Consider the following 131938-nt stretch of genomic DNA (forward strand, 5'->3'; position numbering starts at 1 on the left):
GTGTTTCAACTTGAACATGATTGCTTTCTGTGGATGATACCTAATTGCCAACAACGGGCTTAAATATTATGTAGAATTTTATTAACTCATAATATTTTTTCCATAAATAACTCATTATTACTTTTATTTCTTCTACATGAGAGAAAAATAACCTCTAATGCAGGAGAGAAAAAGTTGTTTATAATCACAAATCACCCTAAATGTTGATTATGGGAAGTAGCAACCAACTTATATATAAAAAAAAACCAACGTTTCACATAAGCTTACTCCAATGAAAAAAAGGAATAAACAATTGATGCTTCATGCTAAGGACTAGTATAAACAACCACCAACAGAAACTAAAAAATTGCTCCAATGCTATATTTGGTTTATGGGAGAAAGAGAGAATATGAGTGCAAAAAATGAGAAATATAGTATATTTGATACGTTGTTTGATATGATAGATATAGAAGAAAAAATAAAAGTAAAAATGAGGTTGAAAAGAGAGAAAAAATTGTTTTTTTATGTTAAAAGGACATTTTAATGTATGCCTTTAATATATAAACAAATTTTTGTGGCATTCCGGAGTTCATTTCTTGACGGTTTGACATCCCAAAGTGTTGAGGTATATCATAAAAGACGAAGTTTTCATCACTGCATTTCTTTGCAAATTGGAAAACCGGCAAAAACATATGGGCCCCACAATTGTAGTCTCTCTTCTCCCTATGTTTGCTGAAGAAAACGAGGGAGGAAAGTCACTCTCTTCTATTTCTCTCTTGTCTATTTCTCTCTTCTCAAACCACACTTTAACAAACACACCCTAAAGAAACGAAAACTAGAAAGACGCAAGATGTTCTAAAGAGAAAAATAAGATATGCATTATGCATGTTATCTCTCTAGGATTTACTTTGTCTCAGGATCAACGCGCATTTGTCGGGTTCAAATCCTTGTAAATGCAGCTGCGTTAAATACTTGGTATGGAGAGTTTTGTAACCCATAATGGCCATATCAACCCTAAACATGCATTTGTCACGTTAGATTATTACTATTTAAAAAATTACCTCAAGGTGTGTTTAATATTTATAACCTAAATAATATTAGGGAGTTGTTATTCGGACCCCCCGACATCTATTTGTATCCCCCTTTAAAGTAGAAAAATACTCTTAATGGAAAAATATAAAAATTCCTAACCCATCCTTACATTCTCTCTCCTCTCTCCTTACCTTTTTCCTCCTTCACCAATCACCACCACCGCAGCCGCCACCATCACCACCACCACCGCCTCCATCTTCTCCTCTCTCATCATTCATCTAATTTTGTCTTCGTCGTTTTTTATTTCATTTTCTGCAACTAAACACAGTTTAGAGGTGCGTAACTCACGCACTTTTAAAGTGTGTTTTGCTGCAAATTTGTACATAACTGACATCAGATGATTTAAAAAAATTATGAGACTGCCACAATAAATCAAGATAGAATATTTGGAGATTTGTGGTGGAATAAAAAAATGTGAAATTCAAAATAAAATACCAGATGAAGGAATTTGGCTGAATTCCACAAATCTTAGGATCTTCAAAGAGGATGCTAAGGTACGATCACTTGATTTTTCTCTTCAACTTTGTAGTTGGTCGACTTCGCATCTGAGACAAAAAATTGTCCAATTTTCCAAACCGCACTGTTCCTGATTGTGAAGCGACTACTAGAAGGTGTAGGAATTTGGAGATTCTGATTGCATATTTGAGCTCATAATGGTCCTATTACCTTAACCAAGAAGTGACAATCCTAGATTTCTTCCAGAAATTAAACAGAAAAAAAAAATTGTGCGTTCCGACCAAAACGCACTTTTCAAGGTGCGAGCGAAAAAAATTATAAATGGTCTTTTTGAATTTTACGAATTTAATACGGTACGAATAGATGTTGGGGTCCAAATAAAAACTCTCATAATATTCATATTTAAATTATTCTGAAGGGAAGTACGCATTTCATTAACTTGATAAAGAAGCATCTACAAAGATAGTGTGAAGTGTGAACCACATCATCAGGCGCATTATCCCACCACGTTTAAGAAGGAAATCTTAGCTAGAGAGGCAAGGACACAAGCAACCTTGTTATATTGACTTTTCACATAAGCAAAACTAACTAAACCAAATCTAAACGCTAGCTCTAAACAGTCCTAAATAATTGGAGAAATTTACACTTTAAATATAAATATTTATTTTAAATATGAAAAATTGAAAAGTTTTACAGGTAGAAATTAATATAATGAATAACATAAAATATTATTCATTACTAATTAATATTATTATTTTAACTTATTATCATCATTATGTTTTCTAATTTTTTTTCTAAAGTTGTAATTAATAATTAAAATTTATATAATAATAATTGTTATTTTAAATATGCGAAACTCAAAATTTTTAGAATCATTAATCAATATAATGAATAATATAAAATATTATTAATATTGTTCTTAATGTATAGGCTAAGTTAAGAATAAATCACAATCGTCAAATCCGATCATAAATGAATAACATAAAATATTATTCATAACTAATTAATATTATTAATTTTAATTATTATCATCATTATGTTTTCTAATGTTTTTCTAAAGTTCTAATTAATAATTAAAATTTATATGATAATAATTTTTATTTTAAATATGCGAAACTCAAAATTTTTAGAATCATTAATCAATATAATGAATAATATAAAATATTATTAATATTGTTCTTAATGTATATGCTAAGTCAAGAATAAATCACATTCGTCAGATTCGATCATAAACAGTCAAAATTAAAATAATTTAATGATCATAGGACCACTTAAAAAGTTATAACTATCTGGATATATAAATATATGTGTGTGTGGATAAAGATGTGGATAATTGTGTGTGTGAACAAAGATGTGGACAACTATTGTATTAAATATTAATTACATAACTTCCTCATCCATTAAGATGCATGAATGCAAAAAGATAAACATTGCATCTATAAATAAGTATAGATTATTTTTTACAGATCAAAAGTTAGTCTTATTGGTTTTATATACAAAGAAAGTTGGGATATAATGGCTTCTTTGAAGATGGTGTTGACCTTGATGGTGTTGCTCTTTGCTATAATCTGCAGTGATCGTGTGGGAAGTGCACAAGGGATAGAAAATGATCCAAAGACCGATAATGCCAATGGCAAAGGAAACACAGAGGGGATAGGACATGCACAAGGAATAAGTACTGCTCAATTAGGAGGTCCGGGATGGAATTGTTGCGTATGCGGTAAATCGACATGCTGCCCATGCCCCGTGTAGAACTACAATATCTTAAAAACTTTGTACCTATTCCTCCAATTTCAGAATAATAAATTTGGGTTTGAGAAATTCTTATTCCAGATTTTATAATAGACTTTGATTACATGATTTGGGAAACGTTTTGGTTCTTTTTTATTTTTCTCCACCATTAGCATTTTCATACATATTTTATTCGTCTTAACTAGAGAATGACAACATAAATAATATGGATTTCAATAGAAATCATTTGTCCATGATCTATTCAATCAATGCACATATGAATCTATTAAATTCATCCATTTATAAATACAAAACCAATTAAATTGGATAGGATAAGAGTAGTTAGAGTTTAATGGATATGCATTGACAGTGTAAAATAGTTTTACACAGACATCCAATTGCATTCCGCCAAATCAGAAAATATATTATTCTTTTAATTAAAATCAAAGTCAAATGTAATTATCTCTCCTATGTGGCATGCTTTGATTGGATGACTGTGTAAAACTATTTTACACTGTCAGTGCATATCCATTAAACTCTTTGTAGGTCTTATGAGAATAAACATAATTGTTTATTTTTAATGTAATATAAGATATTTATTTTTAATTTACTTTCATTATTTTTTATTAATGATGATGGGAAAATTCATTTATTATTCAAATTGAATCATTATACTAACTTATTCAAATCTTTATTTTTAATTGAACTTATATTGTGTTTGGTTGTGTTTTGTGGGGGAGGGGAGTTTAGAGGTCTTTTGGAGGGTTTTTGCTGTGGAGCTTAGGTTTATGCCATCTTTTGCTGGATTGGTAACTGTACCCATGTTGAGAGATGTTGTTTCTCAAAAATACTTATTTATATATATATATATATATATATATATATATATATATATTTCTCTTCAAAAAAAACTTATATTCTTTATCTATAATTTACTTCAATTATAATTATTATCTTACTGATTTCTCTTTTGATCCTTACGTATTCTTTATTTTTTAAAATTTTATATATTTAAATTTCAATTATATCCCAATTTTTAGTTCATTTGTTATTTATTATTATTATTATTAAAATTCTCATAATTTTATTATTTAAAATGTCAGCTTTAAATATATTCATTTTTGTTACAAATGCATTATTTTAATTACTATGCACTAACACTGTAAAATAACCTTTTACACAGTCATTCAATTTGAATCCATTAATTTGTCATGCCATACTTTAATTTGGATTTAAAAAAAATTAAAATAAAAAAATAAAAAATTTGATTGGATACATGTGTAAGATTAATCATGTGTTAAAAGAGCATAGTATTGTGACACTTTTTAAATATATCTCATTTTAAGTTCAATTGTTTATCTTCTATCTCATTACTCATATCTTTCACTTATGGTTTTCTTTCAAATTCTACCCAAGGTTCTTCCTTCCCTCTCTCTCTCTCCTTGTATACATGTGTAAAATTAATCATGTGTTAAAAGAGCATAGTATTGATTATACTAATATCACAATTAGTCTAAAGAGTGTGACACTTTTTAAATATATCTCATTTTAAGTTCAATTGTTTATCTTCTATCTCATTACTCATATCTTTCACTTATGGTTTTCTTTCAAATTCTACCCAAGGTTCTTCCTTCCCTCTCTCTCTCTCTCTCTCCTTGTATATATGTATCCAACTCTAACCTTCCCTCTCTCAACCTTGAAACCTCAGCAAGCTACACACTTCCTGCTAGGGTATTCACTTTCTCTCTCTGGGGTTTATAGGTTCAAGCTCAAGCTCACAAACTCACAGTTCCACTATACTACTCTACAACTCAATTCTCTCCCTAAATCCTTCAATCTTAACCTGTAGAGATTTGCTATCATTGTTCCAGAGAGCTTGACCATGAAATTCTTCCATGAACCTATCTTTTTCAAGCTTCCCGAGAAAGTGAGATGGTGAATTTCTCTCCTCAGGCTCTCTCTTAACTTACTGGGCTACCTATCATGTCCTACAGGGTTCCTCTCATGGTCTTATTTTTCTCAAAGGCTCGACCAGAGCTCCAACTCGAGAAGAAATTCGAGTAATAAAGCTCAAACTTACCTCTCTCGATTCCTAAGCTTTGAGAGCCTAAAATTATCCTAATTCTTCCTAAAATCATCTTAATAAACTTAAGGATGAATTTAGAATCGAAAAACACAAAGAAAAACAAGTTCTAGGTTCATAGAGTCAAAGGTTCGCCGGAGAAGATAAAGTTGACGACGACGCTCGCGGTGGTTGGCTCACTCGAGCACTTCTGGGTACTGGTACTTGTTACCCTTGCTGAGAGGAAGAGAATGGTGGTGGTGGGTGGAACTGGAGTGGTTAGAGATGGCCAAAAAGTCGAGTTGCAAGTCGCTTAAGGTCGCCAAATTCTGGGCATCTTCACCAGAATCTTCAAATCTTCGTCGTTTTCCCACTTTTCTTGACCAAAACTTCACCAAACCAATCCATATCGTATCCTCTACCTCCTAGGGATTCAATAGATGAAGAATTAGTCACAAACTCTCAAATAAAAGGAAGAATCGAAGAGAGGAAAATGTGGTGATGATAACTCAGTTTTGAGATAGTTGAAGGCTCTCATCTCTGCCTCACTTTCTTCTGGACTTCAAGCTCGGTTTCTGGGTATTTAAGAGCTTCAGAGGATGCCATTTTTATCCTGGAGGGTGATTAATCTTCCAAATCAAGCTTTACACTTAAGCTTGTTGCACAACCAATGGAGTTTCATGCAAGAGGTTTAGCTCAAGGATTAAGGCTGATGTGATTGTGAATTACGAGCTGACATGTTGCATAGGTGGTTTGAGTGAGTTTAAGGCTGGTTAGGGTTAGTTACTATTGATGAAAGTGGCCTAATCAATCAGGCATAGTAATAAGTCGCACTGGTTGATCGTACGTTTATATCAACTTTAATTATGTCTTCGGAACATAACGAACATGTCATTCTGCTCCATTAATCAAGCATAATGCTGAGTTATGAGAGTGTATTCCCCCTCTTGATGCTCAGTACTAGGTGATATGAGTCGTCAGATTCTCAATCTTTCGACACGGCTCAAGTTACGATCACTCTGAGACAATGTTCCTCATTGTCAAGAGAGTTGATCATATTACTTCTCTCTCATGTTTTAAGTTCCTATTGGATTGTGACGGTTATGTCCTTGGTACTCATTGTCGGTGTTTCCCTAATAGATTCACCAATTGTTCGACTATGCGTAAATTCAGGGTGACATGACTTACATATAGCCGTAAAGGTCGTGCTTTGATTTTGTTGTGTCAAATAGCACTTCTCGTAGTCATATCTAGTGACTAGGCGGTGGTATTTAAGTCGTCGTGTGACTCATCATCACACAAGTGTGTTGACAATGCAAAATTGTTTATGATCAAATACTATAACAATTGTATGACTTAAAAACATCCAAACAAAATTCTACATATTTTAAAGTCTCATTATTATCACTTACTTTTACAATAGGTCTGACTTCAACAAGTTTGTGTCTGTTTGGTTTTAAGTTTGAAAGAGTTTTCACTCAACGGAGACCCAAAGCCTCTTTCACGTTTGAAGTATTGGAATGTGTGATCTCGAATTCTTATGCCTAAGACAGACTTTCAAACTGAAAACCAAACACAACCTCCATATCTGATCATTAAGTTATTCACTCTAGTCCATTCCTATATATGTCAATTTTATGAAAAAAAGTGTTATTAAATAAAAGTTTTTTACAATATCAATTAAACATTAAATATTTTTTCCAAAATTATATTTATGTTTAATATAAAAGAGATAATGAGATTTTAAAATAATAATTCAGAGAAAAAAAATCATAAAAAATTAAATAAAAGTAATCTAGAAAAGTGAATATTTCTTTTATAAATTTATTACTACTATTTTCTTAATTTAAAAGAATTAAGTCAAATGAACATATATGAGTAGTTAATGAAATCACTAGTATGTATCCACTGAGATGGCCTTAGGTCTTGATATTGTTCCTACTAGGAATAAGTTGTGGAACCGTGGAATTCTTGCCCTCTTTGGTGTATGCGTTGCCCGGAAATGGAGAAATCGCTTGAACATTTATTTTGTCAGTGTCAATGGAATAAGGAGTAGTGGTTCTTATCGCAACTAGGTTTGAATTGGAAAGTTGTTCTTGCTAAGGTGAGTTTTGCTGTCATATTATGTTTGAAGGAAAGACAAGCATGTAGGGAAGATGATGTTGTTGGCTGTAATGGAGCTCCAACATTACCAAGCTCAGATGACAAATGCTAGTCTTGGGAGTGCAACAATATTGCGTACTATTTCTGCTCAATGGAAGCCACCATCTGCAAGTCCCTGTCTCCCTCTCTCATGTTTCTCTTACCTATTTCTCTCTTCTCAAACTACACTTTAACAAACACATCGACGCAGGATGCTCAAAAGAGAAAAATAAGATATGCATTATGCATATTGTCTCTCTATGATTAACTTTATCTTAAGATCAACACGCATTTGTTGGGTTCGAATTTTTGTAAAGACGGTTCGGTTAAATACTTGGTATGAGCTTTATCGCTTACAATGGTCATATCCGTCTCGAAATTGCGAAAGCAATCCAAACACATGCATTTGAATTCATTTATACAAAAAATGATTTTCGTATGGTAGTGTGACATCCGGTAGTAAAATCTCAAAATTGATTATGTTCAAATTAATTTTGAGGTTGAAATCAATTCTCTAAAATGACTCACAATATATTGTCATTCATAATTGATTTTGCTCATCAGAATTGATTTTGATTGAAAACCAAACACACTCTAACTAGAGTAACAAGGATGAGCGAGCCACTCTGTGTTTCTTCATGTTTTGTCTTCGAGAGTTAAGACAGACAACTAACTACTCCGATTGAAGCAAGTGCCGGTTTAGGGTTTAACACACTGCACCGCCACCGCCACCGCCACCACTACCACCGCCACCACCAGACTCTCTCCTCTCTCCTTCACACGGCAGCGCCGGCGAATCACGCTCTCTTGCTGCCAACACTGTTTGTCCTGCGGCATCTCTTTCCTGTCGATCATCACCATTCACAACTTGAATCTCTTGTCCTGATGTTGAAACCATTCAAATCCTCAATCCATGTGAGTAGAACTATGCTACTTCGCTTCAAAATCCCATCATTTCAACTATGCTCAACTGCATTTGGAAGAAAAAACATCAATGTTAACAATGACACTGAGAGTGACACAGAGTGGGAGAGGTTACTCAAACCTTTTGACCTCAAACAGCTTCAAAGGTCACTCTCCCCAATTAGCCCATTTCAGCTTTGTAAGCTGCTGAAGCTCCCTCTTGACATTCCAACATCAATGGAGTTTTTTCAAAGGGCTGGTGCCCAAATGGGATATTCTCACACTTTTGATGTGTACTCAATTTTAATTGATAAGCTTGGTGCTGTTGGGGAGTTCAAAGTTATAGAAAGTTTGTTGAAGCAAATGAAAGAGGAAGGGATTGTGTTTCATGAATCATTGTTTCTTTTGATCATGAAGCATTATGGGAAGGCTGGTTTGCCTGGCCAAGCTCCTAGGCTTTTGTTGGATATGAGGAGTGTTTATTCGTGTGAGCCGACGTTTAAGTCGTACAATGTTGTGTTGGAAATTCTGGTTGCTGGAGGTTGTCCTAAGTATGCTCCTAATGTTTTCTATGACATGTTGAGTAGAGGTGTTTCTCCAACTGTGTTTACATTTGGGGTGGTCATGAAGGCGTTGTGCATGGTTAATGAGGTTGATTCGGCTTGCTCGCTTCTGAGGGACATGACGAAACATGGGTGTGTTCCGAATTCGGTCATTTACCAAACCCTGATTCATGCTCTCTCTGTAAACAACAGAGTGAGTGAAGCAGTGAAACTGTTGGAGGAAATGTTTCTGATGCGTTGTGAACCTGATGTTGAGACCTTCAATGATGTTATCCATGGCCTATGCAGGGCCGGTCGGATGCAGGAGGCGGTTAAGGTGCTTAATCGAATGCTTCGTGGAGGTTTCAAGGGTGACGCTTTAACTTACGGATTTTTAATGCATGGCTTGTGCAGAATGGGTAAAGTTGATGAAGCAACGGACTTGCTAAACCAAATACCCAATCTGAACACTACACTTTATAATACACTGATTAATGGTTATGTCTCTAGTGGGCGGTTTGAAGAAGCAAAAGATCTTTTATATAATAGCATGATAGTTGCTGGATATGAGCCTGATGCCTTCACATTTAACATAATGATCGATGGACTTTGCAAGAAGGGGAATTTGGCCTCTGCTCTTGAATTCCTAAATGAGATAATAATGAAAGGTTTTGATCCCAATGTGATCACATACACCATTTTGATAAATGGTTTCTGCAAGCAAGGCAGGTTAGAGGAAGCTACGGAGGTTGTGAATAGCATGTCAGCCAAGGGTCTCAGTTTGAATACAGTGGGTTACAATTGCTTGATTAGTGCGCTGTGCAAAAGTGGGAAGATTCAAGATGCTAGACAAATGTATCGTGAAATGCCAAACAAAGGATGTAAACCTGACATTTATACATTTAATTCTTTAATAGATGGACTATGCAAGAATAATAAGATCGAAGAAGCCTTGGAATTGTATCATGATATGTTCTTGGAGGGTGTTATTGCCAACACTGTAACATATAACACATTGATCCATGCATTTATTGGGAGAGATTTAATTCAAGAAGCATTTAAGCTTGTTGATGAAATGTCATTTAGAGGGTGTCCTCTTGACAAAATTACGTATAACGGCCTTATAAAAGCGCTCTGCAAAACTGGGGCCGTAGAAAAAGGATTGGGGTTGTTTGAAGAAATGCTCGGGAAAGGGGTTATCCCGCATATCAGCTCTTGCAATATGCTGATCAATACCTTCTGTAGGATTGGAAAAGTAAATGATGCTCTTCAATTTCTTCGTGATATGATTCGTGGTGGTCTTACACCAGATATAGTCACTTATAACTGCCTGATAAATGGTCTTTGCAAGATGGGTCGTGTTCAGGATGCTTTAAACCTTTTTAGCAGGTTACCAGCTGAAGGACTTCATCCTGATGCTTTCACATATAACACACTAATCAGTAGTCACTGCTATGAGGGTTTGTTTAATGAGGCATGTCTGCTTTTATATAAAGGTGTGGATAGCGGGTTCATACCTAATGAAATCACTTGGTCAATATTGTTAAATTATTTTCAAAAAGAAAATGTCAAGCGAAGTTAGTCTTTCTTCTATGGTTGATATGGAGTCAAACTGATCTGTTACATCATTCGAACAGCGCTAGCTACCACAGGTTTGTCTCAATCTTTTTCCTTACTCTTGCTCAAATGCTTCCTGATTCTATTCTCTATCGAACATAATATTCTACGTTGATAACCCAAAATACCAATATATTGGTTTCATCATTGAATAATTTGAACTGAATATCTTCTATATAAGTTGAACTGATGAACTTGTTTATGCTTCCTTTTGTGAGTGTCCTAATACCTGTGAATTTATGGTTTTCATTCTTTTGTCGTGTATTTTGAAATGATTTTAGTTGGTCGTGAGTTTTTAAGGCTGATTATAGTCTATTTTAAGGTGCGTTGCTTATCCTTTGCATAGATGATTTGTTATGCTTTAGTTATGTATGTATATGGATTATGGACATGTTATGGTTTAGTTATGCATGGTTTTAGTTATTTGAGGGCTGGGCTTATCGGAGGCAGAAATTCGAGACTAGGGGGGGGGGGGGGCAAGAACAAAGAAAATGAAATGCCTACAGTAATTTCTACAGCTCACATACATATGTATAACATGTAAATTGGGCATGGCAGGGCATGCCCCCTTCCTCCACCCCTGCTTAGAGTAGAAACCATGTTTTGTTTGTATTAAGTTCTCTGTTATGTTATAATAAACTGTCATGGGACCTGATAAACAGGTATTATCTTATTAGCCTTCTTTTCTAACAAAATGATCAGTAATTGTAGATCCAGTATGGACCATGGTTGCATGATCAAAATCTATTGAAATGAGTAATAAGATATAATTGTAACCATTCTCCTGTTCTTTATATCAGGAATGAAAAGAATCAATTACTCTTGAACATTCGACGAGTAAATCGTCCGTAGACTATTATGCCATCATCGGTTCTGTCAAGTGATAGCATATACATTGGCCTTCTTGCTGCTGCAGCTCATGCAGCTGCGACAAATAGTCCGTTTACCATATTCTCTAATCCTAGGTTGGTAACTGTAGTTGGATGGTCTGCATTATCACACTGCAAATTATGCTGAACTCTCTCTCTCTCTCTCTCTCTCCAGGGCAAGCCCATCGGAATTTGTCACCTCTTTGGCCAAGTCCGTTAAAGCCGTGTATCATTCATGACTTTCTGTTGGCATGCGATTTAGGATGCTCTTTGAAACAGAAGAATCAAGTGTCCGGCTGTTGGTATAGTTACCTTAAATATCCTCCCCCCTCCCAATCACTATATCAGTCCCTAACCCTTCTCAAAGAAGAAAAATTAGCTCAGGGAAGCTTTATTTGACTTAGGAAGGTAATTGAGTTTGCTAAATTACTTCTCAGGTTCTTAAGCTTATTGGAAGAATAAAAAGGGGCGCTAAAGGTTCAAGGGCCCAAATTTTCTTTTTGAAACTATGGGGACCTAACCCAGTGACAAATTTAAACTATAGGGGCATATCTGAATTTTCTTAACAATTACTGGCACCTATAGAGTTATTTGACCTTTAATTTTACTTTCTGAGTGTTATTTATTTTAATTTTGGATACTTTTTGGTGTGGTGATAACCTCAATACTTTGGTTTGTGTGTTTTGCATTGTATCAACGAAGAAAGAAACTGTGCTCTACTCACCGATTACTGCAGTTACCAATCATAATTGCACACAACTGCACTTAGTTCTGTCACATGTTTAACCGGAAAACTCTTCATCATTAGCATTCCTCCATTTTGGTTCTCAAATCTTAGGCCGCGTATTGATCAGTTTCTAAGCATGGTTATTATATTAAAAGTTTTCTGTGTACCATTTCATATCATTTTGTTGTGCATGTTTGCTTACCAACTGAATATGACACTTGATGCATTACTTTATTTATGTCCTTCCAAAAGCTGAAGGTTTTTATGAATGATTAGCAACACATTATTTGCTTATGTCCTTCATAAAGCTTGTGTTTTGTGAGGTTTTTCATGTATTGATGCATCTACTCACTGTAACATGTTCTTGTCCAGATACATGGGGTGCTATAACCGGTATTAGTGAGTTAGATTCGGTCCGCTGGCCAAACTCACACTGCCGTTCTGTGAAGGTTTGTGAAGACTAGTTGATTCATCCAACACCTAAAAACCTTTGCCATGATAAAATTTAGCACAATTATAAAAATGTCAGGGATTGTTTTTAAACTTAGTGTAGAATTTTGGTTCTTGATCTTTGTCAACTGATGTAGGTTGGCTTGGATGAGTCCACTGCAAGGGAGAGGCAGCCGAGAGTTTCCTTGTGGGAGATTGAACCTTTGACAACATTACCAATGTATCCATCTCCATTCTCCTTGAGGTTGAGGCGCCCTTGGCCTTCTGGACCTTCTTTATATGGTATATGGTGGTTTTGTTAATAAAATGTGTCATGGCATTCTCTGGGATCATTTTGACCATATACTGTTCTATTTTGCGCTGTATGGTACATGATATCTTCACCTGTGCCTTTCATTTATTTGTGTAATCAGGTCTCAAGGATGGTGACATGAGTATTGGTGGTTCTCGATTCTTGTGGCTCCAAGGTGGTCTTTCGTATCAAGGAAGGAAATTTAGATCTCACTGATTCTTGATTCTGTGAAGAAACACTCAACACTTTACTTTTTTGCAGGGAGTTTGTGAACAGTGTCATTCTCATACATCAGGATACTATCTCCACTAGAAGTGCAAGAAATGCGCAGAAGTGTTGCTACTTCTACTTCTTCTCCAAGTCACAAACTTTCTAATGACGGCAACTCTTGCGATAATTATGTGAGTCCACAAGAGTTTGACGGCAACTTTCTAATGGCATGGCACCAATGGGTTCTTTTCATTACTAGGAAGTAGGAATTTCTGCTTCTAAGTAGTTTTAGTTGGAAAATTGTGGTGGCAGAATCTTTTACATTTATGTATGGATTGGTCCAACATTCTTGTACACATAATCACATATTAATGGTTTGACATGTACTGATTCTGCAAAGTCTAAATAGATCAACAGCAAATGACTTTAAACTATAAGTAGGCCACTTTGTTTTTGTAATGCTTTGTTGCTTATAGCAGTTATTAATTATTGTCTAGCTTTGAGTTCATGCAACTGAATTTGGGGAACTTCTGTGTAGCTCCATTTGTCTTGTACACTCACCAAAGTTATATCCATCATAATTAACAGATTGTACTATGCCACTGGCAATTTTCCTTAAGTGAAGAGGTATAAAAAGATTAAAAGAAGCGAAATTTCTACTGTAATGTTTTTTGATGAACAAATAATTTTATTTGAGCAAAATATTCTACATAAAGAACATTTCAAGGTTTTTATTTTATTTTAAATATTTTCATTTACCAGCAGTTTGTTATTTAGTCTGGATAGAGCACACTCTTCATGAGGGAAATGTTTGCCCAATTTTTTTTTATATTTTAAAAGTTTGCACTTTTCTTTTTGTTTGCCTTTTTCCTTCCTTCGTCCTTTTGTGTATAAAAAAAATTCAGTTTGTTACATCAAGTTTAGCATACCATATTGGTTTTGCAATTTACGGTTCAAGCATAGCTTAATTAGCAATGATGTGTTTCACACTTTCACTCATTTCTATTACATTATATTTAGACATTTATGTGAGAATCATAGCAAAAAGAGATGTGATGTAATATGAGAAGAGATGTGATAAAATATATGATAAGGAAGGAAAAGTGGTAAAAGGATGTTTATGAAAAATAATCCTCTTTCATCATATATGTAGATTTTACTTGGTGAACCACACTACAATACGTGGACACTACGACACCGTACGTTTGTGACGATTTTAGACCACCACAAAACACTTTTATTTAACTGATGGTCTAAAATGCTACAAAATAGGTAATAAGACACTAAAACATGATCCGTGAATTAATACTATTTTACTATGACCTAGACCCTATTTTAACTAAACACAAGAATTTTAAGGTATAGAATTTCGTTTAAAATCATAATTCCTAAATAATATATTCATATATTAAAATAATAGAAAACAACATGAAAAACATATTCACCACCACCATCATAATAATAACAAACAATATACCATATATAGCGGTGGCTAGTGTGGTCGTGATCCACCATGGTCTCTAGTGGTTCATGAGTGGACCATAAAATGTAAATTTTAGCTAAAAGTTAAGCGACCCTAGGGTTCAAAAGGTTCAGATTAAACATAAATTAAGAAATTAGATATCAATAAAATTTTATTTTAGTAAATTGAGGTTGTTTAATTATTTTTAATTTAAAATTTTCATATATTTCACATGGGTTCTGAAAATATTTAAGTGGCATAATTTTCAATTATAGGGCGCAATCTTAGCATGGACCAACTAAAATAGTGGTGCATGGATGGACCACGAGGTGGTCTAAAAGAAAATTGTAGCCAATAGAGAGAAAAACAACATATGCATATTATATATGTGACACTATGTTGAACAACTGAGTACGTAACATGCTTGCTTTCCATAAACCCTTGCTGTGAACAGATATACTTTGCTTTCCATAAACCCTTACTTCACTTTTCTGCTTTCTCATTTCACTATTTTAGGAAACTATGCCTTATCAGTTTTTACAGTGGTTAGGGAAGCATGTTAACGATCAAGGGGACATAAGGATTGGGTGGGATGAAGGGTGAAGGGTCTAGGGTTCGACACTAAGGATGGACTAATTTACTAACAACTAACATTTGCTTATAAAAAAAAAACCAACTAAGACAGGTAAAATCAAAACTCATGCAAAATTAAACAAGGGGAAACTTTTTATAGCCACAATTACTTTAAATTGATCATACAATTTCAAAAAGTTGCAGAACCATAAACCTCATGACCCCAAATAAATAAATATTCCCCTTGAAAATTTCTTTAAGTTACACCATGGGGTTGGGTTGAACTTGATGATATAAGATCAAATTTGATTTATTATTTAAACTTGGAAGGAAGAAAATATCATGAACTAGATAACACTTGGGAAAATCATCTCTTTCTTATAGGCGCGCCTTTGACCTTGGATTAGATGAAGCAGGTGCACTCTGCAGGAAATACAAAACACAACAACATCAAACAATTGTTCTTGTAATCATCAATCCCAGATCTTATGCATCTTGAAATTGTAGAAAGAGGAGATTGAGAAAACAAAGTTACATAGAGAACTCACCAATGGAATGCCTTTCAATGCTCTTTCTTCCAAATACCTTGATGGTTTAAAAAAGTTACCATATAATTCTGTCCATTTTTTTAGGCTGCTATACACATGATTAGCCCCAACCATATCGGCCCAGAAAACAATGCCACCCCGGTAACTTGGGAAACTCATTCCAAGAACAGATGCAATGTCAAGGTCTGACGCTCGAATAACAACTCCTTCTTCTAAAATGCGACAAGATTCATTCACTATCGGAAAGAGTATCATCTCCACGATCTCTTGGTCAGTAACAGATATGGGCTGCAAAAGAAACAGAGACCGTTCGTTAGTTTTACTTCCCCCCTAGCAGAGGAAAATATCCATATTTAATCTAGTTAATGATGAGGAAACAGACTAAACCATCATTTTGAAGGCAACAATTTTAACATTGATGGGAGTCTTTATGTGATAGTGCAAAATAATAACACCTTTCCACCCGGCATAATATTGCAAAGTCTTCGAGACTCCTCAATGATTGGGAGTATTGAAGCATCAGGCTTTGGCTTGCTACCCTTTTCATAAACGTAGTACCCTTTCCCATTGTTTTTCCCTGATAGAACAGAGGTAGCCAAGGACAGAAAGCATTAGTTACATATGTAAATAACGGCTCCGGTACAAAGAAAGAAGGATCTATTTAAAAGGGTATTACCATTTCGCCCACTTTTGATCAAAAGCTCAAGCAGTGTAGTCCGAAATGTGCGATCGGGAAAGGCTGTCGTAAATTCTTTTCCAACTGCCATAGCAACTCCATAGCCAGCCAAGTCCTGAAGCCTGCAAGCCACAAAAAAGATTGACTACATACCACAAAACAAGTGCAGGACTCGTGCGTGGTGCCTCAGATACTGGTTGAACCATGAAATTTATATTTATGCCAGTCCTTTATTTTAGCATAATGTAGGTGACTTAAGACTTAAAAGTGTCTCAAAATCCCATACAAACTTCAAACGGAGTTTTTATAGCAATGGATTGAACTAGAAACTTCATATACATGGTAAAGCATCATTGACATGTGCATAATCTTAACTTTAAGTGCTTGCATTGGGGATACAAGGGAGAGGGTTAAGTAAAAAATCAATAAAAAAGTAAAATATTTATGGAAATGCAGGAAGAAGAGGATTACTGGAAAGGACCCATTGGAAGGCCAAAATTGCTTATCAATTTGTCGATTCTGAATACGTCCACACCCAAGTTGACCAACAAATGGGCACCTTGTGAATACGGGAAGAATGCTCTATTCACCGCAAAGCCAGTGCAGTTACCCACCACAACAGGTGACTTTTTTATGATTTTACCAACTGTCATCAGATCAAGAATCACCTGGGAAGAAGTTTTATCTGTCCGTACAATCTCTAAAAGAGGCATAATATGAGCAGGACTGTACACCAAGAAGTAAAGTCAGCAAGAAGCATCCATAAAACTCTTTCAAACAGTCATTTAAAACAGGATCTTAGTATAGGAGACATATTTTATTTTAATATATGTGGTTTGGGACCATAACTACCAGAATTCAGAAAGTGCAGCATCATAGGGTTGAAGTGCATGCAGAGTTACATTCATTTACAGTAGCAAAATGACAATTACAAAATCTATGTTAGAGGCAATAAATGACGCTGAACTAACTAGACAACTTTAATGGCCTTTTGACTAAGTTTGAGAACTCTTCTTGTCATGAAATTAAGTATAAAGCACATAAACATGTGTCCCGGTGGAGAGAACATGTTACGAATTCTTTCTGAATTCTCTCTGCCTAAGGCTCGATTGGATTATATTCAAATCAAATCCAGCAAAAAATTAGCATCTTAACAGGTATAATTTCTTCGGATTATATCAATGAGCAACTTCTACAGTCTGTTTTCTGCTGACCATAGAAACCACAGAACCAACTGTTAACATGCATAGTTTCTTAGTCATGCACATCAATGCAGGAAACCACAGAACCTACTGTTAGCATACATAGTCATGCACATCAATGCAAGAAATAATTTACCCTAGCAAAAAAACCACAAAACTATTAAGTATAGACCAAAAGTGCAAACAACATTATACATAAGTGCCAGCATTCAACTTGATCTGAAAACTTTAACAGTATCTAGAAATCATTTTAACAATCAGCCTTACGTGATGTTCTCATGTTTCTTTCTGTTAGATATTATTATCATTCCTACTTCAGCTATATTTCATTAATTAATTTTTTGGGCAGATTTGCACAGTTATGATGTAGCTTTAATATGGGTTGGTATATATTTTGTCCATACATGTGAATCAATTCATCTATTTCAAGTTTAAGAGATTTTCATTTACAGGACTAATGTAAATGTCTAGATCCCTTACATATTATAACAATCTCATGAAAACCTTGGGTAATTGTGCTGATTGCAAGTATATCATAGAATATAGATTTTATATAAAGAAAGGCAACAAGAGAAACGAGTTAAATAACCTGAAAAAATGAGCACCCACAATGCGATCTTGAGAGCTGGTCTTTTGGCCAACAAGGTTAAGGTCAATCGTTGATGTATTTGTAGATAAAATGCAGTGTGGAGGACAGATCTTCTCAAGATCACTAAATATAGTTTGTTTAAGACCGACATTTTCAATGACAGCCTGCAAATTAAGAAAATTAATGCTAATTAACTTCTAACAGCATCAACAAAGAGATCTTACATGTATCCACTGTATATAAACTTTATAAAGTATTCAGCACCATGAGATGAAGAATATGTACTAAGAAGAAATGAGAATGACAAAACACTTCTAAAACTTGTTCCAAGATCCAAATTTCAATATTCTACACCATGTCAGCTAATTTCCAACAAAAAGGACTTCGGGCAACTCACCTCAATTACCAAGTCGACGTCTTTAAATTCTGTGTAATCCAGAACACCTTTAAGCAATGAGAGAGCTCCGTCTGCTTTCTGTTTTGTCAATTTCCCTCTTCTTACTAAGCCACTAACATTTGCTGCCATACAAAATGAAACAAAAAATATTTAAAAAATTGTTGAAAAAAATAAACTTTCATGTATCAAGGATGAGAGCAGTTTAAAATTTAAACTTAAACATTCTTTCATTTCAATTAAAAGTCTATAACGCAGCAGTTTAATCTTGGTAAGGAAGGGTCAATACTCAACATTATTCATATAAAATAGTGCCACTGCTGTAATAACAACTCCTTCACATATAAGGAAGAATGCATTTAAGTAGCAATTAGGTATACTATTACTAGCTAATGACCTGAATATCTGCTGTCAATGACAAGATATCAAAGCAACATTTGAAAGCAGGTGCAGGTGCAGGTGCATATTAAAAAAAGTTCTCAGAAAATATCTCCTGAGATAACTATTTGTATACAAATCCTAGACTATGGAAAACACACACTACTCAGTCTTAAGGATACAAGTTTAAATTTCTATTAAAAACAAAATATTAGAATAGGAAAAAATAGAATAAGATTTAAAATTTAATTACATAATGATTAAAATTGAAAAGATAATTTAATCTATAAAGAATTCCGACTGTATTACTAAAGTTGACCAATGTTCAAATGAACTTCGGTCTTGAATTATTCCTACATTACCAACATGAATGGAATAATCACCTTCTATAAATTTTATTCCCTTCTGAAGATATTCTGAATTGACTTCCTTGAGTATAACATGAATGTTGCCCAGTATAAGAGCTGTAGCAATGCCAGAACCCATTAGACCTCCCCCAATAACAGCAGCTTTTCTCACATTTCTTGGCTTAAGTCCAATATCCGTTACACCAGGCACCTGCCAAAAGAAAGTATTCAGTGAATACATTAAATAAAGCATAGTGGACTGAAAAGATGGGGAATACAAAACCATATGGAACGTTGGTTTTTCAGTTTTTAATATAGAACTTATTGTCAAATAAAAAGAAGACCACTAAACCTTGGTTGTCTGAGAATATACGGCATACTTTAATAGGACTACATCTTAAAAGTATTTCCACACACAATAAGCCCATGAGTTACATTGAAAACAATAAAGAATTAAAGTGATCCCAGTAAGGAAAGGTGATATCTAGCCCTGTACCTTTGATATTGCACGCTGAGCAAAGAAGACATGGATTAAACCTTTCGCGGTTTCAGACAAAACTAATTGCTTGAAAACTTCTGCCTCCTGCAATTATTTATTAGTTATTAGTTCATATGTAAACTGAATCAACTGATCAAAAGTTACAATAAACAGGTAGCAAGAAACTAGTGAATGCTAACCATGTTATACCAAGAAGTATCAATCTCAAACTCAAAAAAGTAATATGACAAGATGTAAAGTGAATAAAAATTAAAGGAAGTCAAAACTAAGTGTTTCCTTCTGAATAAAGAGAATCATAGAACCAACAATACCCTTAGAACTCCACTGTAACCTCCATGAACTATTCCATGCTCGATCACATCTACGCAAGCCTGTTGCTGAGGTAAATGCGCAGCAGTCTTCTTGACATGTTCTCTGGCAGTTTTCAACACCTCACGTGCCTCAGACAGGGAACCAAGTTTGTCTGTCTTATGAAGTGAACGAATCCAAGGTTTGCGTCGCTCTCCAATTTCAAGAGCCCAACGCCTAGATACATTTAATAAATCCCCAGGAGATACAATAGCATCAATAAGTCCAAGTTTGTTCCCTTCTTCTGACGTAATTGATTTAGATTTCTGCAAGATATGTAACATTAAATTGAATATATTTTTATTGCATGGTAGAAACAGAGAAAGTTGAATTGGAGTTTTATTCGATCAAAAGTGAAAGAAATACAATCTGTAACAACCTAACAGATTTCCCAACTGAATCCCCATGATTCAGTTCACCAACCTAACATTCCAGAAGCTATAATCCCAGAGGAGTAATCTTCTCTTATTTATTCTAACTCCCTCAGTCAAGGCTTAACAGAAATAACCAATCATTTCCTACTAATGCCAGCCTGGCGCCTAACATACACATTAGTAATAGGTGGCTTATTTATTCTAGCTGAAAGCCTGTTCTTATCATTGCACCACATAGGTTGTTCTAATTATGAGAAAAACACAAAAAATATTCATGTTTGATGACTTCAGAAATTAAAACTCTTCTTAGTAGAATGAGATTCCCCATTTAAATTATACAAAGTAACGAAGACCCAAGTAATGCAAACACAGACACGATTGATTCCTTTCTAATATTCTTCTAGACTCTATTCAACGAATTTGGTGGGTATACTACTTTGAAACTTGACCAAAAAAGTGAGCTATCCAGTTTCTTTCGTCATTTTTCTCTTTACACACAGAGAAACTCATTATTAAATGATTATTTGGGTTCATCTACTGCAGTGGAGATGTAATGGAAGCTCAAACAATTGAAAATGAATGATCAAAATCTTACCAGCATCATTTCAACAGCTTTTGACAGCCCAACAAGCCTTGGAAGACGCTGTGTGCCTTACAAAATTAACAGTTTTTGTTAACACTTCAATTCTACTAAGTGATGCCTTATTACTAATCTAGATTACTGAATACATGTCCATGCAAATGTTGATTACCTCCAAATCCGGGAATAATACCGAGTGTCAGCTCTGGCAGGCCCAGTTGAGTTCTTGGAGCAGCAACACGTGCATGGCATCCCTACACAACGACAAGGCATTACATTCCATGCAATAATGAGGACACTTAGACAACAACTTGGCCTTTTCAATAACAGAAACTAACCATGGCCAATTCTAAGCCACCTCCAAGAGCAAGCCCCTCCACTGCTGCAACAACAGGCTTCTTTGAATCTGCGATTATCAAGGCTACTAATTAATACTATTGCAACAGTCATACTAAAAGAAACATCAAGGAAAATTCTCCTTTCAGGCAGGCTTAAAAATAAAGAATAGCTACAACCTTCAATTGCATTGACTACTAGTTCCACAGAGACATCAGGGACAAGCGTGACATCACCTGTCAATAAAAACAACAAGAGTTACGATAAGTAGACACCAAACAATAACATCTCATGTACACCCCATTTTTTCTTCTATCTCTCACTTCTTATTACGCCACACATCATATGTCACATCCAATAGTTCTCTCTTCTCTTCCTTTCTCACTCTGTGTGTCAATTCTTATTACGTCACACATCATATATCAGGTTCATTAGTTCTCTCTTCTCTTCATTTCTCACTCCGTGTGTCACTTCTTATTATGTCACACATCATATATCACATTCATTAGTTCTCCCTTCCCTTCCTTTCTCACTCCGTGTGTCGCTTCTTATCATGTCACACATCATATATCACATTCATTAGTTCTCTCTTCTCTTCTCTTCCTTTCTCACTTTGAGTCTACACTCATCGGGTGTCTACCCAACATTTTCCGAACAGCAAATATAATACCGTCAAGGGGTCACAACTCATAAAAAACTAATTTTTGTATCTAGCACAGCTATACTGATATAGCTTACCAGTCTGGTGAACCTTCTGCATAACACTGATGTCAAAACCGCCAGAAAATCTGCCACCTTTGCCTGAATGGGTAGAGCAATTGTAAATTTTCTTATTTCATCCACCAAATGAAACAAAGCTAGATTAATCACAAAACAACATGACTATGTGCAATGAAAGAAACATTACCAGTTAAAACTATAGCTTTGACATCATTTCTCCTCGCCGCCTCATCAAATCTATCTTTCAACGCCTTGATAACTAATCAATCAAACCACACAAAAAATTATTGAAAACATGACATAAATTGGCGAAAAAGAAATGAGAAAGAAGATTCTAGAGCTGGTGAAGCTTACTTGGAACAGCCAAAGCATTCACGGGTGGGTTACACATAGTGATAACAGCAACCCCATCGTTTCCAACCTCAAAATCAACCTTAACCGATGCCATGAAATTCAGATCAAGATGAATGCTTCCTCTTTGAATCAAAGATGGATTATTTGGAATCTAATCGAGATGGGTTCAAGAGGGTAAGACCAAAGGATAGCTATATAGTAGTGACATCCATAGCAATCAATGATGCAAGACCCACCATTGATGAGAGTGAACGAGAACGTTGACTCTCCAACCAGGTACGATGTGGGAGCCACGTGGGAAATGTGTGAAATGTGGCAGGGTGCATGATCAGGTGGAGGCACCACCATGGTAAGTTTGTGGAACCGTGAAAGGTGATTGAGCGGTGTTTAAAGGTTTGATGGTAGAGTGCATCGTAGCCGTTGATTGTGGGGCTAGTTTCTTAACTGTATAGTTAAGCTGTGGCTACCCGTAGGGAAATAATTGTAAGATAATGATAGAATAAAGAGTTGTTGTTTGGCGACTTTGTTTTAAAATGATGAAGGAAAAACAATAAAATAAAACATATGGGTTTTATCATTGTGCAGTGTACAGTTTATAATATGACAGAATTAGGTGGAAGAATAAAAAATTAAATTGATTCTCAGTATGATTTTTTTTGGTACACAGAAAGATTGTCAGTATGATTTGACAGAGAGGAAATAAATTAAAATATATATAATCATTTCTTTAATTTATTTAGACTATGGAAAAGAAAAAAAAAACACATTTTTCATGAGGAAGGAGAAGAAATAATATTGAGCTGCTTTGTGTTGATGGATTTTTGTGCACATCAATCAATACCTTTGTTCCAATGAGTTGGACATTCCTTCTTGACTAGGTTTCTCAAATTAGGACTCTTTTTAAGACTTGTACAAACATGTGTTTTTTCTATTTTACAATGTACCATAAAAAAAAATGCATCTCTTCAAGATATTAAGGATTTTATTTGGTCTGTGAAATCTTTTAAGGTTCATGGGTCCGAGCCGGTGGAAACTATGGTGTCACCCGTAAAAGGGGGTTCACCGGTGCCCCCAATTTCAACCTATGATAACCAGTTTTTGTCACCGACACTATTGGGCTTGAATCAAATTATGTAAGACTTTTAGGATTAAGTCGAAATTAGGGGAAACAGTGTTTGGAAATAGGTCAGGGATTTTCTGCCGCCAGTATCGAAGGAGAGAGAGAGAGAGAGGGAGATGGAATTCCGGCAGAAAATGCGATGCGAGCGAAGGCTGGAGCTTCTTCGACTCTGATGCGGCGTGGCGAAGGGAGTGGGGTATGCGTTTGTGGATGCAAAGCTCGATGGTGGAGGCAACAACGACTTCAGAACTGCACAGATTCGACAGTCGTGACGGAGGTGATAACGTGGTTCTTCTCCCATTGGCCTCGCCGCGAGTTGTACGAGCAGTGAAGGAAGAGTAGTGGTGAAGGATTCAAGGTTTGTTTGGTCTCCGCCGCTGTCGTCCCCAACCCCAGATATGTTAGGTGTGTTTCGCCTCCGACGTCGTCATCTCGCTCCCCATATTTTTTAGGCTTGTTTGGCCTCCGCCGCCACATCTCCCTCCCTAGATCTGTTATGTTTGTTTGATCTTCGTCGCCGTTATCTCCTTCCCAATATATGTTCTTCGTCACCCTCCATTCTTACGAGTTTACAGTCATTGTTCATCATGTCCAGGTCTTGTCGGAATCAGAATCAACATCAAGGTGCAGCGGTAGAGTTGGGGTATGAACAGAGAGGTGGTCACGATAGTGGACTACCAGGGACTGAATTTGTGAAGGAGAAGGAGTTGGAAAACTTCATTGTAATTTCAATAAAATTTCTCCAAAACTTAAACAACTGGTTACCAGTAGAGCATCTGAACCACTCATTTAAAAAATTAATATATCTAACAAGCGTAAAATTGTATATACCTGTAACCCCCCTTTTATCCAAGTTTTGGCAAGGGTGGGCATCGGTGGAACCCCTTTTTAGGGTGACATTGTAGACTTCACCGTCTAAGCATGTCTTCTTCTTTCAAAAAATAACATGGTATATATACTAAAGTATTTTTTTACCAAAAAGAAAAAAAAGAAACTTTTTATTTGGTGCACTTGGCCTTTGTATCTGGTGGAATTGAGAAAAATTAACTAAGAGAGTGCTTATTTCTAAAGTGGATGGTACAGTTACTAAATTAATATATCTTAGAATTTTTGTTAAAATATTATAATTACTATTATTAAATACACATTACGTCATAAAATTATCAACTTTTAATCAGTTCTAGTAAAAATAATTAGGTTTCAAAAAAAAGTAAAAATAATTTTATAATTACATTTTTTAACAACATTTGTTGTCGTTTTTTAATACATCAAAAAACTACAAAGCAACAAAACAACTAAGGAACAGACCACGAGTCCTTCAACAGAAGGTACTCAACATCAGGATTTGGAATATCAAGGACTCAAGACCCAAGAGAACTAGATGTAGCACCTCTCATAGCTAAATAATCCGCTACAACATTGTTATCATGGTGAACCCAATTAATTAAGCTTCACGTCCCAATCTTTCTCCATCAACTGACGGATTGAATTGAGCACTAGGAACTCCGAATACAGTTGTTGTTAAATATGTATAACTTACTTTAAAAAAACACATATAACTTAGTAAAATGTATTTATAGTAAAAACTGAAGACTTTTTTGAAATTTTAGAATCAAAACCGAAGATTTTTCGAAAAATTTAAAATACTTTGTAAGCAATTACATAATTGAGCAAAAAAATAATATTGGTACTGATCTTAAACCATTCAGTTTTGAATAACTGACTCATCACGATTGTTCCCAAACAAAAAATTATCACTTGTCAAGTGTATTTGACTCATCAATACACAATAATGGTTTAAGAAATCAAACTTGAATTTACCTTAATTTATAAATAAGATTGAATAATGTTAGGAAACCTAATAATTGTTATGATCAAATTCTAGAACCAACGTTATTAAGTTTATATAAGAATAAAGATTTAGATAAATGATTTTGTAATTGTATCAATTTATATCAATTCGTTATCATCATTTTAAAAATTCATCATTTTCAATTTTTTTGAATGTCTCAATTTATAAATAAAATTGAATGATGTTAGAAAACTTCATAATTGTAATAGCGAAATTATGAGACCAAACTTATTAAGTTTCTATATGAGATCAAGGAATTTATAATTGATCAATTTATATCAAATTTTGTCTATTTTTTAGGAAATCATATTTTGAAATATTTATGACATAAAATAATATTTTAAAATATTTTTTATCCAATAAAAAATATGCATAAAATATTAAAATTATACATGATATCATCGGGTTACTAATTATAATATGAGAAAAAATAGTAAAAAGTCAAATCGTGCAAAGTCTGGAAGGGAGGTGCTTTCGACCCTTGAGCTTTTGCCCATGCGGAAACTTAGCGACATAATACATATATCACTAACCACCCCTTTTATAAAATCCAAAAATGCCCATATCGTCGCCCCTATACTCAATCCTTTCACCATGCCTTAACATCATTCTCCTCGCTACCATTCCTCCTCACCATCATCTTCAACAATTTTATCACCACTTTCTTCAACATTCTCCTTCACTAACATTCTCACTACTATATTACCTGAAACTTAAATTTAGTTATGTAAATCATTTAATTCATGTGTCGAAAATTAAAATCAGTAAGCATTTCAAATTTTCAATCATATACGATTCTAAAATTTGGTAGCTTAAAATTGAATACCAAATTTAAGAATTTGGGAGCGTTAAATTTAATATACCGAGTTATAAAATTTGATATTGTTTTCAATAGCAATCAGATACTTAAATTTACAAAATACAAAATGGAAAAAGATGTTCGGGAAATCAGATTTGCAAGCCATTGGAGCATTTACATTCATCAGGTTTGGAAACTTCTTTGGCGGGTTCAGGTTCCAGAGAAGGTGAAATTTATGATTTGACTTGTGTTGCATGGGTCCCTCCCAACTAATGGTCATCGTATGCTTTGCTCTCTCACTAATTCTGGATCCTGTAGTCGTTGTTCTACCCAGTTGGAGGATATCTTGCATTGCCTCCGTGATTGCCCGCACTCGAAGGAGTTGTGGGCCCGGTTTGGTTGCTTGCACATTCCAAACTTTCTTGTGGTTGAGTGCTGGAGTTGGGTGGAGGCTCTATTGGTGCATCGCCACACTTCTAAACTGTTTTTGATTCTTTGGTGGAGAAATAACATGTTGTTGGATTCAGAGGTCTGGCCTATTGCGGAAAGGTCAGCAGGATCTGGAGGAGTTCCCTCGTCTTTTGGCTACATACCAGTCCAGAGGTAGCACTAGCACGGGTTCATGGTGTGCTCCGGAAGAGGGGTGGTTAAAACTCAATGTTGATGGAAGTTGTGATCGATCCTCATCAAGGATTGCTTGTGGGGTTCTGGTGCGAGACCATTCTGGCGCATGGTTGATCGGTTTTACTGGTTTTGAAGGTGATGGGGATCCTTATCTGGCCGAGCTTTTGGCTGCTGTTAGGGGATTGAACCTGGCTTGGCAGTGTGGGTATCGAAGGGCGGTGCTTGAGTCTGATTGTCTTGGCATAATGCAGGGGTTAACTCGGGGCAACTCAACGAATCTTCATGTGTGTGCTGCACTTCTCTCAGAGGCTCGGAGTTTGTTGAACCAAGACTGGAAGGTGAGGGTGGAACACATTCCTAGAGATCAGAATTGAGCTGCAGATGAGCTTGCTCGATATGGCTTAAGGGACCCGTTGAAGTTCAGAACATTGAGTATTCCTCATGGAGTTGTCTTAAACCTCCAAGAGTTTGGCAAGCTGTTTGTTTCTTGTTTTGTTTGTTTTATTTCATTCTCATCTACCAAAAAAAGAGCATTTACATCCATAACATTCACGGTTGTTTCTACATTTAATTTTATATCATTCTTTACAATTTCAAATAATGCAACTATTAGAAATTGGGAAGCCTATACTCAACCACAAAAGCTAGCTCAAGAGTTGAGGTTTGCACAACCCTTATAGAGGCTATCTATGTTCTATCTCTAGCTAATGTGGGACTTCTAACACACACCCCCTCACGTCTAGGATTGAACAACCTGGAACGTGGGATCAACAAGAACGGGTGGCCCAATTATGGGAGGTCTCCACAACAAAAAACATATGGATCTAGGATAGACTCTAATACCATATTAGAAATTGGGAGGCCTATACTCAACCACAAAAGCTAGCTCAAGAGTTGAGGTTTGCACAACTCTTATAGAAGCTATATATGGGTGTGATAGAGAAGAGAATAGGTAAATGGAAAGGGAAGGTCAGCGAGTGTCTGTGAAGTGAAGAGTGTATGAACAAGGATGAACTGTTACAGACATGTACGACGTCGTGTCCATTGTAAATGTTTGGTCAACGTCAAGTAAGTTATTTTGTGAGATACAAACTTCACAAGATAATTAAATGAGAGTCTTAAAAAGATTTTAGAGGGTTTCAAATTTTTTTCAAATTTTTTTTTCCCTTTCTTAAAAAAATCATCAAACCAGGGAGAACTGTTTTTTTATTATCAAAGATGTTTGGATTAGATTTCAGAGCTTGTTAAAGACAAGAGCATTTTTTGTCGTTTCTATTTCCTTTGTTAGGGTTACACATGACAGTTCCCCTTTTCTCCCTTGGGAGTTTCTCTCCCACGGGGATTCTTCTCCATTAGGGAGGTTTTTTAGGTACTAATGTTAGGTCAATTCTCTCACATTATGTGAGTTTCTCTCACGTTAGGTGAGTTTCTATCACATTAGGTTATTTTTTTACTCAAATAAGTGTGCTCTTTGCTTTTCCCCTGCTTTCCAACCCCCACCATGCTTCCTTCACCATTTATTCACCATCATCCCTTAGCAGTAGATATGAAACCGTCAATGTCTACTCACCCCTGCTTCTTTCATCTCAAGATATACGACCTCCACCGCCATATAACTGTTGGCAAACCTGGGCCACTGCCACCATCTCACCTGTCATAAGTATATATGGGCCACTGCCAGTACTAGATCTATGGCCATCACTGCACCACCATTTGTGACCTTAGTCACCCGCCACCTCACATCCTCCGCTCCCGCACCACCATTTATGACCTTAGTCACCAGCCACCATACAAAACCACCGTCGTCAACGTTCACCACCACTCTCCTCTCCATTTCTCGATTGAAGTTGCAGTGGTGCCTTCTGCAACGATCACGTTCCCTTTGCCGCCATTTTTGGGTTCTGAAGGTTCAAATTGGCGAAATCCAATCTAGCCCGACCCAAACAATTTTGATCGGTTCGGATCTTGATTAGCAAAAAAATCAACTGAACCCACCCCATACGCAGTCCTGAAAAAGATAGACCAGTTGATCCAAAAACAAGTACAACATTGACGGGGAAGGGCAGCTTACTTGGTGAGCTAAGGGAAATGAAAGGATTTGCAGGATGAAAAGACATGGTTCAAACCCTGGCGAATGAACTAATTTACTAACCATTAATAGTTAAATTTGCCTATAAAAAAAGTACATCATTGACGTAGTGCCCCTGCTAGGCTACTACTAGGGGCAGAACTTATGCTTTGTTTGGTAGAGAAGAGAGAGTAGGGAAGAGAGAAGTTGAGTAGAGAGAAATATGTGAGAAATAGAGTGGATTTAGAGGTTGTTTGGTATGATAGAGATAAAAGAGAGAGAGAAGAGAAAGAATGACGTGTAAAGTTATATTTTGTGTAAAAGTACACTTTTATCTTAACATATATAATATTAAAAATAGAGATAGTGATAACTTTAAGGGCAAAACAGGAAAGAAGAAAAAGTACCATCAACTTTATTGATTTATCTTCAAATTGAAGAGACTCCAAAAAGCTTCCCATCTCTCTCCACGGTCCCTCTCTCCTCTGTATCATTCATACCAAACAAGGTTGGTATTGCCATCTCTCTTCCAATTCTCTCTTCAGCATCTCTCTCTCCCATCTATGTGCTAACAAACATAGTGTTAGTGGGGATAGGGAGGAGCCATGGCTCCACCGAAATTTTTAGGAAAATCATTTTTTATTTAAGTTATATTTTATATAGTTAATGTGCAGTAGGAGAGTTAAACTTTGCCTCGGCCTAGTGGTAAGTAATTGCGCCCCTCATCTCTTGATCCCAGGTCTCACCACCTTATGTTTTGTGAGAAATAGTTTTTTTTTTTTCTTTTCATAGAAAAGTATTTTTTCGAGTAATATTTCAGTTTTTAAAATTATTTTCATAGGAGTTCCAAATATTACAATTTAAAATATAAAAAAATATATACCTTAATAAAACAACCATATACAATTGAGATAAATTTCTTTCAAAAACTAATCATAGAAAAATAAAAGAATTATAAAATCTTTTTTCAAGAGAAAGACTTGTAAAAAAAAGTTATTTAAAGGTAAGAATATATATCAAGACTCTATAAATTTTAACAATGAGAAGCAAATTTTCAACACTATTTACGTAACTTATAATAAATTTTTAATATTCATAAAGCTAACAATAATCAAAGTTAATCGATACTGTGTTCATACACTCAAATGAGTAAATTACTTAACAACAGTCTAGATCAGTTTTTTTAGCCTACATTTATATTTATATATATATATATATATATATATATATATATATAATTTAGACTTCTCCATCATGAGGTAATAGAAATCTCAATCAATCCCAGCCCTTAATCAAATAAATTAACGAATATCTCATGCATCTCCGCGGTGGAGGCCGGATGGGATTGGTAACGAGAGGATCCAAACTCGAGTTTGTACTGCAAGATACCCCCAATCCCATCCAAACTTCTGCAAAATTGTTCACCTTCTTGTGATTTTTCAGTGACAAACTCAAGAACGCAGCCATACCGTTGGTATTCTTCTGATAACCAATCTACAAGAAGCATCTTTTCCTGAACCTCATAACCAGCAACATAGCTCACATAATCCTTGTTGTTGTAGTGCTTTATGACAATCTCACCAGTAACATCATTTTTTAAGACATACCTATATATATCCAGATTTTCCCACACAATAAGTGTCGCAATAGCTCCCATCTCCAGAGCTTTTAGAGTTTCATCAACACCAATGGCATACTTTCCAGTATCCTGGCCGATTTCCTCAAAATATTTTCCAATCAACTTTTTCTCCTGAATATACTTTACATGGGACATAATTTCAGCAGATAATTCAATAGCCTGGTTAAACCCCAAAACCCATCCATCATGTATTTGAACAACATTAAGTATTTTCGCCTTAAGTCGAGGATCAAACACATCTGACTGACTAAGGTCAGTTATGTAATCAGCCGAAGCAGCGAGTATTAATCCTGAAACATTTGGTTGGCCGGTAGTAGGGTTGATGTAAAAGTGGGTTGCAAGCTCTGCAGCCTTGTTCACATAGAAAAGGCGCTTCTCCGTGTTATCTGGGTGTCGTACTACTGACATTGAGAAATCCATGCGAAACTCATGAAGCACTTTTCTTGTATTACCACCCAAAGTCCCAAACAGAGTTCTGTTGTGACCCATGACAACAAATCCATACATGTCATCAGTTTCACAAAGAAGCTCACTTAGAGCTTCTGTGTGAAACCTGTTGTCACAACGATAGAGAAACGCGTTGATAGGTTTGAATGGCTCAAAATTAAAGGCCACCTTATTTTCCTTCCCATCTTCAGTCATAATTGTGCTGGTATACAACACAAGTCCATTATCAGGAACCTTGTTATAAAGCTTAAGCCTCTGCTTAGCAGAAGTGATTGCACCCAACACAGATTGCCGATTCACCTTGTTTTCGATGTTTGAAGCAGTTCCAAACTCAACGCCAAGCAGTTTAGTAACACGAGCTATTTGATCACCTGGGGGCAAGATCAGGGAAATCATACTCGTACCATTTCCTCTTGCAGCCTCAAGAGCCTTAATCAATTTCTTTGTTTTCCATACCTTAACACTCTCAGTCTCATGAGCATCAGCCATCTCTAAAGTTTGAACTATGACAGGCCAATACCTTGAAAGAAACAAGGACAACAAAAATGCAATACCTGCATAGATGAAAATTGGAAAAAAAATAAAACTGGTCTTGGTTAGAAGCATATCATAGTAGAACATACCAACATGGGAAAATAATTCAATAATATTTTACACTTTTCAAAACCTTCCCAGTTCCCTCCAATCACAATTCACATTCATCCCTCCGGAACATAAACTCCTATGAAGAACATAACAGAAACAAAACAGCATATATGAATAGTACTAACACCATCACAATTCACAAAACAGAGAAGTTACATCTAATAATAGTCAAACCTTTCAATTTCATAAGCCTAAATACAAAAACCTGATAAGGATAAGATTATAAGCAATTGCAACGTTAAGGAACATAGAAACCACAGAATTGGAGATTCAAAAAAAAATTAGGAAAAAAAAATATAGCTTAATTAGTTGTGAGAACCTGAAAGGTGTGGAACTGGATTTTCTCCATGATTCAAATAACCCTAAATTGCAAGTATAAAGACTTATATAAAGTTGAACAAAAATGTAAGTGACTAATCAGAAATCTAACAAAGTAACCTAATATGTAACTAGAAATCTAACAAAGTAACCAAATATGTAACTGATGTCTAACTAAGAAATTAGCTAACTTTAGTCTAATTGAATAAATACATAGCTATTGACAAATCATCAATACTGTGAGACTGAGAGAGGGAGAGAGATCGGATAAAGCATACCTCAGAAGAAGATCTTAAAGTGTCTAACAGAGAGGAACAGGGCACACGTCTCTTACTCCTCTGAACGTGAAACTGAATGATAAATTGCTTTTTTGTGATATATAGATAGCATACATCATATCTATTTATTTTGAAATCAGACCTGTCTATATCCACTTTGGTTTACTTTTTTTTATTCTAGTCTAATATTATGGCATGACATCATAATGTTTGAGAGACGAGAATCCTAAGCAAAATCAAATCTGCGTGTCCACGCAAAGCATCCTTAATCAAATCTTTTTTTTTTTTGAAATATTAATCAAATGTATGCTATAAAACAATCCTTTGATCAAATATGACTAGTGTTTTTTACCCGCGCGTTGCACAGAAAATATGTCTATTGTATTTGATACATTAATTAATACTTTGATTATTAAAAATATATTAAACAACGAATGAAATAGAAAAGTCAGAATTGATGAGTAAAGTAGACATAAAGACTTCTCTTCTAAGCCCGATTGAGACCAAGAGGAACTCGTTTCACATTCGTTGTAAATATGAAGACGATAACACAAATCATAGATATAAGGAATTATCAACATATTAATCTTAAAAAAAAATTAATGTGATAGTAGCACAAATCAGGATTGTGTAAGATATATCATAAAGTATAACATTATTGTGTTTATTCCAACTAAGTAGGGATGACAATGGGTAGGTACTATAGTACCATCTCCATACCCGCGTTTTTAAAAATTACATGTACCCGTCTCCATACTCACGTGGGTAGCAACTCGAAGCTCTCCACCTTTAGACAATTCAATGTCATTATAGGAAGCTATCAATCTTTGCCAAAATCTAAATCTATGGATGACAATGGGTCTCAAAATCAAAGGGTACCGCAAAAAATATCCACTATGGGTAGGGTAAAAAACCGCTAAATGGGTATGAGGTTGAGTATAGATAATTACCCGCAAAAAATAGAGGGTATGAGTGCGGGTATGGGTACTATAGTACCCAACCGGCCCATATCCGCACACACATGTTATTATTATTATTATTATTATTATTATTATTATTATTATTATTATTATTATTATTATTATTATTATTTGGGAATATATTAACAAATTAACTTAACCTATAGCTTTCAAATTCACTCTTTTTTTAAAAAAAGTTTGGGATATATTAATTAATACTCTAAAAATAAATAATAAATAAATTAAGATAAAATCAAGAAATAAACCACCTAAATCCTAATCAAATCTAAAATTTAAAAATGTATTTTTTTTACTCTAAAAATAAATAAAAAATAAATTAAGATAAAATCAAGAAATAAACAACATAAATCCTAATCAAATCTAAAATTTTAAAATGTATTTTTTTATGAGAATTAATATGAGAATGACACGTGTTGTTTTTTTTCCAATTAGTGAATATTCTGCACCCTAGAAGATTTTCTTTTCCTCAATCCTTTTGCTTTTGATTAAGAAGATAAAAGCAGGAATCCTTAAAGCATATGACATCTTACAATTAGTTGAAGAACAAAATCAATTCATGAATAAGATTGAAACAGAAACCCAAAATGAAGTCTTGAAGAACAAAATACCCTCTTTCACCAATTTGAAAGGACTGTGGTGAAAGAATTGTATTTAGTGTATTTGTGAATCTTGGGGTAGAGCCCTTGTGAAACAAAAAATCAAAGGAACATTTCAGTCAAGAGAAACAAAAAATGATGTATTACCCCATATGTGCGCACCCCAGCAAATTATCTATATATGTAAGAAAAAAACAAAATAATTCTCTCACCCAAAATAATTGTGGTTACTTCACCAATAAACTTATACTAACAATCAATTTAAATTGAACTTAAGGAAATATATAGAGTAAAGTAAGATAAGTCACTCAATTGGCATACTAAAACATGAGTATATGCAAAACTAATGAGTTTGAGGAAAACATGAACCAACCTTAAGAATGAGCTAACCATACTCATGAAGATTAAATGTGAGCTCTTCATATGCTTTCATCAATTTGACTGACCTGTGCATCATTAAATAAAAAATTAGTAAGTTGTGCATCATTCACATACAATGCAAATAGTATGCTTATACACACAGCTCAAACATGATGAATAAAAACGTGCAAAATTTGAGAAATGAATATAAATTCTAGCTATCCTAAGTTTCGTAAATTTCTATAAATTATACCAAAATCCGGTTTAGAATGGCTTCAAACGCATGGATTTCTACAAACTATACTAAAATCTGGTTTAAAAAAATACAAAAGCGGAAGTAGAACAATAGAAAAAACATTACGTCTTCAACAATGATTCGTTAAAGGGTCTATGCAAAAATTTGTAAACTTTTGGATCAAAACACACAAAATATGTGAAATTTAAGAATCCAGGATTGAATTACGAACAAAGGATAAACTGAAATAGCACAAACCATCAATCACAACATGATAAACTCTTCTTCACGTAACATCATCTTACGGCATACCTCTGTCGTGATCGCGACATGTGGCAGAGGTAGAAATAGCAACTATCAAATCTCTGCGTGTCCATGGTAGCTTTGTGGACCCTCAGCACCAAATCAACTCCCTTTTCTTAGAATTAGCATTAAATAAATAATAAGATAAATTAAGATAAAATCAAGAAATAAACAACCTAAATCCTAATCAAATCTAAACTTTAAAAAGGTACTAAATAAAGATAGATAAAAACTACAAAATCTAGCAAATCACAACAAAAAACTCATAAAATCCTGAATTAAATAAAAATATGAAAATTCAATAAAAATACCATAAAAATTCATTTATACTCTAAATGTAACTCAAAAATAAAATAAAATATTTCATGAAATTAAAATTAAATAAATAATAAATAAGGATATATAAAAACTATCAAAATCTAGCAAATCACAATAAAAACTCATAAAATCCTGCATTAACTAAAAATTCGAAAATTCAATAAAAATTAATTATTATAATCTATAAATAAATGTAAAATAAAATAAAATATTTCCTGGAAGTAAAATTAAATAAATAATAAGATAAAATTAAGAAATAAACAACCTAAATTCTAATCAAATCTAAAATTTAAAAAGGTACTAAATAAAGATAGATAAAAACTACCAAGTCTAGCAAATCACAATAAAAACTCATAAAATCCTGAATTAATTAAAAATCTGAAAATTTAAGAAAATTTAATTAATATACTCTAAAAGTGAATCTAAAATAAAATAAAGTATTTTCTGGATTTAAAATAAATGATAAGATAAATTAAAATAAAATTAAGAAATTAACAACCTAAATCCCAATCAAATCTAATATTAAAAATAGTATTAAATAAAGATAGATAAAAACTAACAAAATCTAGCAAATCACAATAAAAACTCATAAAATCCCGAATTAATAAAAAATTCGAAAATTCAATAAAAATTAATCAATTTATTCTAAAAATAAATTTAAAATAAATTAAAAGACCAAATCTTATCTTTTGAAATAATATCAATCAATTATTTTAGAATATATAAAATTAAAACATATATCAATTGAAAATTATATCTTCTAAAATAATATCAATTAATTAGGTTAGAATATATAAAATTAAAATATATATCAATTGAAAATTATATCCTCTAACAAATTGACACGTGGAATAATTTTTATTAGAATTAATCTGGGAGCGACACGTCACTAACTTGGCCTGTGGGAGCGACACGTCATGTTAGAAGTTGTTCTTTTCTAATATATATAGATATAAATTCCTGACTTTAATTTCAAAAATATTCTGATAACTCAAATTGTACCATCGAATTTTCTGGATAAAAGAAAACGTGTAGCATCATATTTATAATTTATTAATATTAATTTTGACATCATATCTATTCATATCCACTTTCTTAAATTTTTTTTACATCATAAAGATAAATTGCTCCATTTAGGGATTGAACCCTGGACCTCTCCCACCAACTTATATGTCTCCTAACTCTTACCAGTTGATATATCATTCGGAGACTTTTCTTAACTCTTTCAAAAAAACTTTCTTAACTAAGTGGAAAAAATAATATTTTTTAAACTCTATCAGATAAGGATTTATAAAATTTAAAAATGTTAAATTTCAATTTATTAAAATAGATTTTAAATAAAATAATTTGTTTGAAATATAAATTCAAAAATTGAATTAAATAGTTATAAAAGAAAACGTCATAAGTAGTTTTTTAAAGGAGAAAAAAAAAGAAAATATCATTAAAGGAGGAGGGTAGCAAGAGTGGCGGAAGTGGCGGAACTTAGGGAATAAATTTGAGGGGACTGAAAATAATTTTGATACATAAGTTAAGAGGGCGAGGTTATGAATCTGGGAAGAGTGGAGATTCCACCAGATCTTGCTCAGGACGTGTGGGCGGTGGGAAAGCTGCTCTACCGTGGTGATTTTCAGGTACGTTCCCTGAGAAGTGTGCTGCAGAAATTGTGGGGATCATCTCATCACGTGGATATCAGAGAAGTTGCACAGAACCTTTTCCTCTTCCGCTTTCATAACACCAGAGAACGCAACTTCGCTGTTAGAGGTGGGCCTTGGCTTTTCAACAGATTCAATGTGGTGCTTCAACCCTTCCGGGTGCATGAAATTCCCTCTCAAGTACCATTGGATAGGGCACCATATTGGGTTCAGGTCCACAACCTGCCAGTTTGGCTCCGTAAACCGGCTATAGCAAGGACTCTCGCGCAGGGTTTTGCTGGTTTCTTGGATTGGGACCGCTCGGATGCCAACCGTTTTGGTGATTATTTCAGAATGAGGGTGTGGGTGAATGTCACAATCCCTCTCCGTCGAGGCCAGGAGTTGGCGACGGAGGGCAGCCAGCCTTTCCAGGTGCAATTCAAATATGAAAAATTACGTAACTACTGTTATAGGTGTGGTCTCCTGGATCATGTTACACGTGAATGTGAGCTTCCTCCACTGGAAGATGAAACAGAAGCAAATCTCCCTTACGGACCTTGGCTCCGTGCGTGGGATGGAAACTACGAGGAACGTCGAGTGCGACCTGCGGAAGACCGCCATGAGCGTGATGACCGTGCGCGAGTTAACAGGGGGAAAGGACCACAGGCACCAGATTCTGAATCGGGAACAAATGGTGACATTGACGTTGATGCTGAACTTAAGAAGCTAGCGGAAGAATAAACAAATCAGCACATGACGAATGACACGGCTAAGGACCAAACTGGTGATTCCTCCATGGCGGGCAGCAAGGCCAAAGTTTATGACACAGATAAACCAGATGGTGGGGAGGGTTTTGTGGTTGATAAAAACGCTCCTCCTTTCTGTTTCTCGAGTACACAAGACTACCATATGAAGCCGGCTGGTGGCAGCAGGAGCAATGTACCAAAAAGCTCTCGTAGTGCATCTGATGTTGGTGAGACTTCTCGTAAGAGAATGGTGGGTGGGCCAGGACCAATTTTCAACACTGCTAGCACCGGGGAGTCTCCCCCCTTTAAGAGACAAAACAGTAATATGGGATTGGGATTGGCGGAGCCTGTTGATCAGGCCCGCCCACCTCAATGAAGCTCCTTTCTTGGAACTGTCGTGGGCTTGGGAACCCACGTGCAGTTCGAGCCTTGCGAAGGCTCATCCGTACCAAAGCTCCTGACGTGGTCTTCGCCATGGAGACACGTCGCTCTTGTAGTGAAGTGGCAGCCCTTCGTGGCGTTGGTGGTCTTGGTAATTTATTTCCTGTTTCTTGTTCAGGTACAGGGCGCTCAAGAGCAGGCGGTTTATGCCTCCTTTGGAGTGATGATGTTACAGTTACAGTGGTGAACTCCTCCGTTAATCATATTCTTTTCATGTTACAACTTCCGGATTCTAATGTTTCAATGCAGGTTCTTGCGGTGTATGGTTGGCCAGATGAGGGGAACAAATGGCGCACCTGGCAGATGATTAAAAATTTCAAACCCGATTATACGACGCCTTGGCTCTGCATGGGAGATTTTAATGATGTGTTGAGACCGACAGACAAGCAAGGAGGCTAACCAGTGAACCTGGCCCATCTCCAGGTGGCCCAAGAGGCCTTGTCTAAGTGCCAGCTTATGGAGGTGGCCTATGCAGGATATCGTTTCACATGGTCAAACAAGAGGAAGGCTCCACACAACATACAGGAACGCCTTGACTATGCTCTTGTTAATGAGCGATGGCTTGACTTATGGCCCATATCTGATGTGACTCACCTCCCCCGCCACCGTTCAGACCACAATCCGATCCTTCTCTTTTGTGGCACACGGAGGCGCTCCGAACCTCACGGTAGGGTGCATATGTTTCGTTTTGAGGAAGTTTGGCTCCAGAGTGGAGATGAGTGTACCAGTGTGGTGGCTAATGCTTGGAACAGTACAGGACCAGATTTGGTGTCTAAACTATCAGAGGTTGGTGGGTCTCTTGATAGCTGGGGCCGAGATAAGTATGGCGATGTGGTACGAAAAGTCTCTGATCTTAATCACAAATTGCTGGGTCTTCAACAACGACCTCAAACGGAACAGACTTTAGCCGAGACAACAGAGATTGAGAATGTTTTGGATGTACTCCTCGAACAGGAGGAGGTGGTTTGGTGTCAGCGATCCAGAGCCAATTGGTTACATTATGGAGATAAAAACACTCACTTCTTTCACTCCAAAGCGTCACAACGCCGTAAGCGTAATTCGATTGAGGAATTAAAAGATGAACGTGGCCGCACCATGGTGGAAGACAAGGATATTTACAGGGTACTAGCAGACTATTTTATGGAGCTTTTCTCGTCTAGTGCACCTACCAATATTCCTGCAGTGACGTCTCTTGTGGCTGGTAGGGTTACACCGCACCATCTACAACTGCTAGCCGAGCCTTTTACAAGGGAAGATGTCGAGGAAGCCCTAGCCCAGATGCACCCAACCAAGTCACCGGGGTGCGATGGTCTACCCGCTTTGTTTTACCAAAAATTCTGGCATATTGTTGGGGATGATGTTTCTTCTTTTTGCTTGCAAGTCCTTCATGGCGAGGTGTCACCAGGTATTATAAACAAAACTCTCCTTGTTCTAATATCTAAAGTTAAGAAACCCATGCATGCAAATCAGTTTAGGCCGATTAGTCTGTGTAACGTTATTTTTAAAATTATTACTAAGACTATGGCGAACAGATTGAAACTCATATTGCCTGACATTATTTGTGAATCCCAAAGTGCTTTTGTTCCAGGCCGTCTAATTACGGATAATGCCTTAGTGGCGTTTGAGTGTTTTCACTATATGAAGAAAAAAATATGTGGCCGTAATGGCGTGATGGCTCTGAAATTAGACATGTCAAAAGCCTATGATAGAGTTGAGTGACCTTTTTTGGCGAGTGTTTTGGAACAAATGGGGTTCCCCCCAACTGGGTCCATATGATCATGTCATGTGTTACTACAGTTAACTTCTCTATTATGCTGAATGGCGCGCCTCAAGAGGCTTTCTTCCCAAATAGAGGTTTGAGACAGGGAGATCCTCTCTCTCTCCTTACCTCTTTATATTGTGTGGAGAAGTGTTTTCTGCCTTGATTAATCAGGCTGTCTTATCTTCAGCTTTGCATGGCATTAAGATTGCGCGCTCTGCCCCTATAATCTCACACCTTTTGTTTGCAGATGACAGTGTTATCTTTGCTCGTGCTACGTCGCAAGAAGCACTGACAATTAAGGCTATTCTAGCCTCGTATGAGCAAGCTTCTGGACAAGTCATTAACCTTGACAAGTCTATGCTCTCCTGTAGCCGAAATGTGCCTGAGAATCGTTTCCATGAGCTTAAACAACTATTGAATGTAAAGGCAGTGGAGTGTTATGACAAGTATCTGGGACTTCCTACCATCATAGGTAAGTCAAAAACCCAGATTTTCTCTTTTGTCAAGGACCGGGTTTGGAAGAAGCTAAAAGGGTGGAAGGAAAAGTCCCTCTCACGAGCAGGTAGGGAGGTTCTTGTTAAGGTTGTGGCCCAATCCATTCCATCTTATGTTATGTCCTGTTTTTTATTGCCTGATGGTATATGCTCAGATATTGAGGGGATGATTAGCCGCTTTTACTGGGGTGGTGACGTCACTAAACGTGGTATGCATTGGTTAAGTTGGAAATCATTGTGCAAATCAAAGGATCGTGGTGGGATAGGTTTCCGGGATTTCAAAAAATTTAATATGGCTTTGGTGGCGAAGAATTGGTGGCGCTTACTCAATTGTCCTGACTCTTTGCTTGGAAAAGTGTTTAAAGCGGTCTATTATCCGAGGGACACAATCTTTACTGCAAAGAAGGGTTGTCGTCCGAGTTACGCATGGTCTAGTGTTCTCCGTTCAGGACAAGCTCTACGGAAAGGTGGAATGTGGAGGGTAGGAGACGGTAAAACTATTCGAGCTTGGCAAGATAAATGGGTGCCAGGGAACTCCCCTTTGGTGTTTAGTGAGACGTTAGCACAGGATTTGGGTATTACAAAGGTGTCAGACTTGCTGCTACCTGGTTCTTTAGCTTGGAATAAACATTTAATTGATTTTATGTGCTGCCCCCCCACGGCCAACTCCATTATGGCAGTACCTTTGCCTCTGTTTCCCCAGCAGGACATTTTCTTTTGGCCCATGACTCCTAATGGTTTTTATTCCACAAAGACAGGCTATCAATTCTTGCAAATGGAGGAGGAAAGCGCTGCTGGTATGGCTTCTTCTGTGCCATCTTTGACTAGTGCAGCGTGGAGGAAACTTTGGAAGGCCCCAACTCTTCCTAGATGTCGTGAGACAGGTTGGCGTGCTTGCTTGGGTGCTCTTCCCGTACGTGAAGTTCTCCATGCTTGCGGTTTGGAGATAGACCCAACCTGCCCCCGGTGTCATGCAGCGCCAGAATCAGTGCACCATGCACTCTTGTTCTGTCCGATTGTGAAAGCTATGTGGTTTGCGAGCAACTTGGGATTACGTCTTCACCAGGAGCGTAAGTTCCACGAGTTTATGCTTGATTTTCTGCAGGTGGTTGATGAGGAGGCGTTGGGTTTCTTCCTGGAGTCTCTCTATGCTGTTTGGAGCTCGCGTAATGAACTGGTTTTCCACGAGGTACAGGACACGGTAGATCAGATGCTGAGGAGGGCCTCCATGCTCCACCCGGGTCCAGCTATGGTGGCACCATCAGCCCGCCATGTGCAGCACCACCCCTCTCGGTGGTCGCGTCCATCGGCTGGCCTGTTCAAGATTAATTTTGATGCCTCGGTTATGCGGGAAGGTCAGGGAGGTTTTGGATTCATTGCTCGTGATTGGCAGGGAGAAGTTCTAGCTTCAGCTGTTTGGCATTATGGACCGGTCACCTCTCCAACGGTGGCAGAAGCTTTGTCTATGAGGTGGTCGATATTTTGGCACGGGACCTTGGCTTCCGGCGAGTTGTTTTCGAAACTGATTGCTTACCTTTAGCTGAAGCCTGGAAACACAATGGTGGTTGCTCTTTTTTGGATTCGATTGTGAGGGATTGTTATTTTTTGCTTTCAAACTTTGATGTTTTTTCTTTATTGTTCGTCCGTCGTACAGGTAACTGTGCGGCTGATGCTTTAGCTTCTTTATCGTTTTTGTTTGGTGAGATGGTCTGGATTGAGGAGGTTCCTCCACAAATTATTGGCTTTGTCCAATCTGATGTAATGGCTTCTGTGTCGTTTGTTTCTTCTTAATTGAATGAGGTTGATTTCAAAAAAAAAAATATTTTTATCAGTAGGTTGCGGCAGCGGAGATTTCGGAACATTTGCAAACTTTAACTCTAGACATGTACTCCGCTGATTCAGACCCAATGGACCACTTACGGTATTTTAAGACTAAGATGGTCATTGGCGGGGCGACTGATTCAGTAAAGTGCTAATTGTTACCCTCTATGTTTAAAGGAATGACAATGACTTAGTTTATCAAGCAGTCACCCTACTCTGTCTGCAACTTCATGGATCTGTCCACTATGTTCTTGACGTAGTTCTCTGCCAATCAAACTAAATAGGCGACCGTCGTTGACCTATTTAATATTTATCAGCAACCGGGCGAGAGGATAAAAACTTAAATGGCGCGATTCAGTAGAGTATCAGTGCAACTGGAGGATGCTAATCCAGAAGTATGTGTGGCGGCCTTCAAAAACGGCCTCCGGGCCGGATCTTTGAATAGTGATTTGACAAGGCGTTCGACGTGTGATATGATGGATTTGCGGGCAAGAGTCCATGAGTTTATCTTGGTAGAACATGATGATCAAACAAAGAAGGAAAGAGAGGATTGGTGCAAGGATTTTCAATCGGATACAACAGCTCCAGCCAAAAGTCGCACGTCTAAAGATTCTAGGCCAGCCCAAACACCCCGCCAATCTAGGCCAACACCTTATCACCAACCCAGAAAATGACCACAAAGTAACACTTGACACATAAACACTCAAGCTACTCCACCAACTGAGGCGCATGAGGTGCCTAACACACCTGCTATAGGGAAAGACACAAAGCTGAACGCCCCGTTAAGTGCTATCTTGTGCGCCGTTGGTCAGACAAATGCTATTCAATATCCAAGACCTCCCAGGCGGCCTCCTGGTAATGTCGATACAACGAAGTGGTGTGATTTTCACAAGGTTGTAGGTCACACCATTAACAATTGTTGGACATTGCGAAAGGAGATCGAACGTTTAATAAAGGCTGGACACTTAGCTAATTTTGTGGGAAATGAGCCCGCCCAGGCAGAACCTGTAAAGGCGGCACAAGAAGCTACTTCAAATGGCAAGGAAGTTGTTGAATAACTGGGGGAACCATCTAGCCAATGCTTGTCTATTGTCGAAAGGTTTAGCAGTGGTCGATTGTCAAGCAAAGCTAGAAAATGTTACGTCGAGGCGGTTAATTATGTACAGAAAGCGTATGAGGGGGAGTGTTGACTGAATCACTCTCCCATTGCTTTTACTCCACAAGATTTTGCACACGTCTCGCCCCATGATAATGAACCCATTATGGTGACGGTCAGGGTTAACAATTACAAAACAAAGAAAGTATTTCTAGACCAAGGAAACTCGACAGATATTATTTATGGTGATGCATTCGAGAGGTTGGGACTTAAAGAATCTGATTTGAAACCTTACCCTGGTACCTTAGTTGGTTTCACTGGCGATCGGGTAAATGTCCGGGGATATGTTGAAATACCTACTGTCTTTGGTGAGGGAGAATTTGTGAAAAAGTTTCAAGTAAAATATATGGTCATTGCTTCTCGGGCGAACTACAATGTGTTAATTGGCCGAGATACACTAAACAAGTTATGTGCTGTAATTTCAACTATTCATTTATCTGTAAAGTATCCGACGTGCAATGGAAAGATTTGCGTGCTACGTGTAGATTAAGAAGCGGCGAGAGAATGTTACTCACAGAGTCTGACTTTGTATGGAAAGAAGGCGGCTAAGGAGAGCCACCGTATCATCGAGATCTTCCCCCAAGAGGGCTTCACCTTGGATCCTCGGGATGACACGAGAGATTTACGGCCTTAGCCCACCGATGATACGAAAGGAAGATATGTTTTTGAAAATTGAAAGATGAGTAATGAAAATATTAGGAAATCATCTGAGGATGATTATGATTATTTTATAATTAATAAAATAATTAATTTCGGAATTTTTGGTAATTTTATCCTAATTAATTAATTTAAACCTATGATTACTTGTTAAGCAAGGAAATGGAGTTATTTTGATTTCGAATTTTTTGGAGAAACTTCAAAATTAAGAGGAATCTTATAAATTTAATTGTGATCAGTTTTATATGATGGGGTTTTAAAAAAAAATTATTTTAGGAATTTTCAGAAAGAAAATCTGTTAAGATTCTATCTAAAAATTTAAAATTAGGTAATCTATTGAACCATGACTTGAGAGAAAAGTTAAGGAGGTTGAATTCCGAATATTTTCCCGTCTTTTTTAGTGTGTGGCCAAAATTTTGGTGGCCTAGCATTAGGTTAATAGCTTTTCTTAGGAATAGGGCCTTCAGTGTGTGGAAATATCATAATTACCCTCTACCTTGAAAATACACTTGAGAGACATCAAACTCAAGTGTCCCTTCTCTAGTTTTGGTCGAACCCCTCTTCTCTTCCTCTTGTTGATCAAGCTTGACTTCTTTCCTTCATTCGACTTGAGGTTTGTTCATCGTCAAACTATTTCATTTTGGGTATACGTACGAAATACATCTTTTTTCTTTAAACTGTTTTTGAAAAATGTTTGGGATTAAAATTCATTCTCTTATTGTGGTTCTAAAGTTTAAAAAGGATCCAAGTTTTGAAAACCTCTTGTCATGTTTGGAGTTGGGTTCGTTAGGGTTTTTCTTTTGGGGAAAAAGAAACGAATTCAAAAACAAAATTTTCTCTCCTTCCTTATCCTTTGGCCGCGAGTTACATAGGCTTAGGTGGGTTAGTTTTTCTCATTTTTGAACACCTATTGATGATGGTTATTGTCTTTTGTCTAGGTTCCATCGTATGCACTACTATTAAAGGAGATAAGGGTAACTTTTGTCTAGTGTGTGCGTCTCTGTGCTTTTTTCCTTTTCTTGCATGATATGTGAAATGAAGGTGTTCAAGGCGTTGTATTGATTGATTATTTGTCTTGATATGTTGTTGCTTTTTGTATTGATAACATGCTTACTTTTGTTGAATTATTTGTTGAGCGGAATATTAATTATGTTGTTCGTTGGGAAAATTAATGGAATTAACTTGCGGGTTATGCGGATGGACCTTAATCTTGTTGTTGGTTATTGGATTAAGGGGATATACCTTAATCTTGTTGATTGTTGTTATGCTATCATCTATTTTGAATTTAAATCATATGTTGTTATCTTATTTTATTTCAAATTTTGAGAATAAGGTTGTTAGTTTGAGATTGTTATTATTGTTGTTATCTATTTGAATTTTGAACCTATACATGGATTGAAATTCAGTTATCTTCTTGTTGTTGTCCTCGTCTTTCGAAGTTAACCTTTTAGTTTGGTATGTGTTATGTGGGCGCTTAACGCTTTAGATGGTGATGAAGTTTGACTTTCTTAACAACAAGGAGTTTGATGGACTTCGACGTAGCTATGCGGTTGGGCAACGAAAGCTTGAGGCAAAGACGGGAATCTTGCAAAGTGGAACTTTTATTAGATAGATTTCGTTTTTATTTACCATCAAGCTTTATTTTGTCGTACGCCGTAATTAATACTTGAATTTTGTGAGCGATTTATTGTTTAAGTATTGAGATATTATTATTAATTGCGATGAGATATATGATTTTGAAAATTTAAATCAATTGAATTGATTTGGAAAAGCTTTTGAAAAATGAAATAAAAAACTCATAACCTGGGTTGTTCTATTAAAGGAAAGAAGGCTTTTAATCAGACATTTTGTCGGACCAGCTTACCTGGGAACATCTAGGACTATTGCTTGGGTGATGATGGACCTTTTATATTTCGAAAATTCACATAACCTTTTGAAAAAAAACTCGAGTTAGTCCCTAGACTTGTTGGGTTACTAATGTAATCCCCGATTGAGAAATTAGGGCGTTACATGCATCACTTTCATTTCAATTGTCTCCTTTATTTTGAATTTGGCATAACTTTCATTATAATTTGAATTGTCTTTATTGGATTGAAATGCATGATACTGGTCAAAATGACTTGTTGTTCATATCTACTTGCTAGCTCATTTAGATCAGATATATGAATGTACATATTTATTCTTCCTCTTAGCAACACAAGGTGAAATTCTTATCCTTTAACAATGATGATTCATTCACACTTCAATTTCTCTTACGTCTCATTTTCACTCTTTTCTCTTCCTATCTCTCTGCATTTCGTGTCAAATCACATATCATATCACTCATTTATCTCTCATCCCTTCATATATCATTAAGGTGGAGGTGGATTTGAATTGTGAACAAACAATTATTCAATTCTCATCCATAATGTTCATATGCTCAGTTTTGATGGACACCATTCCTCCAAGGCTGGACACCATGTTAATACATTAGTTGTGGGCCAATTGGGGATAGTTGGGCCAAGTCCACCAATTATGGGCCTTGCAGATACTGGCCCCATCAATGGATCTTTTGGTTTGAAGACTATGATCAAAGAAAATCAAAAGGCACAGAGTGTAGAGCTCAACACAACAACAATGGCTACCTCAACCTCAAGGGTGTTGTCTAGGTTATCATCATGTCGATTACACCTTCTCTCTCAAACAAAGCTCGCCAAGCCAGCAGCTTCTTCACTCTCTCCCTCTACACCGCGGATTTCTCGCACTTCACGGTAATGATCTTGTTATAACACCCCAATAACAAAAACCTGATTTTTCTCGCATTCTGTCAATTCTGGATGTAAAAATGATTTCTTTTTCGTGAAAAAATTCTGGGTTTTTTTTTTTAATGTTTGAGATTTTGTTAGGTTGCCGGTGGAGTTGGCTTGCATTGGATTGATTTCGATGGTACCACTGCACAGTGCGGTGGCTTCAGCTAGATTGGTATCAAGCTTGAGTGTTGAAGCACCAGGGTGGTGTTTAGTTCCTCAAGGTGAGTTTAATGAGTAATATGTATTGAACTTAAGGATGATAATGTTGCTGAAGTTCTCTGAATGCTTGAGTTCTGTTAGGAATTCAATTTACATAATTAATGGTTACTTTAATATTCATTGTTCCTGTTATTCCATATAACAATAGAACTCATGACTTGTAAATCCTAATATATATCAGTATTCTGTCTGTTAATATGATTATAGAGTTAATAGTTTCAGTTTGTTTAAAATTGCTTGGCACTATATAAAACAAAGGAGAAACTTGTTCTTTTTCTGTTCAAAATTCAAATTTATCTATATATCTTTGAAATAGAGAAGGGTATAGATGGAGTGAAATGATAAACAAAACAAAAGGCTTATCCCACTAAGTGAGTCGGCTATGTGGATCACATGATCCAACTTTGACTGTCGTAGGCCTAGCACGAGCTTTCTCCTTTATGCGGGCTTAGGAAAATGGAGTGGAATGATAATTTAATCAAATGTTGTTATTGTTATATTTATCTAAAATTAGGGTTTAATTTGTGCAAAACCTTAAACTATAAATATTTTGAAAGGGAGATTCCATAGATTATCTTAGTCTAACGAACTAACCACTTGACTACTTAACTAATCCAACTAACAAGCTGTCAAGCTCTTTTTTTGGCAAATTGGCATGCTATTAAGCCAATCTTTCCCCCAGGCCTATGAAAACTACTTGAGCTATTAAGTGTACTTGGTATGAGTGAAACTGTCAAAATGGGAGGGTGGAATAAAAACTGACAAGTATTTGGAGAAGAGATAAGGCTCCTCTGAAAATGAGTTAGTTGCTAAAGTTGAATGAGTAAAGTTATGTTCACCGCTGACTTAATTTAAAGTACATAGTAATCTTAAGTCTTAACCGATAAAAGTCCGAGAGTGGATATATCCTTGCTTTCTCACAGTCATTACCACATATCTCATTTTTATTCCTCCATTCCCACTTTACCATTCTTTCACCTACCAAACAAACCCTGTAAATCAGAAAAGTCATTATTTTTAACCTATCAATCTGGGACTTCAGGCGGAAATCAAGCCAGATCAATTTCATTATGTCTGAAACTGTGCCAGCCAATATGGTCTGATAATTGATAACCTTCTTATTAAAAACTTTGGAGGTGCATTGTTTTCCATCTAATATGAGAGAACAATTTTGATAGCTGATAAAAGTGACTTACCATAATGTTTCTGTTTGTCTATTTTACAGGTATTTCCATGCCTTTATGACGTTACCCATCTATGGCTAGGTGGTGCAAGGTGGCAGGACTGTGATGACTGGCTAGGGCTCATTTAGATTATTATTTTTTCCTTTGTTGCAACCTTGAGGTCTCATCTGATATCCGAGGTTCTTACGTTCTACTGATGTTGATTACTTCTTGGACTCGTTCAATATGTCTTCATACATTTCTGAAAAGAATCTTTTGGCTCTTACAAGCTGTTGATGAGTTTTTTGTTTTTTGTTAATAATGCATCACAGTGCATTAAGCTGTAGTATTTTCCTGATTAAAACAGTTTTATGACATTTATAAACCACTGTAAAACTAAATATGATTTTATCGTGTATGATCCTGAGCAAGACACTGAACCAGGTGGATAGATAAGAAAACAGGCAGTTCCTTCAGAATTCCATAGAGTTACCTGCTGTCATACACACTTTCATTTGCATTAACATGCTATGTTTTATCAATGCTTGCATGATTAAACATGTTCTGTAGAAATGCATGGTGAGTTCAGTCGGATCTGTTAAGCGAGCTCAAGAAACTTGTAGTCAGCTTGTTTATCTTACTGAATTGTGGAAGTTTTCCAGAGATATCCATAATACTGTCATTGGAGCAAGCGACAGTCTTTTTCTTCTACTTTCTTCATCTCTCTCATTAAATTGTTTTCTCCTGTTGTCTTAAAAGCATTCGCGTGTTTAGCTTTAAAATGTTGATTGCATGTTTGAAGTTTTTCTACTGCTTCTAAAATCAGAATCAATTTTAGGGAGAAGCTTGTCAAGCTTTTGGAATCCATAATTGATTCCAAGAAAAGAGAAGCCGATCCGGACATGCGATAAATATACTTCCGTTTCTTCCATTGAAGTTAACTTTTGTGTTCATTTATGTATCATTGTTTCCATGAACATTGAGTACAGGTCCACAATCTGATACTTTTGCATTTGGTGGATTTAACTTGATGATATGCTGAAAACCACAAAAAATTGGGGAATGTGCAAGACCATACTTCCAACTTTCCAAGTACTTAGGAGTTTAACATCTTGGATCTTGGTACTTGGGTGACAAATTCTGAGAACACATTATTCAACATATTTTGAAGTATTTTATTGAGTGAAAGTTCACATGGTGATATTTGAATGTACAATATAGATTTTTTTTTGGGTTAAGAGATTCTTCACTAGAATACAACTAATCACGCACATAATTAGCTGTTGTTAATTATGGTGTATAAGTTAAGAACCAAAAATATATTTATCATTTTTTTTGGTGTACCATTGAATTAAAAGACAAATTACACTAAGTCAGCACAACAATGTCAGTTAGAAACTAAAAGTTGATTTAACTCAACAGGGATAAATACCACTCTTGGAGAGGAACCTGGAAATGCAAACCCAATGAGGCTAGCTTATCAACACATGCATTAGCCTCTCTTTGAATATGTTGGAAGGAGACACGTTACCGGCCAGTAGAAATATCAACGATCTCTCTCAACACCCCTATCAAATGAGAGGACATAGCAAGGGCCTCCAACATCCTAACAACATTTAACGACTCATTCTCACAAACGACATCCTAATAATTAATTTTATTATTTTAAAATTAGTATATATATAGTGTCATTTTACAAATAAAGCTTTTTAAGTGGCATTCTGTCACATTTTTTCTAGAAACTTTTCAATTTTCAACAATCAACTAAGTTATAAGCTCATTTACCTATTTCAGTTTTCAGTTACACGTTGCTAAAAATAATCTTTTTCTTTTGGAACTATTCTTGTGTTGTTTATTTGTCAACTAAGATTCTGGTTCTTGGATTCAAAATTTCTCTTCTAACTGGGATGCTCATAATTAAATCAAAATTTCAATAAAAAGCTTCTCAATAAGCACACGTTACATAAAGTAAGAAAACAATAAAAGTTGTTAATTATTAAACCAAAAGAAGACATGTCATTTTTATAACTTTGAGTTGATTTTAAGAATAGCATTTCCTAGCACTTGCACATGCGTTTTGCTAATTTCATGTTTACTGGTCAATGTAGTGAGAAGCAAGTATTATAATGGTCCCTTTCTTTTCTTCTTTCCCATCACCCCAATATTTCTGCAATGGGCTTTGTTATAGGCAACATACAAAATTTGTGGACATACATTAGATATAGGCATTAATGATAGTTTTTAACCACTGCAAACATGAGTAGTAATGCGCATGTCCGATATATGTCCACAAAATTATGTATGTTTAACGATCATTTTGTTATGTACTCCCTCCGGTCCTATTTATAAGCATGAAAGAGAAGAAAAATCTTGGTCCTTTTTATAAGAACCAAATGAAAGTTTGAGCTATATTAATTATTTTTTTCCAATGATGCCCTTATTAATTCTAACTTGTAAAATGTGTCTCATTAATTATTCTCTCTCTTTCTCACTTTCCAACATTAATAACAAAGGGTAATTTTGGAAGTTTATTTTGATTCAAGACATATTTAATGCATTTTACCTAGTTTAACTACATTTCTTAAACTATGTGAATTTTTTTTTTGTTGCTTATAAATAGGACCGGAGGGAGTAATAGACTAATAATCTTGGGAACTAAGTATTTTCGAGCTCATTAGCATATCCTCTTTAAAATAATCAACTTTCGCTTAACCAAGGCACTTTGGCACATTGCCATTTCTTCAATCTGAGGCATCCTTTACATGTGCTTGAATAGCTACACCACATGAACCCTTACATGTGCTGGTTAACCCAAACCAAACCTGAACAAACTCTAAAACTTTCCCTATTTAAGTGCCATTCAAAATGTGTGGTAAATTATTGAATTTGTTTTAACCTCATCACTTTTTGGGAGGAAGGTTTAGAAAGTATACTAGAGTAAAAACAAAACTATCTTGTCTTTTGTTCTTCTAAACCTAAGCGAGAGGATTCTCTCGATCTCTAATGGTGATGCACGGTACTGAATAGATCTTTTGGCACAGAGGAGTAATGTAAGATACAGTAAGGGAGATACATGCAAATACACTGTAACGCTCCAGTTAGTGTATCAGTAAAAAGAGAAAAATTTGAAGTCTTAAACGAGTTACGAGTTAGCAAAATGAGTAATGCTTATGTAATTAAAGATCAAACTTGTTTTTGTGTACGCGTAACTTATAATTGAGGCGATGGGCCTTAGTGAAGTATTTGTGGAAGACTTTCGAGATAATTGACAACGCTTGGACAGCCTTTATTACTTAATGATTGTGAAATCTTTATTCTATTCAACTAGTTGTCAGACGAGCTAAACCTTGCTATGGTCGTCCTGACCGACCAACATGACATCACTTGGTTGCGAGTCTTTTGGGCCGTCCATGACGATATTGAATCTGATGGTCATTTAGGCCCGCAAGAACATTTTTATTAAGAGAATTTCGTATGATAATCTCTATCAACAGTTCCAAAATGTACTAGCATGTTTGAATTAATTACTCTTTCATCATAATCAATTTCAAAACCTATAAACTACTTACAAAAACTTCTTTCCAGAAGAACTGATTCCAACTTCTTAATCAACTATAGAAGTGTTTCCAAACATGCACGTCATTATACATTTTAATTTTTAAACACCCTAACCCATTTTCATCTCTATGTCTCTCATTATCAGTAATCTATTTCACCTTCCTCACTTTTCTTATTCGAAGTGTCCACAGCCAATTTTTCATAATTGTGACTGCTGTTAATTTTTAAATAGGTGTAAATGTGCAATGCTAGTACTAGTGTGAGTCATGACCGTGTCCTTTTAGATAAAAGATGAAAGGAAAAAAGTGAAAACAAAATTAATGTCACGGGCTGAAAACTGTTATTTATTTGTCATCTTCCACTACATTCTGAATCGGTTCTTTTATTGAGTTTTGTTTGTTTATCATGCCACAACACAATACTGACATAACCTCCCCATTTCGTCACTATCTCTTATAAGCAACACAAAACCATGGCACATGTCTCATTCAGAATATTTAGATGATAAGGAAATTTTGCAACCTCAACCGTTAATTGTTTCTCCCTCTCAGAGACCATGGAGGTGAATTTCAAGACACTTTCCTTTGAAAACCAAGAAGCTGAGCCTGAAATGGAAGAAAACTTGCACTTTCTCAAGTCTCTTCAGGTTCATATTTACTTACCATGTTCTGCTCTTTCTGTTTTTCTAGTGTTCTGCAGTTTTTAAGAGAAGTTTTCATCTCTTGGTCTTGTAGGAGCTAAGAGAACTGCGGGCTCAGCTTCACCATGCTGCAGATTACTGTGAAACAAGGTTCTTGAAGAGTGAAAAGAAGAAAGAGTAATTCTTTAAACTTGCCACACTCTTAAACTAAATGTAGACTTTATATTCTTCCTTTAGCTTCTGGTTTCAGCTCCTCTGCTTCCATCTTTGCTAGTTTGTTATCAGGTTCAGGATTCATTTATTTGATTGTTGCTGATTGATAAAGTACCTGGTTGGTTGGGTACACGATTGAACATCACGGTGAGTCAAAATCATGGTGGACAGGAGCAACTTTCTTTAACTTTTGCTTCTGTTCACCGTAATTTTAACTTGACCGTAATTTTCTACCATGTATTTAAAGATGCAACATAAACGCATAATTGTGTTGTTCACCAAAAGCTACCACAAGTTGACCCCACCATCCCTGGAGAGGCTGGCACAACCAAAGAATTGTGCATTTATATTATGTTGGACCACTCAACCATCAACCATCAGGTCACTGCAACCCAAAAATCAATGAATATAAATTAACTCAGTTGTGCTTAATTGGGAAGGAACACAAGAATAGGAAGAAGTGTCCATTATTATTCACACTAAATTATTGTTGTTGTGATTTTAGTTAGCTTAGAAATCCAAAACATGCTACTTAACAACTTAGATTTTAGGCAGTTCCACTGATTCAGTAGGAGTATATGTTACTTACAATATACTTTTTATATGCAAAAATTGATTAATAAATTCTTTTAACTTGTGAACAGTGATTTACTTGTTCCGCGATAGACAAAGCCTGGATTTTATCCTGTAACACCTTTTCTTTACTGTGCTATCTAGCTTTTATGTAAAACTGTAGAAGTTTGATTATTTGCTGGACTTGTCGACCCGTGACAGATTTGAATTTTGTACACCTTGTTGCAGTGTGATAGAAAACACAAGAGAGTACATATGTAGGGCCGTGGTCACTGTAGTTGATCATCTTGGAAATGTCTCAGCCAATCTTGAAGGCCTTATATCTCACACAAATGCATTTTCTGAGGCTGAGTCACGAATCCAGTGCCTCAAACAAGTTAGTCTTTGTTACTTTACATAATGAATCTGCATAGATTAGAGGATAACAAAATCTCTCACTAATTTTTAGCATGAATGGATCAGCTTATTTTTCCTCAGAATCAATTTTGACACGCAAAAGTTACTTTTTGACAGTTACTAATGATGGTGCTTTTTGACAGAGACTTTTGTCATGTGAACAATATGCTGACAAGCTTGCCCTCACAAATATGCAATGGAGGGAGAAATTGCCAAGATTCCATTCCAGATATTTATCATCTCGTAAATATTTCATGTCACCAATTGCATACTTTTGATAGAGACAACAATTTTGCAAATCAATTACTTTGTAATGTAGTTCACTACTGTTTTTCCATTATCTCATTTCCTTTTTTTTTTTTTTTCTATGATCAGCACCTATCCTTGAGAGATTAAGCTCTGAAAAATTAAGGTAATTCTTGGTTCCACTATACCATCATGCTAAATATGACATTTTCATCATGAAAATAAAAGATATCTGGTGTTTATTCTATATTTTTTTATTCACTGCAGTGATTCTAAAAATGATGTTCCTTCAAAATTAGAAAACCATACACTGAAATCACAAGAGCATTTGCCAGTGTTTATGAACCCTCAGAAGCCATGTGCTGCTAAGAATTTGAAGCCAACTACTGCTACAGTTCATGGGCACAACAATATGGCTATCGGTAACTTCTTATGTTTCAATAAAACTCAAATATGATACTATGTTTTTCTACTTAACTTTCTTTTGAGATGCTTCTCTAACATGATTTTCATTCCATCCTAAAACTATAGTGGTACCTGTTCGCGACGGTTTTTCAGTGCTAACAAAAGTTTCAAATCCTACATTTCATTTCCAAGTGAGTTTGTCACTCTTGTATACTCTACCTGTTTCATTTTCCTGATGCATGCTGCTTATTAAACTGGTTTCTCCCCGAGTCATAGATTTGTAATTTTGAATGGCTTTTTCTTTTTTCTGCAGGGTGCTCCGAAGGTTCCACGCCATAGAAGATCCTTGAATGGCAGTGACATCTTATGGCTTATAAGGCGTACGAAACGAACCCATGAGTCTTAGGTACTAGTGGTTTATCATTTCCATTTTGTAGTTCAATGTTAATTGTATGATTCAAGAACCAAACATTATCAGTCAGTAAATATTTGTATTTGAGGCACATTGGAAGTAGTTGCTTTTGTAAACTTAACAACTTTGAATTGAACAGATTTCAAGGACAAACAGCCTGCAAACTGTGTTCCAATTCCAAGTGCAACCAACTTAAAAATAAGCAGAAAATGAAAGAATTGACGAGTTCAACAATGATCTTAGGACAAGGACTATATCAGTCTTCCACTATTTGGAAGGAGTAATGAAATTAAAATTTACAAGAAAGTCCAGAAATTACATGACCTAAGAGTCTGACTTACATAATGTACAAACCAGTTATGCCAGGAACATACAACTCAATAGTTATATTCTAACTTCCCTTTCCATGGAAGGAAGGAAGAAGAGTACCCAAGAGCTTCTACTTAAGTAGGGTCCTACTTCTGGCTATGTTTGGATACTGGTGCAAACGGATGTTAGCACCCACTTCAAGATAAAAAGTGAACGGAACTTTCTTGTGGATGGAGATGCAAGTCCGTTCACGTTGAATTTGACTGATATCCGAACAAAAAACTACATAACCGGGCCTCAAGCTGTGTTTACATCTGCATTGTGACTTTCTATTTTGGTCTGTGTTCCAATCTTTCTCTCTTCCCCATTCCCTTTTTTGGTACTAATGTTAATGTCTAGCTATGGGACTTTTTATGGCATTCAAGTAATCAAACTTCTCCAAGTAGTAATTTTTCTTTGGGGTAGTTAACTTAGGTGATTTATTAATACTCTTTTCATCTTTTTCATTCATGTAGTCTTCTAAGTCTCCTGTGGAGTTAGTCTTCTTCATATCACTCCCTCCCTTGTTTGAACTCCAACCCATGAAATCTGAGAGAGTCATGGACGGTGGTGTCCCTGTAGAATGCTTGTTTCCCATATCTTCCTCAGAGTCTGGGGAATTCTGCCCTGCTAATTGTGAAGAATCCAATGAAAACCTCCTGCTACTCACTGCCAATGATGGATTCTTTGTGACTGTATCACAATACAAGACATCCTCAATCCTTGACAAAACTGTGAAAGCAAGACTTTCTATTACTCTTGAATAGCTCTCTAGAATGGCTTGTCCCACATCCTGTGATAGTCAAATTTCATTAGTGATCATCTAGTATGAAGATATGTAACATGAAAAATTAGGGAAAATGATTGGTAGACATCCGAAAATTGAAAATCTCCAACAGACACCAGAGTGAGAAAGGAAGAGAAGAGAGAGAAGTACCGGATCTGATATATGATGAATGTGATAAGAAGAGAGAGATAAAAAGAAAAATGAAGTGTCTGCACTATTTGAGAATCTTAGTATAATTACTGAAAAATTAGTTGCAATGTTGTTTTCACCTTGTTGTATTGGATTTTGCTTATGTCAAGTGAAGATTGGGGAAGTCCTGGAAACTGCTGTTTGATCATGAGCAATATTGTTTCTGCTCTCTCCTCAAAGAGTTCCCTCTTCTCCATGCTCACAGCAGAACCCCATGTGGACTTTGAATCCTTGCTGGTCATCTTTCTTTTCCATATCACTATGGAAGCTTCAATCCTATTCTTGAGGTCAAGAACCTTATGCTCAGTGGACATGTCCATTGTTGAGAGAAACTGCCCAGGATCAAAGTATTCCACAGTAATGCTCTTGTAGATTGATTCACCAAGGCTATCTCTACCATTCTGCCAAACACATGAAGAAGATTAACTCAAGCTGCAAAAGTTTTGAGTGCTCATGAAATAAATAAGCTAATCAGATTTGTTTTTGGTTTACCTTGGGGAGAGATTCAATGTAGTTATCAGGGATCTCCATCTCTGATAGTACTTGAGCATTTATTGCCATGGCTGCTTTGAGTACTTGGTTTACACTGTCCTTCTGGAACTGTATCCATTTTCCAGCCATATCTGACAACCCTGTTGGGGGAACTTTAACAATTGGTAGCCACCACTTGTCACTCTTCCTTTGGGTGTTAGGTGTACCCTCAGTCTCCTCCTCATTTTTAGAGACATACCAAAACTCATCTTGATCTCTAAAGTTGTCTAGTGTGTCCTGTTCCATTGCTATCTAGTTAGTCAAATATGAATAAAATGAAGCCATTTGGATGGTGATTCAGAAAAAAGTGCAGCTACTTACAATGAGCATTGCATCAAGCTTGCGCATAGCTGGGATGTTCATGAGAAGATCGCTTCTTTGCCGAGTAGTCATGATCTACATAATGAAGAAATTTTAATTATTTTGTATGAAAAAGCTTATACCAATATTTCTATCAGGTTTTAAATTGCGTTCCACAACCGCAATTGTGGCCGCAGCCCGCAGCATAGAGAGTTTTGAAGTCGTCCCAGCAATGGCATTTAGAATGCAATTGCGGTTTCATCAACCCGCATTTGTGCGGTTGTATCAACCCGCATTTGTATCTTTTATTAGTATTAAATGTGGAGGCAAGAGAATAGACCAGAGGAAGAGAGAGATAGAACAAGGCTTCCTACCTCCATGCTTGTTCCATCCTTCCCTATCTGTTGTGATGGAACAAATTCAACAATGTGATCAGTCACAGATAAGAGCCAGTCAATTTCTTTTCTCCACCTGGCCTTCCTTTCTTGAGTCATTGGCTCTAGCTTTGAAATTTCTCCAAAAACAGATGCTGCATTGCATCAAGAACAAGCAGATTTTTTAAGGGAAATTTCATTGAGAGAACACATTTCAGCTAATAATACACACAGAAAATATATATATAAGCTTAAATTTGAATTAAGATTACTAAACTATAATTAAATTATTATGTTTCCGAAATCAAACCCCATGTTGCAGATGATATAAACAATGTTTATCTTCGGGAAAAGAGGAAACATTTTCAATCCCTAACAAGCTAGCAAGAGTAATAGAATAGTCAATTGGCTAGCATAGGTTGTAAGAAAGTACATACCAGCCAGGTTTGTTATGGCATTTGACAAAGCCAATGCAGAAGAAACACCATTCCCTGCACCTGACATGTCTTCTCCTAAAAGCAGCTTAGCAAACCTTTCCTTCATCAATTCAGTTTCTGAACGAAAGCACAAAGAAAGAATTTTGCATTATGAGAAGTCTTTTATGAGCAAGCCAAATGAATGAATTTTTCATTATGCTAAGTGCATTAAAATCTTCTGACCTCAAACTACGTCTTCTTATTTGTTCTATCGATAAAATTTTGACGCATCAATTAAAATTTGGAGACAAGATTTTGATCCGCTAAGCAGAAGCTCATAATTTTATTTCATCATCTAGATGGTGATCATATTGATTTATAGCAATCTGAAATCTAGGCATAATCTAAAAATTTAGAGGCCAAATTATACCAGTTGGTGGCTTGGGAGGCATTCTAGGCACTTCACCCACCAAGCTTGCTGCTGGAACATGCTCACTATTATTGAGAGCCAATCCTGGTTGCTGAATTTCAATTGGCTGATCAGTTGTACTTCTCAACTCAAAACTTTTTGAATACACCTTTTCAGGATCACCTCCTTCATCACTATCCTTATCAAAGAAACCATGAAGATGTTTCCCTGGGATCTCAAACATCTTCCTCAAATGAAAAGACTTAGACTTCTGCATGCTTTTTTGGTTACTAAAAGTTCGAACCATCGTTGAGTAGACCTTCTTTGAGTTCCACCTTTGTTTTCATAAATAAAAACAAAGGATCAATGTTAAAATGTTGGTATGTTTATTGAGTTCCTTCTTCTTGTTTGGGAGACAAAAAACATGAGAGTGGTATTTGATCAATGAGAGGAAGAAAAAAAAAGAATGGGAGAGATAAGAGAACCCCTTCAATCAAAATGAGATGTTAAAGAAGTCAGCAAAAAAGTGTAAGAGATTATGTAAAGGTTAATTCTGCTTCAATGATTTTGGTGTTCATGTTTTGAAACAGAAAATGGTGGGGTTGGATTCAGGATATGGTTGAAGAAAAAAAGTCTTGGTAGCAATCTGTTATGTTTGTTTAACTGAATGTATGGTGGGAGGTTAATACACATTGTTTTGCCATAATTGACAAGGAAAGTCATGCTCAAACATATCTAACTATAGTAGTAATTTTCCTCCTTTTATTTCTCTAGCATCTCTTTGCCAAAAATGTAAAAACAGAATGAAAAGAAAAAGACATAAAATGGAATTTACACAACTGTTGTTTTGTGGTTGTCATTTTCTTTGTTGATTTGAAAAGAAATTTGGATTAATTAGCGGACAGCCACAAAGTAAGGTGAACGAACTATAATTAGAATAGAGCATGACAAGCCAGAAGATGAGCAACGGTTGATTGCAAGTCCTTGATCCTATCCAAATGGTTAATTAGGGGTCTCGGGGACTTGATAATTGGGTTGTTTGTTTGTTTAATATTATTTGAATATTTGGAAATAAGAGGCATCAATACTAGCATAAGAAAGATACACAATTATCATGTGAAAAAACTTAGAAACGGTTATATACATAATGTCTTTATTCATTTACAACATCACAAGTGAGTTAGAAAAATGAAAGTTAATGGAAGTTATGACATTTTTTTTTTTTGGTAATATAAATTTAGGGTGAGAGAATATTGTCCGAGTTTAAGACACGAAAATTTATCAAGTTCAAAGAACACTTGTAAAAAACTTAGATTCATTTCACCCCAATAAGATAGATATAAAACCCTGTCGTACTCCACTTTGCTCACCCCTATAGAAGTTATCACATTAGGCAACAAAAGCTAAGTAGGTACAATATTGTAGTCAAGTTTTGTTCTTACAATATGCATTTTGAAATTTGGAGTAGTCAACAAGGCTTTCAGGCCTTTGTTGTTGGACTTTTCCCCATTGGGCCCTTTGACATGTAGCGTAGCTTGGGGCGAAAGGAAATAAACCTGGACAAATTTGTATAATTCCATGAATTTGTCAAAAAAACTAAATATAAAATTGAAACTAATAAAATGTTGCATCTAGAATGATGTTGGGCCATGCGGCTCACAACCAAATGAAAGTCTATCAAACAACCAAAAAGCCACAACTATCCACTAAGGATTTTCTAAAGATTTTCATTAGCATAACAAAGCATTACTCATTATCCCCCACTCTATGTTATTTCCTAATTATCAATCTAGTTCTTTCTTTCAAAAAAATAAAATAAAAACTAGTTCACGAGTTTACCCGGTAAAACTTGATTATATTTAAAAAAACGCATTTAGTTTGATGACCTATGTTGATGTTGGGCTTAAGCCTATTGTTCTTTGGGCTTGGTCCCATAAGGCCATAGTATAAGAACACTTGACAAAAAAAAAACACATTTTTGGTTTCACAATCGATAATTGATTCTAAATTCAAATTGAATTCATGCTAAAGAAGAAAAAAAATCATGCTAAAGGGATTTCAACTTTCTAGTAGCTTTGTCTTTTGGTGTGAATTGATTGTGAGTAAACTATCTTGTGAAAATCGACTTTCTTCATAAATGTATTTAACATAAATGAAATCACATTTTTAACTAAAATCAATTTACAGAACAGAGAATCGAACTCAAGGAAAAGCCGTGCTAATTTTCAGTAGCATATGTCCAAACACGGACATAAAGACAGCAAAAATCAACAAAAATATTAAATGAATCATTGAGAAGACAAGATAACAAGGTGTCTCATTCTACAGTCCAAACACTGATACATGATACAGGGAGCAGCACCACCAGCTTGCTGTTTTTCAAGTTGGGACCATATGTATGATTATCTCAAAAAAAAAGAATTAAATATTTTCATATAAATAGTGGATTAGAATCCTCTCATTGTCACATGAAATTTTATATTTATCTCATTTTTTATAAATATTGAGAGAATCCAAAACTATTTTGGTAGGCCCATAATATCCATAGTTAACAACAATGTTAATCTCATTTATTTAATGGTATGAAGGCCGAAGAGAGACAAATACAAAATTTTAATTTTAATTTTTTTTATTTTTCACATGAGAGGATTGGTACTTGTATATCCTTCTGGCTAATATTTTTTGTGAGATAAAATTTCACATCTTAAATTGTCTCTTTGGGTCACAATATATTTGCCGGCTTACCTCATATTATAATTTGTAGAGTCCAATATCAAATTCATATGCTGATGTATCATGCAGAGACTCTGCATATTGAGCTACACATGCCACAATAGTTAAGACTGCTTGCCAAATGCCAACCTATACTTTTTTCAAAATTTAAATTCAAACTATGTATAGTACCTTGATAGAGATTTTCTAGAGAAGTGAAACTTTAGAGGTTATATACTAAAATAGAATTGGCTTGATATGTTGCAGTTATATATTTAATGGAGGATTGGAAGACTGATATGAGAAGGTAGAGAGAAGTTGATTGAATTAGCTATTGTGACCCTTCTTATAGGCTAAAATTCATCAACCACAATATTTATTATTTATATAATTAAAGTACCTTTCCTCTTTCATGTTTTCCCTCTCTATTTGCTTAATGACCTCAAGAAGAAGACAGGACATGGAATTTTGAACAAGATGATGTTGAATTGAAAAGGAAAAGTTAACAATATAAAGCAGAAAAAAGAACAAGTATTAGCTGCCAAGGCAACAAATGGGCCAAACTTTCAAGTTTCATGACTATTTTTGTTTTCCTTGTTTGGCTAAATCCATCTGTTGCAATTAAAACAACCTTTTCCCAATCCCTGAAATTTTTGCTTTAATAAAGCAATGCTTATTCATGAAGCGGGAAGTCCAAAATAATATAATTAGATTATTTTTATAATAATAATTGGCAAGTTTGTGCAATTTATGATAGTTTGTTAATATAATTTCAGGAATACCGATGTTTACCTTGAAATGTTAATATCTTTCTTAGTGTTGTTTTTCTTTTGCTATTTTCATCATTTGTGTTTTGACCCTTTGCTGTCTTCCTTTGCTGTTTTTTCTTGTGCTAGACTTTAATCTCACTTGGGGAAGATTTGTTCCCAAGAATCTCTTTTTATCATTTCATGATCCTTACTTCTCAAAAAAAAAAGTGTGTATTATTTTAACAAAGGTATTTCTACCAGAGTCAAACCGATTCGAGATAAGATTATTCACATCTTAGTAAAGGGCTAGTTAGCTCTCCCAATGGGCAATGAAGATTTTCGTCATAAAAAAACTCAAATCTAATACATTTTTTTTAATGAAAATCATTCATGTACAATTTGAATCTAAGATTTTATATTCAACTATTTTTGTTCAATCGAGTGAGTTATAGAGATATCTCATTATTATTAGGTGTCTTATGAGGTGTGAATGTATGGTGAAGTTGAAATTAGGACATCAGCCAACAAGTTATATAGCATGGCTGGTAGATAGATGAAACATTTAATTAAGGACTCGATTTATAGATGGTGTGCATGAAAAATGATTTGTTATGAGATATAGACTCATTTAATGTGATTTTCAAGTTTTAAGAAGATTAATTTCATGTGTACCGATCAACTGCGAGATACTAGTACGACCTTTGTAATACTAAAAAATTGATTGAATACAATTACTGTTTTTGTTAGGGTTAACTATCAGATTGGTCCCTGTCTTTGTCTCGCCATCTGAGGTAAGTCCCTCCCCGGAAAATTTATTGTAAATGATCCTCGTGTTTGAAAAACTTTTGGAGCGAATCCTCGCCGGAGGGCGGAGCTCCGGCGAGTGCTTAAATGGCATGCTGACTGTGTTAAGTCAGCTGATGTGGATCTTAAAAAAAATTAATAAATTAAAAATAAATACCAAGTCAGAATATTGGACCAAATTAACAAAAATAATCCTAAATTAATTAACAAAATCAATTCATTCCTAATTAATTTCAATTCCCCAAATTAACCCAACTTTCCAATCATTCCAATCAAATTGGGTTCATATTCTGCAACCCAAATCCTCTTCTCCTCCTCAAATTAGGGTTCTATCCACCAAACACGACCACCAACCCCAACAGCCACCACCATCCAGATCATGTTCTTCTTCTCCATCCTCTCTTCTTCTTCACCATCACCACTGGAACGTAGCAGAAGCACACACACCGGAACGACCCACTGGATCCGAATCTGAGTGCGCAGAGGACGAAGGAAGAAAATGAGAGGGAGAGGCTGGGTGCGACGCTCGCATCCTCGCGGCTTAGATCGCCACCGCCAACGGCGACGAAGATGACGGTGATGATTAACATCGTGAACGACGACGGCGGCGAAGATCTCTTCCTCTTTCACCGACGGCGACGAAGATCTCTTCATGTCCTCTTGATTTCTTCATCTCCTGTCGATTTCTTCCTGCTCGCACCGTGACAGAGTCATCAACCTCTTTCTCTGCCTTCGATTCTCAGCAACACCAAGGGGGATTTGCAGGTTTGGGTTCCAGATTGGTGGTAGTTGGGGGGTTTGGTTGGATATGGGGGAGGGTGGATCCGTGGTGGTTGTTTGGGCTAGGTTCGAAGGTGGTTTTGTTTGGATTCGAAGGTGACTTTGTTTGGGTGGTTGTTTGGATTCACAGCAACACCAAGGTACGGTTTTTGTTCAAATCTTGGTTTGAAGATGGTTTTTGTTGCTGAGTCTGGATTCTTGGCCACCAAAGCACTTCTGGGTTCTCCTGGGTTTTTCTGGATAATAATCTTACAGTAGCCCTTTACAGCAACACCATGACTGGAAGATTATGATCCAAAATTCCGTCGGTGTAGTAATCTTGCTGATTTTTGTTTGGCTTCTCCCAAGAGTCCAAGACAGATTCTGTTTTTGGAACGAAACATGACAGAATTGTTGGTGCAAACAATGTGCCCTTACGTGTAGGTTGCTTTGACAACAAATCGGTGTTCATCTCTTGTTACAGTCACACTTTACCTTTCATGTTAGATTTTCTTTTTACCCCTTGTTGGGTTTCATTCTAAGCTACTTCTGGGTTCTCCTGGGTTTCTTTTTCCTGTTTTCTGGATTTTAATTATATCTTGACTCTGGTTATGATGATGAAGACCATGGGAAATTAGATATGGTATTTTTGGGATTTTAATTTGTTTATTGTTGGGGTTATAATTTTTTGAAGATGATGAAGAAAATGAAGATGAGATCAATGTGAAAACATTTAACGAAGAACATGATGTTGAAGAAGATTCATGCTGATGAAGATGAATTTATATTTTTTTAATTGAATTTAGATTAATTTTTTTTTTATTTTTGTTAAATAATTAAAATTTCTGACCTGTTATTTTTTTTAATTTTTTTAAAATCCACGTCAGCTGACTTAACACAGTCAGCATGTCATTTAAGCACTCGCCGGAGCTCCGTCCTCCGGTGAGGATCCGCTCCAAAAGTTTTTCAAACACGAGGACCATTTACAATAAATTTTCCGGGGAGGGACTTACCTCAGACGGCGAGACAAAGACAGGGACCAATCTGATAGTTAACCCTTTTTGTTATGCATTAATTAAATACTAGGCATTATATACATACATACATATATATATATATATATATATACACAGCTTATTCAATTGCAACTACCGAATTGTGTACTCAATGTCACAGTGGGAACTATCACGTCCGAGAGTGGGTTGCTTAGAGTAATTTTGAACTCTGAGTTTGTACCCTATTCAAAATACGAATCACTGACTTGAATTCAAATTAACAACCAAACAAGGAAAAAAGAAGTGGTGAGGATTCAATTACATTTATGGTGGGCACCAAGTATGGAGGGTTGTGAAGTGCAAGAACAAGAGTCCTGTGACTGCATTTATGAAGAAGAAATCCCGTTTGAAATAGCTTGCTGATTGCTATCTTTTTAAGTTAGTACCACCTGACAGATTTAAAATACAGATAAAAAGCTAAGTTAATTAAAGAATGAAGCTTTGAATTGATTGTAGATGGTAAAAAGAATTTCGTAATTAAAAAGTGTATGTCCCTGCATCCTCAAATATAACATAGAAACTCATTGGGTGAAAATCTTGAAATTAAAAACATACATAAATTAAGAGGACTCACTCATTTCTTTTCAACTTTTTTCTTTTTTTGGTTTAAACGTGTAGATTACCATTGGAGGTAATTTTTCTTGAGCCAAGTAGAACATTTAAGAGAATTTTTTTCAGGAGTCTTAATAAAGGAAATTTCTTTAGTTTATGTTATTAACGTTTCCATCCTTGTAAAGGGACTTCCTGCATAAAGCTAAAATAATTTCCTTTCATGTTTGGTAATATGGGAACATGTGGAACATAAAAAAAAACATTCCCTTTGTATACATATATTACTAATTGAAAAATTAAAATACTGACTAAATTCAAAACTAAAATGAGGTAACCCTACCAAAATATGGGTTAAATCATTCTAAACTTAGGTGTATTAGTAACATTTTGACATGTATTTTAGAAAATTCTAGCTCATAATATGTGTGTTGAAATATTACTAAACTACTTATGATTAAAACTAGAGTGATTTTACCTCATATTTATTTCTATGATTGTGGCTGAGATTTATCAATGAAAAAGTAAATGATTAATTTAAAATATTAACATGTGTTGTTTTATATTGGCTGGATAAAAATAGGGAGGAAGGACAAAGGAAAGAGCGATGCCGGTACAACAGTTGAAGAGGATCCCAACTTTGAGTAATGAGATGTGGCCTGGTGGAAAAGATAACGATATATATATGTGTAGTGTCACAATTAATTTTTTACATGTAGGGATACAGATTGTTTTTAAATATGTATATGTCTACGCTTTCTATATGTATAAAAAAATGTTGACAAAAATTATATAGGTATGGTTATATGTATCTTTCAACTAAGAGCGTGGAACCCATTGAGCCATTGCGTGTAAAGTCAAAAAAATCACTTTGTGAGAAAAATGAGCCTGAGAAGTGAGAAACGATTCTGAATGAAAGAAAAGATGATTCTATCAATGCTATAATTCAATACTCAATGGGTTCCATGCTTGTAAAACAGTTGCTTGTAATGAATATGCCATTATTAATAAAAACATATTGCATGTGAATTAATGAAAATTTGGTTTGATTTCTCTTTGGTGCGAACCAACTAAAGTGCCCCATCAAGACCTTGTTCAAACAAAAGTAGTTAAGAATAGTACGTAACACTTTTCATTGGGAATGATGCAATAAATCAAATTTTTTAAGAAAAACAATTCCATCATATTAATATCAGAAGTTTCAAAAAAAAATATCAGAGTACCTTTTTATGTTTCAACAAAAAAAATCTAATTTAAAGATGTTGTTGGAAGATTGATAAGTATTTTGATTTACGGTAAGAAATTAGATCTCCATAACGGTGAGATCACAAATTCGATTGAAAAAAAGTTATTTGTTATGTGAAGTAGCTAGTTAGCTACAGTTTTATAAACGAATATACTTATACACTAATAAGAATGATTAATAAGTAATAGTATTACTTACTGTTAAATTATAAAATCTAAAAACAATAATTCTAATGATTTCGTTAAGGAAAAAAACTTCTAAAAGAGTTTCAAAATTAATTATTCTATCAAATTATTTTTACCTTAAACATATGAGATGCTGAGAGTACCTACCTGACAATTTGAGTTACATGCCAATAGACTAGGCTTAATTAAGTTTTTTGTGCTTACGGCTTAAGAGTTGCCTCCACGTGAGACAGTCATATTTGAGTCGGTAACATTCACACTAATGTGACTAATTTTTCTATGAAATTATTTTCATATACAAGATGACTTGAATATGAACATGCTTAAATTTTAAAATCTTATTTTAGTTGGTAACATGTATTATTTGTACTACCAACCATCAACCTATATTCAGAAACATTTTTAAATTTTCAACAAAATATTTTGGCGCATTTGTGTTTTCTACTTTTCTTTTTCAAAATTTAAAAAACAATTTAAAGTATAATCCATTTTCAACTTTCAGTTAACATGTAAACATTCACTCATTTAGAACTAATAATGGCTTCATTTCCATATTTATTTAGGTTCTCATGGAAGTGCTAATCCTAGCTCTGTTTTTTGTCGATGATGCCATACCAACCATTAATTTGTATCTGCAGTTGCCGTATTTCATGAATTTGTTTTTTGTCACGCAACATGACAGAAGATAATAAAACCTTTGATTGACATGAATGAAACAAAGAACTAAATTACTGGAGACTTTTGAGCCATGGTTCCATTTTATAGTAAGTTTATCAAAACATATTTTATTCGAATAACGTATGCTAACATTTAGCATGCCCCATGTGTCATGTTACAAATCAATCATTTTACGTATGACATCAATTAAGCAATTGAAGTTTAAATACTTGTCCCTATGATATCAATTTCCATACCCAAAAGTCAAAACTCAATGTTTAATCAGAGTTTATTAATCTTATCTTATAACATAAACATTGAGACAAATTATTAAATTTATAATGTATTTGAATTGACAGTATGGATGCATAATCGTCCAAAACATGTTAATTTCATAATCTACATTTTGAGCTTCTTCTCATATGTGATTCTGAAGTTCTTATTCCTTAACCAATCATTCTGTTATAAAAATAATTTATGACCTATTTGTATATTGTTTTGAGTTTATTTTTATTAATTATTTAAATTAGTTTATAAATAATAGTTTATACATACATATAAACTATTCTTGACCTTATTTTGCTTATCATCATAAGTATTTTATTAACGAACAAATCTTTTATATATTTTTAACCAAAGTGACACATTTTGACCCCCTTTATATGGCAACTTACTTAAAATATACTAATAAAAATATACTAATAATGATATGGTTACCCTGATGAGCTATTATTGTTTTTCAATTTATTTATCACTAAACACATAAATCAATTGTGTCGAGTGATTCAAAGTTAAACAGATGCTCAAATTCAAGTCTTAGTGAATGTAATTGAGTAAATTCTTAATAGAGAATTTTACTGGTCGTAATGCTAATGATGTGTCGAGCTCATAGATTGACTCAGTCGAGAATATATAAACATACACTACAAAATTAATATGATTTTTAAAAAAAAAAATGTTAATGTAACATTATTGAAGAAAGAAAAATCCAAATTTTGTTTTGCTTGCATCAGCTGGTTGCGTGGAGCCAGATTCCACTTCCCTCTTGTGCTTTTGAAACAACATCCTTTGTTGCTTCTTTGCCACTCTCACTCTGCAACAACAACATCAACACGGGTACGAACCAAGCAACTTCCTCCCATTAATCACATCCATAATCTTTCAACGATCTCATTGTCTCCTTATATTAAACAAAACCAACACCATCCCTTAATGTTTCAGAACCTCACTGTGTGTGTGTAACTAGTTTAGCTAGCTAGCTACCATTCTCCTCACAAAGTCAATGCAACCATTGTTCTACAACCCCCATGTGGATCTGAGTCTCTTGCAGCGAATTCCCATGGTTGAAGCTTCTAAAAACGTTCCTGGGTCTTTGCTGGTTCACCAAAAGAGCAACATTTTCTGAGTGCTTTGTGTGTATTTGTTGTTTTTTTTTTCATCTGGGTCTTGTTTCAATGGGTTGTGAGACTGGTCCTGAGCTGAAAGAGAAACAAGGGTAAGTGTTGTTTGTATGAAAACCATGAATTCTGTGTGTAAATTTGGGTTTACTGTTGTTGCATTTTGACTTCTCTGTTCTGGTTTTGAGGATGAAAACAGAGGAGGGGTGAATTTTTTGTTTCACTGATTCTGGTGAAGGATGAAAAGAAAGTGTGTGTTTTTGTTTTCTGGGAAAGAAAATATGGAATGGGAATCACAGAAATATTTCATCTTGCAAATGGGTTCATGAATATTTTGACTGTGTGATTAAAGTTGAATTTTTGGCCTTTCTGATTTCAGTGGAGAATTGTTTACAGAACCTAAAAAACAGATCCCTATCTCCTTTTGTGCTTCCTTTCAAGAATCCAATTGGAAACATATGCTGATAGTTCAATTTTGAAATTGGGTCTGCTAATGATCTAGACTATTTGTTTGTTTCTATCTTGATGTATTTGGTATTTGGATGGAATTTTTGTTTTGATGGGGACTGATTAATTGATTTGCATATATTTCAGCAGGACAAGCAAGCAAGTTTTCTTTTTGTCTGATGTAGACAAACTGTGAGATCTAAGAAGACAAAACCATGTAAGTATTCTATGAGATTTTAATAGAAATTAGTGTTTGTTTTTTGTTGTTAGAATATTATTATTGGCCTCTCAGTTAGTTGATGAAATTCCTGGCAGAATATCCCCCAGGACTCAGTCATGTATAAACCATTTGTAACATGTGATGATCCAAAAGGAGTTGTTGAGTGTGGAAGCATAAGGAAATACAGGAGTAGTTCTCATAGTTCTCACAAAATGAAGGACAAGACTAAAAGCCGGAGGACGGTCGAAAACTTAGAGACAACATCATTGTCAAACAAAGCAGGCAGAGAAGGGAAGGTCTCAAAAGGATCCGCAGAAAGATCTTTTGATCCATCATCCTTGCAGCTGGTGGAGGTATCAAGAGGGGCTCAAAGGTTGGAAAACATGATTGAATCATGGTCTGGGAGTCTGAGATATGAGGGAAACTCTGAAGATATGGCGAAAGATTTGTTGAAAGGGGCTCTTGACCTGCAAGAATCGCTAGCAATGCTTCGGAAGGTGCAAGAGGCTTCGCAAATGGCGCGCTTGAAGAGAAAGCAAAATGAGAAATATGAAAGAAGTAGAGTTGATTCAAAGGTGATTGATAGAGCAACACATTCTAATCAATTTGGTGAACAAAGTTATACAATGGGAGGATGTCAAAGGCCTTCTTGGTCTTCAGCTGATGCTTCTTCAAGTAATTGCACAGAGGATCTTAAGAAAGTTATTAGGGAGAGTCTGGTTAAGCAAAATCTAGTGCCAAACAAAACCACTGGAGGGTTCGATTCAGCATCAGCATCAGCATTCCCTTCTACGAACTCAAGCCAATCTTCTGGAGTTTGGTATGACAGGCTTTCTGATTCTTCTCCGTCGCCAACAACTACAACTAAGGAAAGAGGATCCAATCTGGTTGCGAAGCTGATGGGTTTAGAAGAAGTTCCTTCAAGACCATTCCAAGCTGGGAAGAAACAGTTGGAGAGTCAAAAGATACTAAATCAAAAGAGACCTATATTTGAGATAGATACACCCAAGGTGAGAAAGAATAGTCCAATATTCGAGACGTTTAATCCCGAACCACAGATGACACTGAGGGAAGTTCTTGAGACTACTAATTTCAATGGACTTTTGAAGAATAGTCCTGTCAGAGAACACAAGCTCCATGTCCATAATTCCAGTTATCCCTGTTACAACCAGTTTGATGATTTACCACCCATTGTACTCATGAAACCTCGATATCGGGAATTTGCAAAAACTTATGAGGCAGTTCCTTCAGAAGAGTTGCCCCTTAGAAATCTAAAAGCAAATGCAGTCCCTTTCCCTTCCAGAACTTTCAAACACAGAGAAGTTTCAACCACCAAGATGGAAAAGGAAATGGAAGAACGTGTATTCAAAAGGCTTACCAAAGAGGAAAGACCTAACCGCCCCAAAGAGGTTGTGGAAGTGGATGTGAAAGAAATCAAACCTGTTGAAAATGAGAAGGGCCCAGGAGGAGGTAAGGTAAAACTGAATAGTCATGCTGGTCACAAATCACAGGCAAGTGAAACAGTTGATAGGAAAGCTAGTGTGAAGACCATTACTGTTATCAGAAAGCTACCAGAAAAGGAGGTTTCAAAGCCTAAAATTGTGGTAAAAGCTCAAGAACAAGGAGTAATCAGCTCAACAGGTGCAAAATTGAGAAAGCCACAAAGTGGGTCCAGAATTGACAAGAATGAGATTCCCAGCAGAAAGAGCACTGCATCAAATTTAAATACCATCTCAAAACCAAAGAATAAAAAAGTTTATAATTCCAAGGAACAGAGAAAAAGTCAGATGAAGAAGCAAAGGTCTATTGCTGAGCCTGAGGCAGCTAAACCAATTGTAAGTCCAATTTACTGTAATCATTTGTCTCCAGTGAATGCAAGTGCATTCTAGTTATCTTATAGAGAATAGAGTTTGGGTTACCTAATCAATGAATGACCCAGGCATTCAATGAGTTTTAATTCACTACTCTTCTGCACAGGATGTTGTACAATTAGGACAAGAAGAAGGGAAGAGCATTGATGTTTCTTGTGAAGATGATTACACTGATATTAGGGTAATCACTACAATAACAGATGATGTCGCCAAGGAGCGTGAAATAGATGACAATGCAAATAAGATTATAGGTAAATTTCTTATCACTGGTGCCACATATTAAATTAGATATGTTGTTATGCATATAATATTATTTTCAAACAAGTATTGGTATCAGCAGATATATCATTACACTCAGAATAAATTAGAAGCATCTTCATGAGTCATGACATGACAGGTGTTTTGATACATTGCAGAAAATTGTGAGCAGAGCCAGAGTTCTTCAGCTGATGATTTTTTTATGCTGAAGTGCGAACATGAAAATGATGCTAACCCTGCTGAGGAAGCTCATGGCACCGCCCATATCAATGAAACTGATCGCAAGCCCGAAGAAGACTTTTCTGAGCTGAAATATTTGCTTCTAACTAGTCAATCATTTATTAGCCATGCAGAGGAGCTCCTCTATCTTGATGCTGATTGTCCTAAGATCCTGCCAAAAAATGATACCAATGCAACAGCCAATTCGAGACTCTATTTGGATTGTGCAAACGAACTCACTGAGCGCAAGAGCCTTCAAGAGTCACAAGTAGCTCACCCTCTATTGCTAACTTGTGCAGGGAATAATTCAAGATTACACATCTCTTTAGGCAGGTTAGTTGAGGAAATCCATAATGCTATTGAGAATCTGACATCTTATTGTGAAAATCCGGGGAAGAAACTTCTTTTGGACTGTGTGTATACAATGATGGAGAGAGATATGACGTGCGGCAATGGAGTCATAAATGGAATATGGAGCTGGGGTTGGAGGCATGGATTTTCTGCAGATGAAGCTGAGCAAGTTGTCAGTGAAGTAGGAAACTTAGTTTTAAGTGGATTAATTGAGGAGGTAATTGCAAATTTATGATTACTTTCTTGAGATATTTGGATTTACAGGGTTTAGATATCAGCATCTCTTCACCTTGTATATAAGGAGTGAATGAATTGATACAGGATATAAGAGTTGAATCAGTTAGCTGCAGAAGTTGCATAGTTTTGCTGTTAAAAGTTTTCTTGTTCTAGAATAGTATAATACTCATACATTTGGTTTATCATTCTTGTACCTTGCATTCCAATTTCAAGCAATTGAAAACGTGCACAAGAGGGGTATCATGGGTAATGGTCATTTGGTGTAACTTTCACCGATTACTACTAGTTTGAGAATGGATTTCGTTTGATGTAATGTCCCTAACTCACTTTCAACAAAAAAAATGTCCCAAACTATCGAGTTGAACCGATTTGAAAAATGTAAGTGCCGCTGTGTAACCTTGAGATTTATTCTCACATGATTAAGTGCTGCTGGGTAACCCTTTGTGTATTTAGTCCAAAAAACACCTTTGACAAAAAAAACCAGTTTGAAAAATGGGTTTAACATGGTAGTGGATTTTGATTGTTTTTTCTCAATTGGATCAAATATGAACTCGTTCAAAAAAAAGATCAAATATGACCAATCGATTATCATATATATATATATATATATATATATATATATATATATATATATATATCTACTTATTAAAATCTATCTTATTTACGGAAAAAAGTTTTTTTTACGTGTCACCCTCTTAGACATGAAGTTTCCCTCCAAAACGAAAATTTTCTTGTTCTAGAATAGTATAATACTCATACATTTGATTTACCATTCTTGTACCTTGCATTCCAATTTCAAGCAATTGAAAACGTGCACAAGAGGGGTATCATGGGTAATGGTCATTTGTCTCCTTCTCAGTTTGATAACTTACAAAACCAAGCTGCTCATGTGATAGCTCAGAGGTTAGCAAGGGCAGAACCACCACTTGGGAAAGAGGTTGTGCATTTCATGTTGGATGTGAGATCAGACATGTGGAGCATGAGAAAAGGAATAATCAATTATAAGAGGGTCATGAGCTTCCTTGGTTACTTTGTTTTCTTCAGGACATGGTTGGAGGACATAAGGTCTTGGAAGAATCCAGTAACCACATTGCTTTTTTACTTTATCTGTATTCTTATGCTCTTCTATCCAGAACCCATTTAGCTCGGAGTTTCTATGTTTTATGGATTGGGCTGAAGCGATATTTTGAGAGGTCTAAGCACCCTGGCCACATAGATGCAACATAGTATTGTGCTGACACAACAATTCCTGAGGATTTAGAAGAAGAATTTGATGTGTTTACAACTCAAATTGGAGGGAGAAGTTTGATTAAGAGATAGGATTGGTTGAGAATCATTGCAAGGAATACACAAACAATTACTAATGACTGGGCAACCATGACTGGGCAACCATGGGAGAGAAGCTACAATCTCTATGCAGTTTGAGGGATCCAAGAGCTACACAAATATTTTTGATATTTTATTCTGTTGGTTTGCTAGTGACAATTATTGTTCCTACTCAAACTATCATCTTCATTTCGACCACATTCTATCTAAAGCCTCCAATGTTCAGGAGCAGTTTGCCTTCAATTCCTGAGAACTTCTTCCCTTCAATTCCTGAGAACTTCTTCAACAGAATGCCCTCTGAAAATGCTTTTATACTGTGATGACTTGGCATATCTAGAATGGTACAAAAAAATTCCCCATTTTGTCATGGTAGGGTAAGAGTGAGTTTAGAAGCACTCATTTTCTCCGACTTGAAATCCAAATGAATATGACCACGGTTATGGCTTGTTATTCTTCTCAGTAGTTTCTAGTTTCATCTTAACTTTGTATTCAATTTGCCCAAAACATATTTGATGCTTGTTGTGGTACCTTAAGCCAGATTAAGGCGTGGTACCAAGAATGATATAAATTAATAGAAAAATAATACAATTTGAACTTAAAAGAAAATTATGGATGAAGATTTGCAAGGTTCAACATAGGTGAGGGATGGAGAAAGAAGATCCTGACAAAAAAGGATCTTAGATGATCTCTCAAAGTTGAAAGTTAAACTTAAAACCCTAGTTTTTCAAATCGTGCATTGAACAGTATAAACAAACTTAAATACAATATGTTATTAGTTCATTGAGACATTAAACTTAAATTCTTAAAAATTGCAACAATAAATCATACATTTTTTTAAGAAAATAACAAAATTATAACTTAAAGTACTATACGAGGTACCACACCCGAAAAAAAATATGGGTAGCATGGAATTCACCAACATATTTTATAATAGTATTCCATCTTTGCTCATTTTAAGCATTTTATGTGATTTTGCCAAACCTTGTGAGTTGCTCATGTCTCGAGCCATTGAGCAATGGAGAACAGGAAGGTGATGACTGATGACTCCACCAACTGTAAAATTAGCAGTACCACGCACTGCAAGAAATGAATGATGAAACACATAATAAAGAGAACATTCCATGTTATGTCAGATGAAAACATGCGCTATGATACATCAGAATATGTAATATTTTATTCTTTGGTAAGTAAACTACAGCTTTCCGATTTCCCAGTGACTAATCAATATAAATATAATTAAAATCGAAGTACTGCCGCCTATGTGTAGAAAATGTTACCTGCCAAATGCCATTAATTAGAAACCAGAATGTTGATATTAAGAGTAAGAGCCTTTATGGAAACTATGGCCCTGATTAGATTTTTAGGGAAGCCAGTGACAACAGAATCAAGAGCGAAGCAAGGCCGGCGCAAGTCCCATGTGGGCTTAAGGCCCCAAAAAATTTTTACTCAGTAAAAATGTCTCTCATTCATGTGAGAAGTCCAATAGTATTTTTTTTTGTATATAATACCTCAAATTAAAATTAAAGTCTCAGTTTAAAAAACCAAGCTCAATAGTCTCCATGAAAAGAAAAAAAGATACTCCATCCCACATTTGATTTTGCATCTCAAAAATTCAAAAAATAAATTTTAAATAAAAATTTATTTTTACGTAAAAAATAAAGAAATATTTTTAAGGTAAAAATTTCTTACTTTAAAGTTTTCTTTAGGCCTCATTTAGTGTTGGGCCGGCCCTAGAGCCAAGCATTTTATTAGAAAACTTTTTATAGTTCAGATATCGACCGCCGATATTAGTGAATAATTCATTTGTCGCGAGCGGTAACACTTAGCGCGTAAACAACTAGCTATACTATGTGTTTCATTCCCATGAGTGGAATATAAAGTTTGATCTCATGCTTAAAGGGAAAAGTGATCAAACTACTTCAACACACCTTATGGTTTAGCTTGTGGTTTACCATATGTTAGTGTGATTTGATTTTATGGCTTCAATCATTTATATACATAAATAGTCTTAATTTACTCAATCATTTGTAATATATTGCAACGTCTCTATTTTTCTTTATTTTTATTTTTTCTTATGTATACATGATAGTAAATTAAACCGTGGCATATAGTGCTAACAGTGCAAGAAAATAAAATTCTTATTTTTAAAGTTGTTTTTTCTTATTAATACTACACTTAAATTTTCAATAAATGATACAAAATTATATATTTTACTTTTGATGTGACGAAGTGAAACATGGATGATGTTAGTGTTTGCTTTCACATGGTTATTATTCTCTTAATTCTACATGTTTCATTACTTTCGTTTCGAATTATATACCCGAGCGGTTGTATTTGCAATAGGAAAGCACTGTGCAAAACTAAAATAAGTCGATGCCTTGTTGAGCCAAGGGGATGGTTATTATTCCCTTAATTCTACATGTTTCTTTACTTTCGTTTCGAATTATATAGTCGTGCTCTTTCAAAAAGAGAAATGATTAATGGTACAAAATCGAAAATTTAACGAAGTAAACATGGATGATGTTTATTAATAGTGTTTTCTTTCATATGGTTATTATTCTCTTATTTCTACATGTTTTATTATATTCGTTTCGAACTATATAGCCGGGTTCTTTCAAAAAGACAAATGATTAACGGTACGAAAACGAAATATTTAATGAAGTGAAACAAGGATGATGTTTATTAACATTGTTTGCTTTCATAAGATTACTAGTATGTATACCCGTGCCGATGCACGGGGGCATATTTCTGAATATATAATAATTTTTTTTAATATATATATAGAATTATTTATTTTGTATAAATGAAAAATAAATATGAATATAATTATTTATTTGATTAACTTATTTATGATATATTAATATAATAAATTGTATGATTTTTGTATTTTTCTTTTATTTTGGTTTTTCCTATCTCCAATTAAGTCTACAAAATTTATAACTTATAAAACTTGATAGAAAATATGTATTACGTATTAAATTACATTGTTTTACATTATATTATTGTGATTATCTAAACTCTAACTAAATATGGATGAGTATTCAAAATTTAAAGGGTGCAATAATAATTCTCTTATATAAAATACTATAATATATTTATCATAAAGCAAGAACATTTAATAAGAAAGTGCAATAGATATCTCTAGTGGAAAAACACCACATTGCAGTGAAGCACACAAAATTTTTGGATTTAAAATCCAATCTATCTAATTGTTCACCACCAAGATAAATAAAAAAACACAATAAATAATTTTCCATAATTGACTTCTGGTTGGAGAATTTTTTCATGAAATTAATTCGTTCATGACTCCAACATGAATAACGTGAATATTGGACTCCAACGTGAATATTGGAGTCCATAATTGACTCATATATTTTATAAGTTTTATGATCTCGCAGAAAAAAGTTGTAATGCTTCTGTATATTTACTCCATTAAAATATTTAAAAAGTCTAGAAAAAGTTTAAATCTCTCTCTCTCTCTCTCTCTCTCTCCCTCCCTCCCTCCCTCCCTCCCTCTAAGTTGCGTATTTTCTACTAATTTTAAGTTGAAAGTATTTTCTTTTAATACGCAACTTAAACATAAATAAATAAAAGCTATATAATGCTTATGTAATATCTACTCTTAAATTATTTAAAAAAATTGATAAATTACTAAAATTATATTAAAACATTTTCTATTAGTTTCAACTTGAAAGTATTTTCATGCAAACTGTTCCTCATGTAGGGGCATTTTAATATATAATTGGTAAATATAGACTAAATATGTTTATTCTTCTCTAATTCCCCGTGGAAGCCCTATATTCGCAATTAAATTATAATGCTTTTGTATATCTACTCTTAAATTATTTACAAAGTTTGGGAAAAATACTAAAATTAAATTAAAACATACTTTCTACTAATTTCAACTTGAAAGTATTTTCTAGTGAAATATTCCTACCCGTTGAGCTTTTTAAAATATAACTTAAACATAAATCAATAAAAGCTATATATATTTATTTATTCTAATTCCCGTCAAAATTTCATATTTTTTATATATATTTAACTCTATAACTTATGAACAAAAAAACTAAAATAATATCAAAAGTTATTGTTTGTTATTTTCAAATTGGAATTTTTTTATTCTAAATGTTCTTTCCCGTGGAATCCCTATTTTTACAATCAATTTTAAATGGTTATGTATATCTACTCTTTAAATTAATTAAAAGTCTGAGAAAATTACTAAAATTATATTAAAACATTTTCTATTAGTTTCAACTTGAAAGTATTTTTATGCAAAATGTTCCTCATGTAGGAGTTTTTTACTATATAATTAATAAATACAGACTAAATATGTTTATTTTTCTCTAATTCCCCGTGGGAACCCTATATTCACAATCAAATTATAACGCTTTTGTATATCTACTTTCAAATTATTTAAAAATAATAAAATTCTAACAAAACATTTTCAATTATTTTCAACTTGATAGCATATTCATGCAAAATATCCCTCCCCGTATGAGATTTTTAATATATACCTTAAACATAAATAAATATAAGCTATGTTCATTTATTTCAATTCACACGATATTTATATATATATACATATATATATATATATTATTTATCTTTAAACTTATGAAAAAAATTAAAAATTATATTGAAATTTATTTTTTATTATTTTCAACTTGAAAATACTTTAATATAAATATTTCCCCCCCGTAGAATCTTTATTTTCACAATAAAATTAAAATTGTTATATATATATCTATCAAAATATTATTTAAAAGACTTAAAAAGTACAAAAATTATATTAAAACGTATCTTCTATTAGTTTTAAGTTCAAACTATTTTCATGTAAAAACGTTCCTCCAGTAGGAGATTTTTCCTATGTAACTTGAGCATAAATAAATACAAACTATATTTGTTAATTTATTCCAATTCATGTGGGACAAATTTTTAGTATCAAAATTTGTGTTATATAAAATTATATCAAAATTTATATTTTGTAATTTTTAACTGAGATATATTTTACTGTAATTTTTCTTTCTTGTGGGATCTCTATTTTCACAAACAAATGTGAACATATATATAGTTGAGCTTTTGAATTTATTATAAACTGAGGTGAGCATTTTCGTTAAAAAAAGAGGATAGTCTTTGATTTCAAATGTAGTGTGCAATACAACTTAAAGCGATCGGTATGCGACTTTTCCATTTCGTTTTAAAAAAGAGATTAATTTCTATGCAGCGATGATGTAAATAAGTTTTACACCATCATTCAATCACATCCCTCCATTTTGTTAGCTCACAATTAATTTTAAATTTAATAATATCTAAAATAGAAAATAGAAGGTTTGTGATTGAATGATGGTGTAAAATTTTTTACACCGTCGGTGCATAAAAATTTATCATGTGCTAAATTAGGAGTAGTAAATTTCCCTGGATTAGTGGGAGTAGTCGACTATATTCAATGCTCGAAAGTTTTTTTTTATGGTTCATTCCAAAGTTTAATATAATATAAGTTGTGTTTCAAAAAAAATATAAGTTGCAAAAGCAAAGGGTCTTCTTGTTAAATCTACATAGGTGAGTATTATGACAAATCTAAGTGGTTTAGATGCATATAAGGAACTTGATTTATCAGTTGTCACTCAATTTGATCTATAAATCAATCAAAGAAATTTGACTGTAAAAATTTAATCAGAGGCAAAATCATGTTTCTTAATCTTCCTTAAGAAAATGTTTCTGAATCTTAATAAATAAGAGAGATTAAGTTGCATGTTGAATTGTTGATCTTAATTACTCAATACAATTGGAGTCATGCTCTTGCATAGCAAACAATGGAAAACTTAATTCACAAGTGTGTCATGTCGAATGTTTTACTGTACAAATGTTTCTTGTGGACATTCATACTCATCTATAATTATATTGTTGGACACATCACACATTAACAATTATTGTTTGTTGAAATCTGCATATATAGTTATCAAAGAAAACTTCTGGAAGTGATTTCTTATCATCTCCTGCACTTTGAGGTGTTTCAATAGGGCCTATGATGGTTGGGGTGAAGGGAAGACTTTTCTATCATCCATTAAAAGAAGGAATCACAAAGTAGAACCTGCACATAAAAGAAACATCAAATAAACCACCAGAATATGAACTTGGATAAACTACAGAAAACACCAAAAGAAAAAACTCTATGGGTTCTCACAAAAGAACCCAAAGAAATGAATGAAACTGAAAGGAAAGTACAACCTAGACAATTCATATATCAATGGTAAAAACAAATTGAGTTGGGTAAAAAGAGGGGAAAGCAACCTCTAGCACAAATGAACAAAAATTAAATGGATCATCAAACGGATTGTAGCTGCCTAGTGTATAAAAAATCATTCAAATGTCTCTATATCCATAGCTGTGAAAACAACTGGTGTAATTGCAATAAAGATTGATAAATAACAGCTTCTTTCTCACCTTCATGAAGACATCAAGGTACGGATCCGGCTTAATATTTGCTTCCAAAAAAATCAGGTCACAAAAGACCATGTTCTTTCAATTCTGAAAAAACGTCACACCAACTTCCTTAAACAAAAAGATAGCTGATCAAAACTGAGCAAAACTCTAGCATGGTTCTCAGCAAAATAAATACAAACAAAGATGATTAATTGAAAAACAAAGATAAGTAAGAATGAATCATGCAAGTGCTACGAATGCCACCGTCAAGAAAACGCAGACGGTAGAAGATAGAAGGATTGATGTTTTGAACCAAAAGCTCATGTCTTATTTATAGGTGTAGCCTCATGAAATCTGTAAAAATGGGTTGGCAAAATAAACCAATCAAAATAAAATGTGATAGAATCTAAATATTTAAACTGAGGTTGTTGTAAATTGTAGAGGTAATCAACACAAATAATGACATTCAAGGGAATCAAAACAGATTTTTTGAATTTGAATTATCTAACTGATCAGTGTATGAGGCAGTTTTTTTTAATGGGAATTGATGAATTTTTTTTTCGTAAACACAACCAAAAGTCCCAAAGTGATAACTTGAGAATTCAAAGTTAATTGGGTTAAGTGATAGTGAAATTGTAGAAAGAAAAAAGAAAAAGTTCAACGACATCACTATGAATTTTAATGTAAACGTTCAAGAAAATAAGTGTTGGGACTAATAAGAATTAATGATTCAAATGTTCAATGTATACGGTTGCCATTAATTGTTGATTTTTCTTAATTTTTCCTCTTCTTAATTGGACAATAAAGAGACAATATATTAAAAAACATTTTGTAAAGAATTAAAAAAATAGAAGATTCAAAGGCACCATAGGAAATCACGTAGTTTCAACCCATAATATCTCATATCCATTAAAGAGCACCATCGAATCATAATGATACATGATCAGATTTTTTTAAATTTATTAATATGCTAAAAACTGATTGGCTTAGAGGTAGGTAGTGGGATGAAAACTTGTGCATTTTAATTAATGCTTATATATTTCAGATTAAAAAAAGTTAAAAATAAAATAACTTACATGGCTTATTACATGCTTACCCTTTAATAATACATCAAATAGCAATTGAGCCATTCTCAAGTTTCCTAAAGTAGTAATACTAATTTCATTTTGATTTTTTTTAATCTTAAAAAAATAGTTGAAACATCTCTCAATGGATGCCAAGTGTCAAAACCTTCCATCTTTTAGGTTCTCTTTTATATACTATTTAGATTATTCTCTTAGTTCTACACGTTTCATCACTTTTGTTTCGAACTATATAGTTGTGCTCTTTCAAAAAGAATGGTTAATGATACCAAACCGAAAATTTTACGAAGTGAAACATGGATCATGTTTATTAAAATTGTGTACTTTCAAATGGTTATTGTTCTCTTAATTCTACATTATTCTTTACTTTCTTTTCCAACTATATAGTTGTCTTCTCTCAAAAAGAAAAATGATTAATGGTAAGAAACAGAGAATTTGACAATGTGAAACATGGATGCTGTTTATTAATAGTGTTTGCTTTCAGTTAGTTATTATTCTCTTACCATTATTTCGTATGCTCTCCTTCCTCTTTGATGATTATTCACAAAGCCCTAATAAGAAGAAGTCGAAACAGTCTAGAGTCTCAGTCGTTGTCTTCGCTTCAAATGCACAAGCTTATTCAAGCAAAGGCAAAGGAGTTGCGGAGGACGATTACATAGAAATGCTGAATATAATTGAAGATCAAGTCTCAAAACTAAAGAAGTTAGATTAATCCAGAAAGGGTAATGACAACGCGTCTGCATTTGAAGTTCAAACCCTAAAGGCCCGTAATGTTCTAGCATTAATTGGTTGCGTTTAATATTATTGAAATTTTTCTCTAATCAAGTATTAATTGTTTGTTTTTAATATTATTAGGTTAAATTACAATGCGAAATGAAAATGAAGTATGTGCAGGCTAAATTGGCTAAGGCCTCCTTGGATAAGAAACAACTTCAGGCATGTTTTATTGCTTTGGATAATTGTGTTCCAGCAATTACTCTTTTGTGTATTGCACTATGGGATGGACACTTTATCACCACTATATTCTTACAATGAAAATTAGAACAATACTAGAGGCACTAAGTGAAATAACATGGTCCACATATACCATTATGAAACAGACATGCAACCTACATAAAAAATATGGTTATCAGTATCTTACTATACATATTCTTGAACATTTAGACACATTTATATCTACTGTTAGAAATCATCATTAGTCTTTGAACCACTACTGTTTGACATTAAATTTTGCATGCTAGCAAAAAATTTCATGAGATGAAACTTTTCAAGCAGAAAATTGTTTTAAGAAAGTTTGAAGGAGATATGTAAGAGAAGTAAAAATCTCTTAAGAATTATGGATTGGATCTTTTCTTTATTACTCCAATAGGTTGATGATTTTATCTCAATGAAACAATTTAATTTTCCGGATGCGGCATTAAATCATATAACCTTTAATATTATTTTCTGACAGTTGCTTGCTATTAATGGCTGGTGCAGGATGCTGAGGCTGAACTTGAGGTCACAACTCAGTTAAGCAACTTATGTGATTAAAACAAAGTGAAGATGAAAAAGTAAGTCGGAACTTACTCATATGTTACTTGACTTATACTTATGGCTCTTCCGTATAGGTCTTATATTAAATAGTCCATTGATTTTGTTAGGTGGTTTGAAGAAATTTCTAATTCCATTGAGCAGGAGACGACAAAGATGCAAGAAGACAAGAGGTGAAAACTGTTAATTTGTCTGCCTATTTAGTTTTTGAATTGTTTGTGTAACATCTCAATCTGACGACTGGCCTCACGGTAACAACACGAGTCTTTTCAGTGCGCTTTGTCCTCACTCGCGCACTTCCCGGGAAAACTTCCCAGGAGGTCACCCATCACGATAAAGTGGTATCAGAGCTTTGGTTGAGAAACCAGAGCTTGTTGGGGAATAGGTCTTCTGTGTTAGGTTGTTTGAACTCTGTAATTGGTCGGCTGGGTGTTGATCGATTGACAGAGTGTTACCATATAGATTATATGATTAATTGTTGTTTATTCTACTATATGTTTCTTGCTTGATATTGTTGCCTTAAGCACTAACGCCTTAACTTCTGACTAGATGGTTAGTACCCCCACCAAAATATTAATTGTACTTGTTGTTTGCCTACTTTGTTATACAGTATTCCAGGTAGAAACTACATGTTGTTGAACGGAGAAAGGAGTATGCATTAGGCACATTCCTTTGACCGTTGTTTGTGTGTTCTGATTAGGACAATTGTATAGGGTTTAGAGAAGTGCTAAACCTAGAAGTTGTTTTGTGCAGATAGGTTAGTAAGGAGAGATAGAAGCTAAGAATGAACCCTAATGGGATGTGATATGAATTCCAGGAACTAAGGTTGTACTTCTTCTAGATGAAGTTGTTAGAAATTGAGTAGATTAAGAGATGATCTTAATTTAGATGTGACCACTTGATGAGATAGACTCATTGGCCTTACTAGTGAGTTTTTCTGAATTTTCTTCCGCAAGATATTGAGCCTGATCAACTTAATATTGAGGGGTTGATATTTGGAATCACAGTTGGCATTGACTATGATAAGAAGATTGATTAGAGTTGATAGTTGACTAGTCGAGTTTGAAGGATACGTTTGTGTTAAGTACTTGATCATCCTTGCTGATAAGTTGTAGTTTAAGAAGTGGTTTTCCACTTTAGGAGTGTAGGAGAGAGTGAAAGGACAATAGAGGTCCAAACTTTGTGAACGTTTAGACTTTAAGTCTAGGAATTCTTGTCTTAAGTGTCTGAGACTTAGAGATATTCTGATTTTGGGGAGGAACCTAAGAATTTGATTGACGTAGGAGTAACAAGACTAAGGAAGGAAGTTCTAGTGTTGAGTTGAAGGCTTGAACTTAGAGATTATGTGAAGAGTAGAGGACCACCCTACTACACCTATGGTTTTGTCAGATGTTAGTCTAGGTTTAATGTAATTGCTGAGTTGGGAAATTTCAATTGAGTCATATTGAAAATAGATATTTAAAAATTTCAATCCTCCATGTTCTTGTTTTTCCATGATTCATGGTTATTTAGAGCTGCTCCTTACTGGTTAGAAATTTGGGTTTTTCACTAGATTTTCTATTTTCAAAATTGTCTGGCTGTATAGTGTGTTGGACAATTCTTTCCCATTCTGATTATTTGGTAGTATTATGTCATCTACCATTATGTATTGAAAATTGAATTAACATGAGAAAAATAAACTGAATTAGAAACCTGCATATGGTTAGTTAGAAACTTTCTATATTATCAAATATTATTTTTCTAAGCTATGTTTTATTTTTGATCTTTAATTAAAAACTTAGGTTGACCATGACCCTCCTCATTTGATATCACGTGAACAGCCTTGTGATGGTCATCCAAGATTAGTTGAATTACTAATGGATGCCCCACATCCAAATTTTTATTACATAGGACAAATGAAATTATTGATAGTGATAATAGAAAGGTTTTTGGATCTTTGAATCCTAAATGTGTAACGAAACTTTGTTTTATTCCAAATTTGTGTATGCTAAACGTTTCATGTCCTTTTACCTTTGAACCTTGGGTTAGACACCTATACTGTTTATTTCGTTTTTAATACAAAAGCTTTAATATCACTTCAGAGACTAAGGTTTTTCTCAATTTTCTAATGCATATTTGGAAATTTGGTTGATGACTACTTTTAGGGTAAAATCTGTTTTTTTCCAATTAAAATTTTTACCAAGTGTATCTAATTAACACTTTGGAAACAAAGAAGTAACGTATTCTTATGAGCAAATGGAATTCGTAAATGAGTAGATGATACCATACATGATTAGAATATTAAAGTTAGTACTTAGTAAGATAGATGTGTACAATGCTTAATTTAAAATGGTAGTTTTACTTCTTCATTAGTCTTAATTCTTAAGGTACTCTTAAATATGCTATAAGTACATTAATTTTTGGACTCTAAAACATACATCACGATCTTTTGGAAAATTAATTCTAAAACTTGTTACCCTTGTGTGTTAGGCCACGACCGAGAGCTCTATAAGCTCTAGGAAGCCTTGGTTTTCTTTGAAAACTTGTATTTCAATGGGTTAAATGTTTAAGGAATTAAGAATGAGTTATTTTTTTATGATGAAAGTCTTGGAAGTTAACTAGTTAACTACGGTTTATGGATTCCATGATTCACATGAAGTACATAACTATACAACTATTAGGATATTGTTTTAATGAAGAGTTTAGTGTGCGTAGTATTGCGAAAATGCCTCATTGAGTATCCTAATAGAGACTGAAGACTCTAAGGAAAACGAGAGGAGTAATTACTAGTTATGTATACTTTTCTATTTTAACAAAAAATATGAGTATTTGGTTTTAAAGTTGATTTACGAAGTCAAAGCTTTTTGAAGCATTGAGTACTGTTACTGTTTTGTTGTCATTATGACGACTTGTCTTAATTTCTGAGTTTTATCCTAATGAGTTATAACCATTATGAGGATTAGGTTTAACATACATCCGCTTCGAGTCAATTTCCTGAAGTCGCAGATTTAGACCTTGAGTTAGTAGGTTAACTCAAATAGTAATTATGTTATGTGTACTTGTGAAGGGTACGAATAACGGGAGCGCTTGACGACGAAGCTAAAGAATAAAAGAAAGCGAACCGACACGGGAAAGCAAAGATGTGTTGGGATTGGAATTGCAGTTAGTATGAGAATTGGCTAAGGTGAGGGCTACTCACTGAATACTAGCTAATGCTTTAGGTGTCGGCGAATTTGACTTGATTTATTGTTTATGCACTTGATTGTGTTTGACTGGGAAAAATGTTTTCTGAGGCTACGGCTGACAATTGATAATCATTTATCGCTTGAATTGTTTTTGAGATTGATTCACATGCTATGTGCTAAATGGTTAATCTAGGATATGTTGATGTATGTGTCATGACTGTTGGATTGTGTTACTTTGATTATGCAAATACACATATATCTGTTGTACGTCAGAGTGAGGATAACGGGCAGTTATGCCACACTCATCATGAGATTTTGGGAAAGTTTGACGGGACGAACGGAGGTTCGGGCCTTGTTATTGTTTTAATGGATCGAGACCTTCTCTGGGAATTACTTGGGATTATGGGATCTTTTAAACTCATAAGATTAGAGATAAAAACTAAATGGAAACTATTTTACAAGGAAAATTTATAAGACACTAAACAATCTCTGAACCTTTAAATAATGATCACAATCTCAAATAAGAGCTTAGGACTTGAATATTAGTTTTGGAAAATGAGAAGTGTCGCCGAGTCCAAGTTTTGGGGAACTAATAAGTTTCCGAGTATGTTGATACTCTTTGCTCGATGAGCAGTTTTGTTGTTTGGCTATCTAAAAGATAAGCCGGGAAATTAATAAGTTTCTGAGTACGTTGATGCTCTTTTGCTCGATGAGCAGTTTATTGTTTAGCTATCTAAAGGATAAGTCGGGGAACTATAAGTTCCAAGTACATTGGTACTCTTTGCTCACTGAGCAGTTTTTTACCATCGGATGGAGATGAGTCGGATAACTCGAGAAGTTATCACGAGTGATTGCACTCTTTTCATAATTAATTGTCTTTTGTCGCAGAATCGACATTTACCTTAGGGTATTCTTTTTAGAGACAATAAGTTAGCTAGAACACGTGACGACGTGACGAGTGAGGTCGGAGACGTTGTTTGGCTAATCACTTTGCATTCATGCATACATTTTGAGGTTAATACACAGTGGGATGTCGGACCTCGGTGGATTCCAAAAATGGTCATAAGACCCGGATTTCCACATAAGAGCACTGTGGTGATTCTTAGTAGCAGACGAAAATGGCAGGCCTTCGGGGTTTCATGCTGATCTGACTACATTTTGTTTGGTATAAGAGACACCCGAGCGGAAATGGTCCCACTTTGGCCGGTGCTAGGATTGACTCGTTGGTGCCCATCCTTCCGGATTGCATCTTGTTCCTCGTCATCTCATTCATGTACCATGCATACTGACTTAGTTGCCGAGTGTGATTGTTACTTGTTAATTTTATTTGATACATGTTAATTGTCATTATTTGTCATTTATATTCATTGGAAGATATACAATTTATAATGCTATCACAAACTTTTAAGCCTAAGTAGCTATCCCTTAAACTTTATCTACTTGGTGTATTACTTATGTAATTCTGTGGAGTTGACCCTCGCGCCTTCTGTTTGTGTTTTGGCGGACTACGCCCATTGTCAAACAACGATAGGTGGTGATGCGAGCAGATGCTACTCCATGTCGAAGAACTATAGAAGACTCGAAGAATAGAGTCGGGTGTAAGGCTAGAGCCTTTTGGGTAAAGAGCTTATCATTGTTGGTTAAAGCTTATAGGATTATTTTATAATTATTGTTTAAAGTTTTGGGTAGGTTCCGGTGCATTGCTATCTTGCGATTCTCCGATTTGGAAATCGTAGGGAGTATATCAGATTTATGAGTCATTGCATAATAAGATTCCTCGTTGAATCTAATTCTATTCGTTAGGTTTGTAAGTTGGGTTCATCTGTTGTTACCTCCGGGTACTTGCCTTGTTTAAGGCTGGATGTAAATTTATATACAGTTGGGAGTATGCATTTCATGATTTAGAAATACTTTGAAAAGAAAAAAAAATACTCGCATTTATAAATCCCTTTTAGATTATTTTAATAGGTTACTAAAGTGACCCCCGGAAATCGGGGTGTTACAGTTTGCATAATTTTACTCTCTTCTTTGGATGAAAGATTTTACAGGGAGCTGGATCATGACATCTAAGAGTTGAAGAATCAACTTCAAAGCCTCAGCTGAACCAGTTGAAAGTGGGTCAAGAGAAGAACAATTATATTTGCAATAGGAAAGCACTATGCAAAACTATAAAATGCCGATGTCTTGTTGAGTCATGGGCATGATTATTATTCCCTTAATTCTACATGTTTCTTTACTTTTGGTTCGAATTATATAGCAGTGCTCTTTCAAAAAGAGAAATTATTAATGGTATGAAATCAGAAATTTAACGAAGTGAAACATGGATAATGTTTATTAATCATGTTTCCTTTTAGATGGTTATTATTCTCTTATTTCTACATGTTTCGTTACTTTTGTTTCGAACTATATAGTTTTGCTTTTTAAAAAAGAGAAATGTGCTTTTTCAAAAAGAGAAATGATTAATGACACGAAACTGAAAATTTTACGAAGTGAAACATGACATGGATCCTGTTTATTTAACAGTGTTTACTTTCAAATGACTATTGTTCTTTTAATTCTACATGTTTCGTTACTTTCTTTTCCAACTATATAGTTGTCTTCTCTAAAAAAGAAAAATGATTAATGGTAAGAAACAAAAAATTTTACGAAGTGAAACATGGATGCTGTTTATTAATAGTGTTTGCTTTCCGATAGTTATTATTCTCTTACCATTATTTTGTATTCTCTCCTTTCTTCTTGATGTTTATTCACAGAGCCCTAATAAGAAGAAGTCGAAACAGTCTGGAGTCCCAGTCGGTGCCTTCGCTTCAAATGCACAAGCTTATTCCATCAAAAGCAAAGGAGTTGCGGAGGGTGATTACATGGAAATATTGAATACAATTGAAGACCAAGTCTCAAAACTAAAGAAGTTAGATCAATCCAAAAAGGGTAATTACAACGCGTATGCATTTGAAGTTCAAACCTTAAAGGCCCGTAATGTTCTAGCATTAATTTTTAGCTTTTAATATTATTGGAATTTTACTCTGATCTAGTATTAATTGTTTGTTTTTAATATTATTAAGTTAAATTACAATGCGAAATGAAAATGAAGTATGTGAAGGCTAGATTTGCCAAGGCCTCCTTGGATAAGGAACTACTTTAGGTATGTTTTATTGCTTTGGATAATTGTGTTCCAGCGATTACTCTTTTATGTATTGAATCTGTTCTTTATTACTCCAATAGGTTGATGATTTTATCCTAATGAAACAATTTAATTTTACGGATGTGGTAATTCATATATTTTTCTGATGGACTTTTGTTCAAGTAATAAAAGAAGGAAGACTTAATAAGATAAAAAAAAAACAAAAGCTTCAAGCATTGAACGAGAATCGCAAAATGGTGGAGCAGAGGAATACCCAACTAACTTCTGTTGTCACAATGAGGCTTTGAGGATTGATCAATTGTAGAAAAGCAGCATTAAAACATATGCTTGGTTTGAAGTGCTCGAATCTTCATTCTTTCATTACCTACACTAGAAACGTTCAAGAAATTCAAGTTATTTCAAATCAATTAAAATTTCTACATGCATGTAGCTTAAATTTTTTAGCTTTTGGTGTTACTTAACCTTTATTGTTTTTTCTGGCAATGCTAGAATGGCTGGTGCAGGATGCTGAGGCTGGACGTGAGGTCACAACTAGATTAAGCAACTAATCAACACCAAGTGAAGATGGAAAAGTAAGTTTGAACTTACTCCTATCTTACTTGTGTTATGCTTACGACTCTTCCTTATAGGTCTTATATTAAATACTCCATTGATTTTGTCAGGTTATTTGAAGAAATTTCCAATTCCATTGAGTTGGAGACGACAATGATGCAAGAAGACATGAGTTGAAAACTGTTAAAAAACGGTTAATTTGTCTGCCTATTTAGTATTTGAATTGTTTGCATAATTTGTCTCTCTTCTTTCGATGTAATTTTTGACAGAGAGCAGATTCCTGACATCCAAGAGTTGAATGATCAACTTGAAAGCCTCAGCACTCAGCTGAACCAATTGAAAATGGGTCAAGAGAAGAACTGTAGCGATTGTATTTGCAATAGGAAAGCACTTTGCAAAACTATAAAATGTCGATGCCTTGTTGAGCAAATTTGATGGTTATTATTCCCTTGATTCTACATGTTTCGTTACTATCGTTTTGATCTATATAGTTGTGTTCTTTCAAAAAAGGGAAATGATTAACGGTTAGAAACAAAAAATTTAACGAAGTGAGACAAGGATGATGTTTATTTACAGCGTTTGCTTTCAGGTAGTTATTATTTGCTTAATTCTACATGTTTTGTTACTTTCGTTTTGAACTATATAACTCAGCTCTTTTAAAAAGAGAAATGATTAATGTTACGAAACCAAAAATTAATAGTTTTTGCTATGCGCTCCTTTCTTCTTTATGTTTATTCACAGAGCTCTAATATGAAGAAGTCGAAGTAGTCTATAGTCCCTTCGGTGCCTCCGCTTCAAATGCGCAAGCTTGTTCCGAGAAAGTCAAACGAGTTGCGGAGGACGATTACATGGAAATGTTGAATATAATTGAAGACCAAGTATCAAAACTAAAGAAGTTAGATCAATCCAAAAAGGGTCATAATAGCACGTCTGCATTTGAAGTTCAAACCCTAAAGACCCGTAAGGTTTTATTATTAATTGTTTGCTTTTAATATTATTGGAATTTTTCTCTGGTCTAGTATTATTTGTTTTTTTTAATATTATTAGGTCAAATTACAATGCGAAATGAAAATGAAGTATGTGCAAGCCAGATTTGTCAAGGCCTTCTTGGATAAGAAACTACTTAAGGTATGTTTTATTGCTTTGGATAATTGTGTCCAAGGCCTCCTTGTGTCCAATTTATGCATGATCAGGATCTTCTCATGTGAAAACTTTATATGACACTGTCATATAAAATTTCTGCATCTATCTCTATCTTCATATGTTAATTAGATTCCGGGAACCAGCAAGCAAAAGCTAGAAACTAGGCCATCAAGTTCAAGCCAAGCCAACAATTAGAACCTTTTAATTATAACGGCTAGAGCTAATATATCAAATACATTATAAAACAACTTTTCAGTAAAAGAAGTAGTAGTAAATTCACTAATTCTTAAATCAATAATTGAAATGGTAGAAGATTCCTATGTTAACGGCTGCAACTGCAATCAGGCTCAGGCCTTAAATTTTCTAAATGGGTCGGTCTATTTAAACAAAGTCTAGCCTAGCCCAACCCATGTCCACCCCTTGTATGAACTGAAAGAAGTACGAGATTTCTTGTTAATCAAACAACTGTCACAGTGTTAGAAATCTGAATATAGGTCAAACTATGGACTAAAACTTTAGTTCTCAACAAAGTCATATCTTTGAAGTTTAGATGACTCATTTTCAAATGTCATAACCATGATTCATCAACTAAACTGGAAGTTGACAAACATTGTTTCCGCAGCCTTAAAACTAACATGAAAAGTCATATTTTGTGCTAGAGGAGATCTCAAGACCTTCCTATTTTGTGTTAGAGGAGACCTTAAGACCTTCCTCAAATACAGTTAAAGTTATAAATTATTCAGACTACACCATGGTTGTTACAATTAAAGAAGACTCCAATTAATCCAAGTATGAAGTGCAATCTGTCACTTAAGCATAATATTGCTCCATTACAGACACTGCTAAAGCATTTCAGATTCAAACATATTAAAAATCAAAAACCAAAAAAGAAGAACCAACATAAAAAAAAAACAAAACAAACACGATTAACTGAATTAACGACGGAGAAATATTCAGATTCAGAGGTTAATTCCATCAATAATACAAACCTTACAGGTAGATTATTTCATCAATAATATGATAACAAAAGAAGAACCGACCTTTAAAAATAAAAAACGAAGACGATTTAGTGAACGAACGCATAAAGAAGAGAAAGATTCGAGGTGAATTTTTGGAATGATACGAAAAAAATTAATACGTTGTGATTTCCTTCATTTCAAGTTGTAAGATGGAAAATTCTAAAACATTTTAGGTTCAATTCAAACAAAAATCGATAGTACCAAAATTACATTTGAGTTTCATCAACATTGAGAAATAGAAAAAGATCAAAAGGAAAGGTTTAAGCTCACCGTCAGACATGGTAACGATGACGATGAGGAGTGTCTGAGAGCAACGATCGAAGAGTGAAGTAGAGACTAAAAACAACAAACATGGCAGTTTTACGTGAAATTGCGAGACGAATAAAACACAAATGAGGGAAACCGAATAATTTGTTACCTTGTTGATTCAATGGTTGTAATGGTGGTGGGGTGTGAAGTGTGACTCTTCATATTTATAGCAGAAGTGAAGCAAGGGATGTGCAATTTTGCAACGTTTTTTCCTTCTAATTTTGCCACTTGTCTTTAATTCTTTTTTGTTATGTTGTTTGTCTTTGGTTGTTTTCTTCTTTTTTTCCTATGATTTTGTCCAAATATTACTATTAAAAATTTCGTTAAAAGAAAGGGAAAAAATAAATACCGTAGACTTGTTTTTTTCTTCATTTTTCAACATGTTACAGAGTACTGAGAATACATTCTAAATTCAGCTCAAAGCTTCTTAAAGGAGTAAAATTGGAAAATGTGCTTCACACCATGGTAGTAAGTATCGGCCGATACACCGATACGATACATTTTTTTAGGTAAATGATACGTATCGTACCTGTGTATCGAATTGTCCTTATATCGCATCCGTATCGGCTGTATCGTATCATGTTTCGTTGTATCGCGATACGAAGTTGTATCGCACGATACAGAAACTGGGCAAACCGGGTTAGATTCGCGACCCAATTAAGGTATTTTATTTTATTTTTAGCCTTTTTTTACGGTTTTCTTATAAATTTAGACCAAAGTGGGTCGACTCACCTGAGCCAATCCATTTAAGGATTGAAATTACCCTAAATCTCCAATTTCAACTCTTGACAAGGGTTCAACTTCAATGTCGTTCACCTCATCTGCAGTATGGTTTAAAACATAGTTTATGCAGTATGGAAGTGCTTTGCATTTGTCAATTGTCATGTTATTGATGATTTTTAAGGAGATGAAGACTTGCATTTATCATATTTTAATTAATTATATTATATATATCATATACTTTTCATTTATAACTTATTTTTGTGTGTGTTTGTATCGTACGATACATAATGCGATACGATACACGAGACGAAAAAAAAAGTTTTTCGATACACGATACGATACACGATTCAACTATCATGCTTCACACATTTAAAGGCCCCATTACAACAGTTGTAACAACTTTCTACATCAAAACAATAGTTTTGAAAGGGTGAAAATTGACAAGTGATTTTGTTATATTATATTATAATCAATATTATCTGCTTAGTCGAGCTCAGTCTGCAAAGCATGAATGTCGTTCTCAATGCCTAACATTCGAATTAACAAATTGCATCCAACTACTCCTCAATGCCTACTTAAAACCTCAAAGTAGAATGTTCTAGTTTGATTAAGGAAAAACAATTATCTTTTTGAATTTTTATTTTCTTCAGCATGAATGGAAATAAAAACAATTATTATAAATGAAGCAACTAGCACAATAAAAATAAATGTTTGTATCTTAATTGTCAATGAGGTGTCTAATTTCAAAATAGCAACCTGAATGCAATATGCACATGATGATCATGATCCAAATGACACAATTTGAAAATCAGAACCATAAAACAACAAAAAGAAAAGTGACAAAGACTAGTAAATGCTAAAACATTTAGGTTCAACTCCAACAAAAATCAAAAGGAGCAAAATAGCATTTGAGCTTCATCAATATTGAGAAATAGAAGAGATCATAAGGAGGTTTAAGCTCACAGTCAGACATGGTGACAATGACGATGAGGAGTGTCTGAGAGAAACGATCGAAGAGTGAAGTAGAGACTGAAAACAATAGACATAACCGTTTTACGTGAAATAGAAGAGATCCGAAGGAGGTTTAAGCTCACAGTTAGACATGGTGACGATGACGATGAGAAGTGTCTGAGAGAAACGATTGAAGAGTGAAGTAGAGACTGAAAACAACAGACACAACAGTTTTATGTGAAATAGAAGAGATCCGAAGGAGGTTTAAGCTCACAGTTAGACATGGTGACGATGACGATGAGGAGTGTCTAAGAGAAACGATCGAAGAGCGAAGTAGAGATTGAAAACAACAGACATAACAGTTTTACGCGATACCAAAAAAACACAAACGAGGGGAACCGAATAGTTTGTTACCTTGTTGTTGATTCAATGGTGGTAATGGCGGTGGGGTGTGAAGTGTGACTCTTCATATTTATAGCAAAAGTGAAGCAATGGCTATGCAATTTTGCCCCGTTTTTTCCTTCTAATAAGTTGGCCAATTGTCTTTAATTCATTTTTGTTAATTCAGCTGTTTAATTATCTTTGGCTGTTTTCTGTATTTTTCCCTATAATTTTGTCAGCTTGTACCAAAAATTACTATTAAAAATGCTAGACTTGTTTTTTTTCTTCATTTTCCAACATATTAATTCATATTTTAATTCTAAGAAATTATCTAAAATTGTGCTTTTCATTTATCGAAAGCGATCGAGCCACCTGAGTAGTATAAAACAATGATGTATTGACGTTGATGGTCATGCAGAATACGAACCCTTATCACTGCTTGCTTTCCAAGCCTACTACCACATGGACGTGGGCCCACTGCTTTTCTCTTATCCGCGTCTCCGCGAGGTAGAAACTGGAAACAAACAATGCTAGAAGCTACAATGAAAACAAAAATATGTACTGCACTGCACACGTTACGTTAGTGGAATTTGTATTTTTCTCTCATTTCTACTAGGTTTGGAATTTATGTACTACAATGAAATTAAAAATATGTCAAACTGTTTTTCCTCTTATGTTCCAAATATGCACCGACACTAAAATAGAAGATTTTGTTTAAAGAAGCTTTATGCATTGTTTGAAACCATGGAAAGTGACTAGAATAATTATGAAATTGAAAGGAACCAAAAGGAATATTAAAAATATTGGGTTAATTAAGGTTTTGGTTCATGTATGAGAAACGATCGATGTTTTAATTGAATATAATGCTCAATGATTGAAAAACTTGTTTCCTGAATTATTCCTTTTCTAAGACTCCGAGTTTATGTTTTTTCTTTAATCTTGAGCATCAAAGTGCCTTTTTCAGGTACAAGTACCTCTCCCATCATGTATTCTCCTTGCTTCACCGTGCTCTCGACCAAATTCACCAGCGTGCACCTAGTGTGCACCACTACATTTGATTAGAGTTAAATCTTGATCAGTTTCTAGAGTAACAATTGGTGTCACTTTGAGAAAACGATAAAGAAATTCTCACCCATATGGTGGGTACTTGCCACAAAGTTACACTAGGACATCATCAAGCATATGCTAGAAGTTTTCTCAAGGATTGATAATCAGTCGCAATCTGGAAGGTTTTTTAGTTTGAAAAGCTCTGGTTGGAAAATTTTTATTAGTAAATGGACAAAATCTAAGAATTAATGTTCAGTTTGAAAAACTCAATCCAATGGTTCAAATCCTCAAAACAATTAAGTTGGTGCTAGCATTGTATTGTATAAGTTTATCCATCAACCCACCGTTATACATCAAAATGATGTATTATTTAATCCACCATGCAGGTGATGGATAAGACCTGATAAGATTTGACGTATAAGTCACCATCACCACTACCCTCCACTGCTTCGACCATTCACCCTCCACCACCACTACCGTGACTGCCACCATCCTCCATTGTCGCTCCCACCAACACTACCACCCTACAACCACCACCACCACCACTACCATCGCCGGCGCCACCACCGACACTGCCATCACCACCCTACCGCCATCGTAACCATCGTCCTCCTCCACCACCACCCTACCGCCACCCCAACCATCGTTCTCCTCCACCACCAACACCTTACTACCACCACAACCACTATCCTCTTCCACTACCATCACCACCACCACCCTACCGTCGCCACTACCACCACACCGTCGACACCACTACCACCATCGGCACCACCACCCTATCACCACCCAAACCACGGCGCTACCGCTGACACCACCACCAACATCCTCCGCCACAACCATCCTCCAGCACCAGTACCACTACCATTATATATACCCCCAGGCCCCAACCACCACCCTCCACTACCCCCACATTCAGTACTATCATTGCCACCACCGTTATAACCACGTTTATTATTTGTCATTATTGGATACTTCACCAAATATAAGATTGCATTAAACGATATGATAAGTTATACAATGTATCACCAAATGCTGGATAGTATTAAGGAACTTATCAGAGCTTATACACCAACTTGATTCAGCGTGAATGTTGCTATCAGAGTATACGTCTTCCTCTAGGGTGTCACGAAGTGGGAGGATGTGAGGGAGTTTAATGTGATGAGACGGAAAAAACATTGATTAAGGGAGAGAGTATTTGGTTTGGGTTTTGGGATTGATGAATGTTCTTGATTATGATAAAAGAGGAAGAAGAAGAAGAGGAGGATGTAAGAGTCTGGGTGGAGAGAAATTTTAATTTTATAGGCTTGCTAATTTCTAGTCCTTCTAAAATTACCCAAGTTTAGTTTCACACCCTCAATTGACACGTTGCCCTTGATGTAGGCATGTCACTTAATTAAGTTCTAATTTGACACGTCAGCAATTCAAAAACAAACTTTTATTTTGGCACAAAAACCAAAATTCACAAATTTTATATAAACCAAAAAAAAATTAATATTGAAAACCTATTCAACCCAATAGAAAACTTGAAGATTTTAATTTTGAATTACATGATCAAAATAAAAAATTAGAGAAAAACAAATTAGATGATTTTAACATATAGAGAATTAATCACACTTTCATAAGTTGTGTGTAGTTAGTTCATCATAAAATGAGATGTGGTTGAAAGAGACTATGATAAATGAATGCATGAGATGTCAGGTTTATAAGTAGATGTGAATTGTCCCAAGCAAGAAATCTAATTTAATGAACTTTTAAAATAGAACAGTGTGGTAGATGCAAGAGATACTTGGGGGTGGGGGTTTAATTGTTTCGTTCATATGATTTTTCTTTTCTTTTCATTTATTTCCTCCTTTCTGCACACCTCATACACAAATGAGAAAATGAATGAAATATACAATCTAAAAGCTTCAATTCATATAGCACTAACGTCCTTAAGCCTCTATTTCAAAAAAAAAAAAAGTCCTTAAACCTCCATTTCCTCAGTAATGCATAACTACTCTATACAAAGTCTGCTCAAACTCATACATAGATTCAGTTCAACTAAGAAGAAAATTCCACAAGTAAAATCAAGAGGAGGCTCCTTTATAGATGAGAAAATTAAGGGTCTCCAGAGAAAAATATATGAAACTCCCTGGGATATGGCTGAAAAAGCACCCAAAATTGGAACCGACTACACATTGCCATCCACTTCCATGCATTTTATCAAACTCCTGAAAACCAAACACAACCTTATTCAATCACAACCCATAAAGCAAATTAGCATCAAAACCACATTCAACTGAAGAAAAACAGAGAAAGAGTAAAAGTAATATGCACCTTCTTGATGTGGCCTGCAATTGATATGCAATCATAAACATCATAGAGATCAAGGGCCTCAGAAGCAGATGACATGGCATGAATTTGCATTTTCAATGGCATGTCTGTTTCTTTAATCCTCGCTTTTCCTTCCAACATCTTAAGTTGCCCCTCTCTTAGTAATTCCAGAGATGACTACAGAGAATTGTGTTGATGTTATATGTATAAGCTAGGTTATATATATGTGACAAAAGATAATGTTGTAAGAATCAATAATGTCTGAGAATATATATATGGCTGCAGAAACTGTGAAAGAACACAAACGGTTAAGGTCAACTTTCAAGTTTCAACAATGATACATTTGAAGTATTGAGTGAATGATTAAGGAAGTGGCTTACAAGTTGAAAATGGAAAATTCTTTATATACGTACATTTAACGATGAAGAAAACACTATTCAATTTATTTTTGACAAAAAATTAAAGTGGAGGCTGATTATATGTTGACCAGCGGAGAAAGGATGATCATAATTATTAATAAATCTCTTGCTGTATTTCTTTGAATTAAATCATGTTATAATAAGAATTTGCTTTTATTATTGAGGTAATGGACAAAACATTTGACTGGTAGTTAGAGGCTTAGAGCAGCCAAATGCTAATGATAATACCCTGTTATGGAATAGTACATACACATGTGAAATTTCATATGGCTTCAAATGTTGATTCGTTTATTTGGGTGACTTTTTCTTCCACGTTAATTAAATTCTGTTTTTCTTTAAAAGAAAAAAAAAAAGCTAGCTATTAGCTAGGAAAACTCAAACGTTTGAAATTGATCCCTTGTGGAGGGCATGCCATGTGCCTTAAAATAATGTGGCTGCTTAATTAAAGTGTAAAGAACAATAAGGTTGTTCCCGCGTTCACTGCGGTCTATATATGGCCTCTTCAAGAGCCAACCAAGCCAACATTAATTGACTAATAGCTCCACTGTATACACTTCTTGACTCAATGCCTTTCTTTGGTTTAAGAAAAAAAGAGAAGAAAAAATACGATTAAAGAGAAAGAGGTGAAAAAAATTAGGTTTTATAAGTGATTTGGTAGGAGGCAAATAAAAAAGAAAAGGATTTAATATGTTTTTATCACCCTAAAATATAGGCTTATTGATTTTAGATAGTGTTTGGCCCGACTTATTTTTTACGTTTAAGTTACTTTTAAGAAAAGTTGGGTCAAACATACTTGATAAAAAACTCTTAAAAAATAAGCAACTTATATTTTTATAAAGAAAATATAAAAACGTGACTTTTACGTAAAAAGTTAAATGAGAGAGCTTTTTTCAAATAAGTTGTAAAAACATCACATCTACCATCCACCACCACCACTACTTCTACCTGCCATCACCTCCACCACAATCATCCACCACCACCATCATTGCCACCGCCACGACCACCATCACATCCACTACTACCGCCACCAGGGATGGCAATGGGTGGTACCCGCAAAAAATATCCACAATGGGTAGGGTAAAAATCTGCTAGACGAGCACGAGGTTGGACATGGATAAATATCCGCAAAATGTAGTGGGTATGGGTACTATAATACCAAACCAGCCTCATACCCGCACACACATATTATACTTACACATATAATTGGTGGTATATATATTAATATACTTAAAATATAACTTTCTAACTTTTACTAGAAAAATGTAAGGGAAGCTTTATTATGGTTGCTAATTTAGTCTCACTTATTTTTAAAGTACGTTAGTAACCTATAATTTTATGAGTTTATTAGCAAATCTAAAATTATAAATTTAAAGTTAACTTTAGTAACCTATAATTTGTTAAATACATTGATGGTCTCTATTATTTTTAATTAATGTTTATATTAGTTATTATATTTTGGTTTTGTATAGAAAAAATTGTGGAAGTTATACTTTGGTTAGCTAAATTGCGAGTAAAGAGTACGGGTATGGGCATATAGGTAGTCAGAGGGTACGGGCAATCATGTTACTCTACCCACGCGGGTATGAGAACGGGTACAGGTACATTTTGAAAACGCGGGTATGAGGATGAGTATTATAATACTCTACCCAAACCCTACATGTTGTCATCCCTACCGCCACCCTCCACCACCACCACCACCTCTAATATCACCTCCAACACAACCGTCCACCACCACCATTGTTGCCACCTCCACGATCAATTCACCACCACCGCCACCACATCCATTGCCACCTTCACTACCACCACCGTTACCGTCACCCTCCACCACCGTCATCACCTCTACCATTACCTCCACTACAACTGTTCATCACCACCATCGTTGCCGCCGCCACCACTTCATTGCCACCACCACCACCACATCCGCTGCTACAACCACCCTCCACCATCACTACCACCACCACCATTATCTCTACCATAACGTCCACCACAACTGCTCACTACTACCACTTTCCTCGCCACTACCACCATTACATCCATTGCTACTACCACCCTCCACCTTCCACCACCACCACCATTGTCGCCTCTAGAGCCACCACTACTGCCATTGCGTCAACTCTTCCTTTTTAATCCCAATAGAATCGCCTCCACCATCACCACCACTGCCACCACCCCCACCATCGGTAACAACCACCGCGACCACTGCCTATCCTCCAGCACCAGTGCTACCTGATCCTCCACCATCATGTTGCTTCAACCACCTAGTGTTGTGAATTTACTAACTATCAAATAGCTTTTAAATTAAAAGAAGCTTTTAAGTTATAAAAATCAAAAAAAGTGACAAACAACTTTTACTCTTTTCTAAAAGCTCTTATTTTTCACTTTAACTTAAAAGTGACTTTTAAGACAAAAAAAAAATCGAGTCAAACACTACCTTAGTCTATTTTTATTTTTCATTGATTTTAGTCCCTCATTTATGAAAACGGTCAAGTTTTAGCCATCTATGCATTTGGCCACGGTTTTTTGTGGATTTGTGGTGGTTTAAACTGCCACTACCATATTTTGTGACAGTTCTTATGCATTAGAGGTGGTTACCGTCACAAAATGTGTACCAAATTAAACTAAATATTGAATGTATATTCATAATTTTAATAGTAATATCATATTTAATACTCTATTTTTATGCATATTGCCTCCCTAACTTAATTTTTCTGGATCTATCATTGATAAAAACCTCAATCAACCCTAGAAATAAAGAGAGCCTTTATAAGGGAGCTAGATCCAAAAAGGGTATGGTATCTTCACTCATATGGACTTTATGACCAGAATCTAAACATTCTCAATCTCATATACATAGCCCATTTCCCAGAATTTAGAGAGAATAAGAGCAATTGAGAAGTATTAGAGCAAACTGATTAAAGAGATACATCAAATACATAGACACATAAACAAAGAAACACTAATTTTTAAAATTGTCTAACTGACTGTAATACTTTAATGATCTAGTAGGATTGTTTATAAATAAATAAATAACTAAATAAAATATAAAATTTCCAATCCACTTATCTTTTTTTTTTGGTCAATAATCCACTTATCTTAAATATCATTGATAATAACTAGAAATCATTTAACTCAAACTTTTCCCGTCCACAAGTTTTTTTTTTGGTCGAAGATTCATGTTTCATTGATTAATTTCATCTTCTTTCTATTTTGCCTATTTGTTGAATAAGCCCATGTGGGCTATTTTTCTAAAACACACAAGCCCATTAGTTTCCATTATCATCAGCACAATTAATATTGCGAAAATAAAAATATTGTGATGCGCAGGTTAACTCGTGGTGCACCCCAAGAACGTTCTAGAGACAAGCCCAATTATCAACATCAACAACAACAAAAAACACAAGCCCAATCTCAACAACACTCTTTAAAACCCTAGCTCTTGCTCTCACATTCGGAAATCAGAATAGCAAATTCACGAGCCGCACATTCGATTTCTTCAACTCCCTGTTGGGGGTTTTTGTGAAACCTCTCTCAAAGTTTTAGTCTTTGCTCTCATTCTTCTCTTTTAGCATCTGGGGTGTTTGATTTTGACTCAATTTTTGTTGGTTCTGAACATGTTTTGTGTACTATTATCTGCAACACAAAGTGGACAGTGACGATTTTGTGATAGGTCTCGTTCGTCGTAATTGGCCTATTTTGGCCTTGCCGACCATCCTGTTATATCACCACCCATATTCTGAGTCCCTTCAAATACACTTTATTTTTCAGTCACATACATGTTCTTATGTTAGATTTAATTTTGGTTTTTATGTTATATCTTGGCCTATGATTAGATATTTAATTAATAGACAAGCATATGTCTGAATTTTTTCATGTGGAATATCTAATCTTCTCTATGAGGCTAGTTTCTGTATGATTCAAATATATGTATATGTTTTGCTAGGCTCTTTGGGACTATTCGTCTGCCCCTTGAGCATTTTCCTTTAATGCTTTAGGGATGAATATGTCCCTCATATTCAATTTATCCATCTGAATCACTTTGTCAGCTTTGCTATTCATATTCTGCTGATCATTATAGGATGGAATATTTATAATATTTTGTTTTATTTGTCTTCTGATTTGTTGCATAAGACAATTTTTAGTTTATTTGAATGTTTCTAGTCAGTGATGATATCTTATAAGGCTTGTTTCTCAAAACATTCGCAGTGGCCGCCTGAGAGCTTTCGCCTTCGCCAGGCTTGAGAGCTAATGCTGCTTTATCCTTCCTTGGATGTCTGAGACTCTGAATTTGAATGTTTTTAATTCTGTTCTTGTAATGTTAGATCATCACTTATATTTTATATTAGTATAGGATCTGTTTGTGATTATTGCTTAGGACAACATTGGTAGAATAGGTAATGAGTTTTTATTTATCAAAAATGGATTCTAAGCATTTGGTTCTGTTTTTTTTTATTTGGTTCTAAATTTCCAATGATGACAAATCCAAAGGCTTGTTTCTCAAAACATTCGCAGTGGCCGCCTAAGAGCTTTCGCCTTCGCCAGGCTTGAGAGCTACTGCTGCTTCTTTCCTTCCTTGGATGTCTGAGGTCCATTATGGCCTTTCCACATTTTTAACTGTTATTTTTCTGTCATTGTTTTTGAAACATAGCTTCACATTTAGTTAATATTTACTATTACTAGTTCACATTTAGTTAATATTTACTATTTATTATTACTACTTACCTAAGATCATTGTTTAGATCTAGGTCTCTGCCTATGCCACATGCTTTTACTATGCCCAAACTCTTCACTATTTTACCCATCTCTACATTTTCATAATTTAAGGTTGCTTCATGTACATTTTTTCTCCATGACTAGTGTTGAAGATGTAGACAGCGTATGGTGGTTCTGACCCCGGTGGCATAAAAGTTGAAGTTGTTCAATTAGATTTTTAACAGAGCAATTTTGGACATGTGTTTACTTTCATTGAAGTGCGAAATGAAACACCACCACACATTATAGTTTACAATTTTCATTAATGAATGAGTTTCATAACATTCAAAGAATACAAAAATATAGGGAAAAGAGAGGAAGAAATGAATTATGAAATCCAAGAGGAGAAGGGTTAACCTTGGCAATGGATTTTTCCCCAAGTGTTCATAACGTTCGGGAGGTTGTCATGGTCCTCTCTCTTGGTTTCCAACTATTTTCGGTCCTCTCTTGGTTTCCAACTATTTCCTGGAGCTTCAATCCATATAACCTAGCTTAGCGGTCATCCTTGAATGAGGCTTATCTCCCTTGCCTTGTGTTGGAAGAAATTGGGAGAAGGATATGTAAAAGATGAAAGCAAGTGTCGGAGCTCAAGTAAGCTATTGTTGATCAAACTAAGCTAAATTGAAGTTTGTTTTATGAATAATATATTCAAATTTTAGCTTGATCTAACTTTGAATAAATGAAGTAGTTCAATTTTGTGCAAACAATTTTGAGCAGTTTTCTTCCAATCTTGTTTGATTCTTCATGTTTTCCATACTTATTAAATACAAATTTCATTCATAAAATTTATATATTAATACCAAATATGTGCTAAATCAACTACTTTGGAGTTACGTTGATAATTTATGTTTAAGTACCTGAAAGGCTATTCAAATGTACGTAGAATGACACTTATTAGTACACATTGTCTTTGTATTGTCCGTACGATGTTTGTTATTTTGTTAATTATTTAGTATTTAAAATAATGTTTAGTTTTTTGTCTTAATTGAGGTATCTCCACGACTGTTAGTTGTGAGACTTATTTTTTGCATCATCATAGTAACTAGTAAGTGCACAATAGGTAAATGATTGACCAATAAGTCTTTTCACTGACAAAAGTTAGAAATTAAATTCTCCTTTTTTAGGCTGCCACTTTTTTAAGCGATGAACACTGGATTACTACATCAGTCTACTTGATTAAATAATATTGGTTCAGTTGATGTTTGATTTAATGTATACAACTTAAATAATTTCCACATTTCCTCCTAAGGACTGAAAAAAGTTAGTAGATTCTTAACAAATACTACAAAAAGCAATGTTCAGAAAACCGGACCGGTCATCAAACCGGTCAAGTCACTGGTTTAAGGTTTAAAGGTTCAACCGGGGTTCAACCAAGGTTCAACCGGTAATAATTAAATAATAATTTTTTAATAATTGTGTGTATTATACTAAAAAAAATGAATATTTTGTCACTATATATAATTTCTTACGTACTCTAAAAAATTCAAATCAAGAACCACATGATGTAGCGTCAGACTAGACTAGGATAGCTAATGTCCTTGGAAATGTAAGCTAGGTACTACCTTGGTAGTTGGTATGTGTCTTGGTGAAGAAAATTCACTTTCCACTTTCTGTAAGATAAAGTTAAAATAAAGAATATCACATAGGGACACTCAAACAGCAAGAACCCATCACACCATCTTCTTCTTCTTTTAATTTTTTATCTACCAGCAGCGGCAGCCAATTATATTATCAGTCCCACAACCACAAAACTCCATTGAAGGCTAAGAACTAGAAAATGTTTTGATCAAACCAACTTGTTTCTTAAATGGGTCACTCCTATTTACCACTAAGGCTCCTCAAACACCACAACGTTCTTCCTCTTAGCTCTCAGTGCTTCTTTTCTTTAGTTTTACTCTTTGCAACTTCCTTATTGCGTCTGGCCGGCGGTCTTGCACCTCTACGTCGGCGACCAACGGAAATGATACCGCGCCGTGCTGCTCACGCCTCACGCTTGCTCTCTTCCACTGTTCGAACCGCCTGCAGCCGCCGCAGAGACCACCACCGTCGTCGAAAACTGTCGTCGCAGGGAGGGAGCTTGTAGTCGCTCAAGGAGAACTGGAGATTGGAGAAGGGTTTCACGTTGCGGTGTTTCTGCCTTTCTATTTTCTATTTCTTGTTTTTTTTTCAAAACTCATAATCTAAACGACAGCGTTTTGGCTTGCTTTAACTAAACCGGAAAAAACCGGCCAAGCCGCGGTTTTTACCGGTTCGTCCGGTTCAAGTTCGGTTTTCCCGGTTTGATTACGGTTCTCTCTACAGCCGGTTTTAGAGGTGTTTCGGACCGGTACTGTGCCCGGTTCCCGGTCGAACCGGTCCGACCGGCCGGTCCGGTCCGGTTTTCAGAACACTGACAAAAAGTTAGTAAATCACAAGAAGTTGTAAATAGTATTTCATCCTGTTATGGTTATTTATATGTCGTGCCTTGGTTAACATCTTTAGAACTTTTGATTATCACTTCAGCGATAAAAAAAAATAGTTTTCATTTATAGGAATAATCATTGAAATAGTTGGTTTATGAATTGTAAATTTAAATTTATTATTTTTCAAGCAGAATAGAGGTAACAGTTGTATGAAAAATTATCTTCGATAGGGATAAAATAAATGAACACGCACAATAAATTCATCAAGTTTCTGCAATCACAATTATAAATTTTCTGATCAACTGTAATAGTTTTAAATTGTATCCTCTATAATGCACCCATCACTTTATAAAAGTTAAAACCCCCAATAGTATATGTTCATGCATAAAATAACTAAATTACTTAATAATAATTCATTCCATTATATTTTATTATGTTCTGCTCCATAATGAACCACCAATCCAAACTTTGCTATGAATTCAACTTCTTTATCATGAGGCAATAGAAATATCAATCAATCCCAGCTCTTAATCAAAGAAATCAACAAATAACTCATCCAACTCCTCGGTGGAGGCCGGATGGGATTGGTAATGAGAGGATCCAAGCTTGAGTTAATACCGTAAGATACCCCCAATCCCATCCAACCTTCTGCAAAATTGTTCACTTGCTTGTGATTTATCAGTGACAAACTCCATTACACAGTCATATCGTTGGTATTCATTTGATAACCAATCTACGAGAAGTAACTTTTCTTGAACCTCATACTTTCCAGTATCCCGACCGATTTCCTTAAAATATTTTTCAATCAAACTTTTTCTCATGAATATACTTTACATTGAACAAAATTTCAGCAGATAATTCAATAGCCTCGTTAAACCCCAAAACCCCTCCATCATGTATTTCAACAACATTACATTAAGTATTTTCGTATGAAGTTGAGGATCAAACACATCAGAATGACTAAGATCAGTTATGTAATCAGTCGAAGCAACGAGTATTAATCTTGAAACATTTGGCTGACCGGTAGTAGGGTTGATGTAAAAGTGGGTTGCAAGCTTTGCAGCCTTGCTCACATAGTAAAGGTGTTTCTCCGTGTTATATTGGTGTCGTACTACAGGCATTGGGAAATCCATGCGAAACTCATGAAGCACCTTTCTTGTATTACCACCCAAAGTCCCAAACAGAGTTCTTTTGTGACCCATGACAACAAATCCATACTTGTCATCAGTTTCACAGTGAAGCTCACTTAGAATTCTTGTATGAAACTTGTTGTCACAATGATAGAGAGACGTGTTGATAGGTTTGAATGACTCAAAATTAAAAGTCACGTTCTTTTCCTTCCCATCTTCAGTGAGCTTGTTATAAAGCTTGTTATAAAGCTTAAGCCTCTACTTAGCATAAGTGATTGCACCAAGCACAGATTGTTGATTCACCTTGCTTTCGATGTTTGAAGAAGTTCCAAACTCATCGCCAAGCATTTTAGTAACACAAGCTATTTGATCCCCTGAGGGCACAATAAGGGAAATCATACTCGTACCTTTTCCTCTTGCAGCCTCAAGAGCCTTAATCAATTTCTTGGTTTTCCATACCTTAACACTCTCAGTCTCATGAGAGTCATCCATCTTTGAAGTTTGAACTATGACAGGTCAATAACCTTGAAAGAAACAAGGACAACAAATATGCAATACATGCATAGATGAAAATTGGAAAAAATAAAACTGGTCTTGCTCAAAAGCATATCATTGTAGAATATACCAACAATAGGGGAAAATAATTCAATAAAATCTTACACTTTTCAAAACATTCCCAGTTCCCACCAATCACAACTCACCTTCATCCCTCCAGAACATAAAACTCCTATGAATAACCTAACATAAACAAAAAAACATATATCAATGGTACTAACACATGAAATATGTGTGCCTTTAAAGTGTAAACCATCACAAAACAGAGAATTTAAGTCTAATAATAGTTCAACCCTTTCAATTTCATAAGCCTAGATACAAAATCCTGATAAAAAAAAGAGTATAATATCAACTGCTTGAAAATCCAGAAACAAAAGAACATGATATCCCTAAAATTAAAAGCACAAAGACTTATATAAAGTTGAACAAAAATTTAGGCGACTAATCATAAATCTAACAAAAGAGTAAGAGATGTTACATGTTCGCGTGCGCGTGCGTGCAAGTGCGTGTGTGTGCGCACACAACATTAGTCATTATTTGTTCTATATATTTTCAGCCTCCAGACTTATTTTTTCTAGTTCCGTCCTTGAGCAAACTAGCGCTATCAATAGGAGCTGAAGAAATTTGTTCTAATTTCCTAATTAGATATTTGTGCACATGTATAATTTGTTACTTGTATGAGATAAAATTTTACATGATTAGATATTTTATATTCAAGTAGCATATTTCTAGGATGTTAGTTTTAGGAATTCTATCAAATATATTTAATATCGGATGTCTCACACAAGAATAGTATCGGTTATTCTCTTCCCTTTAGGTGCATATCCATTTTTCTAAATACATGAACTGTATATCTATTTATAGAAGACAAAAAAATTCCGTACTACTTATCGAGGAAGATCCGGTTTCAACCGCTGGACATGGCCAAATTGTAGCAGTCAAACTAGCTGGTTTTGAACCCGAAAATGTATCTGGGTTTTGTCTGTGCAGTATCGGTAAGTAAGTTTTTTGTTTTGTTGGCTTTTCTCTACTTTTTTCTGGGTTGACTTGTGTTTCTGTTGCAGATAATTTCATGCCATCGGCTACTGTGTTCACTACTTACTTAATGGTTGTTGAAGAGGTATCACCGACCCCCACATTCTACTATGTAATTAGCATGGTTTAACCTCTAACATTTTATTTTTATTTTTTTAAGGTATGCTTGTATCTCTTTTCCAAGGTTATATTCATATACATTTTGTAGAGGCGCCTTGTGTTATTGTGGAGTTGTTGCACCCAATTGATCCTAAGACAAAACAGGTTTTGGAAGGAGAGGAGGTGAAGTTTGGGAAGAAAGACGACATTATTGAATGTCGTGTTCAGGTTTGACCTTCTGATTTTTTTTTTATAGTTTTTTATACTTAAGTGGTGTACATGGAGCAATTTAGTATTCTCATTCTTTAATAGGTCCCTAAGAAAATATGCATCGAGACTTTTTCTGTGTTTCCACAGCTAGCGAGGTTTATTATTCGCAGTGGAGGTAAGAGTTCAAAATAAAATTTGTGTTGCAAATGTGTTTTATATTCTATTAATATTCTAAATTTACTGAGAAGATGAAACTGTTGCAGTTGGATAAGTTGTTGATCTTGATCATTGACTTAGTATTAGGATCAACTTTATAGCATCATATTTATTATTTTGACATCATATCTATTCATATCCACTTTCATAACTAAGTGGAAAATATAATATTTTTTAAACTCTATTAGTCTCATATAAAGATTTATAAAATTTAGTTTAAAAAAGAGATTTATAAAATTTAAAACTCATATAAATTTTAATTTTAAAATTTATTTCAACTAAAATAATTTTTTTGAAATTCAAATTAAAAAATTGAATTAAATATTTTAAAAGAAAACATTAAATAAATAAATTTATGTTTTCCTCTTTGTAACAAATAAATAAATTCATTAAAAATAAACACTTCAAATTTTGATTTCTAATGTATTTAAAACAAAATTCAAAAGTTTGAGATAAATTAGAATTATAAATTTAATTTTATTGCGCTGCATTTAGGTTTTGCCTTAGCCAATTCAATCAATATAATGATTAGTATTTAAGAGTTTGGTATGTTAAAGTAGTTGTTTGAACCTCTAAGCCGAGAGTTGGATTCATAAGAACCACACTCTTAGGGAGACCTATGCCCTTCACCACATCCAGTCGAAATTGTGAGAGCAATTTAACGCAAATAAATAAATAAATTAAGAGCTCATTATTTATTTGTAATTTCTTATTTTTGGACCATAATGCACAATATGTATATCTTTGACCAAAATTAAAAATAATAAAATGTTTAAACGTTATTATGTTTTTTTTTTAATCAATGGTTGTGTATCAGTCCACCCAAATGATCATATCGACTAAGACTGCACATGAGTTGGGTTGGGTTGGGTGGATTTTTAGGCTAATTAGGATCCGAACCGATCAAAATTGTTTGGTTGGATTTCGTGAATTTTCACCTACGGGTCCGAACCAACCCAATCTAACAATTTTTTGGTTGGTTTGGATAGATTGATTGGATCGCTATATTAAAATAAAAATAAATTTTGAATATTGAAAAAATATTACAAAACTAAGTACTCCAAGCCTCCAACATGCAATTACATCATAAGTTCATAACCACCGTCTACACACATCAATACAACAACACATAACTAAACAAGTTCTCCAAGTATTTAAATATGACAAATAATTACAAACAAATTAGTCTTCAAGTCTCCTAAAAACCATTCTAGTAGTAGGACTCCCAAGTCTCCATAAATCACATACCCTACTAGTAGGTTAGGTAAAAATAAATTATTTAAAATATATATTAAATAATATATTATTATTATTATATGATTGAATTTCAGATTGGGTTGGATGGATTATTATGAAATCTGATATCCGATCCAAAAATGATTGGATCGTAATAAAATCCATCCGAAAGACATGTTTGCCCAGTCCAACCCGCATTTTACCATTCAATCGGGTTGGGTTGAGCGGTTTCATTAGATTTACCCAACCCATGTGCACCTCTAGTATCAACCAACTCATCATTGTTGGCCAAACATGGTCGTACCCAAACCACCATGGTGGCTCCGGATGGTCAGCCAAATATGGTGAGTCAAACAACCAGCCTTAAACACTTGCGATCAAGTCACGAGTCATAGCAAAGGTTCTATCATTCTATCCAACTAGTTACAGAAAGTTAAGTTGTTAGACCTTAGTCAACCTAACTTAAACAAGGTTACAACCATAATGCCACCTATATGTAACGTTTGTAAATGATTAACAACCTTCATTGTTATCAGGCGACTTCTACAAATATGGGAGTTGTAACCGGTGCTTAAAACAGGGGAGTCCAAGGACATGGCTTCAACAACACCTAAATAGGGACAATCAAGAAATCTAAAAACAAAAGAGGTGAAGCAGACATCTATAGAACCCGAAGATGGAGGCAAATGGAAAGAAAGTGATCGTTGCATGAGGCACCACCGCAGCTTGAATCGAGAAATGTAGAGGAGAGTGGTGGTGAACGTTGACCACGAGCAGTGACGGGTTATTGAGGTCGCAATTGGTTGTGCGGGAGCGGAGGATATGAGGTGTTGTTATTGACAGTCAGATGTGGTGGTGACCACAAATCGAAAGCTGACTATGGCTGAATATGCTTATGACGAGCGAGATGGTGGGGGTGGCCCATATCTTCCGACAACTAGATGACAGTGGAGGCCGCATATTGGAATATGAAGGAAGCAGGGGTGAGTAGGTGTTGATGGTCTCATATATGTTGCTAACGGTGGGTGGGTGGTGGTGAATAAATGGCAAAGGGCGGATGGTGGTGGTGACAAAGCAAGGGAAAAGAAAATAACACATTCATTTGTGTAATAAACCACCCAATAATGTGGTAGAAGCTCACCTAGTGTGAGAGAAACTCACCTAATGTGAAAGATCAGACACAACATCAGTATCTAAAAAAACTCCCTAATGGAGGAGAAAGATAACTACTTTGGATAACCCTGGCAGAGGAGATGGAAACGACAAAAAACGTTCATGTCTTTAACAGACCCTGAAGTCTAATATAAGAGATCAGATATGTTATATGTGACGAAACGAATGGTAAGAAATGCATTACTAAACCCACGTGGCAGAGTTTTTGTTTTTAATATTAATAGTACCTACAATAAAAGGCTAATGGTACGTTCATCCAACGGCTCCCATGCATTCATAAAAATTCGTAACACAACACTCTGTAACATATATCTTTATCCCTAATCTAAATATCTTTGTCAAAACAAAAAAGTAGTTCGCTCTTGTCTGATAATTTTTTTAAAACCCTCTAAAATCATTTTAAGACTCTCATTTAATTATCTTGGAAAATTTCTCCAAATTGAAGGGTTTACCCTCCCTTCCCTTCCCTTTCCCTTAAAATCTTCAAATTCCATTCTTCAAAAACTCTCAAAACAAAGCCAAACATTGTTGTAATTATTTTTCTTGAAAAAAACAATTGTCTAAATCACTCATAAGAAAGTTTGGGTTAAATAATCCATCATCCAATCACATTGAAGATAAATAATGAGTTATCTAACCCAAACTTTCTATTGTAACATTTAGACGACAAAAAAAAAATACTTTGATGCTTGAAAAAAGATCTAACAAAATGTGCCAAAATGTGCTACATGTTACAGTGTATCTCACAAAATAACTTACTTGGCGTTGACCAAACATTTACAATGGACACGACGTCGTATATATATGTTTCAATTCCCTGTAACAGTTCTTCGAACCTGTGTGATGTGTCACTCTCTTCATCGTTGTTCATACACTCTTCACTTCCCCTTCCATTTCCATTTCCCAATCCCCATCAATTCTCTTCCAAACCCATCAATTCACCTTTCCCAATTCTCCATTTCCTCTCAATCCCCTCCCAAATTCACTACATTTCCCTCTTTACCATACTCAATTCAATTCACTAAAACCTCTGCATTTATTGCATCAGATTCTGTATTTTCTTCCCTAACCCTACCTACTCCCAATTCAACTCAAAAAGCTTGTTTTTTTCCATCTGGGTATCATTAAATTTCCCATCTTTTTCTTTACCATCATCATTACTATTGATTCTTATGATGCATGCCAAAACTGATTCTGATGTAACTAGCTTCGGTGCATCATCACCACCTAGACCTGTTTATATTGTGCAGAGTCCTTCAAGGGACTCTCATGATGGTGAGAAATCTCCTTCCATGCATGCTACTCCAGCTAGTAATAGTCCCATGGAGTCACCTTCACACCCTTCCTACGGTCATCACTCCAGGGAATCATCTTCCAGCAGGGTGTCCGGTTCCTACAACAACTCTTCTGTTTTGGGGAAGAAAGGGGATCGGAAAGGTAATGATAGAGGGTGGCCTGAATGTAAGGTGATTGAGGAGGAAGGGGGTTATGGTGATTTTTACCGTGAGGATAAGGGGTTGTCTAGGAGGACTCAGTTTTTTCTTGCAATTGTTGGGTTTGTATTGGTTTTCACTTTGTTCTGTTTGATCATTTGGGCTGCTAGTTCACCTTACAAACCTCAGCTCAGTGTCAAGGTACAGGGTTGGTTGTTTGTTGCTATTACTTGATTAGCAATTTTTTTATTTAATAAATAAATGGTGAAGTTTTAAGGTATATAATAATGAAAACTTGTCTATTTGTTTTGTCAATCAAGGAACTACTAACCTTCTAATGTTTTTTTAATGTAGATAGAAGGAAACTATTATAATATATATTTTTTAATCATAGACATAGTAAGCCCTCATAAACAATCCCAGATTTAGGATGGTGTCTTAGACAGGAAAGAGTATGCAATCAGGTCATCATGTGGTGTGATTTGTGAGTCAGGACTTGATTGTTCTGGGCTACACGATTACTCGCTATATATTTACTACTGGAATAGCTATGATTTGGATCACATATTGGCTATTGCCTATAGATTTTATGTTACTATTCAGTTTGAAACGTATATTCATTTGGTGCAGACTTGTGGTGGTAGGAGACTATTACTGTGGTAATTTGCAATTTGACCAAAAAATTGCAAAACCTGCTTCATGGACAGATTTCATGTCCAGCGAATTCCCTTTCCAAAAAATAGCTTATATGTATATCCTGGGAGGATATATAGACAAGGACACTGTTTGAGTAGTTCACACTTCATAATCATACAAGCCATGACTCCATATCTTTTATTTTTCAAAATCCCATTGTCCTTACATACAATTTGGAATCACTTGTTTCGCACACTGATAATAATAGGTTAATTGGGGTCTTCTTGAAAATTTTGTTCTTTATCTACTATTGTGGGTTATGACTCATGTGTTATCAATTCGAAGGGAAGCAAATTCAACTTTTGTTTGAATAAGAATGGAACTTGGAGTATCATGCCCTTGTTTTCATCACTATTTCTCCATTATATGTTATCAATGAACTTTCCATGTAACCTTGTATTTCACTTCTTTTTCAGAGTGTAACAGTACATAACTTCTACTTCGGAGAAGGGTCAGACAGGACAGGAGTTCCAACTAAGATGCTGACAGTGAATTGCTCAATGAGAATGACAGTGCATAACCCTGCACCATTTTTCGGTATTCATGTCAGCTCCAAGCCAGTGAATCTAATGTATTCTGAGATTGTAGTTGCAACTGGTGAGGTAAGAATTTTACCACTGACGGCTACCCTTGGATTTAGAAGCATTGGTTTGAGGCGAACAAAGGGAAAATATGCAGAAGAGAGCTTTCTACTTTTGATGTTGATAATGCTCACCACTCTTACTGGTAAATTTATGTTGTTGCAGGTGAAGAAATATCATCAACGTCGAAAGAGTACCAGTACAGTGTATGTCAACCTGCAAGGAAGCAAGGTTCCTTTATATGGTGCTGGTGTGAACTTAGCTAGCTTGGTGGAGGTGGACGATCGGAAAATACCAGTGAGGCTTGTCTTTGATGTTAAATCAAGAGGAAATGTTGTTGGGAAGTTAGTGACTTCTAAACACACAAGGCATGTCTCTTGCTCAGTTCCTGTTGATTCCCACAACAACCACCCCATCAAACTAAAAGAGAATGCATGTAGATACTTCTGAATGGTTTTGGTGTAGGATCAACCGAGCAACTAGTTTCTTGTGTGCTATACTTCAATTTATTCAGCTGACTTGATATTTCGTTTGAGACATACTTATGAAGGAATGGAAAATATACTAGTAGAGATTGTGAGAAAGTATTAGACAGATTATTGAAGAAAAGCATCTTAATTTTAATTTTGAGTAGAGATATATGCAGATGGTTATCGGTTGCTAGATATAAATATCTCAACAATTGAATTTGATTTTTGTTGAAGGAATATAACATGCATAACAGTGTACAATCAACCGACTTTGGATTTTTTGGACAATACAAAATACCAACTGAATTCCGGAAGAGTGAACAAGTTTTAGGGAGTTGATAGATACTCCACTCTACCCCGATTCTCATCAAAATGTGCTTGATTACTTACTTTCAGATATTTGAATCCAATGATGTAAATCGCTTAAGAGCATCTCCATCTCAAAAATGCCAAAACTAATACACTCTGAGTCTCTGACACTGTTGGAGCAGCATGAAATGGACGCGGCGACACAATGGTGTACACAAAGAGGAAAAAATGAGCAGAAAAGGACCAAAAATAATAATAAAATATTGATAGTAATAATCGTTGATGGAGATGAATAATAAAATATTGTGAGGTTCATTAAAGAACCTTTTTAGAGTTATTGAGTTAGAAAGAAAAGTTAATAGAATTGCTTAAAATAATGTAGATGATGTAACATTATGAGAAATTGTAAAAAAAATGCTATAAAATTAAATGTAGAAACAGTAGTGAGTGTTTTAGATATGCTCTAATAGCTTCCAAATCTTATTTCTGGAACATCTTTTTCCATTTTGTATTTTCTTAAATTTAAGTATCGGAGGTTGAAAACTTCGCTACTGAAATCATTATCGAATTTCATAACCCGGTATATTGTATTTAACGCTCCCAAATTTTTAAATTTGGTATTCAATTTTAAGCTATCAGATTTTAGAATCGAATATGCTAGAAATACTTACTGATTTTAATTTCCGGTACATGAATTAAATGATTTACATACCGAAGGTAATATAGTAGGGAGAATGTTGAAGAAAGTGGTGATGAAAATTGTGGAAGATGATGGTGAGGGAGAATGGTAGTGAGGAGAATAGTGGAACTGTGAAGGGATGATCAAAGGATTGAGTAGAGGCCTAGAGGGTCTATGAGATGGGTATTTTTGGATTTTAGAAAAATGAGTGGGTGAGAATTTAGGTGTGGATGCTGTATGTATCATTTCGCTAAGTTCTATTCCGCACGGGCATTTTGGTCCCCAAAGGCATAGAGTTACCCTCCATTTACAAGGTTCTTTGAAGGTTAAAATATTTGAACATTCAATTATTAATAGCGTGCAAAAAAATGAACTAAAATAATCATTCTACTAAATACTTATACGAATCCCTTACACCCAAAACTCATAGAAGGGAAATGTTGAATAGGATAAAGCTGTATCATTTTCATCAATCCAATCATATCATTAAAAGCATGTTCAAAATTCGCCCCAAGTTTGGGAGCCAAAAAACTGATATACCATAATGCAATTCAGTGTATGCTGTCAAAATGTTACCCAGTACGTTGGTCCTATTGTGGATATTCAGGCACTAATCTCTCAAACTCTTCACATGTAAGTCTCAACATCTAATGATGCTAAAATATTACATAACCAATTACACTAAACACCAGCAGCTAATACATTCCTCCAACTCTCCCACGTCCCACACCACCACGCCTATCATCTCTTCCACGATTCACAAACATATCCCTGCGATAGTCTTTTGCCGGCGGGCCACCTCTTATAGGGGAACGGCTTCTCTCTCTCACGTCACGAGCCCACCGACCACCACGATGGTGAGGAGCTGACGGCAAAAGGGGTGCAGGGGGTGACAGTGGCCTCCTATCAAATCGTGCAGCAGGGGGTGACAATGGTCTCCTATCAAATCGTGCAGCAGGGGGTGACAATGGCCTCCGATCAAATCGTGCAGCAGGGGGTGACAGTGGCCTCCGATCAAATCTTGCAGCAGGAGGTGACAGTGGCCTCCTCTCAAATCCTTTCCTTTCATTTGCGAGAACATCTCTAACACGATCTCTACTATCCCAGTCCAAAGGGGGTGGCCTATCAAACTTGCTTCTTCCCCTGTAAGGATCTTCTATGTAATCCAGGCGGTCTCTATGCAAAGAGGGATCTGGAAACCGACCTTCATGCCTCAGAGGTGGCAAAGCAGCAGCAGATCCGTAATCTCTAGGGCCATCCCTTCCTAACCCACGAAGAGGAGATCTATTATAGCCATTCATAGACCTTTCTGGAGAATGGTCTAATGGAGGACCAGGGAATCGTCTTTGAGGAGCATGAAGTGGTGGAGGAGAAGGATAAGCCCTTCGAGGACTTCCAGCAGGAGTTGGACGAGCCCTATTACAGCTGTTACAATGGTCCCGCCTTGCAAAGTTTAGATTACCACATCTGCAAGATAGAAGAGGTAAAAGATTAGATCTTCAAAGCATAATCAAAACAAGCAATTCAGATTAGCTGTTACTCCTGCTTGGATGTTTAACAACCAGAATCATAAATTTAAAAAAGTTCAGGCAAATAAACAGATAGGTATGCCCAACAAGCAATTCCAATGAAAATGTAAGTCTAATCACAATCAGAAACACAAGCACTTACAGGCCATCAGGACAAATCCAATCTCCCTCCCTAGGACGCACATTGGGATTATTTCTACCTTCCCCTCTAGCATGTCCAGGACCGAAGCTAGGCCCATCAAATGCTCTACCAATTGGCCTGCCACCTACTCTACCTCGAGCATGTGGGGGTGAAGGGTCTCGATGTCTGCCAGGATCTCTCCCCCCTCCATATCCACGGCTTCGTGACAAGTGATTGTAATCAGAACTAAGGCGATGATCTGCATCTCTACGGTGAACAGGAGATGAGGAACCTGCACGGATTCTATACCCTGGGAAAACAAAGACAGTGAAGTCTGAGCAACTTGCAGGCAGTAAGAGAAAATTTAGCATCACAATCTATAGTAGACCCAAAACATCGTGATCATGCAACTGCCATATAATCAGTTTGACATTTCAAAGGAAGGCTACCACCACACAGGGCTCATCCTCCTCATTGATAACGGAAATTTAAAAAGTGTGAAGTGCTCATGAAGTTCACATGACAACACCTTCAATGTCCCTTCCCAAATACCTGATCCATTTACCATAATGTAAACAGGTTCTATGAACAAGGCTTCCCACTAATACATAAGCTACACACTTTATATCCTTGATACCAATTCCTTTTATCTCTCAATATTCATAGACCATGATATAGTTAAATACACAAATTATTTAACTTAGGCATCTGAAATACCAAACCCAAATTAAAATTCAGAGCAGCAGCAACCTAGGAACTGCAGTATAAGAACTGACTTGAAAACCCGGTAAGAGTAAGAGCACTCCCACAAAACCTAATCCAACATGATAAACAATAGACCGATGTCATTTCACCCTTTATAAAGTAATCAATCCCCAGAGCTCATTATCAGAACATATGGCACAAGGAATAACCACCACCAACTGCCACCAAAGTGCAACGATCTCAAGGTTTAATACCATGCACCCTATCAGCCACTTGTTGGTCTCTTTCTGGAACCATCTTTTTAAGTCAGCTGTGACAGCCAAAGGGAGACTCAAGCAACATAGTTCATGACTTTGCAGCAAACCACACAAAAAAATGGCCCAGGCAGACAAACCCCATTGAAGCCATGTACAATAATACCAGCAACCAATTCACCCGTTTTCAGAATAAACTAGCCCCCAATTAACTTCAAAACAACAGGAGAAAGAAGTGCATTCCTACATGTTTAGATGATATGCATCCCTTTTGCTGTACCATATCAATGTCCCCCAGTCAATGCATCAATAGGAAAAATATTTATGGTTCAGCAGACTCCATGTTGTAAATAAATAACCATCTGAATCATCCCTAATTAACGAACCAAAGAAGAAAAACCCACACAAAGTAAAATGAAAACCACCAGCCAAAAACAAGCATTGCAAGGATTATTCCAAAAGTAAACGGCACACATGTAGCTTGAATTGAAATAACCAGATGTTCAATAACAAAAAAGTCAGCTTCTGCGAAGGTATCAAATCAATTCCCCCACCCACCCACTTCTTGCAGCAGAACCTAGATATAGAAGACAAATATTTTGGTTATAGCCTAAGATTATTCACCATGAACAATTTGTAACAGTCAATTTCTGTCCTCTACAAATCCTCTGACCACATTGATGTTCTAGTGTGTTGCCATGTTAGGCCATGTATGGCAACAACTTCAAATTGTACCCCAGATTCCATTAACCCAAAACTGTCTTCACCTTCACAATATCCCAAACCAAACATATAACCATGACCCCGCAAAATGAGAACCAGTGCAATAGAGTTCGTGCTGTAATACCCCCCATAAGTTCAAGCAGAATGGACAATTTCCATCGTCCAACACGCTTACTAACCATTTTAAATAAAAAAACATTCCCAGATCATGACCCAAATCTGAGTTCACAGCAACATGCCTTCCTCTAGGCCCAATATCTTGCAGGCAACATCAGAGCTGTAACACACAAATGCAAATTTTATTCACTGTTGACACTGCATAATCGAAAGGAGATCCATGTGTGGCTGAATTAAATGAATAGACAGAAGGTCTAACAAAACCCACACCGGCATGTACATCGGTCAAGAGTCAAGACCATGAAAGGAAAAAAAAATTAATAAAACAACGAACTGGAAGCAATCTTCTCTCACCTAAGCCCCAAAAAAACCAAATACAACAAATGCAACAACTCAATTTCACTTGAAAATCACGTAAACAGAACTCAGCTTTACACCAACCAGGGTTGTTAATGGCGGATAGCGTAGTGTAGCGGCAAGCCCAAAAAACGATATTTCAAGCACTATTGCAGCGCTATAGCGGCAAATAGCGGTGAACCCTCAGGGCGCCGCTATTTCAAGCACTATTGCGCTACGACGCACTATTAACAAGCCTGACGCCAACTATGAACAACAAATGCATTTCAATAGCAGGACAGCACATAGAAACAAAAATGTCAGCAATAATCAGATTACGACATCAATCAAATTCAATACTTATCAAACCACAAAATTCAACAAAAATTTAGACTGTAAACAAAATCTACCACATAAGCAAACTATTCGAAAGCAGAAACAACAAAAAAACAGAACCAAACCAGCCTCAACAATTCCCAATCAGCACCATTTCAATCACTACTGTGCTACTCCATTTTACATATAAATTGAAGCAAATCACATAAACGAACCAATCCAGCACCTTCATCGAAATTCAAAAACCTAAACCCGATAACAACAAGCACCATTAGGGTAAAGGAGTGAAGGGAATAGGAGAACAAACCAGGGTCATCGGGAAATCGATCGGAGCGGGAAAATGGGGGAGGAGGGTCGCGGTGGAGTTCGCCAGACTCGTAATCAGCGGCGGCGGTGGTCTCGGTGTGGGAGGGGCGGACGACGAGGCTGCTCAAGAGCGGTGGTTGGTGGTGGTGTGACGGAGCTGAATCCTTGTCCCTGGACGAAGCCATAGCAATAGCACCGTGCTCTGTGTTGTGGGAAAAGAATTTCTAATCCACCTTCGATCACCAAGTGGTGAATATAAACCCTAGAGCATATGCTTGTATTGTTCTTCTTGTGAAATTACGGAAATAGACAATGAGTGTAGTTTATCTTTACGACGTAAAAAATAAAAATAAAGCATAATCGTGGTAATTATAAAAATAAAAATAATCGTGGTACTGGTTCTGGCCTCGTGGCTTGGAATCACAAAGGTTAAGCTAGCGGAGGCAACCTCACCCCTGTTGGTTGAATCATTTTGCTTTAAGTGGACACTTCGTTTAGCAAATGAGCTTGGCTTTAGGACTTAGGAGGGTGCTCCTCGAGAACTTAGCTTTAAGACTTAGGAGGAAACTCCATTTAGTAAATGAGCTTGGCTTCAGGACATTTCATTCCGTTCCGTTATGTTCTATTATGTTCCGCTCCATTATGTACTATCAATCCAAACGAAGCCGAAGAGATGTAATAGGATAATGAAAAATTATGTCATATTAACTGTAATTTTGGGAATTGGGAAGTGAAGCGTAGGAAGTATAACTTTAGCAATTATTATAAGTGATGTTTTGTATTAGCAAATTTATATTTTTCAAAATAATTAATAAATAAAACATATGTAATTTTACATTCCTAAAATTGAAAAATTAATTTGTATTTACTCATGATTGATAGATTTTTTATGACTTATATATCAATAGGTATTGTATAAATTTGCTCTTCACTCATTATTTCTTCTTTATAAAAAGAATGTTTTTATTATTTCGACCTTTGAAGTGAATTATCAAATGTGATACTTGTCAAAAGAAGATTAATAAAAAAAATTGATAATTTGTGTAATATATTAAAGTCTCTTTAAGATTCTTGTCAAAAGAAAATCATTTTAATATTTTCGCCTTAGGCCATCTATAAATAATTTGGGGCCTAAGGAAAAAAAATTAATAAAATAAATATTTTTCGCATTGGTCGTATATTGATATTTTTGGGGTCTAAGGCGAAAATATTTATTGTATAATATATAATTCGGAAAAAAAATGAGAAAATTAAAGGAGACAATGATTGGAAACTCTCTCATCTCGTTTAGTTCAATAGAAAGTGAGAAGAGATAATATAACTGTTATGTAAAATAATTTTTTAAACTATCCATATAAATATAATTGGGAAAGTAGAAAAATAGAAGAAATAAAATATAGAGCTCATTTCTTCTCTAAGGGGGCGTTTGTTTCACGGATTGGAAAAGGATTCCCGGGAATGTTTGGGCCGGAATCTACATTCCAGTGTTTGGTAGCAGATTTGAAAAAAATATTCCCGGGTATCTTTCATTCCTGGTAAGTCATATGCCCATCCAGAAACATTTCTCATTCCTATGATGGAGAGGTGGGTAAGTTGAATCCTGAATAGAAGGGAATGTGATTTTTGGTGTGAAATCTCTGAATTGCCACTACCCACTACTCACTACCAACTACCCACTACCCATGTCTTTTACCGCGAAGGGTATTTTAAGAATTTTACTATCTATTCCTAGGAATATACATTTTGAACCAAACATATATTGTAATTATACCCAGGAATGTTGGAAAAGATTTCCGGGAATTGATTTTGTGAACCAAACAGATTTTTTAAAGATGTCTGGGAATAGCATTCCCATCATAATATTCCCGGGAACAACATTCCCAGGTATCCTTTTCCAATCCGTGAAACAAACGCCACCTAATTTGAGGGATCTACAAAAAGTGGGTGAGACCCACACCTTACAAATTTTATTCTCAAACTCTCGTCTCTCCAAGCAAGGGGAGATTCCTCATATCTTATCTAACTCTCTTCTCACTTTCTCACTTCTCTAATTCTATTCTAACAAATAAAATGGAAGAGATCTAAAGTATGATTCTTTTGAAACTCTTCAGATTTTGTTGCAATGATGAACTAGGAAGACTAAGCTTAGAATTAAGAGAAGATTCTAAACTCAGCCTTTTTTATACTCACATGAACATGAGTTTTACAAAGGTTTTTTAGGCTACATATAGACGAGCTCTTTTAACCTTAATCCATTCGTTTTGTATCATGTAGCTAACAACTGTCGCGATTCAGGGCAATGACCTTATCAATAAAATATATTAAACACTAACAATTAAAAAGATTCACAATAGTTAAGTTGATTGCTCCAAGGCTTCAGATTGTCAATTGCTTATGGTTACCGAAGGCCTGACAGTGTAAAATAATTTTACACAGACATCCAATTGAATTCCGTCAAATCAGAAAATATCTTATTCTTTTAATTAAAATTAAAGTCAAATGTAATTATCTCTCCTATGTGGCATGCTTTGGTAGGATGACTGTGTAAAACTATTTTACACTGTCAGTGCATATCCATTAAACTCTAAAATTATTTGTTTTTGAAGAAAACTTCTTTATATTAATATTTACGAAATTGGAAATTGACACTTAAATTTTTACAGTAAAAAAATATGATAGGTTTTGAATTTAATCCCTATATTATTTTTGGATTGCTATTAATTTCCGAAAAGTTACTAAAAAAAAATTCCAAAAAGTATGTGAAAACAATCAAAACATCCTATTTATTTTTACCTTTTGTTCAACCAAATAAGATGAGTGAGTATATGCCACTCCATTTCAATTAACTTCATCTCTTACTTTAAAAAAAAAAAACTTCATCTCTTGACTTCTCTCAAATTCTTTTTTTTTAACATAGAACATATATTAAAATCAAGAAGTCATAGAGGCAGTTACATCAGACGCAACCAAACTGAAACAATCCAGGAGAATCTCCTCAATCCAAATGCAGTTGGGATGCCTTGAGGAGTTCTTAGCCAAATAATCAGCTACAGATTTACCGGATCGACGAACAAAAGACAAACGAAAACTAGAAAAATATAAAACCAAATCCTTACATCCTTAAGAATAGAAATAAAATAAGAAGCTCCCTGCAAAGTATTTGGACCTGCACAAGGTATCTCATTTGAGCCAATGGATACTTCGCCGGGAAGCATCACCACTCCAATAGAACCTGCTAATCATCCGCTCAATACCTGCTCAGACAACATAAAACAAGACATAATGTAGGAAGGAATAGCTTGAGCCACAGCTTTAACCATTTCCTCCCTCCCCATACGGGAAAGAGATCTCTGTTTTAGACTTACCAATAATGGTTGGTAACCCCAAATATTTATCATAGCTTTCCATCGCCTTTATATTCAAAAGCCTTTTGAGCACATCGAAGCGGGGACTAGGCACATTTCGACTACTAGATAGCATCGACTTGTCAAAGCTAATGACTTGACCAGAAACCCTCTCATAGGAAGCAAGTATTTGTTTAACACAAGCTGCCTCCTCCAGGGTTGCCGTAGTAAAGATAACACTATCATCTGCAAAAAGAAGGTGAGAAACAAAAGGAGCATTACATGCAATCTTAATGCCAGAAAGGGTGGATCGAGCTAGTTCCCTCTGAATCAGAGCTGAAAAAATCTCTCCACATAAAATAAACAAATATGGTGATAGCGGGTCACCTTGTCGCAACTCCCTTCCCGGATCAAAAGACATTTGGGGGTTACCATTAAGCATCACCTGAAAGCGGACAGAAGTCACACAACTCATAATAAGGTTAACCCAACTAGTGGGAAATCTCATATGAACCAACACACTACAAAGAAATGGTCATTCAACCCTATCATAGACTTTTGACATATCAAGCTTTAAAGCCATATGCCCATTTCGGCCAGAACGTACACTTTTCATTTTAACTAGGCTTAGGGGATTTTAATGCAGTGAGATCTCCCGACGAACGGAAGGGGCTGAGTGTTGGTTCTTCTTCTCAGCGACGAGAAATGGAGGATTTTAATTCCTTTATTGAGGAGGCAGAGTTGATTGATTTACCTTTATTAAGGAGGAAGTTCACATGGATGAGACCGGGAGGTCAATCAATGAGCAGAATAGATAGAGTTTTGATTTCAGCGAGATGGTATGATTGTTGGCCTGGCAGCAAGTTAGAAGCTTTAAACAGAGACGTGTCCGATCATTGTCCTATTTTATTGAGGTCATCAATCATAAATTGGGGTCCGAAACCCTTTCGGGTCCTAAATTTCTGGTTCGAGGATCCAGGTTTTAAAAGGTTTGTGGAGGAAAATTGGAAGGGTTTCCAGATTAATGGGTGTGGGGCTTTTGTGTTAAAAGAGAAGCTTAAACTGTTGAAATTGAAACTTCAACAGTGGAACAATGAGGTCTTCGGCGACATCAATAAGAGATACTTAGAAATTGTGGAGGAAATGAATAACCTTGATCAAAAGGCTGAAGAGGTGATGCTAGATGAAAATGAATTGGCGATAAGGAAGTCTTTAGGTGGTGATTTCTGGAAAGTGGCCCATATGAAGGAATCTCTATTAAGGCAAAAGTCTCGAATTATGTGGGTGAAGGACGGGGACGCTAACACTAAATTTTTTCATGCAATGGTGAATGCCAGAAGAAGGTCAAATGCTATATCCGGTGTACATGTGAATGGTGAGTGGATTGATGACCCAAATCTGGTCAAAAGGGAGGTGAAGGACTTCTTTTCCATGAAATTCAAGGAGTTTCATTGTGAGTCCCCGGTTCTTGATGGGGTTCGGTTTAAAACCCTTAATCAATCTGATTCTAAGGAATTGGAGAAGGAGTTCTCTATGGAGGAGATAAAATCTGCTGTATGGGATTGCGCAAGTGAGAAGTGTCCTGGGCCAGACGGATACAATTTCAATTTTATAAAGAGATTCTGGGATCTGGTTCAAGGGGATTTTAAGCTGATGGCTGATGATTTTTTCCGGATGGGTAAATGGCCAAGAGGGTCAAACTGCTCCTTCATATCCCTAATACCCAAGGTGGACAGTCCTCAAAGTCTTAATGAATTTCGTCCTATCTCTTTGGTAGGATGTATGTATAAGGTAATGTCGAAAATCCTAGCCAATAGAATTAAAACTGTGATGCCCAAGGTAATCAGTGAGTGTCAATCTGCTTTTGTCGGAGGGAGAAACCTTCTTGACAGTGTTCTTATAGCTAATGAGTTGGTACATGATGCGAAGGTGAGGAAGATGCCTACTTTTGTAATGAAGGTCGACTTTGAAAAGGCATATGATTCCTTAAAGTGGTCCTTCCTGTTCTATATGTTAAGGAGGCTGAATTTTGGTGATCGGTGGATTGGGTGGGTGAGGAGTTGTCTAGAATCTTCTTCCATCTCGATTTTGGTTAATGGAAGCCCCACATCTGAATTTATGATGGAGAAAGGAATTAGGAAAGGGGATCCCCTTGCCCCCTTCCTTTTTCTTGCTGTGGCGGAGGGACTGAGCGGCTTGGTAAACCAAGCGGTAGTGCAGAATAAGTTTATTCCTTACAAATTTGATTCTGTTTTGCAGGTACAAGTGGGGCTGCTACAGTTCGCCGATGATACAATCCTCACTGGTGAAGCTTCTCCCTCTAATGCCTTCTTGATTAAAAGTATCCTCAGAAGTTTCGAGTTGGCGTCGGGATTGAAGATCAATTTTGCTAAAAGCAAAGTTGCTGGCATCTGTGTTGATGATAGATTAATCAGATGTATGGCGGCTATCCTGAATTGTAGCGTTATGAGGATCCCATTCGTATATTTGGGTCTCCCAATTGGTGGCAACCCTCGCCGACTCTCTTTTTGGACCCCGATTATCAACAAATTGCATGGAAGATTGTCAAGGTGGAAACAGAAATCACTTACTTTTGGTGGAAGAATCTGCCTTATCAAGTCAGTTTTTTCATCCTTACCACTACATTTCTTGTCATTTTTTAAGATGCCCCCCGGGATAATCAAAAGATGCAACAGTATTATGCTGAATTTTCTTTGGGGAGGGGCTGATGGTGTTCGAAAGACAGCTTGGGTAAGCTGGGACAATATTTGTAGGCCAAAGTCAGAAGGTGGACTAGGTGTGAAAAACTGGAGGCTTTTTAATGTGGCTTTACTGGCGAAATGGAGATGGAGGTTAATGGTAGGTGATTCAGGTTTATGGAGCTGTATTTTGAACTATAAATATAAAGGAGGATATCACGAGAAGGCCTCAATTTGGTGGAAGGATCTCTTCTCAATTTGCTTTGAGAGCGGAAGTAGCAATTGGTTTGATGAATCAATCTGTCGAAGGTTGGGAGATGGTAGCAGTACGCTGTTCTGGTACATTGACTGGTGCGGTCATGGCGTTCTAAAAGATAAATTTCCAAGGTTGTTCAGTCTTTCAAAACAACAGCAGGCTTGCGTGAGTGAGGTTGGCGTTTGGGTGGCAGGAAGGTGGCAGTGGAATTTGGAATGGCGAAGAGAGTTATTTGGCAGAGAATTGGGTATGCTAAATTGTATGTCTTCCTGGCTGAATGGTTTCTCACCTACTACAGGCCAGACAGATCGGTGGACATGGGTGAGGGAAGGTTCCGGTGTATTTTCTGTCAGTTCAGCGTATGACTATCTTCGTGGTGATGGGGCTGCTTCTGAATCAGAGATATTTAGCAAATTATGGGCTATCCAAGCTCCTTCCAATCATGTGGCGTTGGCCTGGAAAATTCTTATTAATCGTATTCAAACGAAGGTTAATTTACAAAGAAGGAATGCTCTACATCCCTCTGTTTCTAACCACTGTGTTCTGTGTGCTCAGCATTAGGAAACCTCATCACATTTATTCTTCTCATGCCCGGTGGTTTGGAGGATATGGATGCAGGTGTATTCGTGGTTGGGATTCTATACAGTTCTACCAGAGGAAGGAGTATCTCATTTCTCTCAGCATGTGGTGGGTTGTGGCAGAATGGATAAAATTCTCAGAATGATTTGGGTGGCTACAGTGGCTTCGGCTTGGTCATTCAGAAACAAGGTTATATTTAAGAATGGGATAAGTGACAGTTCTGGAATTCTTGAGTTAATACAATACCAAAGCTGGCTGTGGTGCAAAGTGAAGGTGAGTAATTTTCACTATTTTGTGTTTGAATGGATAATGAACCCATTAGTGTGCATTAAATCTGTTATACATTAACTGAAGGCTGCATACTGTTTTGTTGAGGGTGCCAACGTGTGACAGACTAGTATTTTGGATGGGATTATTTTGTTATCTTGACAAAGGACCAAAAGATTATCATTGCATTTGTACGGTGGAGTAGTACATTTGTTTGAGCTTGCAGGAATTGGTTATTTCTCAACTATTTGCTATTGGAATGCTGATCATTTCTAGGAGCAACATGGCTATATTCTGGCACTTTTTGGAGCATACTTTGAAGGCAAGTAGTGGGTGGTGTTTTCGTTCAAGAAGAAGTGTAATGGTTTTTGGGGGGTTGGCTGGTGGTGTTACCTTATTTAGTTCTAGTTTTTTAGTCCTCCTTGGAAGTTTCACTTTGATTTTAGCTAGTGGTACTCTTTTTCCTTACTAGGTTTTCCCAATGGGGTTTTTCCTAGTAAGGTTTTAATGAGGTCTTTTTCTATGATCATTCTTCCAAGGTGGGGTGGGGGTGGGTTACCATTTTTTAACATTAGGTTCTTATGCTATTGTAATTTTCTTTCTTTTTCCTTTTCCTTGTATTGGGTTGAAGTACCCCTTGTACTTCATTCAATATATTTATATATATATCATTGCCTATCAAAAAAAAAACTAGGCTTAGTTACACTTTTACTCCCTTAAGTATCACCATTGTGTGATTTTCCTCCCCTATGTTTAAAATGAGCGAATTTACTCCCTTAAGTATCAATTTGTGAAAATTAAGTCTTTCTGTTAAGTTGCCATCCAAATTTAGACGGATATTGTTGACGTGACTTCATTAATTGGCGTGGCTCTGACGTTGCGCACACTAAGATGCCATGTCATCTATTTTTTCCTTTTCTTTTAAATTAAAAAGAAAATAAATAAAACAAAACACAATTTAAAACTAAAAAAATTAAAAAACCTAAGAATATACTTTTCAAATAATCATATCTGATTAGGCCAACCCACACTGACCACCACCCCAACCATGAACAAACACAGAACAACAGAAGAGGCAAGAGTGGGAGGAAGAAAGAAGAGACACGAGTTTGATGGTTGATTTCGTCGTGACCATCGAGCCCTGCCGCCGCCGCGAGTGCAAGGTTCAGAAACTCTGTTTCGCCGTACCGAGGTCACAGCGTCGGAGTCTCGTCACCGTCCCTGGGTCTTCTCGCCCTTCGTCTTCCTTCCTCCTCCGATTGCTCTCTCTCAAGTGGGTTGGGTCTTCCTTCATCCTCTGATTGAACCCTGATTTGGGGGAAAAAAAATTCTGGGTTTGAAATTTCTGGGTTCGAAGATTGAAACCAGATTGAGGATGAAGAAGGAAAAGATCGAGATGGAAGGGTGGTTGTGGTGGTGAGTGGCGCTGGTGAAAGGGAAGAAGGGTGGTTGCAAGTGGTGGTGAGTTCGCATATGGGGGTGGGGGAGAGAAGAAGATGAGTTGGGGGAGAAAAAACGTGCTTTCAGGAAGAAGATGTGTATTTGTTTTTAGTTTTTACATTGAAGATATAAATTTAAAAATAAAATAAAAAATAATTTGATTTTTTTTTTAATTTAGTGTAGGTGGTGCAGATAGTAAAAGGGGGTGAAAATAGTAATTGCTGTTAGCAATTGGATGGAAAGATAACGGCAGGACCCAATTTTCATAAATTGAAACATGAGGGAGTAAATTTGCTCGTTTTAAATATAGGGGAGGAAAATCACACAATGGTGATACTTAAGGGAGTAAAAGTGCAATTAAGCCTTTTAACTAATGATTCATTCACACTTAATGTTCTGGTAAGGACTGGCGGGAACCGACCTGAGTGACGTATGGACGTTCATGTGAACCTAACCTAAAGCTCCTAGCCCACTACTTTAGTGGACTAGAGCTAGGGGGCTACTGTTCTGGGACGGGCGGACCACGCCCTAGGAGACGACCGCACCAGTGCCCGATCAGGATACCCCGAGAGAGACCCCAGGGGGACGACCAGGGTAAGATGTCACTGTTCTGGGACGGGCGTATCACGCCCGATCAGGATCTCCCCGAGGGAGACCCAAGGGGGACGACCGGGGTAAGATGTCCGGTCCCTGACCCCCGAGCAGGACGACACTCCCCTGGCCCTGGGACATGGACCCCACCACCTAGGGGTTGACCTAGGCCAACCACTCTACGGAACTAGGGTGGTTGGATGGTGGGTCCCTGGGTAATCTAAGCCATTGGATCACTGCAAACCGCAGAGGGAGCAGAAGGATCCAACGACCCTTAAACCACCGGTACGGACCATGCATGATGTTGCATGGCTCCAACCCTAATACTCCAACTTGTATATAAAGGGGGCAACTCACCTAGGTTAAGGTACGTTATTCTCTTCACTTCACTACCCCTTTACTCGATTCCCCTACTTACTTTGGCATTGGAGTCCCTTGCAGGAGCCCCTCCCGGGTTCGTTCTGCATTCCAGCGCACCGGTCCTGCTCCCTCTCTTGGCTGCCCAGCTCCCGTGATCATTTTCACTTTTTCTTTTTGTTCCGGGTAAGAACATTGAGAAAGGGTGTAATCCCTAGAGAGAGAAGTGATTGCACTTAAGAGAGAGATCTAGAGAGAGAATAACTGAATTTCATGTGTGTATTCATAAAATGAGCCAAAGTCCCTTACAATTGGTATCTGCTACCTATTTATAGAGGTAGTGTTGGGCCCCCATATGCTAGTGTCCTTAATGGGCCGTGTGGGCCTGGCTGAACGAGGCCCAACCCTACTGGCTTGGGGACCCGCCACGGGGCGGTGTGAACCCTGGGCGTTGCCCCTCTAGGGGCTCGCCCAGTCCACAAGTCCACAAGACACCGAGCTCGAAGCATGAGAGCTAAGTGTGTCTTTAAGAAAACTATAACTGCCTAATGCTTATCCATCGTGTATGCAAAAAATCCAAGTCGCCAACATGGCGTGAAAAGATGAAGGGCGAGCGCCCTTGGTTCGCAAGTCCACAAGCTCGAAGCAGGAGAGCGAAGTGTGTCTTCAAAATGTGACCGCCAATCTCTGTCCCCTTGTGATTCCCCTAGCAGGTCGCCCGTTGCCACTTTCCACTTGGTACGGCGTTCCTCGGCTGGCGGTTTCGACCAACGCGCAGGAACTATTCCCAAGCTTCTAGTTGCAATAGCTTCCCTGCCTAGAAGATCACCTAACCACGCTACTTGGCGGGATCAACAAAGAATATATAAAGCGTGTAGGTCGCCGACATGGCGCAAATGAAACACAAATCGCTAATAGGCGCAAGGAAATACACAAATACATGAATCTCCGATTGACGCGGGACCTAGAAAGATGGTGTACAAACGCCTCCAAGATTAAGGAGTCGTGGTGGCCCGCCACATATGACGTGACTCGCTGAATAGAAGCTGGCTCGCCTGGTGACGTGGTCTCCCGCCAATCTCTCCCGCATCCGCCCCTCGTAGCATCTTCACGGATCAAGTTGCTTCCGGGGGCGAGTCCCTTAATATGGTGAAAGGACTCAACCAGTCCACAAGACACCGAGCATGAAGCATGAGAGCATAATGTGTCTTCAAGCCGAAGTCGCCGCCGCATCGTCCTTAGGAGAAGATCCGCCCAACACGCATGCTCCTTCTCTCGCCAGAGTCCACAAGTCCACCAGACTCCGTCCAAGTCATGAGGAGTAGGAGTGTCCTCACTCGCCGCATCGCCATCACCATCTTGCTTTAGCCTGTTTCCTGTTTAGAACATTTCTCAACTACAAATACTCATCAGTTGCCTCAGGGATCATAATTCAAATTTCATCATTTCCAGCAGGTTTATCAAATCATACAATTCAGTTATAAGCATGCAATCACCTAATCATCAAAGAAAAATCAACCACCAAAGATGTGCTCTTATAAATCTAAGTTAAAACCAATTTTGTCAAAGAATTTTGTGCCTTATAAGAAATTAGTTTGACTTGCTCGCCACTCTCAGCGTAAGACCGCCACCATTTTGCGGTAGGTCGCTACCCTCATTTTTGGCGGTAGGTCGCGACCCTCTTGCGGTAGGTCGCGACCCTCTTGCGGTAGGTCGCCACCATTTTGCGGTAGGTCGCTACCCTCATTTTTGGCGGTAGGTCGCGACCCTTTAGCGGTAGGTCGCCATCCTCTTGCGGTAGGTCGTGACCCTCTTGCGGTAGGTCGCCACCCTTAGCGTGAGGTCGCCACCCTTTTGGCGACTTTTGTGTGTCTAAAAACTGAGTCTTACAGGTCGCCACCCATAGCGTTTGGTCGCCACCCTTTGGCATGAGGTCACCACCCTAGCGGTAGGTCGCCACCCTTGGTGTGATCGTCCCATTTCGGGACTCAAAGTGTTTTGGGTTCCAATGGCCAGTTGGATTACCAAAGTGGTGCTCAGTAGAATGGGCAATTTGTACCCCACACATCGCCAATGAATCCGGTTGTTACGTGGGCTTTTCCGGGGCTAATTTAGTTCATCGTGAAACTTGTTTCACTTTGTAACTAAATCGCGCCATCAGGAGCTTGTCCCACCCAATAACAAACCGCTTATGGAAGAGTCTTCCAAGTTTCACAAAACTTTAATGGTGTGCCTCAATTCACCCACTCCTTCTCTTTGATCCGATTTGCTCCTCTCTGTCTGAATCAAAACCAGTGAAGACAATATAACTTCTAATATCAACTTCAAAATAAGAAAATTAGGAAATACAACAACTGAGAAGGGAATCAAATGAAAGATGGAGGAAAAGTTTGAAGGAATTGGAAAATTTGTTGGCCAGCGATCTTAACCATAGCAACGCTTTACTCGCCAAACTTCCATGGCCAAAACAAAACGTGCCCACCAGAATTCCGCCGCCGGAGTAAAACGTGCTTGCCGGATTCCAACACCAACGACATTCTCTCGCCGCCGAACTCCATCGCCAACAACACTTGCTCGCCGCCTACCTTCAAAACGTGCTCGCCAAAGCCAACACGTGCTCGCCAAAGCAAACGTGCTCGCCAGAATTTGCTCACCGCCTAACTTCAACGCCGCCGACACTTGCTCGCCGAACTTCAACTGCCAAAGCAAAAGCGTGCCCGCCAGAATTCCAACGTCTCGGGATTGGCTCTGCTCCTCATGTATTGTGCTCTGGACAGATTCCTCGCCTTTGTTCTTTTCTTCGTCATTACCGATCTGCTCTCCCGTGCCTACATGCTTCCTCGATCTGAAGCTTCACCTCTGTTGACGCTCTTCATTGTCGGTCTGAACCGTGTTGCTTCGATCTGCCATCGCTGGATGCGCCTTGAAGAACTAACACACTTCTACACGCTGAATCTCGATCTGTCATTCTCTCGTGAACGCACCCTGTTCCTTCCCCTCCGCATTGCCACCGATCTGAAACTTCTCCTTTTATCGCTGCTTTTTCTCCCGTTTCGAAACCTGATCAGCTTTCTTGATCCGTCATTCTCCCGTCCACTATAGCCACTGAGTTTCATCGATTCCCTTGTGGTCGTGGGTTCGGGCCCCAGAATGTGTGGCTTGTCTTCGATGCTTTTATTCCCGAACTTCCGCCGCCATCGTTGGCGAACCTTGTGGAAGGAGATGCTGCCGGGAGACCTGTGGTGACACGGATTCTTGAAGGCCAAGGTGCCTTGTATTCCTTTTCCAATCCAGAGCCCAAAAAGATCATCCAAGATCCCTTTCCGTCATCAAAATCCGTCCCGCGAAATCCACGAAAAACAACGAAAATCTCAAGCAAAATCAGTGGTGCAATCAATCCACGTGATCCGGGAATCAAAAGTTTATCGATCCCCACAGACGGCGCCAAATGTTCCGGGTAAGAACATTGAGAAAAGGTGTAATCCCTAGAGAGAGAAGTGATTGCACTTAAGAGAGAGATCTAGAGAGAGAATAACTGAATTTCATGTGTGTATTCATAAAATGAGCCAAAGTCCCTTACAATTGGTATCTGCTACCTATTTATAGAGGTAGTGTTGGGCCCCCATATGCTAGTGTCCTTAATGGGCCGTGTGGGCCTGGCTGAACGAGGCCCAACCCTACTGGCTTGGGGACCCGCCACAGGGCGGTGTGAACCCTGGGCGTTGCCCCTCTAGGGGCTCGCCCAGTCCACTTTTTCATATATTTTTTTTCTTATCTTTTTATATTATTTGTCACATTACATATTATACATTATTGTTTCATTTTCTATGTCGACGACAACCTCTATTCTACAACGACCAAACGTACCATTATTGAATATAGAAGCAAAAAACAATGAGTAAACAGCCATTTTGGTCCTTGAATGTGTTCACTTATGACGGACTGGTCCTTATATTTTGGAAATGGTTGTTTTTCATCCCTGAATGTGTTGCCGTCGGTCAAGTTCATCCTTGGTTGAGTTTTCCGTTAGTCCCTGAGACGGAAAAGTCCAA

General features: G+C 35.9%; 13 protein-coding genes, 4 non-coding genes and 1 pseudogene across 27 annotated transcripts; 12 read left to right on the forward strand and 6 right to left on the reverse strand.

Moving 5' to 3' along the window:
* Positions 1-8025: 8025 nt before the first annotated feature.
* Positions 8026-13568, forward strand: LOC130738973 (pentatricopeptide repeat-containing protein At5g64320, mitochondrial). 4 transcript variants are annotated; one of them, XM_057591158.1, is made up of 7 exons: positions 8026-10559; positions 11325-11489; positions 11569-11801; positions 12493-12569; positions 12708-12852; positions 12984-13037; positions 13124-13568. In XM_057591158.1, exon 1 carries the CDS (start codon positions 8348-8350, stop codon positions 10487-10489), a length of 2142 nt encoding a protein of 713 aa, XP_057447141.1. In that variant the 5' UTR covers positions 8026-8347; the 3' UTR covers positions 10490-10559; positions 11325-11489; positions 11569-11801; positions 12493-12569; positions 12708-12852; positions 12984-13037; positions 13124-13568. The 4 variants fall into 4 exon arrangements, with proteins under 4 accessions (XP_057447141.1, XP_057447144.1, XP_057447143.1 ...); XM_057591161.1 differs by having other exon boundaries at positions 11569-11695; XM_057591160.1 differs by lacking the exon at positions 11325-11489.
* Positions 13569-15242: 1674 nt separating this feature from the next.
* On the reverse strand, positions 15243-22695 carry LOC130738974 (peroxisomal fatty acid beta-oxidation multifunctional protein AIM1). Its single transcript, XM_057591163.1, has 17 exons — positions 22453-22695; positions 22286-22357; positions 22117-22179; positions 21558-21614; positions 21381-21448; positions 21215-21296; positions 21058-21113; positions 20052-20354; positions 19738-19824; positions 19278-19452; positions 18520-18641; positions 18123-18286; positions 16803-17057; positions 16332-16453; positions 16111-16232; positions 15656-15943; positions 15243-15530 (listed from the first exon to the last, which is right to left on the reverse strand). Exons 1-17 carry the CDS (start codon positions 22544-22546, stop codon positions 15486-15488), a joined length of 2175 nt encoding a protein of 724 aa, XP_057447146.1. The 5' UTR covers positions 22547-22695; the 3' UTR covers positions 15243-15485.
* Positions 22696-29998: 7303 nt separating this feature from the next.
* LOC130738975 (eukaryotic peptide chain release factor subunit 1-3-like) lies at positions 29999-32385 on the reverse strand. The gene is made up of 2 exons (XM_057591164.1): positions 32243-32385; positions 29999-31555 (listed from the first exon to the last, which is right to left on the reverse strand). The coding sequence occupies exon 2, from the start codon at positions 31488-31490 to the stop codon at positions 30204-30206; it is 1287 nt and encodes a 428-aa protein (XP_057447147.1). The 5' UTR covers positions 31491-31555; positions 32243-32385; the 3' UTR covers positions 29999-30203.
* Positions 32386-36578: 4193 nt separating this feature from the next.
* On the forward strand, positions 36579-37406 carry LOC130736902 (uncharacterized). Its single transcript, XM_057588673.1, has one exon. It carries the CDS (start codon positions 36579-36581, stop codon positions 37404-37406), a length of 828 nt encoding a protein of 275 aa, XP_057444656.1.
* Positions 37407-38308: 902 nt separating this feature from the next.
* LOC130736903 (uncharacterized) lies at positions 38309-41648 on the forward strand. Its single transcript, XM_057588674.1, has 3 exons — positions 38309-39257; positions 39650-39706; positions 39802-41648. The coding sequence occupies exons 1-3, from the start codon at positions 38309-38311 to the stop codon at positions 41646-41648; spliced, it is 2853 nt and encodes a 950-aa protein (XP_057444657.1).
* Positions 41649-46241: 4593 nt separating this feature from the next.
* Positions 46242-48392, forward strand: LOC130738976 (uncharacterized). The gene is made up of 3 exons (XM_057591165.1): positions 46242-46492; positions 46628-46752; positions 47976-48392. The coding sequence occupies exons 1-3, from the start codon at positions 46257-46259 to the stop codon at positions 47993-47995; spliced, it is 381 nt and encodes a 126-aa protein (XP_057447148.1). The 5' UTR covers positions 46242-46256; the 3' UTR covers positions 47996-48392.
* Positions 48393-51868: 3476 nt separating this feature from the next.
* Positions 51869-54492, forward strand: LOC130738978 (probable protein ABIL5). The gene is made up of 8 exons (XM_057591167.1): positions 51869-52117; positions 52206-52288; positions 53126-53273; positions 53437-53536; positions 53669-53705; positions 53807-53961; positions 54071-54135; positions 54258-54492. The coding sequence occupies exons 1-8, from the start codon at positions 52028-52030 to the stop codon at positions 54348-54350; spliced, it is 771 nt and encodes a 256-aa protein (XP_057447150.1). The 5' UTR covers positions 51869-52027; the 3' UTR covers positions 54351-54492.
* A 74-nt stretch (positions 54493-54566) lies between these two features.
* LOC130738977 (rho guanine nucleotide exchange factor 8-like) lies at positions 54567-58420 on the reverse strand. The gene is made up of 7 exons (XM_057591166.1): positions 57732-58420; positions 57323-57439; positions 56886-57040; positions 56533-56607; positions 56173-56448; positions 55761-56081; positions 54567-55497 (listed from the first exon to the last, which is right to left on the reverse strand). The coding sequence occupies exons 1-7, from the start codon at positions 58015-58017 to the stop codon at positions 55054-55056; spliced, it is 1674 nt and encodes a 557-aa protein (XP_057447149.1). The 5' UTR covers positions 58018-58420; the 3' UTR covers positions 54567-55053.
* Positions 58421-67480: 9060 nt separating this feature from the next.
* Positions 67481-71676, forward strand: LOC130738980 (uncharacterized). 6 transcript variants are annotated; one of them, XM_057591168.1, is made up of 5 exons: positions 67481-67921; positions 68418-68487; positions 68563-70325; positions 70468-70612; positions 70778-71676. In XM_057591168.1, exons 3-5 carry the CDS (start codon positions 68607-68609, stop codon positions 71422-71424), a joined length of 2511 nt encoding a protein of 836 aa, XP_057447151.1. In that variant the 5' UTR covers positions 67481-67921; positions 68418-68487; positions 68563-68606; the 3' UTR covers positions 71425-71676. The 6 variants fall into 6 exon arrangements, with proteins under 6 accessions (XP_057447151.1, XP_057447153.1, XP_057447152.1 ...); XM_057591170.1 differs by having other exon boundaries at positions 68567-70325; XM_057591169.1 differs by having other exon boundaries at positions 68586-70325.
* A 28921-nt stretch (positions 71677-100597) lies between these two features.
* Positions 100598-100694, forward strand: LOC130741646 (small nucleolar RNA Z43). Its single transcript, XR_009020532.1, has one exon. It is a non-coding gene; the product is annotated as a small nucleolar RNA Z43 (small nucleolar RNA).
* Positions 100695-100936: 242 nt separating this feature from the next.
* On the forward strand, positions 100937-101040 carry LOC130741656 (small nucleolar RNA snoR99). Its single transcript, XR_009020542.1, has one exon. It is a non-coding gene; the product is annotated as a small nucleolar RNA snoR99 (small nucleolar RNA).
* A 69-nt stretch (positions 101041-101109) lies between these two features.
* On the forward strand, positions 101110-101232 carry LOC130741484 (small nucleolar RNA SNORD14). The gene has a single exon (XR_009020380.1). It is a non-coding gene; the product is annotated as a small nucleolar RNA SNORD14 (small nucleolar RNA).
* Positions 101233-101415: 183 nt separating this feature from the next.
* Positions 101416-101539, forward strand: LOC130741486 (small nucleolar RNA SNORD14). Its single transcript, XR_009020382.1, has one exon. It is a non-coding gene; the product is annotated as a small nucleolar RNA SNORD14 (small nucleolar RNA).
* A 3176-nt stretch (positions 101540-104715) lies between these two features.
* Positions 104716-105726, reverse strand: LOC130735577 (eukaryotic peptide chain release factor subunit 1-2-like; annotated as a pseudogene).
* A 4854-nt stretch (positions 105727-110580) lies between these two features.
* Positions 110581-113092, forward strand: LOC130738981 (uncharacterized). The gene is made up of 3 exons (XM_057591174.1): positions 110581-111392; positions 112304-112489; positions 112634-113092. Exons 1-3 carry the CDS (start codon positions 110931-110933, stop codon positions 112916-112918), a joined length of 933 nt encoding a protein of 310 aa, XP_057447157.1. The 5' UTR covers positions 110581-110930; the 3' UTR covers positions 112919-113092.
* A 1279-nt stretch (positions 113093-114371) lies between these two features.
* On the reverse strand, positions 114372-118600 carry LOC130738982 (pH-response regulator protein palI/prr-5). Of its 2 annotated transcripts, none has more exons than XM_057591175.1 (3): positions 118355-118600; positions 115598-115886; positions 114372-115393 (listed from the first exon to the last, which is right to left on the reverse strand). In XM_057591175.1, the coding sequence occupies exons 1-3, from the start codon at positions 118536-118538 to the stop codon at positions 114622-114624; spliced, it is 1245 nt and encodes a 414-aa protein (XP_057447158.1). In that variant the 5' UTR covers positions 118539-118600; the 3' UTR covers positions 114372-114621. The 2 variants fall into 2 exon arrangements, with proteins under 2 accessions (XP_057447158.1, XP_057447159.1); XM_057591176.1 differs by having other exon boundaries at positions 115598-117535; positions 118355-118492.
* Positions 118601-121290: 2690 nt separating this feature from the next.
* Positions 121291-122627, reverse strand: LOC130738984 (uncharacterized). Of its 2 annotated transcripts, XM_057591179.1 has the most exons (4): positions 122452-122627; positions 122085-122142; positions 121719-121943; positions 121291-121607 (listed from the first exon to the last, which is right to left on the reverse strand). In XM_057591179.1, the coding sequence occupies exons 2-4, from the start codon at positions 122137-122139 to the stop codon at positions 121534-121536; spliced, it is 354 nt and encodes a 117-aa protein (XP_057447162.1). In that variant the 5' UTR covers positions 122140-122142; positions 122452-122627; the 3' UTR covers positions 121291-121533. The 2 variants fall into 2 exon arrangements, with proteins under 2 accessions (XP_057447162.1, XP_057447161.1); XM_057591178.1 differs by having other exon boundaries at positions 121719-122142.
* LOC130738983 (uncharacterized) lies at positions 122152-126201 on the forward strand. Its single transcript, XM_057591177.1, has 2 exons — positions 122152-123488; positions 123957-126201. The coding sequence occupies exons 1-2, from the start codon at positions 122403-122405 to the stop codon at positions 125211-125213; spliced, it is 2343 nt and encodes a 780-aa protein (XP_057447160.1). The 5' UTR covers positions 122152-122402; the 3' UTR covers positions 125214-126201.
* The last annotated feature ends 5737 nt before the right edge of the window (positions 126202-131938 follow it).

The sequence above is a fragment of the Lotus japonicus genome, chromosome 2 (genome assembly GCF_012489685.1).
Source record: "Lotus japonicus ecotype B-129 chromosome 2, LjGifu_v1.2".
NCBI lineage: Eukaryota > Viridiplantae > Streptophyta > Magnoliopsida > Fabales > Fabaceae > Lotus > Lotus japonicus.

What these genes read in the sequence shown, in the direction of transcription:
- LOC130738973 (XM_057591158.1), top strand. Translation starts at nt 8,348, where the DNA reads ATGTTGAAACCATTCAAATCCTCAATCCATGTGAGTAGAACTATGCTA.
- LOC130738974 (XM_057591163.1), bottom strand. Translation starts at nt 22,546, where the DNA reads ATGGCATCGGTTAAGGTTGATTTTGAGGTTGGAAACGATGGGGTTGCT. An exon ending in GTGGGTGCTCATTTTTTCAG is followed by an intron (nt 17,058 to 18,122) that starts GTTATTTAACTC and finishes CTTGGTGTACAG; the next exon opens with TCCTGCTCATATTATGCCTC. An exon ending in CTTCCAATGGGTCCTTTCCA is followed by an intron (nt 16,454 to 16,802) that starts GTAATCCTCTTC and finishes TGTGGCTTGCAG; the next exon opens with GCTTCAGGACTTGGCTGGCT.
- LOC130738975 (XM_057591164.1), bottom strand. Translation starts at nt 31,490, where the DNA reads ATGGCTGATGCTCATGAGACTGAGAGTGTTAAGGTATGGAAAACAAAG.
- LOC130736902 (XM_057588673.1), top strand. Translation starts at nt 36,579, where the DNA reads ATGAATCTGGGAAGAGTGGAGATTCCACCAGATCTTGCTCAGGACGTG.
- LOC130736903 (XM_057588674.1), top strand. Translation starts at nt 38,309, where the DNA reads ATGGAGGTGGCCTATGCAGGATATCGTTTCACATGGTCAAACAAGAGG. An exon ending in TCATGGCGAGGTGTCACCAG is followed by an intron (nt 39,258 to 39,649) that starts GTATTATAAACA and finishes GTGTTACTACAG; the next exon opens with TTAACTTCTCTATTATGCTG. An exon ending in GGCTTTCTTCCCAAATAGAG is followed by an intron (nt 39,707 to 39,801) that starts GTTTGAGACAGG and finishes TCTTATCTTCAG; the next exon opens with CTTTGCATGGCATTAAGATT.
- LOC130738976 (XM_057591165.1), top strand. Translation starts at nt 46,257, where the DNA reads ATGGGCCTTGCAGATACTGGCCCCATCAATGGATCTTTTGGTTTGAAG. An exon ending in CGGATTTCTCGCACTTCACG is followed by an intron (nt 46,493 to 46,627) that starts GTAATGATCTTG and finishes AGATTTTGTTAG; the next exon opens with GTTGCCGGTGGAGTTGGCTT. An exon ending in GTGGTGTTTAGTTCCTCAAG is followed by an intron (nt 46,753 to 47,975) that starts GTGAGTTTAATG and finishes TCTATTTTACAG; the next exon opens with GTATTTCCATGCCTTTATGA.
- LOC130738978 (XM_057591167.1), top strand. Translation starts at nt 52,028, where the DNA reads ATGGAGGTGAATTTCAAGACACTTTCCTTTGAAAACCAAGAAGCTGAG. An exon ending in AAGAGTGAAAAGAAGAAAGA is followed by an intron (nt 52,289 to 53,125) that starts GTAATTCTTTAA and finishes ACCTTGTTGCAG; the next exon opens with TGTGATAGAAAACACAAGAG. An exon ending in GAATCCAGTGCCTCAAACAA is followed by an intron (nt 53,274 to 53,436) that starts GTTAGTCTTTGT and finishes GCTTTTTGACAG; the next exon opens with AGACTTTTGTCATGTGAACA.
- LOC130738977 (XM_057591166.1), bottom strand. Translation starts at nt 58,017, where the DNA reads ATGGTTCGAACTTTTAGTAACCAAAAAAGCATGCAGAAGTCTAAGTCT. An exon ending in GCCTCCCAAGCCACCAACTG is followed by an intron (nt 57,440 to 57,731) that starts GTATAATTTGGC and finishes GCTTTCGTTCAG; the next exon opens with AAACTGAATTGATGAAGGAA. An exon ending in ACATTGAATCTCTCCCCAAG is followed by an intron (nt 56,082 to 56,172) that starts GTAAACCAAAAA and finishes TGTGTTTGGCAG; the next exon opens with AATGGTAGAGATAGCCTTGG.
- LOC130738980 (XM_057591168.1), top strand. Translation starts at nt 68,607, where the DNA reads ATGTATAAACCATTTGTAACATGTGATGATCCAAAAGGAGTTGTTGAG. An exon ending in CTGAGGCAGCTAAACCAATT is followed by an intron (nt 70,326 to 70,467) that starts GTAAGTCCAATT and finishes TCTTCTGCACAG; the next exon opens with GATGTTGTACAATTAGGACA. An exon ending in CAATGCAAATAAGATTATAG is followed by an intron (nt 70,613 to 70,777) that starts GTAAATTTCTTA and finishes GATACATTGCAG; the next exon opens with AAAATTGTGAGCAGAGCCAG.
- LOC130738981 (XM_057591174.1), top strand. Translation starts at nt 110,931, where the DNA reads ATGATGCATGCCAAAACTGATTCTGATGTAACTAGCTTCGGTGCATCA. An exon ending in AACCTCAGCTCAGTGTCAAG is followed by an intron (nt 111,393 to 112,303) that starts GTACAGGGTTGG and finishes CTTCTTTTTCAG; the next exon opens with AGTGTAACAGTACATAACTT. An exon ending in TTGTAGTTGCAACTGGTGAG is followed by an intron (nt 112,490 to 112,633) that starts GTAAGAATTTTA and finishes ATGTTGTTGCAG; the next exon opens with GTGAAGAAATATCATCAACG.
- LOC130738982 (XM_057591175.1), bottom strand. Translation starts at nt 118,538, where the DNA reads ATGGCTTCGTCCAGGGACAAGGATTCAGCTCCGTCACACCACCACCAA. An exon ending in TCGATTTCCCGATGACCCTG is followed by an intron (nt 115,887 to 118,354) that starts GTTTGTTCTCCT and finishes TTGTTTTCCCAG; the next exon opens with GGTATAGAATCCGTGCAGGT. An exon ending in TGGATTTGTCCTGATGGCCT is followed by an intron (nt 115,394 to 115,597) that starts GTAAGTGCTTGT and finishes TCTATCTTGCAG; the next exon opens with ATGTGGTAATCTAAACTTTG.
- LOC130738984 (XM_057591178.1), bottom strand. Translation starts at nt 122,139, where the DNA reads ATGCTTAATGGTAACCCCCAAATGTCTTTTGATCCGGGAAGGGAGTTG. An exon ending in GGGGTTACCAACCATTATTG is followed by an intron (nt 121,608 to 121,718) that starts GTAAGTCTAAAA and finishes TTGTCTGAGCAG; the next exon opens with GTATTGAGCGGATGATTAGC.
- LOC130738983 (XM_057591177.1), top strand. Translation starts at nt 122,403, where the DNA reads ATGGAGGATTTTAATTCCTTTATTGAGGAGGCAGAGTTGATTGATTTA. An exon ending in TGGTAGGATGTATGTATAAG is followed by an intron (nt 123,489 to 123,956) that starts GTAATGTCGAAA and finishes TCTGTTTTGCAG; the next exon opens with GTACAAGTGGGGCTGCTACA.